Below are 144179 nucleotides of genomic sequence, written 5' to 3' on the forward strand. Positions count from 1 at the left end.
GTAATGGCGAATCTTTTTTAAGAGTTGCTAAATAAATATATTTTTTATTTTAATATCCTCGCGTGTTTCTCGAAATTTGTACAGTATATCATTATTTTTCACGTTTACTTGACACGTTTTACTCGACAAAAGCGTAACAGAAAATGCATAAAATAAAAAAAAAAGCATTATTTCAAAGATGCTTTAAATAAAGGTATTAAAATAAAATTCTTCATAAAAATGTTATCACATAATTTTGTCACAATGTCGTCAGTACAGCTCACCAGTCCGACTACAAACAAATCACTGCATGAATACAACTGTTTACTGAATGGTGTGACGTCACTGCATGCCTGGCGGAGCGAAATGCATGTAGAGGTCACGACCTAAGATGGATTCCTGGAATGATGTTGTTTCTAAGTTCCGTTTTTTTTGGGGAGAAAACTCTGAATCCCGCTGCCCAAAAATTTTATACCCGAGTCATATGTTCGTCACCCTTATCCTACAGCATATCATCATCATGTGGGGGATAGGGAGGAGGGGATTAAACGTAGAGTGAGATATCCTTTGGTGAGTTTCCTGAAGAGGTGGAGCATATTAAAAGTTTGGGAGAAACCGATGAAGAAAAAATGAACCAGGAGGACAAGACGTTACAGTGGTTGGAAGCCGGAGAATAAACAGATGTTGATCAGAAGCTGCTCGTAGTTACACATATACACTATGTTGACAAAAGTATTTGAACCCTTAGTTGTGGTAAAAACAAACAAACATGCGTTTTAATTACATTTCTAGAACCGAGTGGAGCTGCCTTTGGCTTGAATGACAGCCAGTACCCTTCGGGGCATCATTTCAACTAATTTCTGATACGTCAACAGGAATATTCTTCCATTGCTGATGGTGATGACAGTCGCTATGGTCTGGAGCTATTTCGACTTTATAATTCGTCCCAGAGATGTTCGAGGGAGTTCAGGTCTGAACTTTGAGACAGCCAGTTCAACACTTCGACCGTTTGTGGAACCAATCTCAGACAAGCAATGCACTATGGCATGGAGCATTTTCGTGTGCTGAAACATACAAGGGTTACTGCCGAAGTAATTCCACAACATCGGTTCGGAAGCATGAAGTTGTCCAGGATGCCCAGGTAGCCATCAGACGTTATGGTTTTGGGTATGCCCACCAATAGACCAATTCCCATCCAACCGAAACACTTTCATACCATTACCAAGTCTCCACGAAAGTTGATAGTTGGAATGATGTAGCCCTACGGGAACCGTTCCCGCCCCCTGTAATCTCCAGATCCAAACACACCATCAGAGTGACATCTGAAAGCGTGATTCGTCGCTACACCGAACCATTTTCCAATCCTGCTTTCATACCATACCATACCATACCATACCATACCATACCATACCATACCATACCATACCATACCATATATTCCACTCCTACTGAATCTTCCCTGTTCTGAGACAAAAATTATATAGCCTAGTCAAAGGAATAGCCAGTTCCGCAGGTCATTCGTAGATGAAAAGTTGATGGTGTTACCATAGCAGAAAACACTCTGGAGGTCATCTACATGCGCTGACTGAAATCCACGAGCTCTATCTCGTAATGTTCGAGCATTCCGCACGTCATCAGCGGCGGACTTCGCAGTCAACGTGAAAAATGCTACGGTCCAGAAACGTTATAAGAGACACCAGTCCAAATGTCGTCTGGCGTTGAGGAGGTGATGTTTGGTTTGTTCTCAGCAGCGCTACCGTGGCGACCTAAGGCCTGCAACTCTCTGTGGACAGTTCTAGTACTGACAAATGTCCCTGCAGCATTTTCCACGTTGACTGCGAAGTCCGCCGCCGATGACGTGCGGGATGCTCGAACATTACGAGATAGAGCTCGTGGATTTCAGTCAGCGCATGTAGTGACCTCCAAAATGTTTTTTTGTACTATGGTAGCACCATCAACTTTCGATCTACGAATGACATACATATCAATCTGGTGTATGCAACATTAGAAACTCGGGTTATGAAGAGGAGGTACTAAGAGTTGCTGGGATATCAGCACGTGTGCTAAAAGATTGTTCAGCTGAACTGGCTATTCCTTTGACCAGACTGTTTAATGTGAGGCTCAGAACAGGGAAGGTTCCGCAGGAACGGAAAGAATGTATGGTAATTCCATTGCACAAGGGTGGTGCAAAGACTAATGTATCCAACTATCGACCAATCAGTATCTCTGGGTGGTGGTGATGATTTTTGAAAAGCTGATCAGGTTTCACATACAGAAGTGGGTTCACAGAGAATCTATACTTTGCAATGAACACCATGGGTTTACTAAAGGAATGGTTATGCTTTAACAACTTGTTCACATTCTATAACAATGTTACCATTGAACTAGACAAGGGGAAATGGATACACCATCATACTTTTGGATTTTTGCAAGGTTTTTGACAGAATACAGCGTGGCAAACTGTTGAGTAAATTGGAGAATATGGGTTTGGATTGTAAAATATTAGCTCGGTTAAGGACGACTGATTGACAGATATCAATGAGTGGTGTATGGGGATTTGAGTCTACAAGATTTGTACCACAAGGATCAGTCCTTGGTCCACTATTATTCAGTCTATACATTAATGATATTGGGAAGGATTTGACAAGCGACATACAGTTATTTGCTGATAATGCAAAGATAGGCAGGGAAATCAGGAATGCTGCTGATATGCAGTACTTGCAGAGTGATTTGAATACGCTGGAACTGTGGGCATGGAAAAATCGTCATCATTTCACCGTTAGTAAATGTAAATTCTTACACTTTGGTGTTATTAAATATTGGTGGGATTATGCTTGAAGAATCTGATGAGGCTGGGAATCTTGGAGTTTTACTAGAAGAGAAAGTTAAAGTTCAAGGACCAAAATTTATAGCAAAAATTGCAAATACAACTCAGATAATAATGGCAATGCTGAAACGAACCTTGACAGGTAAAGATAAGGATGTCATTTTTCCTCTTTACAAGGCCTTGATAACACCTCACTTGGACTACTGTATGCAAGCTTGGTTTTCATGCTAATTCTGATAGAGTGAAAAGAGAGTACAAAGTAGAGTGTTAAAAATGATACCGCGATTGTGGAATTATGAAGAGAGAGAGATTGATAAATGAATGATAAAAGATGAGTGATATGATTGAGACTTAGAAACTTCTGAAAAAGTCACACAGGTTTTCCAGCAGATAGAAGTTTTCAATTTATGGAGGGAAGGAAACCTTGATTCATTCTCGATATCCAAAAAAGCATCCTTGGATATTGAGAATGAATGCCGTCAAGAAAGAATGGTGATGAGGGCTAGAGGTTTCTCTCATAAGGTGGCGCGTGATTGGAATCGATTACCATTGGAGATTGTGTGTGCAAGCAGTGTGAATGAATGAATTCAAGAATAAGTACGAGTATGTTCGCTGGTGCGTGTAGTATGTGGCCTCCCTCGATGAGTCACTGATCTCCCATAATAATAATAATAATATAGAAGAGTCATAAGTCAGAAACAGAATGTCTGTGAGAAACAAAATGGAATGAGTGACTTGGAGCCGCCATCAATTAACGAGATGGCATTTAAGGATTTTTAGATAGATTTTTGGTGCACCATCCCAAATGTGAGCTCATTAGTTTAAGGTTTTGGAAGGTGTATAGGTAAAACGTAATGTCTTAAGGGAAAACGAAACGTAGCATTTTGGCAGCGGAGGCTGAATGCGGTATGGTTATGTCCGAAAAGGCTTGGGATGTAAGTCAGTCTAAAAAGAGATAATCTCTCGAGGAGATTTCAGTAATATCGAAGGTGAAGAGAGAGCGAAATGGGATCTCTTTTGTGTTGAATAAGATAGCAGCGTGTTTTGGAAGCAATAAAGTTGACCAAAGTTGTTCTCACTCCCACTGAAATATGGTAAAAGATGAATGTTTAAGGTTATTGATTATGGAAGATCTTGTAGCTTGGGATTTTTGAGTAATGCAAAGCTTGTGGAATAAAGGAGAATGGAGGGTACTAACAAAATTATAGATAGAATGTAAAATGCGCGGACGAAAGAGACCTTGGGTACTCTGACACTGGTAGGAATGTCTGTCGATGGGTGATGTGGGTAAGATCTGCTTTAGATCAAGTATCACAGACTCCATATAAGTAGCCATCGATTAACTGGTTTGTCTGCTTCAGTTGAAAGTTAATGCCTTTTAAATAAAGGACGATAGCTTAATGTCCTGGTTTTATCTCCATTGTTTGGAATGTGTTGAATACCATCTTGTTTCTATGAATGTAGGACTATGAATTGTAGATGCTTGATGTGTATGACAAACTGTAAAAACATCGGATGGATGTTAATTCTGGATTGCTAAACAGCAAATAACAATCAAGTCTAATAACTTGGATTTGCACATCTTATCTTATGTGTACAATTAAATATTTATTTAGTATTTATATCTTAAGTGTACAATTAAATATTTATTTATTTAGTATTTAGTAGCAAACATATATTTATAAAAATATTTACATCTTATCTTATGTGTACAATTAAATATTTATTTAATTGCACACATAAGATAAGATGTGCGTGTACAATTAAATATTTATTTAATTGTACACATTTAATTTTTAGTATTTATTTATTTAATATTTAGTAGCAAACATATATTTATTTAATTTTTAGTATTTATTTATTTAGTAGCAAACATTTTCTAATTCAAGATAGCTAGCATTTACCGCCCAAGTTAGCATAAAAAATTTCTAAAAGTGTATTACTCATATTTTTAAGTTGTTAAAATACTTTTGGTGTATAAAATTACTTATGCGTTTTTAAATTATTTTTAAATTTAAATCTTAATTTATATTTAATAATATTATTAAATAATAATGACTAATTTTTATTATATTTCAAGTTTAGGCTTTTATTTAAAATATTAAAAGTTTCTGATCTTGCCGTTTACTAACTTTTCTTTTGCATAAGTGCGCATGCACACACACTGAAAGAACCCAGTTGCTTGTTGCTATAATTAATTAATATCTAAATACTTACATTATAACGTTTTCCTGTTTCTGTACTAAGCTTCTCTAGGTACCTTTGTATCCGCATTTTACTTGGTATGTCGATCAGTACGTGGAAATGTAATGGCACAGTGGCATGAAATAGTATACTCCTCAAACATCGGATCATAGTACGAGCTATTTTCATATTCTTATACGCATATTTGCAGAAAAAAGCAATGTGAACTACACGGGGAAAATCTGTATGCTTATGATTCATTATTTGGCTACTTATATTTTTTTCATTATACGTATGATTACATCCTTTGCACAGGGTAAGCATTTTGACATTTGCAGACGATAGAACCGAATACATCGACACCAGATTGTATAGGACTAAGCAAAGTACTAAAGAACCAATGAGACCATTTCTAATTGTTGAATACCACTTCATAGCTGGCGCTGATGTGTTGCTAATTACTATGAAATCAAAGTATCGTACTGATTACTGGCCATTTTTAAAATATCAAACGACTCAGCTTGGAAGATCAACCACTCTAAAACAACACTTACAGATTCTAAATAAATATATGTTGCCATATCAACTATCCGTTGAATTTTTCTCTTATAAACAATTGAAGTAAGGTATGCTTACATATAATCAGCCATGGGTTGCGCTAATTTTCCAGTAATGTAGACAGTTGCGTTTCTAGGCCAGCAAGTTACTGGCTTAATGTCCTCATTTCATCTTTCTCTTACGTTAAAGACCGGTTTGAGACTTATTTCCTCTTCCAGTCTTCAGCGAGGCGTTTACTGCTATTTGCAAGCGACACATATTTGTTTGTATTTATCACTGTGGACTTTTGCGTAATAAAGAATAAAGTGCATCAGAAAGTGATGATAATATTGGTTAATAATTTCAAAAATTTAATTGTCAATTCTGTGTACAAAATTGACAGAATTGTACACAAAAACATCACCTTATCGTATGACTTGGAAAGAAAAAAAAAATCGACATATTTCTAAGTAGACGATCTTTTTGAGTCACCACTAGTAACCCGGATGTTCTGCATAATAACGTATGCGAAATATCCATAAAGTTCTCAACGCTTTTTAAAATTTCATACCTCATAAATCTTAAAGGCCGATACTCTAAACTTTATATTCATATTTAGGCTCGCATGTGCTAATCTATCCGACATAAACTGTCAACTCTGCAAGTTTAATTTCCTGCATGAGATGCAGTTCTATAATATGAGGTTTCTAGAAATGGTTAGGATCAACATTTTCTTTCATATTTCTCAGTCAACTTGAAAAAACTTCTTATGGTATTTAATCAGAAGCTATGAAAATTTAAATATAGCTAAACTAGTGATCTGTCCATTCCATAGAATAAACCTGAGGGCCAGAGTATAAAGCTCAGCGAATTTTAATTCCATTTACGACGTCATTTTTCTTCAATGCTGGGTTTTCGGCGGTCGCTGTAATATAAAGCAAGTATCGTGCGAAATTCAACGTTGGAACAGGAAATGAGGGTGGCTGTGTCCAGTGTGATTCCAAGATTTGAGATGTGCAGTGAACAACAGCTCATCCGTCCCACTAATTACGATTTATTTATTCAATGATTTGATTGTTCAAAATATGTACTTATTTAGTACTTTTTACATAAATTATTTGTGAATTTGAAACACGTGTTTCATTTATTTCTTTCACTTAACCAATCTAATCTCACCAACTGCGCACTGCAACTGTTAGGTAGGCCTACATTCTGACTTGGGGCACTGTGAACCGAAAAATTTTGGGAACCACTGGCATACAGCATTTTTTGATAACAGTTCTTTTGGTTTACCGGATACCTTGTTTTATTGTTGTTTTCCATAGTTTTATGTAATTTGATCAATATGAATATTGAATAGAGTTGGAGGTAAACTACATCCTTGTTATGTCTTACAGCTTAATTAAAATTTTTTCTATTAATTTATTATCTAATTGTAAATTTATTTTTGTATGTTCAAATATAATTTTTATGCTTTATATTATTAATTAGAATGAATTTCCTTGATTTCTCATTATACACCATAATTTTTCTCTTTTATATAATATATCAATATTATGAGCATAACATTTATGTATTATATGTATTATATGAGATGGATGGATCAATCGACCGTGAGATGCGGTGATTCATTCATTCAATCCAATAGCCTTGGAGTTTAATAGATGGCAATGCTGTAGCCAATGAAGTTCTAACTGAGGCTCGGCTATTGCTGTTACCCTCCTGCCATGATCAGAGCTTTAATAGCTCAATACACCTTATCCCTTCACTGTCCTCTACAGATAACGGGGAAGATGAAAAGCATTCTTGCTTCGCCCCTTTAAGCCAGTCCTTATCCTTATAAGGACTATAAGGACTATGTATTATATTATGGTTGGAGGAATCAATCGACCGTTAGATGCGATCGATTGGTTCATTAATGCCCTTGGGGGTAACGGATGGCAACAATGCAATGCTGTACCAATGAAGTTTAACTGAGGTTCGGCTGTTGCTGTTACACCCTTGGGCGATGAGCTTTTGAGTTCGCTCTCTTAAGGTTTCTGCCTTAAGGGAGCACTTTGAGTTTCCGGGGTAGGTGTTCTCCGGCACGGCCCGCTGAGGGGCTTTGGTGGTGAATTATTTTCCTCGGAATTTGAGCGGTTCTGCCAGTGGTCGGGGAGCCCGTCACTGAGTGGAACTAACGCTGAGATTAGGACGGTCTTTCGCCCACTATGGAGTGGCCTAGAGATCGTCCGTATTTTTGAGATTTCACCTTTACTTACATAGTCGGTGATTGATTTTATATGAGATGCCCATATAGGGTAACGGATGGCAATGCTGAACCAATGAAGTTTAACTGAGGTTCGGCTGTTGCTGGTATCCTGGGTAAATGAGTTCGCTCTCTTAGGTTTTTCCCTAAGGGAGCACTTTGAGTCTCCTGGGAAAGTGTTCTTCGGCACGGCCCGCTGAGGGGTACTTGCCGGTGAATTATTTTCCTCGGAATATGAGCGGTTCTGCTCAGTGGTCGGGGAGCCCGTCACTGAGTGGAACCAACGCTGAGATTAGGACGGTCTTTCGCCCACCATGGAGTGGCCTAGAGATCGTCCGTATTTTTGAGATGTCACCTTTACTTACATAGTCGGTGATTGATTCATTCAATCAATACCCTTGGAGGGTAATGGATGGCAATGCTGTAGCCAATGAAGTTCTAACTGAAGCTCGGCAATTGCTGTTACTCTCTTGCCATGATCAGAGCTTTAATAGCTCAATAACGCCTTATCCATACACTGTCCTCTACTGATAACGGGGAAGATGAAAAGCATTCTTGCTTTTCATCTTCGCCCCTTTAAGCCAGTCCTTATAAGGATTATGTATGTTTATGGTATTTAAAAAACGAACGGTGAGGAGGAGAAGGAAGAAAGTCCTTTTTAGGACTTCCAGGGTAACGAATGGCAATGCTGTAGCCAATGAAGTTTTAACTGAGGCTCGGCTATTGCTGTTATTACCCAGCCATGACTAGGGCTTTTAAGCTCAATAACACTCCATCCACACAGATTTTCTTCATTCAGAAGACGGGATAAAGAGTCAAGAACTCAGTCCATCGCCCAGTTCTTTTAAGAACTTATGTATGTTATGTAATCACCGCATCTAACGGTCAATCAATCGACCGTTAGATGCGGTGATTGATTTTATATGAGATCCCCATGAAGGGTAACGGATGGCAATGCTGAACCAATGAAGTTTAACTGAGGTTCGGCTGTTGCTGTTATCCTGGGTTAATGAGTTCGCTCTCTTAGGTTTTGCCCTAAGGGAGCAATTGAGTCACCGGGGAAAGTGTTCTCCGGCACGGCCTGCTGAGGGGTACTTGCCGGTGAATTATTTTCTTCGGAATGAGCGGTTCTGCTCGGTGGTCGAGTTTCACTGAGTAGAACCAACGCGGAGATTTGGATGGTCTTTCGCCCACGAATGAGTGGCCTAGAGATCGTCCGATATTTTTGAGATATCACCTTTACTTAAACATTCGGTGATTGATTCATTAATGCCCTTGGAGGTAATGGATGGCAACAATGCAATGCTGTACCAATGAAGTTTAACTGAGGTTCGGCTGTTGCTGTTATCCCTTGGGCGATGAGTTTTTGAGTTCGATCTCTTAAGGTTTTTGCCTTAAGGGAGCACTTTGAGTCTCCGGGAAAGGTGTTCTCCGGCACGGCCCGCTGAGGGGCTTTGCTGGTGAATTATTTTCTTCGGAATTTGAGCGGTTCTGCTCGGTGGTCGGAGCCCGTTACTGAGTGGAACCAACGCTGAGATTAGGACGGTCTTTCGCCCACTATGGAGTGGCCTAGAGATCGTCCGTATTTTTGAGATTTCACCTTTACTTACATAGTCGGTGATTGATTCATTCAATCCAATACCCTGGAGGGTAATTGATGGCAATGCTGTAGCTAATGAAGTTTTAACTGAGGCTCGGCTATTGCTGTTACCCTCCTGCCATGATCAGAGCTTTAATATAGCGCAATAACACCTTATCCCTACACTGTCCTCTACATATAACGGGGAAGATGAAAAGCATTCTTGCTTCGCCCTTTTAAGCCAGTCCTTTTAAGTTTAAGGACTTATGTATGTTTATATATGTCTAGGTGACGATGCGAAAAAGTCCTTTTTAGGAGTTCCAGGGTAATGCTGTAACCAATGAAGTTTTAACTGAGGCTCGGCTATTGCCATTACCCAGCCATGACTAGAGCTTTTAGCTCAATAACACCCCATCCGCAAAGATTTTCTTCATTCAGATGACTAGATAAAGAGTCAAGGACTCAGCCCATCTGCTAGTTCTTTTAAGAATTTAAGATTATGTATGTCTATGCAATTTGTGGTCCTCTTCAGATAATCCTGGTCTATAAAAGCATACAAATTAGTTATATATTTTGTCCCGTTAACCTCTATCGCCTATAAACCTCAAATCCCCTGTGCGTATATTACTTATACTACCACTATTTGCATTCTATTCTTGTAAGGATATCTTTTTCATATATATATATATATATATATGAAAATGAAAGAAGATTAAGAATTTAAGATTATGTATGTCTATGCAATTTGTGGTCCTCTTCAGATAATCCTTGTCTATAAAAGCATACAAAATAGTTATATAGAAGGAAATGAGAATGAAGATATATATATATATCAAGGCTTCATGCGTCTACAAATTAAATTAAATTTTCGTCTTGTTTTTCAATAATTTCCAGTACAAGTATAGCAATGTATTACTGAAAACAGACATAACAGTAAATTGCACTTTTTTTTTGTTCATTTAACTTAAATTATTGTAAAGTATAAGTGATTCAATAGCTATCGGCGTATGTGTAATAAAAATTCTATGTTGATCAAATGTTCGTTCAACAATTTTTTTGTTCTTTCTTTCGCATTGAACTAACAGTAATTTTCGTGCGCTTTTCCTGTCTGCGAAAGTAAAATTCCTAATGGAGAGCAGTTCCTGAAAAACTGCTCATTCTCTTGTACAGACGGATGAGCAATTAGAGCACGTACAATTATTTCTTATATTCATGCGAGACACTCAAAACTGAATGCAATGCACATGAATGGAAGCGATAAATGAATTATATTCTTTTGTGTACGATCGTTCTACAAGTCTGCTATATTTGCTAATAAGTAATAAAAACCTAGTGTTTGGAATAGAATAAAAATGGGCCAGTGAACAGTAAAAAAAAACATTAGATAGTGAGGTTGTTTGAAGTAGCAAATTGCCTCCCCTTATCAACATAGTTCTGCTATGCTGAAAATTGGAAAAAAAAACTTATATTTCCAAAGACATTATCTCCTCAACTGCAAAAAAGTTCAATTTTTCTAGTTTGGGAAAATATTTATGTAGTAATAATCAATATTATCACTTCACAACACTTTCTAATTAGATTAATTGTAAGCGTATGATGCAAAACACTTTAAGGTGTATATGTAATATTTTTAGAATTTCATAAAATATTTTATAATGTTTAGAATTTTAAATTATTTATTAGAAGTATAATATAAGTTACATTATATTTGTAGGTAAAATAATATGCTTTTAATAATATAAAATGGCACTCATGATGTTAAATCAATCTCAAACCATTAAATAAGCCTTTTTTATGGATCAAGAGAAACAGTTACCTGAGATTACTGTCCTATTTATTTTAGCATTGTTGTAAAGAACAAACGAAAAATATTCGGTACGCATTCTGCAGGAGAAAAGAATTAACACGGTTTAAACTTTATGTTAGCTTGCAAACCATTTTAATACAACCTCTTTGGCTCTCGTACCTCTGACTTCAGCTTCTATTCTGAAAAGTCAGGGACTGGAGTAAATGATCAAAATTCCAGAAATTCATTCCATATTCCAACGGATGGAAGGATCAATGCCCTTCTGAGAGACTCACGCCCATTTCGGGAGAGTTTACAAGCACATATATGCAGCTGGTTGATGACGGTTGCTAACAGGTTGCAGCTATAACTAGGTAAGAGAAAGAATGCTGGATAGTCAGATTTCAATAGGCGAAAAATACGAGAATGAATGCATATTATATTTTAAATTTTTCTCTTTTTTATGGCCTTAAGATAAGATTATTTTCCTTGGGAAATCCCACAATTTTTTTTCCTCCTTGGAATGATTAATTCAGCATGCGATGAAAATTCGTAGAAAACGATCTAAAGAAGGGACTTTATTATTATTATTATTTTATTTTATTTTTTTAAATTTTTTATTTTTATTTTTTAACACAGTGAATTCAGGCATCGTTCGATTAACAGTGAGATAGAAATATTTAATATTGTTTCGTGATTTGATCTGTCGGTATAAGGAGATCATTACAGGGTACAATGATTATGAAGTCTCGTCTTTATTTAGAAATTAAACATCTGAAGAAATTAAATATCTTAGTTATTATAAAGAAAACTTTGAAATAAAAATAAAAAATTCTTCAACTTTTGACGGAGCTGTCCGTCAATAATATTTACCACTCTCCTTCATAATATAATTCAGGTCCATTCATTTCTTTCGGAACTGACACACTTTTAAAGAGTGGTCACGAGGTCTTTAACTTCTGTTTGCAGAGCAAATGTTGTACAAGTTCACTATGTGTTCTCTGAAAGTTCAGATTTCTAAGATTTTGGTGGCCATCATCTTACTTCCCCTTTTAGGTATTAGGCTGAAGTCTATCGGAATTAGGTGAGCAAATGTTGAAAATCCATTCCGAATTATATCAAAGTTGTCTAGCAGTTGACTTGAATTAACCACAAGGTGAATGCTATCCAGAATGGATGAATATCTAGGATGCAAAAAAACATATCTCTTGCAATCGCCAGTAGATGGAGTGTCGGTCACGTTTACTCTCTCCCCCCTTCTTGCAGTGTGTTTATAATACAATGATGGAGTCAAGGCACCATTTCCATAGTATTGAGATTTTTTTTATGTATCCCCGATCCACAAAAGGTTGTAAACCTATACTACATCAATACTGCGGGTGGTAACGATTTTTTTAATCATTTTTTATTATTTTATTTATTTTATTTTTTTATATTGTCCGGAAACTCCGCCTCTGAAGAAAAAAACATGAAACATTTTCAAGTACTTCAGGCCTCCAATAAGTTTGGCGGTGTTCTCACATCGGCCGATGGAATTCATCTCCCACCTTAAGGCAATCACAAACATGCATGCCCGTGGCGGACTTCAACCCGCAACCTATTAGTTAGAGAGCAGACATGCTTAGCCATTCGGTCAACTAGACTGGTATAAATTTAGAGGTACAATATTATTTACTTTTTTTTATCTTTAATTAATTTCATTTCAGCGCTTGTATACGTTCGGCAACTAATTAATAGTTAATATACGCACTTCATTGTTAAATCTTCAAGTTCCCTAGTTGGAAGAAAAGTCCAATTTTCCCTGTAGACTCCTGGTGAAACACCACTGCCTTGCTCATTGGAGGCATGAAGTGGCCGTTGCTATGTTTGGTCTCAGAGCAGAATCTCCAGTTTCTGTTCTACCTAATAAGCATGCTGAACTCGTTATAATTAAGTTTGCCAGTACGGCTTCCAATACGAAGTAATAGCCAATAGTTTTTAAAAGCTAGCTGACGGGTAGTGCACGGGACGAAATCTCATGTAACGCATCGGATTGGATAATCCTGATTATTCTTCCAATACCGTGGACTTTTTCTCATCCAGTTCTCCCTCCAGATAAACTGTAGATGTTTGCACTTCTCTTGACAATTTCGGAGTACCCAGATATAAACAGGTGACCTATGAAGTCTTCCATTTATATTTCACAATAATAATAATAAATGAAAAACATTGTGAAGTTCTAGGTTATTTGGTATATTTTTTTTTATGAACAACTATGCGTAAAGAAAGAACACAACAAGGAAAGATGGTATCTGTTTATTACTGGCTGTTTGCTAACAGCTTACACGATAGGAAAACAATAATTTGTTTTCTCGTAAATAGGCGGTTAAGATATCTTAGCATAAAGATTTTCCATACAAAAGTAACCAAATACGGGTGTATTTGATCAGTTAAATTATTTGGCGGCAAATACTTCAGACACAAAAACATATTTAAAAGACGTTCGGAAAGATATACTTGGTGAGGTATCAAACAGTACACACACACGCACGAAATACCCACAAGCCAATAGACACTGCTAGCAGTCAAAAACAAAAAAGAAGGCAATTTATCAAGTGCACTTTCTGAATGTATCTTTGGTTCCCAGAACTTTTAGGGGCTTCTGTTAGTATCCCACAAGTATTTATGACGACTTAAACCAAGCATCTATGGGATATTTTAATCAAAATTATGCTGTCTTTGTATAAATGAAATTCTTCACATAACGGTGTAACTCAGAGCAGGAAAAAAAAAAACTGTTGGCAAAAACTTTTAGGTGTTTGTCCCAAATTTCATTTATATAAAGCTTCCTCCGATGGTATAAAATATATTTGCTAATCTGTTTTCTAATCTACGATTCCATTTCTTTCTGGGAATCTATGGTTATAGTTTTATAGGAACAAATGAAACTAGCTGATCAAAGATGTGCCTAATTGGATAAAATATGCATATGATTCTATGCTATTACTACGAGTTGTAATATAAAACTGCTGTCTGTCTGTCTCACATTCACATAAGCACGTGACCTTATTGTTACACGTTTGCAACCGCGAACGTCTGTTCCAATACGGAAACAATTACTAGTACAATAGCTTTGACTATTTGGCAGAAACGACTGACTTATTACAACACACAGAATTGTTTCCGTGTTTTTCGGGTGTAAAATTAAATCGTCGACGAACTTTTAAAAACTCTGTTCATTAATTTACTAAATCCATCCTGTAGGGACGGGACAGTTCACAGCTTCAATACCGTAGATCTCGGGGATGAGTCCAAGAGGTCCGTTTGTAGACTTTGATACGACTAAAGGCTCTCGAGAAGAACTTTGGCTGACGGTATCCGAATACATCACATCCGGGCTACTAAGTCCTGAAATACTACTCGGCCGCTGGGGAACTTGGATTTCGACAGGGGGAGGAGGAGGAGAGGGTGGAGCGATGTCTGTGTCCTCATAGTTGATGGGTGAAGGAATATGTTCACCCTGACCTCCTGTTATGGAACTTCTAGGAGTCGGAACGTTGGAACTAGCACAGCTAGGAATTGGGGAAAGACTGCGAGTGGGTATGGGGGATGAGAATGAGAGGTAGTTGTGGGTGTCTTCAATGTTACCCAAGGAACTGCACTTAAGGAGGGTGGAGTCGAACGGTGCACTCGATGTCCGATGGGCTGTGGGACGTTCGGAGTTGGTTAGTTCTTTGGCACTAGGTCCAGGTTGACTGCAGGACAGCTTGTCTGAGTCCAGGAATGCCATGCGAATCTTAGCTGGATTGAAAGAGATCCCTCCCAGTTTCCGAGCAAACATCGATCGTTTAACTGCTGGAAGGTCGGCACTGGCTCCTAGTTCGCGTTTCAGTTTTTCATCGATGCTCAAATCACCCAACGTCCCGTCACCGCTACTGCTTGACCCACTTGGAGACGACGCTCCTCCTCTACTTGGGTGTTCCGAACTGGCTTGACTACTCATGGAATCTTCGCTTCTGCTTCGGGAAAAGGCAGCGCGGGCGTTTCTTGTGGCCTCCACTAGATGGCTCCACCGACCTTTCTTGGGATTTTTCCTATTAGCAGCAAGTTTGGCAATCCTCGCCATTTTATTGGCAGGTGATCGCTTTGCTGTCTCCACATTCAGTTCGGACAGAGTCTGGAGAGATCCTTCTACCAAACCGATGTCAAATCCTTTCATAAGTCGTCTTTCTTTTTGCCTTCCTTTCTTGCCCGAAGTGCCTGCAAAGAACAAGATCTTTAATAGAATATTCGTATGTTGCGTGTAGTGAACACACAAATACAGTGCAATAAATTTATTCTTAGCATACACTAACAAATAATTTGGCAGAACTTGACTGGGAAATCGTGTGTGGTTAGGAGAAAAGTAGTGTGACAAGCATACCCTAATCCCCCCCCCCCGCAAAAAAAAGTCTTTTGTAGATTACAAACTGCTTGGTAGATTACCAGGTGAAACTTCTGGCCACCGACAATTCGTATACATGTCTAAAAATAAACACGTGGTGAATATCCCATTGTTATGGAGTCCTATCTCCCTAGTTTAAGATTGTTATCAATGAATACAATACATCCTGGACTCTTTTTCTTCAAGAAATTTTTAAAAGTAAATATATTTTTCTTATGTGTGTATAATTATTTATTTAAAAATACTTCTAAATAATTTTTATTAGAAAATATTTAGTTAAAATATGATTTAAAATAGTCCACCTGTTTTTTATATAAATACGGTAATTGAAATCAGCATCTTATTTTTTATTACTTAAAATGCAACGTTTTTTCTGCGGAATAATTTCTTTTATGAAAAGAATATTTATCTTGAAATGAATATTTATTTATTTGATACTTATTATCTTGAAAGGAATATTATTTATTTATTATGATACTTATTACAATGATAATCTACTGTATAATATAAAATGATAAGCCTTTTTATGTAACGTTTTGTGTGTCACGTTTTTTGTCAAGTTTTTTGAAACGTTTTGAAACTCAGGAGTTATATTGAGTGTCGAGTCATCAGAATTCAAGGAGAACCGGCCTACCAGTCCGGAATTCAGGGGTGGGGGAGGAAATCCCCTTTTGAGTCTTCAAAATTCGAGTCATCAGAATTCAAGAAGAACTGGCCTACCAGTCCGGAACATGGGGGGGGGGGAGCTCCAGGGGGCGGAGCACCCTAGTATAATAATAATATAACGATTGTGTCCTTAGCGTTATACCAGAAAAAAAATCACATCCTGGAACGTGATGAAAGTCAAAAGATTGTGAAAATTGAAACTTTACAACAATATTATAGTAAGCTTTGAATATGCAGTCAAGTAACTTCATGCTGGACAGGAATGAATCAAAATTTATATGATATCAATATCGCTATTAGCATCTTTTTTTTTGTGTGTGTGCATACATTCGTTTGCTTTGCCTTGGTCCAAATGTTCATTTTATATGGCTTTGATAAGAACTATCAAGTAAGATTCAGTAAGTTTAATTAATCACTACCACCACTACGTATTTCGACGGTCAAGATTTACAGCGAATCACAACTCTGGACATAAGGAAAGGTTAGAGAAACCAGTGTTTGTTGCACGTGACATTTGGTAAGGTCTCTGGCATTTAGAGCTTCTTAGCAAATGTCCATCTTCCTCCTTTTGTAACTGGATTCCCAGTTCACTCTCAGCTCTTTCATTACCTGCGATGGTGGACAGTATTTTATTTTCAGATTCTCTAATGAATGCAAATGACTTCGGCCTCTGTTATTTCAGCCAGCCTCTTCCTCATACACATAAACTATCTATCCCAATGGCTTTAACAGGCCTTTAAGGCCCCCAACCTTCCAAGCATGCTTGGATTTCGTAACCGAAATACGAGGATAGAATGGTCACGGGGCCGGTTTGGGGGATGAAAAACCCCAGATAAACTGGCGGAAAAAACCCTACTGCCCAAGACCGGCTAACTTGGCTATGGCTGAGGAAGATCCTTCAGCTCCTCACGTCACCGACGGGAATCGAACCTAGGACGCTCCTTCCCAAGGCATATGGTTGCGAAGCGTAAAGCCACTAGGCTAACCGCGCGGACAGTATACACATAAACGGCTTCTCTTAATAATCTCAGACCCTATTCATAGTTTTACTGACGACAGCACTTTCCATCCTCCTCCCCCCTATGCAAACAATAACTCTAACTTCAAGATCTACCATCAGTTCTGTAAGCTATTTCTATATATCTTTCAATGGAGGGGGTGGTGGTGAAGAAATCCTAATCATCTTAAATATTTCCAAAGCACAAATTAATCATTTTTACTTCACAAAAAAAAAAAAAAAAGAAAAAGACTGTAGAATCCTGCTTCTAAAAAAAAAACTTAACATCCTCTTTAGGATGTTATATATATATATATATATATATATATATATATATATATATATATAGCACAAAAAATAACAATTCATTATCATAGATGACATTTTCCTTCTTTGGCTTCTCGAATTTAATTTTTTGTTCCCGATCTTTGTATGAAAAAAAAACATAATTCAACTACGTACTCCATCTGTTGACTATTAGGTTAACTAAATGTAACAATTAGCTAATTGAGGCCAACAAATATCATTTCATGCCGTCAGCGGTATCAAAATTTTAATGAAAAGAACAGTCTCTCAAATGTTTTGAGAAGGAGAGTATTTCAGAATTTATCCAAAAGTATAAAAATATTAAAAAAAAAAAACAAAGTTGATGTATATTTTATGTATATATAAATGAAATATATTTTTGTGTTGTATAAGTAGATTAAGTAGAAACTAACATAGGCAAATTATAATGAAATACGAATCAAAAATGATAATATTTACATTTTACCAGATAAAATTGGATATTAAACATAATACTTCATATCATTTTTGAACTGATATTCAAACTCTCATATCTGTGACTTACATAAAAAAAAAATGCCAAAGCTCGAAAAGTACTGGACAATATTATCCCTTCAGTATTCGGACACCCATGAAAAGCTTAAATGTCTTACTTTCTTACAGATCCGCTAGCAGATTTATTAAAACTTTTTTAGAGCAAACTGAACAGCAAGAGTTGCAAGTATGCCAGAGACTATGATCATTACAAAATGGGAGAAATAACACAGACAGCGTGCCCCTAGCGGTTACAGAAACAATTAATATCAATTTTGTAGTTATCAGATTGGCTGACGGGTGACAGCAAAGTGATGAATGTTGCCTTATAAATAACTGCTAAAGCCAATAAGAGCTAAAAATTGCTACTGTATAAAGAACCCTGATTTGCATTCTGGAAATGTTAGGTGGGCTTATTTTAACTTTCGTATATATATATACATATATAGATTGAATATCTATCTATCTATCTATCTATCTATCTATCTATATATATATATATATATAGATATTCAAAAATATTTATATTAAATATTATATCGAATTCCCATATTAAAATATTTAAACACGCACATAATTGCCATCCTCTAATGATTTTATTCTCAAAGCGAGTTCCTTTGTGTGGATCGTCTTTTCAAAAGGCAGACCATACGGAGTCTTTCAAATCCCGATGTCGATCTTTTAAGTGATTGTTCTACTATTAAGTTCCCTTCACTAGTTAAGAAGAGAAAGAACCTTTTGATTTTTTCAAGTAAGTTTAAAAAGTAACGTGTTTGGAAGATGTGCAAGAGACATTTAGAGAAAGATCGGGATGGAATATATAAAAGTATTAAGAATGGATTCTTTCGATTATGTGGTTTCCTTGTGTATAAGAAATGGTCAGTTAATAGATAATAGATGCCACCCAGTTTGTATAATATATCAGGAAAAGATTAAACGTATTATATTTATATGGTTTTAAAAGTGTTTTCTTGTGAATATTGTTAGCGTTGCGTCATACAGCTTTTCTCATCTGACTTCAAATTGTTTAGTTGATGAGAGGTTGTTGTCCTGAATCCTCCTGGCCAAACAATGCAAAGTGGAAGTAGATTTTTATTCCCTTGTGGGCTACAGGATTTTATTCAACGTTTTAATGTTTTCAGAGACAGGAAAAAAAACTATCTTTCTATACGGATCAGTTTTGAAGAGATTAGATGTTCGATACTTTTGCTATACTTTGAGTTTTGAGATTTTTTTTTTTCTGTGTATAAATGTATTTAGATTTTTAAAAAAATAATAGAAAATGACAGTAAAATATTATATATTTGTAAATTTATTAGAATTAAAATATGCATATTAAAAGTAAATGGCACTTCAAATCTTAAAATTTCATTGAACGAGGGAGGAAAAATTTTAAGATGCCAGTTACAACTTAGACATGGAACACTAAGGAAGCAGACAAATCACTATCAAAAAAAAAAAAAAAAATCGATAACCAATGTAAAATAAGAACTCAAAATCTTATTACACATAATTCTATACTTAATGTGTATCAAAATACACATTAAGTATAGAATTATTTACACTTGCAGTCAATCATTGGTCTAGAAATTAATCCGTGTGACATATTTTGAGTTTTGATATCATTCGATAGTCCCTGACTATTGTCACAACTTTATACTCGTTAATTTTATGAATATCCTCAATTTAAGTTTATTTACAAAAGATTTTGAAAAGTAGCACTGCTGATTTCAACTTTCATTATTCACCTAACAACTGATTGTGACGTTTTCCATAAATACAGGTGGCCATAAAATAGCTTTCCCTCTTTGGAGGCATCTGTAGCTAAAACCAATAAACGGAATGAGGCCAAATTTTATATTGAGACTTTTGAAGGCATGGGAAGATGATTTCCGCTAAAAAAGATTTAGTACCAAAAGTCGCCCATAGGGAAAATTTTGGCGCTGGCCGAGCCGAAAACAAGTGGATAATTACATTAAAGGCAAATGAAATGGAATAATAATATTTCGATGTAAGCGACAGCCGCGTCACTCATTCCAGCTGAATATGTGGCGCGTCACAATGATAATAATAATCTTCTTCTTCTGCAGCTTCTCCCAGTTAAGATGGGTCACTGTTGATGATGAGTCTCCTCCACATCCTCCTGTCTTGGGCTGCCACATCGAAGTTCTTCATCCTCAAGTCCTCTTCTACCAGCTCCCTCCATTTCTTCTTTGGCCGCCCACGCTTCCTCCTTCCTTGCACATCCATCTGCATGACCCTTCTACCCACATATTCGTTCTCCCTCCTCATCACATAACCAAACCATCTCAACCTTGCCTCCTGTATATTATGAAGATCCAATCCGACTCCTGTAGGAGTCGGATTCGATGTACTTGCTGGATCGCTTGGGGATGTTCAGATGCCCAAATTCTGCAGTTGTGAGTATTGACCGACCCATTCAGTTAAAATGAGCCTCATCACCCTACAATATTCTCCAAGGCCAGTCATTGTCGACCTCCATTCGGGCAAGAAACGTTAGCGTGAAGATAATGCGCTTTTCATAATCTGCGGTAGTTAGTGCTTGCATACGACTGAACTTATACGGATAGAAGTGAAGCATTTTCCGTAAGACTTTTCAGACTGTACCATAAGCCATATCAAGTTTGCGAGCTATGGCCCGAGCGCTTAGACCAGTACTGGTGTCCCTGTGTCGTCGAACACCGCAGTAGCAACGTCTGTTACTGTCTCTTCTTGCACTGCTTTCCGTCCTCTGCCAGGTCTAACTTTTAGTGATCCAGTTTCTTCAAACTTCTTAATCATAGCTCTCAGTGCTACAGTTGACATAGGACCTGTACGCAGGTTACGAAGCCTTCTAAATTCCCGAAGGGCCGCCACGGCATTGCACTGTGTAAGGTAAAACAACTTAACAAGTAAAGCACGTAAGGAACACAATTCGCCAGTCATTCGAATAACTGCCTGAACGTTCCCAATCCCTTTTTAAGTGGAATTGGTGGCGCTGCTGTCACGTACGCACAGTAAAATTTGCATAATCCTTTTTACCTGCGTTTACTGCAAATATCTGACTGCTTTCGGCTCCGCCAGCGCCAAAATTTTCCCTATCGGCGATTTTTGGTACTAAACATTTTTTTTAGCGGAAATCATCTTCCCATGCCTTCAAAAGTCTCAATATAAAATTTGGTCTTATTACGTTTATTGGTTTTAGCTACAGATGCCTCCAAAGAGGGAAAGTTTTTTTATGGCCACCCTGTAGAACTGGAATATTCAAGACCGCCAATGTTGCAAACTCTGCCAGTCCTGTAAGTATATTTATCTCAAATGCATCTTATTACATTTCAATCAGTACTATAATGATTCCAAACGTTTCTAAAAAAATTAGGTACATACTCTGTGACTGCCCTTTCGAAGAACTGGTGTTGAATCCACTGTTCGTGAGAATTTCCACTAGTTCATATCTGAAAGACGAAATGTCCTGTTTGATTTCATTGACATCGTCTTCAGTAACCCCTTGATTGTCGGCCTTTCTCTGCTCCTCGGTCACATAACGACGAACTAAATTTCGCATTATTGTCTGCAAAACGACAGAAAGTAAACATCGCCATATTGACAAATTGTGCTACAGAAATTAGTCATCTCATGTTACACAAAGAAAATATTTCGACACAAATTAAATGAACATTTCAATAGAACTGCTGATCTTGATATTAAAAGGAAAATAGTGTGAAGTGATTAACCCTAAATAAACACATACCTGATATCGAATATCTCGTTCAGTTGCCTGCTTGGCCCTCCTCTGAAAAGAATCAGGGAAAAAACGAAAACTAATTAGTATAATCAAATACCGTTCGATGAAAGATGAAAATCACGCACAAAAAAAGAAAATACTTTTAGCTCAGGGTGCATTCAAATGAATTAAATTACCCGAATGGTCCTAAGGTGTTCTTTTCGGCCATTGTGGGAACTGCTGTAGAATTTTCGAGCCAACCAACGACAGAGGTAGTAGGCACTCTTGGGTGCGGGAATAATGTTGAAAGGAGGGGGGACGGTGCCTCCATCTTCAAAATAACTGATCCACAATTTGCAGCGAGCAAATTTCCACTCAACGTCAGCATGCTCCTGGGAAAAAAAAACAGCGAATTTTTGACATTAATACGCAAAGAAAATTATTATCAAATTATTATATATACACACACACACCTTTATAAAAAAAGGTGTGTGTATTTATTTTTTTTTTTGTGCGTATTTCAATGCGCAAGTGCAGACAATTTACTTTTTCTTTCCCACTGGAAAACTTCAGTTCTCCAGTTTGAAAATGTGCTAAACATTTTTTCCCGTTAAATTATTAAATAAAACAAACACAAATTGCAAGATGAACTTTTCTGCTAAAAAGTTATTGGTTCCCCTCGTGAAGTTAATTATGAAAGTAAGTTCCGACTGAGATGATATTCTAGAGCAGGGGTCTCCAAGCTACGGCCCGCGGGTCAGATGCGGCCCGCCAATTGAACTAATTTTTCAATAAGAATCCGCAAAAAAAAAAAAAAAAAAAACACGGGATGTGATAGATTTCAAATGCATTAATTAAAATTGTGTTCAAAATATATTCCAGAATAGCAAAAAGTAACCGTAATCCAAGTTACGGTCTTTCTGACTGTAAAAGGTCGGTTAAAATGGACTAACAAAGAAAAAAAATTTGAATTTTACAAAATTTTACAATTTTGTAAAATTCAAATTTTACAAAATTGTAAAATTTTGCTTGTAAATTTATCTCTATTTTTGGGACAACGTATCTTTGCGAACAAACTTTTTCCCGAATGAAATATATCAAGTCAAAATACGGGGCAAATTTATCTGATGAACATTTGAAATCGCTATTTGTAATTAGCACTTCAAAATTTGAACCTGAGTTTAATAAGATTTTAAAAACACAAACAAAGTTACATCATTCACATTAGTGGTTTTATTATAATTTGTGATAAAAATATGAGAATTTGCTGATAGTGTTCGTTGTCTACGTTGTATACGATAATTTAATCTCACATACTCTGTAATCAGTTTTTATCTGCTTTCAATAAAACTCATATATCTAGTTCTAGAGGTTTTTATTACTACGGACCGCTGAACAGTGCTGAAGTACCTAATGTGGTCCTCACGGCGAAACGTTTGGAGACCACTGACCTAGAGGATTACCCAGACCGAGTTCGAATGCGCTTTTCTTGGAGTTAGTGCGACCTGAAAGTGGTCCAAAAAGACCCAAAGCCACCAAAAAGTCGCTGGGTAGTGCACTCCGTTTGCAAATCAACTGAATTCATTCCTTTTTTTTAAAATGTGGTTAGTAACTGGGTAGTGGGGTAAGGAGCAATTTTCGAACCCTTTCAGGCAGACTATTCGAACACAATAAAAAAAAAAAACTTAAAAATAAAACAAATCAACTAAGGGCCATTTGGTTGTTTTATTCTCCAAAGAGAGTAGACGAGCGTGTTTAGCCTAATTTTTTGGAAAATTACTAAACAGCTGGTCCTTAGCTCACCAAAGCTGAACTCATGACTATACATGATTCTCAAGGCATCCAGGAGAACGTATGGCAGACAGTTGCCGCTATCCCGTGGCATTTGTATTGCTTGAAATAATGCGAGCTTTACACCGTTGATTTTTGAAGTCGAAGGTCGATTCTTGACTTGCGAAGTTAAAAAAAATTGAGTTTCTGGGAAGAAAAAAACCCAGAGAAACTTCGAGTATTAAGGAATACCACGGTTTCTCGCCTATAAAGTGTTGCATTTGCAACCTACTAGACTACAGTGAAACTATTAACTCCTTTACCTCCCTCTATGTCTGAGAGGAAGTAATGTTGAATGTTTCGTCTTGCGAAGACATTATTTTTCTCGTCTTGTATGTTTTGAAATTCTTTAAAGGTAAGTTTTTCAGGTACCATGAGTTTATTCCGCATATCTTTAATCGCTCCTGTATAGAACAAAGACTGAATTTCATTCCCAGCCTTATTTTCAAGTTACGTTTGGCTCTGGGTTCGTGGCCACGTCCTACTTTCAAAATGGGATTTAGGGAAAAACGTATTTATGCGCCTGATTTTTCCAAGTAGGCTTTAGTTATTTTTTCTAGGATTACTTTCTTTTGCATCTATGCTGAATGCGGGGGGGGGGGTGAAGAAAATGAGTTTTCGGGAGGAATAAAACCCTGCTACTTGCGTATGAGAGTAGTAACTAACCTTCAATTGAAAAAGTTCATATAAAGATTCCTGTCGACGAGGGTCTAACTCAGGTGTTTTGAATCAAAGGGCCCACGTCCTTTCAATGTCTACTGAAGAGCTCCGATAGGTCACCGAAGAATTTTCGACGTTATTTTCTGCACAATTTTCAACTTCTATTAGCGCATAGCAGCTTTTGTTGGTCATATAGTCCCCATAACATATAGTGTTATTATCAGTCAGCTATTACATAATATCTTTTCAACTTCCATTTATTAAACTGGATTGTCTGCGGGAAATGGATTTTGTGAAATTTGGAATGTGACGTGTTTGAAATTTAGCCAGCAATTTTTGCTTTAAATGAACCAAAGTAAACTTTTTAAAGTCATTCATGCAGTTTGTAGTTTCCATTTGAAATGTGCATAATATTTTGGCATTGGATCATGAAAAAAAAAAAGGAATCGACTTTGTGTACTTTCTTTTTATTAAATATAACTCTTCAAATTCAAAATATTATAATTTTTATCGAACTCACATTCGTGCGGCACTGAAAACTGAAATTTAATTTGAGAAACACCTTTTCAGTTATTATTGCAGTATACAAGGTAAGACACCTTGGATACCAAGAAGAATACCACATCGTACCAAAATTTACCTCCGGAACTGTATCCTTTAGAATTGCATAATGTCATCAAAGTTATATGAAACTCCATATTTTGCTGTTTAAGAATTTGGAGTTAGCACATCTTAGGCCTCTTCTGGACCTATGTGGGACCATAGTCTGCTCCGCTGCACTAATTTCACTGCGAAGGTGTAAAAATTTAAAAAGTAATGTACAGCCTTTTGTGGATGAGAGCCACATAAAAAAAATACTAGTACTCTGGGTGGGCTAGAGATTAAATAAACTGGGTACTCCAACCCGATACCAAACAGTTATTTTTATACTACTTCTGACCTCGAATAAGAAAGCTGGCAGTAGTGTCACAGTGGACACTGCAAATTATGTCACCTGATGCTTTTGCTAACATTCTTGCCACTGTGAGATTTTTCACCCTTGACCTATTGTTTGCAAAGTGGAGATTCTATTCTCTCCGCTATCCAGAAGAGCAAGTTTGATTATTAGTTTTCAACGCAGTATATTGTTGTGCACTTAACATTTTCATGAATGTTCCAACGTTGACAAGAAATAGTGCAAATAATTTCGCATCGATTACAAAATAAGGCTTGTATATTAAGGCTTAGATATTACCTTTGAAGTCACTGAAGGTAATATTTCGATACTTCCAAACCATGTTTTTTTTAGTGCCTAAAAAAAACTACATTTTAGACATAAGATTTAGTAAGCGTAATTTTATTTTGATATGTTTATCATAAATTTCTAATAATTTAATAAAAATCTTGCTTGAATCGCTATGGATTACTATGGATAAGCATGGGAAAAGGGTAAGGGCTTTTTTTTCGCCTTCTGATGTCTAGAAGGTACCGTGTTCTGTTGGTTGGGTCATTTTGAAGGTATTGAAACAAAATGGAAAGGAATTGTTTATTGGGGGGAAAATTGAGTTTAAGAACTGCTATCGGGAAAAGGGAGATAAGAATGTGAAGTGTGTGTGGGGGGGGGAATATCACTCGAACGGGTGACTTCTAAGAATCAGATTTTCTATCAGTGCATGTCAAACAGGAGGTAGAAGGAGGAATTCGTATAACGAAAATCAGTTATAGAGTATACAAAGATTTTGTTTAATTGAAAAAAAAAAATTAAAAATTATGAAATAAAATAAAGAAAATTATATGATAAATTATATCATAATGTTGTTATTTACAGTAAAAATAAAAGATATAACAGAAATGAATAAACGTCATTTAAAAAAATGAAGTTGGATTTTGTAGACTGCATGCATTTTAAACACCTAATGTTTCGCCTTATATTTTATTGCAATGGAAAAAAATCATGTCTTAGGTACCCAATTATATTTTGCTCTTCCTAACCCACAAGTCATAAGCATCTGTGGCGAAACTAGTCGGTTTCATTTTGATATTCTTACAGCCAATAAACCCAATATATTTCTCGTTATAAGAAATATAAGTTACTATTAGGTATCTAAGATATGATATTCACTCAATTATTTAGAATTTAATATTAAAAAAAATTAAAATAGTTTAAAGTTATGTTTAATTAATAGTAAAATGCTATAATATTAACATTCTAAAATTAAAACTTCAACTCTATATGACGAGTGCACATTTCAGGAAGATTTCTATGCTGTTGTTCTCATTTGTGAATAAAAACGAGTTGATCTTGCACTAGCACGAGATATTCAAGAGAATGCAATTCTTCTAAGTAATAATGTAACTTCTAGTTAATATGAATTAGTAATGTGGATGCTAACGTCTGCGTAAAGAACCTTACGATATCCCAAAGTAACTAAAGAAGAGCTTTAATCTAATCTGCGATCGACTTATGAATAATTCAGTTATTGTAAATAGCAAAAAAGATTAATTAATCATCTTTCGAAATCCGCTTTGATTAGAATATGTAATGATATACCAAACTAGGCATACGTGAAACGTTCAACCTAGTACAGTACTTCTTTCTACTATGAACCAGTTAAACGAATACACACCAAGAGCCACGATTTGGATATGAAAGAAGGCGCTTTTTTAATGTTTATTAACGAGGGAATCACAATATATATATTTTTTAAATTCAAGTTGTTTCTTTTTCAATAAATGTAGTAGTTAATTTAATAGTTTTTTTTTCGCGGTTAAGCTAACCATAAATATTATAGTTAACTTAATTAGATTTCTTTTTGAGGTTTTTCAAAGAAAACATTTCTTTTTATTTCTAATTATTATCGAAATAAATAATGATCTAGAATTCAAATGTTTTAAAAATGAAATTTGACCCGCTTACCCGTGCAACAGATCTACTAAGTCGGGAACCGGTCGAAAAAGGTTTAGAAAAATTTCCTCTAGTCGCTAATATATATATATATATATATATATATATATATATATATATATATATATATATATATATATATATATATATATATATATATATATTTCAACCTTTTATAACACCCACTGGTGTTATAAAAGGTTGAAACCGATGATCTGGGTAGTGACTCCACCCATATTGTATTGCAGTATACATCTTTTAGTGAGATGTGCTTTACATTATGGAAAATACTAAGAATAGTGTTCAGATCTTTATCCACCTGTACAATGAGTTGCCCTGATGTTGTACCATCTTTAGACTTGAACTTTGTTTCAGGCGCAAACTTAATTGTTTGCATACTTGGGATTAGGAGTAAAAATAACCAATTAAAAATGAGACCCTTGGATGGCAGTGCTGTAGTCAACTGAGGCTCGGCTGTTGCTGTTACCCCCCCTGGGACGCAGAGATTCGAGAGTTTGAGTTCGCTCTTTTAAGGTTTTTGCCTTAAGGGAGCAATTTGAGTCTCCGGGGAAAGTGTTTTCCGGCACGGCCCAGTGATGGGCTTTGTCGGCGAATGCTTTTCTTCGGAATTTGAGCGGTTCTGCTCGGTGGTGGCGGTGGAGGGGGGGGAGGCTGAGTGGAATCAACGCTGAGATGGACGGTCTTTCGGCCATTATGGAGTGGTCTAGGGATCGTCCTAATTTTTAGAGTTGGCTTTACTTAAACATCGCCCATTTTATGTTATGTTATATGTTATATTCCGATGTAAGGGCTCTTGTAAGAACTTTAACAAGGGCATCTTCAACTGAACTAATTTCACCTCCAGAGTTAATATTCCACTCTGCCTGAAAAGTGATCCTTCTATTGGGCGAATGTTTTGTTTTTCGTTGTGAAATAGAGCCACGTTAAAGTCAATGGGAAATATTTGTTTCAAATAGTACAATCTTCAGTCTTTTGTTTGGTTCTTAATTAAGGATTTTATCCTGTTTTGCTAAAATACATTGAATTATCTTTCCAAGTTTCAGTAGTCTGATTATAAAATTGTCCTTGAAATGTAACATTATTCATGCTGGGATGGTGCACACATTTGTGATGATGAACCACCACAAACATTACACGAAATTATCTGAATGTTATGTTCCCGTATACCATATGAAAGTCGAGTTTCATTGTGGAATCAATAGAAATTGTCCTCAATCCAGTCTCAAAAACGAAAAAAATGCACTAAAAACCTAACAAGAGTAAACAGACCAAATAAAAGTAAAAACGTTTAGGAAGAACATTACATAAACCTGTAAAATCCAATAAATGGATAAAAACAATAAAACAAGGAAATGAATTCGGGGAGACCTGGCCGGAAGATCCCGCCCTAAAAAGAGCTGAGGCCAATTTCGATGCTGGCATTCGCAGCCGGGTTTATTCAGTCAATCTTCTCTATATTCTAATGAAAACAATTTAGACTAAATTAAAATGACAATAATAAGATTAAAGTCTAAATTTAAAACGTTATAAAACCAAAAGCTAGACATAAATGCCAAGTTTAATTTTCCCCTGTGTTATACGGCAAATTGTTGATGGCTTACACCATTTCCTCAGGAACTGTTCTTCACCCAAGAGATATCTTTCCTGTTCTAAGAATCGAGACAGATGGGCTTAGAAGCAGTTCCTAATTCGATCACGATTCTGTTTTCGTCACTGAGGAGATGTGTTTTTCCTTATCTTCCAAGCGTGATATTTTAAGACACTTTTAAAGGAAATCAGATACGTTTGATTTTATCTCACTAGGGAGTGGAGGAATTGTAGAAATCCACTTTAGAGTAGGTTGCACAGGGATCCTGAACACTTTAGCCAACCGCTGCTGAACTGTCAGGCATTGGTTGAAGAGGTGGCCTACAGTTCAATTCCTTAGTATAAGTCACAAAAATGGTCACAAGGTCGGGGGGAGGGATATTGTGATTTCACCGGCATTGGGTCGTAAGCGATCCTCTCAGGTATATCCCAATGAAAAGGCTGCACTTGCTGTTGTTGCTATTCATAAAGAGCACCTTTTCGTTTCAACCCAGATCAGACTGATTTCTTCAGTTTCAAAACCGAAAATGTAGTATGCAGATCTTGTTGTAATCTAATAAAATATTCGATTTATTTAAATATAAAGAGCCAATAGGCTTCGTTTCGGCGATATAAACATTAATATCCCCTTAATTTAAAGAATGTTTATATCGCCGAAATGAAGCCTATTGGCTCTTTATATTTAAGTAACTTAATGGTTGCACCTTTTTGACAACTCGTACAGCAGAGTATATAAGTTCTTTTCGCTATACCCTTTGGTATCTATTTGGCCTAGCTACTCACTGATGAAGCCTCTAAAAAGGCTGAAACCGGTCTGGGTAGTGACCTCCCACCATAATATAATAACTGTATACATTTCCTAGGAAATGTGTTTTTACATTATGGAAAATACCAAGAATAGCGATCAGAACTTTACCCACCTTTGCAACGAGTTGCCCGAGATTGTACTCGGACAACTCGTACTTGTACTAGGACTACTTGCATTGGCTCACGCTAGTATTCGCCGATACTTTTATAGTTTATTATACTATATTTATTCGGTATGAAACTCTCTGATTCTAATCTTTGAGTTTCTTATTCGGTTTTAAAACAATGTGGGATTTAATATCCCCTTAATTTAAAGAATATTCGATTTATATAAATTAAATGGTGTTCTTAATTTTATTTATTTATTTTTAAACACATTTATTAAAAAGTCAAAATTTTTATTCCTATTATTAAATTTTATAAATATTCATAAATTTTTATAGACATTTTTATAAATTAGAATGATATTTTGCCAATTTTATATATTTATTTAGAAAATATCATTTTTTATATAAATTGAAAAATATCTATGTAATGAAGCTTTGAATTAGTCAGTAATTAAACCAGGGATGCGTACCACTAGACCGAAAACTCCGTAATGCATGGAAACGAGAGAGAGAGAGAGAGAGAGAGAGAGCTCAGCGATCACAGTGAAACTCTCAAAGGAGTTTCACTGTGATCGCTGAGAATTCTCCAAGGACCGAAACTTGTCGTGAGAGAAGACAAGAGCAATCATATTCATACCGCCATCTATTATCAATTTTCTAATTTAAACTGTTCGCATGCAGGCACGTATTCGATCAGCAATAATCACTTACCGATATCATCTGATACGAATGATTCATCATAGCGATTAGAAGATTGAGGAGCACAACGACGTTAATCACGCAGTAGGAACCAAACATTAGCATCCCCCAAAATCGTGTATAACTCTGGATACCAGAGAGTTCAAAGTTGTCTAAATCTATAAGGCCAAAACTAGCCCAAAATAACGTCTGCGATGATTCAAATAAGCTAGAAAAGAAAAAAAGAAAAGAGAGTATTAAACTCGTTAATCTCTTCATAATATATATATATATATATATATATACTTTATTAAAACCTTATTAACACCATATTGAAAATACATAATATAATAAATAAATTATGAAAACACATGAATTAATATTAAAATTGAAAATGAAAATGCAATTATTGTACGCAGCTTTGTTGCGTACAATAATTGCATTTTCATTTTCATTTTCAATTCTTCTGACAAGACTTCTGAGGCCGCTTTCTGTATTTATTTATTTATTTAGCGATAGGCAACTACAAAACTTCTGGCATCTTTTAAATATATTCATTAAATTTTTATGTTATTACTTTCTGCTTTTTATTAGAAATGCACCCATCACAGCTCAAAAATCTATGGTATATTATGCACTGTGGACCAGTTAAGGGTCAGATCAGTCAGAATTCTGCTCTATACACCGAACACAGTCTCATGACACTTCAAGCTTCAAATAAGCAAGGTGTTGGTATCACCCCGCAAATGAAAATCATTGACCATCTAAGACTTTCCCAAACCTTTATCATAGCGTCGATATCCTTTAGAAAGGAATAGGATTGGTTTCAAGAGGATATTTGCGGCACGAGGAATCTTTATTAAAGCAGGTCAAACACAGGTAAGGTAGCCATTAGGAAAGTGAACGCGTTTTACTTCTGGAAATATCAAGCTTTTAATCTCACGAAACATGAAAACTGGTTAAAGAACAAGCGACCAGATCTAATAGACTGTCAAGAATACATTGTATTGTCGATGTAGAGTTCTTGTGACGGCAGACGCATTCCTTACTAAGCTACGAAGAAGCTCATGATCCATCTAAAATCCCTTCTAGGGAATTAGAGGTAAGACATTTAGCCCGTTAGTGGCTAAACGTAGACTATAATCTTGGTCGCCAAGATTCACTACTCAGTGTTGCTGCCAAGTAGGATTACAAAAAATACACCTTTTTTGATTATTATATAAACCAAATGGATATTAAATCAAGCATCATTTCAAAGCCGAATGTAGAAACTATGAAATGCTGGATTTAATATCCACTTGATTTATATAATTTTGCATCGCCGGACTGAAGCCTTTTGGCTCTTTATTTTAGTAAACATTTATTATTATTATTTAAATCTTGAGTCCAGGAATTCATCAGTTCTGCATACCAGAGTACCCCCCCCCCATACACACACTGTTTCTCTTTATAAGCATATTAGCAGAATTTTTTCGAATTAGATATTAGCAGATTTTTTTTGAAATACGATAATGAGATTGGTAGACTATATAAAGTCTACCAATCTCATTATCGTATTTCAATAACTTATTAATTAATCGAATACAACGGAAGAGATTTCTTACTTTGAAAATCGCCTCCACGTGAGACAGGCACCAGGTTCGTTCTTCGTTGGCTTTCCTTCAGCGTTCACTCTGTGACACGCTTGTCTCTCCATGTCTGCATAATACCACAGCAACTGATTCATCCCGCAGGCAAAGGCAAATAGCACCAGAGTGTAGACAAAAAAAAACTTAACGATGTCTATCACCATCCTACCGAGGGATATCTGTAGGGGTCCCAAGTGGGGATTCACAGAAAATATATACACCAACTTCAAGGAGCTATAGAAATAAACAAATTAAGAGTGTAAATTAATGGGAAATTCTGTCAGAGGTCATTAGTTTAATGTTATAACAATACTATAGCAAGCTGTGATTTGAATGCATTCCATTCAATGGCTGTAATTTATGTTGATTATTCTAAGGACATGCGATGCGATGCTAGCATTTATAGGAAGTAATATTATGTGACAACTTCGGCTTTCTCCCCTAATTACAGAGCAGTTAATCTGCTACATAACGGAGGAAATTAATTACCATCTCTGATAAATGGAGAGGTTAGCCTCAGTAATGTGATTTGTGTGGATGGTACTCGAATCGCTAAAATAATACTCGAAACATTTGACTTCAGGTAATAGTTTGAGAACTATTTGATATAAGGGAATGTATTTCGGCTTTATACGTGCTATAAACTGGGACGAATCCGTAGTCAACATAATAATTCGGAATGTTTATTTAAAGCTGAAATAAACGATTTGAAGTCATCGGTGGAGTACAGCTTTCTATGCATTCAGGATTTAAAGAACAAAGCCGAATGCAATAAAAAACTAATCAAGGAGTTTTGTAATAAAAAAAAACGCAGAACTAATAAAAAAATAAATTACTAAAAACTCAAATGAATGAATTGAAATGGGAAGTTAATGAAATTCAACAGTGTTCCAGGTTAAATAATATTGAAACGGTTTACCAGAAACTGGTAATGAAAATATGCACGCTATAACTGAAAAATTGGTGAATCTACTTGGAATCGAAAGGGAAAACATCGTGCTCGTCTACAGAATACTCACCAGCAGAAAAATAGACATTGAGCCAATTGTTATCCAGTTAGTGAAAAGAATGTTAAAAGTAAATGGATGGCGGAGGCAAGAAACCTCAACAAGATTACAGCCCAACAGTTTGATGAACAGTTAAAGCCGGTGCTCGTCTATATAAATGAGCACTTGATCAAACTTAATAAAGGAAAACAAAAGAGAGCAAGTGGTGCAGTCAAGTATGTATGGGTAAGAGATGGTACACTATTCATGAGACAGAACGACAACACAAAAGTGATACAGATAAATACACCTGACGACCTCAACGAACACAGTCAAAGAACGCAGTAAAATCTAAATGCCACCTACGAATAACTGGAACTCAACAAGTCTATTTGGATCAACAAGGTTGATCCAAATAGACCTCTACTTCTTCAAGTAGAGGGATGATCATGTGTGATCCAAGGTATGCAAAGTTCTCTACTTCTTCAAGGTGATCATTTTGATCACCTTGAAGAAGTAGAGGACTTTGTATACCTTGGATCATACATCTAAGATTCCTTAACAGACATTAAAACAAGACAACAGAAAGCACTGCAGTTCCACAGAAGTCTTAATAAAGTATGGAAGTCGAGCCTCATCCCAAAGGAGACGAAGATTCGTCTTTACAAGTGCACCAGCCAGTCTATCTTTCTGTACGGCTCCCAGACCTGGAACATCTCACAAAAGCAGCGACCAATATTATAAATAGCTTTGGAACTACTTGTCTAAGAAATATCCTGGATTACTCCTGGGAAGACCACATTCCCAACTCTACTATATTAGATGAAACCCAGCAGGATCCTTTAGACAGCACTGTTCAAAGAAACCAAATAAAATGGCTCGGTCACCCAACTTAGACATCCACCCTCTGTACCCTTTGGTGCTCTGGTCCTCTGCGCCCCTACAGATGAAAAAAAAAGGAGGCAGACCCCGAACTCCATATTGGAAATACATCAGCAATATTTTCCCCGTTTTCCCCAACTCTCTGCATCAGAGATCCGTCAATTAGCATATGACAGAGAAGCCTAGTTTTCCTTCACGTCATAACACCCTCCAAGTCCTATCTTAGTGTACACAGACTATTTATTTGTTTTGATTGGTTTCCCTATTTATAATTGTAAATTTATAAATAAATGATGATGATGATGGTAAATTTTTCATAATTTATTGTTACCTTTCTCAGAAATCGAACTATATATAGATGTACTAGTGTTAAGTGAAATATGGATCAAACGACTTGAAACTGATCGATATTCTCTCTCTTTCGTTAATTACCATACGTTATGATTGTCGTGATTATAATCATTCAGGCGGATTAATTCTGTACGCTAGGAAAAATATTTTTACTTTTCATAAACTGGAATCAAATATGTCAAGTGTTGAAACTGTAATGATTTATGACACAGTAATGAATATACTCATATTTGCTATCAGTGCTAAAGAATGTCATACTAATGGGGGATATAAATTTAGAATTATATAAGAATGATTCACATGGGTTTCTTGTATACATTGATGGCAATCAATACAAGAGAATCTAACAACTCAGTAAGTTGTGTTGATCACATATTCATAAGAAACAAAAATGGCCTATGAGGTATCCTCTGCAATCAATTTTAGCAAAATAACAGTCTATACTGTTGAATCTATCATTAATTAACAGTGTTGAAATGAGCTGTGCAGGTAGTCATGAAAAATTCTAAATTGGCACCAATTATAATAAATTTGAGAATTAAATAACAATTACCAACTGCCTCAAAATGATCTATTAGATTCAAATCAGTTATGTGAGGAATTTATCAAAATGATTAAATATGCAGATAACAAATCCTAATATCACAAAAGAGTTACTACAAAAAAGGATGTTCACACAGGCTAGATAACAGATGAACTCAAAAATACGATAAGGGAGAAAGAAAAACTACATTATATGCATAGGAAGAATCCCTACAATTTAATTTTGAACATGACTATAAAAATTTCGCTAAACACTTAAAGGCAAAATGTCATACTACTGCTTCTTATAAAGCACGCAAAATTTCGAATATTATCTCTTAACGAAGTTTTTTCTTTGTGTGAATGATAAAAGTGAAGAATGGAGGTTGGCTAGCATGATAATATAAACACGCGAATTCCCAGAGGACAATGACGTCATCATTGTACTTAACGAAATGAACAACCACTTTACAAAACTATGGTAGTTGTGATTTTGATCCTACAGAGAGGATAAATTACATGAGTCACCTTCCTTCCGTGAATTAAGAATCCCATGTAACTACAGGAAAACCTCGATTAACGTGAATTCGATATGCGCGATAATTAGTTAGCGCGATTGAGTGAAATGATACCATTTCCCGCCTTTACACGAGTGATTAATCAATTAACGCGATTTTTTTAGGTTATGCGAAATTTTACGTTACGCGAAATTTTTTGTCGTCAATTTGCAGCGAGCGGAAAAACTGGAAGTCATTAATAGACATGAAAGTGGCGCTAGTAATACAATGATTGTGTGAGATCTGGGATACAGCGAGTCTACAGTTTGTAATATATTAAATAAAAGCAAAGAATACAGAGAACAAGGAAAAGGTGCTACTGCTTCTTTCAGCATGCAGATTACCCGAAATAGAAGACATTTAATGATCGAGAGGGAACGTTTTCTGTCACTCTGGATTGAGGATTGACCAAAAAAGAATACCTCTTGGTACAACGAATATTCTGGAAAAAGTTCTAAATAATTTTACCTCATTGAAAAAGACCAAATTTCAAGAGGAATGTAAAAGCTTTACTGCGAGTTTAGGATGGTTTTAAAAATCGAAATGGATTGCATAACGTAAGAATAACTGGGGAATCTGCTGGTGCTGATAAGATTCTGAGGCCAAGTTTCATGAAGAATTGCAAAGGATAATTCAGGAGGATGATAATGACGATCGGCAAATGTTCAATGTCAATGAAATCGGTCTCTTTTGGAAGCGTATGCCAACAAAAACTTTCTTAGCTAAAACTGAAACATCTCAACCAGGATACAAAGTATCTAAAGATCGTGTTACGCTTTTTTTATTAGGAGGCAATGCAGAAGGCCATTTTAAACTCAAGCCTATCTTAGTTTATCGTGCGCGAAATCCAAGATCTAACATTACTGAAGAAATCAGCACAAATGGAAAAGAACTTGGATTTAATGAACTGGAAAATGACGATGTGAGGAACTTGCTCGATTCTTATTCAGAACAGTTAAGTGAGAATGATCTCCTTCAACTAGAAGACCAGCGTGTATATGAAGAAGAGGATAAGGAGTACGAAAAAGAAGAGAATATTACGACTAAGAAGCTAACTGCAAAAGAGCTTGAGCTAGTTTTCAATCACATTAAGCATGCTAAGGAAATTTTGTTTGATGCTGATCCTGATTAGGAACGAAGCTTCGAAGTCCGCCGAAAATTTAAAAAAGCGATCGCCAGCAATCACAAATGGCATGAAAAGATGAAAACGTCGAGCACGATTCAAACATCTTTACTTAATTTTTTGTAATAAAAGTAGCTCAATCAAATGTTTAGACATTAAATAAAAATGTAAGCAATTGATTTTTATTAACTTTGATTATTTGTCCTCTAATATAGCTTATACTATAGTTTTTTTCCGAATTTACGCTAACTGCAGGATGAATTATAATTATTCCCATTGTTAAGTTTATTCGCTTAACGCGATTTCGCTAAGCGCGTATTAATTCACCCTAAATGAAGATGAGGTAAATAGTATAGCAATCGGATTTTTTAAAAAAAGGAAAAAAAAAGGGATTTGACCATATAAATGTCGAAAAATTAAATATTATCATTAAACATAAGCTAAAGTTCTTTACATATATTATTAATAAATCTTTTGAACACGGGAAATTTAGAGAAACAAATAAAGGTTGTTTCAGTTCGTCCGCTATTTAAAAGAGGAATGAAATAAAAAATTATAGACCATTATCAATATTATCTACAATATATTATCAAAGGTTATTAAATCCTAATAAGAACGATTAAATAGCTATTTAAATACCATATCCTTTTACGCATCTAATCAATAGATGCGTAAAAGGATGATTAGATCCGGATTCAATACCGAATATATCTAAGGCGTTCGACATTGTTCATCATGACTTACTACTACTAAAAATGTCTAGATACTGCATCAAAATGGTTCAAATCCTATCTGAATAATAGAAAACAATATACCAGCTACAGCCCATCCAACAGAGCAACAAAAATAATAAAATACCGAATCCCGCAAGATTCGGTGCTAGAACCGATCCTATTTTTAATATATGTTAATGATATGTGTAAATACAAACTTTATGGCAAAATGATATCGTTCGTTGATGTTAATGTTGACGTTGATGTTGATGTATATTAATGAAACGGCATTAATATACACCGAAACGACCCTTGAGAATCTAGAAAATCGTATTATCCATGACATGTTGAAACTAAGTAAGTTGTTTAGCAATAATCGTCTTAAAATTAATACCGTTAAAACCAGATATGTACTTCACGTTAACAGAGCTAGACCACAATATAACTATAAAATGGCATGAAACGAAATGTAGTGATATCCAAAATTGTAACTGTAGCTTACTCAAAAAAAAAATAATAATAAATAAATAAATAAAAAAATAATAATTCAAGTATTTGGACCTCCATATCGATATCAATCTGAAATGGAACTCCCACATCACATGTTTAACAAAACGTTGAGGTTCGTAATTAATAGAATATATTATATTAAAAAAATTGTAATCGCAGCATTCTTAAGATACTAATACTATTCTTGGGTAAATTTCTGACTGGAATAGGGTACCACCCGTTGGGATGGAGATTACTACAATAATCTGCTTTCTTTGATACGAATACAAAATAGAATAATTAGAGCTATAGCCATTGCTGACTTCGCATATTCAACCAACGACCCGTTTGTTATTGACAATATTTTGCTATTACAGATATTCTATGTTTATTGTTGTACATTATATGTAAAAAATAACGTTGACGTTTTTCGGTATATAATGCAGACTATAGTTTACGCCGTGGTAGGAATTGCTGGTAGTATCCAAGGCAAACAAAGAATTTTTTTCATAAATCCTTTGAATACCACAAGCAGCTACAATAAACTCCCAAATGAAATAAAATCGATAACCTCAGAATATGCTTTCAGAAGAATATTAAGAGACTACCTCATGACACTAAATAATGTTGATCTTTATTTTAAGCGTATGTTATAAGAGATCACTATAACTCATATATTAGGTCCCATTATGATTCTAATGTATTATGACAAGTATAAATACCGTGTAATGTGAGCGAGTCCTCACGGATACAGTCACTGGATTTTGCAGTGACTGTATCGGGCACATTTAATTTTTCTAGTAACCAGTATAGCTACAGCCCTTAGTTATATAAACTGTACAGTTACTTATATTTTCTTTTCATGTTTTATCATCATATCGTATCACTATTTGTATGACGTAATAATTTGTGTCACTTCTTCAACTTTTTTTTTTTTTTGGTTCATTGGATAATATGATTCATCACATACTAGTGAGAGGATTAAACAAAATAAACCAGCATTATTGTGTTTGCAAGAACTAAATAACCGATGTTCAAAAAGGCAATCTTTTCAAAGCATGAAACGAAGCTTTTATCTCAACGTAAGACAGCATTTATCGGAGTCAATCAGAAATGGTAGCATCAAGGGAATAGCCGTGATAGGAGGGAATTTTGTGACCGCTAACACGTAATTGCGGACAAAGGCGAATGTCAAACAGACACTGTCAGAATTGATCGATCGTGTTCAATAATGGCATTGATTCCGCTTCTAAGCTGTGGTCCATCAGAAGTCTTAGGAGACATCTGTTCGGGTTTAGGATTGCTTTCTTCCGAACACATTTATTGAAAACCAGTGCCAGACACTCTCCGCTCCACCTGACTGATTCCCATTGAGCAATCAGACAACATTCTGGTATCTAAAAATCGGTCGGTAATCTTTAGATAGGATTTTTCTTTCAATGATATCAGAAACGAATTATCAGAAATGGACAGCAGGCATCTCACTTTACTGCCACTCGACCCATCCAACAGTGAGCGGAGGAGATGACTTTCCCTATAGTTTCGTAGAACTTGTATACAATTTCATTTATAAAAAGATTTCAGCCCTATCCTCTTAGTTGATATTAAATAACTATTTATTCTTCTCCCTCATATACAAAGATGTTTTTTTTAAATAAAGGAAATGTTTATGTAAATTTCAGATAGATTCATTTAGATTTTTATGACTTCAAATAAAAAAAAAATCAATAAACATATGCCTATTCGATAAATATTTACAAAATGTGACGTTTCCTAAAACAAATTCTAGATAGCGATAGACTTTACTTTCTACTTATTCGGTAGAAACGTTACTTGAAGAATTTGACTCGTTATTATACAAAAAAAATAAAAAGAAAAATACTGTTCTAAAATGTCACGCATGCAAATATAGCAACGAGTGGTTTTATTAATTATGTATCCCGTAATTAGTTGATTCCGTATAATAATACAAATCTTCTGTTAAACAAATTAATTATTACTTTATTTTATTCTTTGTTTTTATGTTATCAGGTTGCAGATCTATTTCAAAGATATTTTCATTACCACGCGTCATGTTCAAAGCTTAAACTTATACCATTACCCATGATTCAACTCAAATTCAGAATTCTTGCTAGCCGCCCTCTAGCGGCAATTTCTGTTATCACAGCCAAATTAATAATAACTGGTAATCTGAAATAGGAAAACTCAGTAAGATTAATGTGAAAATGAAATTGTCTGCAATCTAAGAAACATAACTAAGATTGAAATAAAAAAAAATTATAAGATTGAAATGAAAGAATGAAAAGCTAAGATTGAAATGAAAAAAACAATGTAACTTTTTTTTTTAATAGTGACCGAAATGAGATATTTTATTGCAAAATACTCTCCACACAGCGATTTTATGGGATGGTATGACGTCTATGATATATTAATTTCTGTCCCTTGGCCGTTAATATTGAATTATGTCTTCCCAAGTGTATGAAGCTTTCCCGACCGCTGACTTCTGTTGTCCATCTCCCAGGACGGTAGCATGTCATCAACATTCCTGCCACGGCAGATATTGATTTACTGCACACAAAGGTTAGTACTCCGAATGGGCAGATAGCTGTGAGATAATCATCTTTTATTCTCCTTCGGCTTCCTTTTAATGAGTTTTATCTGGAACAAGTAAGATTGGCAGAAGTTTCCCCTTCCTTCACATTGCATTAGCATAATGAAAGTCCTTTTCTCGGAGATATACCACTGCATCGAAGGAAATTGGGTAAATGCGATTTAAAAGAAGGGTCTGAAGGCCCCTTTGAATAATGTTTTCCCTCTATTGAAAAGAAAGGACCGTAGAAGGATCGTTCTGGTCAAAGGGTTATAGTGATTGGAATAACCATATCTTATTATTTTAAATTAGTATGCAATTAAAGATTAATATGATCTCGAGTGAATTTTTCTTAAGTTCCAACCGGTATTCAGGTTTTAAAAAATAGGCAAATTAAGTATTTTCCTCTAAGTAACTTACCTAAAGATATTAGCAGCTGCGAAGAGTCCTTCGGCAATTAAAATTGGGTCCCAAGTATCCCACTTCTCGCGTGGAAGGAATGCTGTTCCGGTGTTCAATGCTATTTCTTTCTGGACCTGCTTGGATAGAAGATTGACGATAACTATCGTGATAATAGAATGCTTTTCACAACTTTCAGTTATGTTTAATACCAACTATGTATACATTTCTCAGGTTGCTGATACTAACCGAATCTAAAAGTTTCACTTTAATTTTAATTCGGACTTAAAGAATAAATTTGAGCCATTATTATTATGACGAGTGGTAAAGTGGTCTTAAACCACTTTGTGTGTGTGTGTGTGTGTGTGTGTGTGTGTGTGTGTGTGTGTGTGTGTGTGTGTGTGTGTGTGTGTGTGTGTGTGTGTGTGTGTGTGTGTGTGTGTGTGTGTGTGCGTGCGTGCGTGCGTGTACATACAGTATTGTATATATACACAGTAGGAATATATTATTATCTGTGCCATTAATACCATAACATATAGCACTAGTGTCAACAAAGTTATATATAACTTTGTTGACGGTAGCATTTCTACAACTATTAAAATAATAAATTTCATTATCAAAGCATTCTTTTTAGGATATGCAAAATATTATGATATGCAAAATATATGATGAATTCATGGATATTTTGCATATCCAAGGATTCATCATGAAATGGTACTACAATCCACACAAGTCACCATCTCCAGTAACTAATCTTCCATTGGCACGATCCTCAATATAACCATTATGTGGATGGTTATATCGGTGGATATAACCATCCACCACGAACCAATAGTATTTTTTTTTTTTTTGTAAATTGCGTGTGCTCTCTTGGCAGATTTGTCTGCATGCGGGATGAAACACCCGAGTTTTGAGAGAAAAATTCTTGCTACCTCCGTATGAGATCGGCTAACTGACCTTCGATTGAAAGGTAATTTTCGCTAATCTGCTAATAATATTTGGACAGGTTTATGGGAAAAAATAATTTCGTCTTGATATATAAAATTTACCTGTGTTTCCTAAACGAAATGCAAGCAACAATTTCTTAAACTAAACTGTACTTAGATTTAAGTAACGTCTGTGGAATTCTGCAGAGAGAAAAAAACTCCCCCCCCCCCTTTTCGATCTTATAAGGCGATATATGGATTCTCGCAAGAATAGGAGAGAAATCCTGTTATTTTTGTATTAAAGATTGCAAAGCTTAACAGCTATCGTATCTTTGACTTGCTTACTTTCCCTCAATATAGTGAGTTATCCGGTTTCATTGAGAGATGGCAGGGTTTTTCCGGAAACTCGGGTTTTTTATCCCGTAAAACAGGCAAACCAGACATTAGAAGATACGCAATTAACTGACATAAGCCCCATATCCTGAATTGCTTCGGCTGCAAATTAGATGGGTAGTAAATAGGTAGATAAAACTAAAAATAAACTTTTTTGTTTATAAAGTTTTTTTGCGAAGAAATAAATGAAACATTTTTTAGACTTTTTAAATTTGTTCATGGAAAAATACTCTTTTTGAGAGGTATATAAAATTGCTCAAGCAGAATATCCGTTTTTTTTTTTTTTCAAAATGGTTTGGTATAATTTATAAGAAACTTAAAAATAATTACCATAACCTAATAAACTAGAAATCCAAAAATGAATAAATCCAGCTTCTTCTCCTCCTTGTATGCCCAGTTCATCACTTTTGTAAGTGGTGACTATCAACTGAAGACGTTTAGCCTCTAAATCCTCAAGATGGGTAACAATTGTGCTTTGTTTATTGCAGTTCTTTGTTAGCAGATCAGTCCTGCGGAGACTGTGGCTAATTCAAGTGGTAAGTGCACTCTGACCAAAGTTTTGAAGTTACTTCAAGACAACGCAAATTATAGTAAGGATGAGCTTAGCCTAATGATGCCTTCCTTCCCATTTATTAAACAAGACTTGCAATTTGTTTGAAGCGAACTTTTATAAGTTGGTAAATTAATTACTTCACTGAAGTACGTGGTTGATCTCATTTATCATTTATTCTTTGGGTAGACCTAAATAAATTTCTCGCTGGTACTTGAATCATTTCGGGATTTATATATGTATATATATATATATATTTTTTTTTTTTTTTCGAGGGAGTTGGTCCCCATACTAAATTATTTTATTGGCCAACTCGTAATTAATTGGCTTGGTTGATGGCATTGGCTTTGGCTCTGCAAATTATGGACCAAGCCTTCAACATCAATGGACAAAAATAAAATTGCACAAAATATAAAATGGATCTCATTTCCTCGAGCCCATTAGAATTTCTTTTGGCAACAGGCAATCGTATTAATCCGGGTAACTAGATCCAAAATCCCAGTTAGATCTTGGAAAGCTGAACTGCAAAACCCCAACAACTTGGTTAACCAAAGTAACAGAACTAAAACGACCCAGACGGATAATTTTTGGATCGTGTGAATCGAAAAAGAAACTCTTCAGTTAAAAATGGAGATAAAATTTATTGTACAGTTAATGACAAAGAAAGAAACGATGGCGCTTCTTTTTTTTAATTAGCAAAACAGTTGATGGAGGCATTTGATGATACATCGATCGAGTTAATGATTCACATGTGACGTTATTATGACGCCATATGGTTTTCCGTACCTCATTGGATTTTGGGAGTGAAGCCTTCAGCTAGTAGAAATAATAGAGTCGGAGATGCCCTTTTCCACAAAAAGTCATTAGAACAATCACAAAACTCCATGCTTCTGGTGGGATTCGAACCCTCAACTGGAGAGCGAATACGCTAACACACTTCACTAACCCAGCCGGCCATCAGTTGAGTATCAACTCTTATCCAAATTTCCAAATGTACTTTACTTTAGCAAGTATTAACCAATTTCAAAAAGTACATTCTCCAGATGATCTAAGTTTATGTCTCACCAAGAAACTATAATTTCAAAATAGATTTTGGAGACGTTCTTACAGACGTCTCCAAAATTGTTTTTGTCATCGTGTATCATAGGTGTGTAACAAAGGGAACAACTTTAATAAAATCAAAATGAGAACATTAATATAAAAAAACCGGTTTACAAAATCAGACGAAAGTTAAGAGGATTTTTTTTTGTGGCACAAAATATGGACGATGAATAAGACTTAATAGAATTCTTCGAGAAAGAATATGTCAACATAATAACTTTAAAATAATAAGAAAGCAGACATTAAAAGTCCACATGGGAGGAAAAGGGGGAGGAAGGCAGAATGTTTAATTATTAGCACGTACGGCATTTGAAGTGACCAGTATATGATAAGACTTTAAATAAACTGAAAAAAAAAACAGAAATAAATAAATAAAAGTGATTATTGAAAAAATTAAAACAAGACACATTTTTGAGGAAACATAATAGCTTATGAAAAAACATAAAGAAACGAAACAAAACAGGAGTTGCAAAATAAAATGGAATATACCGAACTTCGAAAAAACTCTTTCAGAAGAGAGAGAAAGTGACAGAAAAAAATAATTCGAGTAGTTTGCACGTAGCCAAAGAGCATTTTAGTAAAGTGATACCTACAATGAACATTTTGTGACAAAATTGGTCATTTATAAAAATGTTTCGGCTATGTTGCAGTTATTGTTATTGTTGGAGATAGTTTCTGGAGGATCTAATCCAAATTTCTCACACATCGAAAGTAGTGCGCTTGCGCAGAAAAAAAAAAGGTTTGACAATTTGTCATAAGGGATTTTTTAAATACCAGAATTCCATTTTTTTTTTTTTTTTTATCTCGGATAGGGTACAGAGATCCCGATAAGAATAAATGTGAATCACTCGGCACTTGAAGACTGAGAACAAAATTCAGCGCCACCTATATATTTTTTTTCAATATATTTACCGAATGTTTTTGAGTTCAAAGATGGACAGTCTGTTATGATTTCGTTCATCTATAGGCACTCGTTTGTGTTTCCATTGAGTGTTTTATACCCCCAGATATTTACATGCAATTACGTACATTGAACTCATACGATATGCGATTTCTGGAGATGAAATTATTTTCTTTTATAAAACCGATTAAAAACAAAGATGAAAAAACAATACATCTCTGAATGTTTTGATTACATTATTCGGTGTTTTTGTTCCTATCCTTATCATTTTTCACAAACTTAGATTAAAACTGAGAAATTATTCTACAAAGGCACATTACCGGGCTTCAGTAAGAAAAAAATATTTCAAGATTGTTTGGGAAATGTTTCTGAGACATGTGGAAATGTTACAGGTTTTCAACAGAAGACAGTAATTTAAACTTTTATACATTTCTGAGTCTCGAACTAGAGATTAAAAACCTGTTCGAGTTAGAGATAAAAATCACATAATCAAATTTAATTATCTGCATCATCAGCTTAGATGTAAATAATTTAAATCAGTTACACAGATTTAAATGTAGATAATCCTCAGTGAGGTAATGAAAATGAGAGGAGACCTTATCATTTATTGAGTCAAGAGCACTGTCTTTGCTTTGGATTTAACTTTCCTAACTTTGTCTAATTTCATCCCTGAAAATAATGCAATGGAAACCAAAAGTAAAATTCTGACTCGATAAATATTAGCAGAGTCCAAATAGCACATTTATTAAATTCCTTCAATCCGAAAGGAATCTGCTGCTGTTTGTATTCCAGATTGGTGCCCGACTAATTGATGCATAAAGGAAATGGCAATGGATAAAATACACTGTAAAACATAAACATCATTTAGCGTCGCCTTTTCTCTCTCTCTCTCTCTCTTTCTCACACACACACACACACACACACACACATGACAAGAATTGTTCCCCTTTAAAGGACGTTCGCCATATCGCTAGCTCCTTTAATGTAGACGAATCGTTTTTGTGAAAGAATGCAACAGGGGGTTCTGTTCTGATTGTGGACTTTTATCTCACTCTGGAGCGTCACAGAATGAATCACGCTGATAAAATGACTCACTTTTTTTTATCAGCTTGTTATAAGAAAGGGAAAAAAAATCATATTTCATTAAACGGATTTTTTGCTCATCCTGTAACAAAATTATGGCATACCATTAGTTGTGGTAAAACACCTTCCGTTTTTCATCCAAAAAAAAAAGAAAAAAAAAAACTCTTTTTCTCCCTCAAATCACACTTGGGAATCCATAAGTCGTAAATCTGTATTTCTTGTGACAGTTACTTCTGAGTGTGGACGAAGAAAGACTAAGTGGTATCAAGATATGTGGAGCCTGCTAAGTTGGAACAATACACTAGAGAGACATCTTTATCAAGCGAACTCTAAACGAGTTTCAAATGATAAAAAAAAAAAAGATGATGGTTTTTCCACTATGCCTTCCGTATTTAAGAGGTAGCTGAACTGTAGATTTTCTCCCAACTTAACAGTCACCGCAGGACAGGACAAATAATTTAAATAATTTAATTTTCCTTTTATTTTATAATTGAGCGCAACAAACAAAACATCAATAAAACTTTTTATCGTGTTGTTGTTGGTTTTTAAAGTCTAGCTAGAATGTCAAGTTTTCCCAGGAAAAGAACTCAACGAACAAATCCCAGTCACAGGAAATTCTTTTCCCCTTCTACATGAATTGGTGCAATTGCTCCTCCTTCCTTTTTACGCTTAGTCCAGAGAACAATGTCGTTTAAGATCTTAAGATATGGGTGTATAATAAAAATTCTCAAGGAAATCTATCGAAAAATATCTTTTAAAATGAATAAAATAAAGAAATTGGTGACCAGCATCTTGGAATCACTTACCTGAAAGTAAGCAACAACGCGCAGAGCAATTGTAGCTACATATAGAGAATTAGTAATAAAATCAATGATGTTCCACATATCTACAATGTACTCAATGAGACCAACCTCCCACAATTGCTTGATTTCACTCCATATGAGTCCTGAAATTGAAAGATAAAACAGTTTTAATGTTTGAAGAAATTGTAATGTAATGTAATGTAATGTAATGATTGTAATTTTAATACTGTTTATTATACCAATATTTTATTTTTATGAAACCTTACTTTCGAAAAATATGACATTTCTCTTTCGTAAGATATTTTTTTTTTTTTTTTTTTTATAAATAATAAATTTCTTAGAAAAAATATCAGGTGTTTTAGAAATTAACCTTTATTTTTACTTTTTTTTAAAAAAAATTAAATAATTTCTGTATTAATTTTTCTATATTTATTATTATATTAATTAATCTATATTAATTACTTCATTATTTAATGTATATCAATTATTATGAGGTATTTTATGTTAATTACTATTACTCACTTTAAATTTCATGACCTCTATTTCCAGTGTATGTTTAATTTCATTTAATGACCTCTATTAACAAAAACTGTTGGAAACTAATACATTGATGGTACGAGAAATACAGTATATATATAAGAACTAAATTAGTTACTCTGGTGCCTATTTTGATATACTTTATCTATTATAAATGATACTGTATACTATTTAATAACTTTATCTACTTACCCATCACCCAAGCTAGAATCATGCATTCCACAATACTAGGTGGCGCTCCACGTTTAGGTGTTACGTCACTGCTCATGTGCTTTCTCATTTCTTCTGATCCAAACCACACGCCTATCACAGTTTCAATTCGTTGTGAGGCAAGAATGAGGAGAACTAAAAAAAAAATAAAGGTCTGTGAACAATAAGGAAGATAACTTGTTAATTTTAATGAATATTGAGAGGAAAGTAAAAAGTAAAATAACAGAAAATAACATTATGTATATCGAAATGGACCGCATAGCTCAGGCAGTGACTACGATGTCCTTTGATTAAAAGGACCTGTCTTTCGCAAAATATTTATTTTTATGGTTTATGGTTAAACTACGCAATTATTCTATAGAATACCTTTGTATATCATGAATCACCAAGATAAAGCATGAAATAAAATTATAATTTAATACTCTAACTAAAATGATCAGTTATTCTATAGAATAATAATTACCGTATTCTTCCATATATAAGAGACAAACCTTACTTGACTTTTAACTTGGATTTTTTAAGTATTATCGTTTTTTTTTTTTTATTTTCGGACAATTTTCTGGGCTAGTGCTTAAAATATTGTTAATGCATTAACATACCCCGCCAACGAGTTGCAGACGTATGAATGCTTTCAGATTTCTGATTGGTTTATTCAGACTTAGCTGTTAATGAAGTCAATCCACAGGGTTAACAAAGGCTAGTGACTAGCAGAGCCTGTTCGCGGAGACAAGGTACAGGCAGTTTCGCCATGGCAACCGCAGGTTTCTCAACCAGTTACCCCCCGTGTATAAGACGACCCCCAATTTTTGGTCTAAAAATTTTAGAAAAAAGTATTGTTCTTATACACGGAAAAATATATTAGAACGCATATTTCATTTCATATTACATACAATTAATTTCGATATACTCTTTAATTTTTTAATATTTAATTTAAAAAAGTACACAAAATAAATTTAAATAAAACTTTTTTAACAAAGTATCAAAAGAATGTGGTAAATTATTATTATTTAAAAAAAATTCTGTTGTTATTTTATATCACATCATAAAATATCTCACTCGATAGAAATTGATATAATAAAGATTTTAATATAAGTTATCGCTTAATACAGGAAAATACAGGGAAAAAAGTCGTTTTTAGGACTTCCAGGGTAACGAATGGCAATGCTTTAGCCAATGAAGTTTTAACTGAGGCTCGGCTATTGCCGTTACCCAGCCATAACTAGAGCTTTTAGCTTAATAACACCCCATTCACACAGATTTTCTTCATTCAGATGACGGGATAAAGAGTCAAGGACTCAGTCCATCGCCCACTTCTTATAAGAACTAGGTTATCGCTTCTTGGCTTTTTGGCCGAGAAGTGATAACCTATATTTACGCGACAATCACTTTCCTATATATCGCTATAAACTATAGCGATAACCTATATTAAGTGATGACCACTTTCCCATCGCCGCAAACAAAAAACCGGCAATCTACAATAGTCTAAGAAACCTCCGAGACGTTGATAAACGTGTCGGAGGTTTATCAAGAAGAGAAATGCACATGGAGAAACAACACACTGAACTTCCTATATGCAACTAGAAGACAATGAAATTTTAAAATCACACACAAGATCCTCCCAGTGAATCAGCTGGTCTCCAAGTGGAACAAGTGGACAAATTCGTTTGTTCAACTCTCAAGGTTGTGTAACTGCTACTCACCAAATTACTAGATACGCAATGTAATGAGGGCCTTCGGATAATTTTTTTTTTCTAATGCGGCCCTCAGATTACCTAAGGTGGGATAGCCCTGATCTATATCATAAACAATTTCAATCATTTTTGAATGAAATTTATAATTTGTACTTTGTTAATCATCTTTAAGTTTTAAATTTTTTCCATTAAGTAGATTCTTGAATTTCTTCTGAAATATCTTTGGATAGTGTCTGATGCTTTTCATATTTACGTTTCGTGCAAAATTTTGAAATAATCCACTGAGTGCTTAAAACGGAGAAATCTTTCTCCAATTTAGTTTATCTTTAAAATTCAATATAAATGCTTCGCATAATACTTGATATTATTCCAATCTTCACTATTGCAACACAAGACCAATGATCAAGTCAGAATAGATTTAAACTTCTCAGATGATATAATAGATACAACGATTAAGCATCAGTTGAGATGGTTTGGTCACATTCAGAGAAAGGCCCTCATAGACTGCCATATTTAGCTCTGAATGAATATATAGGAGGTAAAAGACCTGCAGGCAGACCAAGAAGTACTTGAATAAAGTTGCTGAAAGAACATTCCCATCTGCCCAGCTATAGACTCATGGCCAGAGATCGTGATAAGTGGAGAACCTTTCTTCTTAGTGAACTCAATCCTTTATAGATGATGATGATGATGAATACCTGACATTGAGATATAATATCTCATTTCATACGTTCAACATTATTCCTCATGAGTCTGATGAGGCTCACATATAATATTCTAATTAACTTTATGTGTAAATTCCTCCAATACATGTTGTTCTTTTTGAAATAAGTCTCAATTTAAGGTAATCTTTAAATTGGCTAGTAATAGAAGATAACTCTGCTGAATAGACATGGTGCAAAAGTGACCAAGGACGAAGTTTTTGTGGAGTTGTTCGGTGATCATTTTGCTCAGATTTTTCATATCATGGTAATGATAGTATTCCAAGGAAACAGGAAGTTGAGGAATCAGTACTTCAATCCAGTTCTTTGAAGGTCAATGCGTTAGAAGTCTATGATTGCTTAAGGACTACATGGAATTTACCCGCTTGTTATGGAAGAATGCGCCAAGGAACTGACACTTTCGTTAACTCGGTTGTTTAAAGAGAGTCTGGTATCCTCAACAATCCCTAATGGGTGGAAAGAGGAGAAGACTGTTCCATTGCATAAAGGTGGAAACAAAACAGATGTTTCAGATTACAAACCAGTTTGTATTTCTGGAGTGGTTGTTAAGATCTTGGAGAGATTGATTAGGAATAGAATACAAGATGGGATGGACAAAGAAAACATTCTTTATAGAGGTCAGCATGGGGTTTGATAAAGGAAGGTCTTGTTTTACAAATTTCCTTACATTTTATAATAAGGTGACTACAGTTCTGGATAGGAGTGATTCATATACAGTAATACCTCTGGATTTTACAAAGGCATTTTGACAGGCATCAAATGTCCTGATACCATGGGACAGAGCCTGGCTCACTTCTTAGTTGGTCATAATTTCGTCTACTGTAGTTCAGCATATAATCTTTTCTGAATGGAATATTCATAAACTTAGCCAAGTCAATACAGCATGTCACCAATTCTCAGCAGCTGAAGCAGAACAATCATATTTTTAATTCAAACTCCCTCTGACACTATGATCAGATCTAACATTAGTTGACTTCAAGTTCCTTCTGTCACATGCTGTTTGAGGAAGTCGTCTCGCAACAGCTTCATAAATTGGTTCTCGTGAGATTCCACCGCTACCCAGTATGTGTTCGGATAATTAAAGTGACCCATGATGATTACTCGTTTTCCACTCATCATCTTTATTTGGTAATACATTTCTTAATCACTAACGACCGATCCACCAGGTCTGTAACATCTCACAATATATTTGACCTTGTTAGACTGCACTCCACCAGATTGTTTCGATCTCAATACTACATGGAAAAATGTTATCAGCATTACAATCATACCATTCTTCTCTAACTGAATCCAATTAGAGAAGAAATATTTCAAATAATCGAATATCATTAGCATCACATTCCCTCCTCTCTCATCTTGTCTACCCTTCCTAAAAATACTGCAAGAGTGTTCTCGTTCCCGACAGGTTAGGAACGACATGTATTGCGCGTGATTTTCTTTTAAATGCATTTTCTGAAATTTTGGCAGAAAATTTATGAAATAAGATAGCAATTAACAGCAAGGACAATGCAATATAAAAAACTACATATACAAGTTTATCTGACAGTGAGAATCTAAATGATTAACGTATGACAACAAACAATCTATTTTTTGATTAATTAAGTGAGCCACTCTGGAAGCAGTGCAATACCAGAGCAACTCGTGGCGAAGATAGAGCAAGCTCCTAGCTCTTCGCCGCTTTCCAAAAATCAGTTTAACATCTCAGGCCCCCAATGGGACCTGTATCAGATATTAAGCTGATAAGAACAGATACTACATTTCGATCTTAGCCATAATATAAGGCCGAGAAGCGATAACATGTATATTAAAATTTTTATTATATAAATATCTACTAAGTGAGATATTTTATGGTTTAATATAAAATAACATTGAAAAACATTTTAAAAGTAATTTTTAATTTTTGCTTTAAAACTCTTTAAAATATTTTATTATAAATTAATTTTATAAAAAGTTTAACAACATTTAAAAATTTTAAAAGTCTATTGAAAAAAATTATATATAATATGATCCATAAATATTCTCATGTATATGATTATATTAACCTAATCTATGCACTAAAAAGACGACTATGGGAACGAAGGCAATTCCTATACCCAAGGTTTATTCTCGTAAGCTTTGATAAAATTCGAAACTTTTACGTTTTTTGAATTCAATTGGCTATATAAAATGATGATGGATGTAAAATTCTTGTTGTAATGTATATTTAATTTCAAGTATAGTTCTTTATTCGCTGTGTATATTTGAAAATATAAAATCTGACACAATACTGTCAGTAGTATGGGAGCCACTTCTGACATGATCAAGATCAAGATAAGATAAGAAGGAATCGTGACGTGATTGGTTGTTCAGATGATGACGTCATTGTATGCCTGACGTCATGAGTTTGGAATATTTTTAAATTTTCTGAGGAACATATGTGTGAGTGACTTAACGTTGCTTGTTTTGTTCGCATATGGAATTGTGGGTGTTGGTCGCAGATAAGGATTGATGTCGTGATTGGTGGGTCACTTTAAACCAAACAGGGGAAGCGAGGTCAATGTCGTGGATGTGTGTTGTTATCAGATGAAGATTAGTGACGTCATTTGTTAGTTGTTAATAAGTGACGTTATATATATATATATATATATATCTTCCTAGAAGATATATTAGTGGATAAGGATTCGTGGCGTGATTGGTGGGACACTTTAAATCAAACAGGGATAGGTTGAATGGGGGAAGCGACGTCCGTGTCGTGGATGTGTGTTGTTATGAGTTGTAGATAAGTAAATGGTTTGCATATGGCATTATGGGTGATGGCTAGTGAAAAGATAGAGTTTGGAATGTTTGGAATTTCGCTGGGGCCCCCTTCTGTCAGGGACATCACGTGGTGTGTTTGGTTCGCGTAAAGAATTGTGGGTAATGTTTTCAAGATAAGGAATCGTGACGTTATGTGTTTGGAAATTTCTGGGGAAAATATGTCACTGTGATATCACATGGTGTTTTGGTTTGCCTACGGAATTGGGGGCGATGGTTTTGTGATAAGATATCCTGGAATTTTCTCAGAGTGACAAACATCTGTCATTGTAATCAAAATTTGTCTTTGGATCTCTATAGCTGGCAGTACTAATTTTCCAATACAGTTTGGGGAATTCATAGAATACAGTCTAGATAGCGGCAACGTTTAGGTTTTTCTGAATAATTTAATTATATGCTGGTGTCCCTCAAATACACTATTTTTTCCATAGCTCATTCATATTTTATTCTATGTTCATATTCTAATTCTAATTCATATTTTATTCATCCGAATATTTTCATTTGTCTAAATTAAGATCTTAAAGTTCAATAAATAAATAAATAAACAAATTGTGTCTAAATTCACTGTGATTTTAAAAGCGATCTTACTTAAATATGCATAACACATCAACGACGCCATTTGTTCATGTTTAAGTTTACACATTTATTTCATAGATATTATCTACAATGTTATCTTTCTGAATGTTACATAGAGAAATAGGAATTTTCACACATCACCACTGCATGTGGTGTTTTCCTTGTCGTAACATTTCTCTCATGAGACGTGCAATTGGCTGATTTTGATACTGCTTCCCATACGAGTATGTCAATTTCAACATATACTTATATTAGCAGCACTGCTATAAAAACAAGAATCTGCCACTTTTGCGATGGTTCTTGATTTTCATCTGGAAAGAAAAAAAACTTATTGTTAGTGTTGGAAAAATTAGCAGATTACTGTAATCCTAATACAGTAGTTATTATTATTATTATCTGAGACCTCCAGGGAGTCAAGGACTCATCGAGGGAGGCTGTAAATTACCCAACCTAGCTATCATATGCCTTCCCTTCTCTTACCCCCTTCCTTGACTGAGAAAAACATTTACTTCCATGGATGCCACCGTGTTCTCTCCCCGCCATCCATATAACGAAAAATTTCATCATTAATGCTACAACACCCATTCAAAAATTTATAAACTTCCATCGTATCACCCCTCTTTCTCCTGTTAACCAAAGTCTGCAATCCACATACTCGCAATCTGTCCTCATAATCTAAATCCCATAATCCGAATAAAATCTTTGTAACTCTTCTTTGCACCCTTTCCACAGCTTCTTTATCTCCTTGGAATCTGGGAGACCAAATCTGCGCACAGTAATCCAAGTGTGGTCTTATCAAAGCCTTATAAAGAGGCAAAATTACTTCCTTATCCTTACATGTCAAGGTTCACTTCAGCATAGAAATTCAAGCAAATTCAGCAGAAAACAACTCAGAGGATAATAGAAATTATCCTCTGAGTTGTATTTGTAACTTTTTCTATGTGACCTTTGAACTTTAAATTCTTATCCACCAATACACCAAGATCCCTTGCCTCTTCAGTTTTTGTAGCATAACCCCGCTAATATAATATGCCACTGGATCTCTAATCACGCCAAAGTGCATAACATTACACTTACTAACATTAAAATGACAGCCATTTTCGTTTGCCTAGATTTCCAGTCTATTCAAATCATTTTGTAATTGCTGAATATCAGTAGAATCCTTGATTGCCCTGTCTATCTTCGCATCATCAGAACACAATTGCAAATCTGATGATAGACCCTGCTTGAAGTCATTAATATATAGATTGAACAATAATGGCCCAAGGACTGAACCCTGAGGTATACCACTGGTTATCTTAAATCTGGCAGATTCACACACACTGTATACCACTTTTTGATATCTGTCTGTTAAACCATCCCCTGATCCAAGTCAATAGATTATGTTCCAATCTCATATTCACCAGTTTACGCAACAGCCTATCGTGTAGTATCCTATCAAATGCCTTAGAAAAATTCAACATTATCATAGTGTATCCATTTCCTTTATCCAACTCGGCCGTAACATTGTCATAAAATATGAGCAAATTGCTAAAATCATGACCTTCCTTTAGTAAACCCATGCTATTAGTTTTGGAAGTATCAAAGCTTTACAGAAACATACAAATTTGCCACATGAAACCGTGAAAAGTTGGTTAGCAACAGAGCCTACTTATGTGAGACATAAACCCATTAGAAGAAAGTTTAAATGCAATCAGATCAAAGTCCCGACACTTTTACACACTTTTCAATGTGATTTGGCAAATATGTCATCCCATACAAAAGAGAATGGGGACTTGTGTTTTCTTCTTTTATGCATTGATTATTTTTCCCGATTTGCGTGGGTTCGAACACTGAAGAAGAAATCAGCAGACGCTGTTGTTAATGCTTTATCGAGTCTATTTTTAAAGAAGTGCCATGTTACATACAGATCAAGGAAAAGAGTTTTGCAAGAAGAAAGTTCGTGCATTGTTTAAGAACCATAATATTAATTTCTACACGACAAGGAGCGAAATGAAAGCACCCATTGCAGTAAGATTTATCAGAACATTGAAAACAAAGATCTACAAATGGATGACGTATACTAAAAGTTATACGAAAGTTTTGCCAACCCTTGTGCATACTTATAACCTCACACCACACCACGATATCGGTATGGCTCCTTCGGAAGTTAACCTTCACAACGAGGATCGTGTTTGGAAATATTTGTACGGAACCCAAGAGGAGACTACCAAACCAAAATTTCATGTAGGTGATAGCGTAGTTTTAAGTGATGATACCAACAAATTTAGAAAAGGGTTTTGGGGTAACTGGACACGAGAACTGTTCACTATTGCTAAGGTTATTAATAGAAACCCTGTAGTATATAGAGTTCGCGGTCGGGACGGAGAGATAGTGGAGGGAACTTTCTATGAACCTCAACTGCAAAAGGCTGATATACCCAATGAACTTCCGGAAGACGTGTAACTAATCGAACAAGTATTTAAACAGCTCAAGCAGAAAGGAAAGCATCAGTATTTTGTTACGTGGCTCGGTTATCCCTCATCATATAATTCTTGGGTTCATAGCGAAGATGTTTTACTTAACCCTTCCCAGTAACGCCAGTATGAAAATGTTTCCTACAAACACGCAAACGAAATTTCAAGTGGAATTACCACACGAGATCAGACTTGAAGGTAAATGGGAAGTTGCTCTTGCAGGAATTCATCTTCCAGGAGGATTTAATAACATCGATTCCGGTTACGATGAGTTTCATATGATGGAGTTGGAGGAGGAGGAGTGAACACTATCGACAACAATAACATCACAGGAAATAACGTTTTCGAAAAGCCTAAAGAAAGATTTTACAAAGTGTACAAGATTCCCCATGGCAGTTATAATTCATCCTCTGAACTTCTTCAAGCAGTATTTGATGTGAGTTCTGTGATTACTGGAAAAAAGAACCCCGAACAACACCATTTCTCTGACAGTCCCAAAAGATTACAACCTGTTGTTTCCAAAGGAGGACCCGGGTTTGGCCCTTCTACTGGATTTCAATCAGATTCGTAACCGCATATTTTGTTTATTCTGATTTAATCCAAGAACAGATAGTTGGTGATACATGTGCACCATTGTTACGAGTTTTTCAGTGCAGCACCAAGTGTTCCTTCGTTTTTGCTCACCCTGATTATTATCCGTTACGAAAACAAACATATCAGTCAATTAGCATTGAAATTCGTTCTGACAGCGGCGAGTTGTTCCACTTTATTGGCGGCAAGACAATAGTTTAAATTACACTTCCGGAAAGTGCAGGATGACTGATTATCTCAGATATTACACACTGCAGGCAGGTGGAGCTCAAGTGTTTACGGGACCCCTAACACAGCATGGGTACGGATTAGGTAGCATTTTCAGAAGTCCCTTCTCCTTTCTAAGTCCACTTTTAAAACCTGCAGCCCAATTTGTCGGTCGTCAAGCCTTAAAAGCCGGTCAGCTATGATAGGAGATGTATTGGAAGGGGTACCTGTACGTCGAGCCTTTATAAACAGAGCATCAGAAGCTGGGAAAACCATTGCTGAAAAGGCTAAGAGCCGATTACTTCAGAAAGGTCAAGGAAGCAAGAAGAAAAAAACGAATACTAAAAAGCGCGCAAACGAGATGACATCTTTTGCTGAGGATATGATGTCAGAGTTAGATCGATTTTCCCACCCTCGTGCCAACATGTGTGTGGAAAGAAGTTCTTATGTCACCTACCAACCAATATCCAGTACCGACAGTGGAGTCCCTGTGGAATTTTGCATACTAGGTACATCTGAAGAATACTTGGATTTGGGAAAATCATACCTACGCGTTCGTTGCGCATCACTGACATTGATGGTAAACCTATTGAAGATTCTTCAATTGGTGTCGTGAACATTTTTTTTCATTCCCTGTTCAGTCAAATTGACTTTTTTCTCCAAGATAAACTAGTGAATGTGGCATCGGACACGTATCTTTATAGGGCTTATATTGAAAACCTGCTAAATTATGACAGAGATGCTAAAAATAGTCAACTGATTGTTTTTAGCATCTCTGTTAAAGATGACGTGGCTAATGTTAGTGATATATTTACCAAAAGTGAATGTGGGATGCATAGACGACAAGCTCGAATTAACCAATCGAAAAGTATTGAGATGCTTGGGCGAATACACGCTGACATCACGCATCAAGACCGGTACTTGATCAACAACGCGTTTCTGTTCGTGTTCGTATGGTTCGCAGTTCTCCCGAATTTTATTTACTGACTGCAAATGCTGATACTAAGGCTAAAGTGCAAATTGAAGAGGCTATACGTTTTGTCCGCAAAGTCAAAATAAACCCAAAGATTCAACTGGCTCACCTGTCTGTGTTAGACAAGTCAAACATGGTACATCCCATCAATCGAGTGCAAGTGTCTTATTTTTCGATTTCAAGGGTATGTCAGATGCCACACGAGACAATCTGTATCTAGGTGAAATACCATCTAGATTAATTATTGGATTAATTAGTGATGGATTTAATGGCACTTTCAACAGATTTAATTTTCATCATTTCACTCTGAATTTTCTTGTTGTGACAGCTGATGGTATTCAGTATCCCTCACAACCTTTGACTCCGAACTTCAAAGAAAGGCATTACAGCAGATGTTACATGTCACTGTTCACATCGCTAGGCATATGGAACAGAGACTGTGCTAATGACATTTCTTATGAGGAATACGTAAAGGGAAATGTTCTCTATGGATTTGACTTATCGCCAGATCAAAATGCCGTCTCCCCCCCCCCCCCCCCCAATGTCAGCCTGTTAAGAAGAGGAAGTGTGCGAATCGAAGTTAAATTTGCTCAACCTCTTCCTGAAAACATCACAGTGGGTTTTTATGCAGAATTTGAGTTTACGTTATCCGTAACAAAGGATCCTTATGTGTTACTGGACTATGAACACTGAACAATTAGTAAGCATACTAGAGTTAGAACTCACCACAAGAAAAGTGGGTTTAGGAGTTTGTGCTCGTGAAGAATTGCCACAACATCCGATCAGAAAACAACAGTCGATGTTCGTCGTGAACACAGATCCGACCTGGTTGCCAGGACAACATTGGCAAGCTATCTATATTAAAGACAAACACGGCGATTTTTTCGATAGCTTCGGTCATCCACCCCGAAAGCGATATTGTTAACTTTCTGAATATCCACACTAATAAATAGCATTATAATACTGTACCTGTACAAGCTAAGGAATCTGTCGCGTGTGGTTTGCACTGTGTATATTTTTTAATAGAGATGTCGTGGTCTTTCCATGCAAAATATTATTCTAAGGATTTGTGGTTAAATGATATTGTAGTAACTTATGCTTTTACAGATCATTTTCTGAAAATAAAAAATAATTTTTAAAAAAATTGTTTTTTCACTTACCATTTTTTCCACACCAGTTTCTTTTTCCCACGCAGCTTTCGGGGAGATAAAAAGACGAAGGTACTATTGGTTCTTCGAGCTCTCCTGCGAGCGGGGAGTGGACTGGAAGCATTTTCCGCACTGGGACTGGCTGATGTTGATAGTTGACGGGAATGGTTCTGGGATTCGGTTTGTTCAGTGAAGGTTCTGGATGTGACAGTCTATAAGGCATATTCCGGTAATTGGACCACATTTTTTATTAAGCTAAAAGCACAATAAAGAAATAAAACCCGACAAGTTTCGTAAGTCGTTTGACTTACATCTTCAAGGGTAACAGTTAACTTAAAGTTTAAAATACAAAGAAAAGAGAAATTATTAGTACTAGTTTATGCAATTGTAGCCGTCTGACTTCATAAAATTAAAAATCAGAATGCAGATTCAAAGCAGTACTAAGTTTAAACAATGCTGGATGATGTCACGTTCTGTTCTTCACGTTCATAATGTCCGACGTCTGATTGAGGTATATTTTTTTATCAAAGCTAACCAATAGAATTAAGACATTGGTTTTTATTGCATTGTGTAGGAACTCTAAGCATGTTTGCAGCTTCTTTAAATTTCCTTATATAACAGTTTTTTTTCTATCTAAGACTTGTTTGTTTTCTTCCAGAGTACATTGTGGCCGGTGGAAGTGGTATGAAAATCTAGACCTGATTTGTGTTCTCTTCTGTTTTGTACATCCATTTGGTGTTCTCCGACCTCTAATTTAGCAAAACATCTCACCAACATGATTTTACCTCACGCAGGAAAAACATCTTCTTTCATCAAGAACAGTGCAGATTTTATTGAGAAGGTAAAAGATATTTACATTGGACCTTTAGACATCTTCACAAGTTTGGATGTTATCAGCCTATTTAAAATGTTCCAAGAAAGGAAACTGTGAATCTCCTTGAAGATCTCTTTCCTCCGGATATCGTAGATCTTTATAAACATTGCATAAATAATATTTTTTTCATGTATAAAGATAAATTTTGGAAACAAAACGAAGGATTGGCTATGGGCTCTTCCCTCTCTCCAGCTTTAGCTAACCTATTTATGGAAAATTTTGAAAATAATGCTTTAATCAATTATCGTAAAAAACAAAAAAAAATTGGCTACGCTATGCAGACGATATTTTCATCATATGGCCAGGAACAACAGATGAACTCATTGCTTTCAAAGATTACCTGAATAATTTACATAGGAATGTAAAATTTACTTTAGAACAAGAAGAACTTAGAAAACTTCCTTTTCTTGACATCCTATTAGAAATCAATGAAAAAGATAATAACATTTCTTTCTCAATATATAGAAAACCTACCAACACAGGAAGATTTCTTAATGCTGCCTTACACCACCACCCTTCGGTAAAAAATAGGTCTGATAAAACCCCTGAGGGACAGAGCTTATAATATTTCCAGCACAGAAAAACAGAGAAATGAAGAATTGGAATATTTAACACAGATCCTCAAAAAATGATTATGAACACAAGACTATCAAAAAAATGCTCCACACATCTCCTAAAAGCATCCCACAGAAACAAGATTTCAAAAACGCCATCACGCTTCCATATATCAAGAATGTTACTGACAAGATGGCTAAATTACTAAACAAACATAACATCAAAATAGCCTTTCTTCCGCCGGAAAAAATTTCAAGATTTCTATATTCCCCGAAATCTTCACATCAACCTTTAAAAAAAACCAGGTGTTTATAAAATTTATTGTTCTTGCTGCATCTGCTACGTAGGACAGACAGGAAGATCTGGGGAAATATGCATGAACGAACACTAAAAGGATGTACAAAACAGAAGAGAACACAAATCAGGTCTAGATTTTCATACCACTTCCACCGGCCACAATGCACTCTGACAGAAAACAAACATGTCTTATATAGAAAAAAAACTGCTACATAAGGAAATTTAAAGAAGCTGCAAACATGCTTGGAATTCCTACATAATGCAATAAAAACCAATGTCTTAATTCTACACTAAGTTTAGTCAGCTTTGATAAAAAATATACCTTAGTGAGACCTCGGACATTATGAACGTGGCATCATCCAGCATTGTTTAAACTTATCACTTCTTTGAATCTGCATTCTGATTTTTTAATTTTATGAACAGTCAGACGGCTATAACTGTATAGTATGAACTATTAAATTCTCTTTTTTGTTGTTATAAAGTTTGAGTTACCGTCTACCCCTGAAGATGTAAGTCAAACGACTTATAAAACTTGTCGGGTTTTATTTCTTTATTTTGCTTTTAGCTTAATAAAAAATGTGGTCCAATTACTGGAATATGCCTTATGAACTTCTAAACCATAGAAACCTCCAGTGACAGTCTATGTTCCCGTTGCTCTCCTTCTGTGTGAGCCTATTGGTTTTTCAAACCTAAATACTTCTGCAAAACAACTAAATATGCTTTTACTTTTTCATCTGGATTTTGATTTCTCATTTTTAAAATGGCACTCATCTCATCATCTACTGTGTACAGTTCACGCTCCTCTGGTGATTGGAGGAGTGTAAATTTTTTAAACATATGATTCATTTTCTAATAAGTGAACTCAATAAAAGAACAAATTCTTTATTGAGAAAAAAAAATGCCTAATAATGGAAACAGTGCTCCCCCGTGCTGTAAAACCAGTTTTCTTCTAGTAATGAAGGGAAGCGATTTGTTGCTTATTGCTCTTATAATTTTTTTCCCTTCGTAGGCGTGACTTATTTTTTAGTGGAATATTTCCAGATAAAACATTTTTGCAGATTTCAAAGAGCGTGGTGATTTGGCTGGAGGTGCAGTGTTTTAAAGCATCATTTGCTTGTTTGGGAGAGGAATGAGATATTCATATCGTTTGAGTCTATCAGTCATTCAGGAATAAACACTGTGTTGCGTTCTTCTCCTGGCAAGATCCGCGACTGTAAGCATAAAATATCAGGTGTTTCCTGTCTAAAGTCTAAAATGATATATGAGTGATATATGATATATGGCTTTTGTACTTGGGAAGCTAAATGAGAAAATTGTAAAGAGTTTCGGAGATTTTTAAATGCAATAACATAATGGCTATTGAGAGAAATTGTCCGAAAATGTGTTCTTTTACAGAATAAAGTTTGTGTCAGTAGAATGACACCGAGGTTACGGTGATGTGAATCTTTTATGAAAACATCAGCTATTTCCGTGCTGTCCTTAGGCTGGTGAACCAAATCATCGATTATGATGATTTGGTTCACCAGCCTAAGGACAGCATAAATTTCTCAAATTTGAATCAAATTCAGGTAACTTCAAACCATTCACGAATTCTGTTGGTAAATATTTTTATTAATTTATCCTGATTTTCACTGTAACAGTAAACGATTCGATCCGGTGGTGGTTTGATTAGTTGATTACAATGTTCTATCAGAGACAACACGAATGTTGTTTTTCTGACTGAGTAGCTCCTGAAATAATGCATGTAAATCGATGTATGAACATAGCGAAAATGATAACATAATTAGACTGTGATTATTTTTATATAATCATACATCATGTAAAAACAGATAGATAGTTGTTTTTAATATAAAAAAAATCTCCCTATCAAGATTTTTTTTTATCACAGTCACCATGTAATCATGCCAAGAAGAATTTTTTCTTTTTAAATTCTAAGAAATTGTGGAATAATAGTAACAATAACAGTGATGTGTGAAAACTGCACAAGAGAAGGGCGACACTGCAAATTATCGTGTTAGGAAACAATCATGGATTTTTACCTACCAGGTAGAATATTTTTTAGTTTTCTGTCCCGTAGACGGCATCGTTTGCTTAAAGGGTATGTGATTGTAAGGAATTATCCTTTAAAATAGCTATAGGGAAAAATGCATGTGTCTGTTGACACTATGCGCTTCACAAAAGTGTATCCAAATCTTTTTGTTGTTTTGAGTTGACAGTTCCATTTGTCTCTATGGACAGAAAATGGTACAGGAATTTGGATGTTTTTTGGCTTACCCCTTACTGCTGCTATCATAGATTCCAGATTAATATCAGTGGCCACACGAGAATTTAAAGTAATGCCTTTGCATTTGGTCACAATCCTACCTCCAGCGTTCTATAGGAATAAGATTTGGGGCCTGTGGTAACAAACTCAAGTATAAAGTCACTCGAGTTTGTTGCCTAGCTCCCCAGTCAGTAATTGCCCTGTTTTTCACTGAAAATGACAGAATCGGTATCTGCACACCAAAGCTGTCTTTGCAAAGGTTCCATGACCTCCTATATGAAGAGATGACAGCATTCCCTTTCCTATTTTCAGGCTTGGTGCCTTCAATAGGAGGGTAGGCAACCATCATCTGCTCTTCTGAAACTAGCCTGGCATCTTAGATAATTTTACTGTTATCTAAAAATAGTTCTACGAGGTCGTCATAAGAGGAAATTACCTGAGTGTGAGTTCTCAACATTCTCATACCAAGACGTGGCCATAGGGAATTCAAACAAAGCTTAGCAAGTGAACGTTTACCAGGGTTTTTACTAATGTGTTCACTATTCAGCATAATACCTTCCTTTAGAAAAAATTCATCCACACAAGACTTCAGTTTTTACCTTCAGGCTATCCAGATGCTTCTTGTTTCAGCTTCAGAAAGGTATCAATGTAGTGAGCAAAGAAGTTTTCTTCACCTTCAAATTTTTAGAAAAATGCCACACCTCATAAAAATTCAATAACTTTATAACCATGAGCACGTGCTAAATCTAATTCTGGAGTGCACCAAAAACCTGTAAAAGATCGGTTCGTATGGGAGCACAATGGTGCCATTTCGGAAGCACATGTTCCACAAGGGGGAAGAATAATTTTTTGTTCATTGTGATGGGAAAAACCGGTAAAAAGAGTTTGGCAGGTACTTCCACTTTTGCATGGCAAATACCAAAGTATACCCTGGGAGAATAGTCGAAATTATCAAGATTAACTTCGGGATGCCCCTTAGGAAATACCTGGTATTTCATTACCCATGGATAAAGGCTATTGAAGTCCAAATAGCGAATAACTTCCCCTTCTGACTGAGTTTTGTGATACATTTTGTAGTAGTCAGTTCGACCACCATGAAGAGCACTATGAGGTAAAATGGGATCTGGAATTTTAAGAGTAGCAATAAAGTTTTTCATGGCTGTGTTTTGAAAAATTTCTGTATTAAATTGGCATTCTCAAATTGAGATCACATCGAATCCTTTTCTATTCAAATAGTTTTCGCGATCCTTTGTTTGCTCACAAAGGGTACTCATGTTTGTATGTTTGGTAAGTATTTGGTCTGTAACATTCCTGACAGCCATGGTGGAAGCAGCCGTAGTATTCATATAAAAAGCTTCCACATTTCCCATCGACAAAATAAGGTCCGATGCACACTCCCCCCCCACAGAACGTGCATGTTGTATGGTTATGTTTTTCTGTTGTTCTTGCCATTTGAGATAAGCCAAAGCCTTTCGACTTTGCACGTTTCCCCCCCATTAACCCAGAGCAGGAAGTATGGCCAAAGTGTTAGGTTTTAAAAAGTTCTGGAGAAATACTTTCAAGCATACTCCTGCAATTTTAATGTCATGAAGAAATGGATCAATCTGGGTGAGCTGTGCAAAGAGAGAGGGAGAAAAGTGTTGCAGCTGTCATGCAAAACATGCACGTCATCCTTTGTATAAGCCAAAAGTTCCATTTTCAGACAGTATTCACTGTCTAGCCGATTTTCGTACCAACTCTCGAACTCTGTACGAGTTTCTTTGTTAATAAATTCTGGCTGGAAATATGATTTTTCGGGGATCACTCCGCGATAATCCAGAGAATCGGACGTATGGAACTTATGAGGAAAGAAACCCTTACAAACTTCTGGGAGATAGAACATGGCTGGAAGTTTCCTCAGATCCACACTAATGTATGAAAAACTATCAAGAAATCTGATGTTTAATGGGTCATAATAGATAACAAGTATCTTCCATCCATCAAACACTACACGGGATTGGAAATTTTTTACAAAAAGATAACCGTCAAAACCACGAAATTTGTGTGCAATCGCACGAACATTTTTGTATTTTGGTTTGATTTGACAGTGCGAATGATCTTACCATCTTGATCCGTTTCATGATATTCTTGACAGAAAAACAACTTGTCTAGGAACTGACCCACACAGTTTTCACCCCAGAACTCACGTTTGTGACTACCAAAATCAGCTATACAAAATAATTGAACATGACAATGATTTTTAGGAATAGTTTCTGTGCCAAAATAAATCATAGAAACTTGCTTATTTGAGACCTCCGATTTTTGCAATAAAACACATCTGTTTTGGGTGCTCTGATATGCAGTGGTAGCAGTAATTTTCAGATGGAGAGACATGGTTTTTATCTGTAGAGAAAGTAGCCAAACACTGCCTGCAATGATAGAATTTTGAACAAATATTATTTTGTATGTGCAAATCCAGCATTCATTGCCATAGCAAAATCTATTGCATGACTCACACAAAAGAAGATTCTGCACACTATGATTGGCGTTTGTGCAGCAATGGATGCACACATTTTGGCATCTATGCATTTGCAATTTGATCGATTGTTTGAATGTTTTCAAACAACTGGGGCAATAATAGTTATTCCCAAATAGAGCTGGCACACTATGCACTAAATCATAATGAGAGCTGTGGTATAAAAGACAGATCTGTTTGTTTGCATTTGGTCCCCAAAACACCTCAGAAAAATCAGCATCTGCCAAAAAAATTACGATTTGGTATTCTGGAGTCCAATGCTTTTGAAAGAGACCTGCTTCTGGAATACCACAAGAAGTGAGCAGAACCCCTGCAATTTTGTGGAGAGTTAAAGCCCTCTTTATTTGTATCTTTTTTACAATCTAACAGCACTTCTCTGTATGTTTGGGCATCATCAGTGTGCAGAAACACCCACACTTTTACTTCAAGACATGCAGATCACCCAAAAATTGATCGACAACTACGAAAGATGAAATACAGAAGTTGAAGAACTTGGATACCCAGCAGCAAATGTTCAACAAGCAAAGAACACAGCACCAGTGCATTGTCAAAGCCAGCTTTGTGGTAAGCGAAAAAATCGCTAAGCATTCTAAGTCATTTGGTGAAGGAGAATTCATCAAAGAATGTCTGCTGCATGTTGCAAGTATAATATGTCCTGAAAAGAAAAAAGACATCGAGAATATTTGTTTGTCGAGACATTCTGTTGTTCAGCAGATAAAAATTATGGCTGATGATATCAAAAAAAGTTTAAAAGAGAAGATTGCTAGATTGGAAGCAATCTGGAAATTGAGGAGTTGATGCGGATTTCAACATCACAGAAGAATTATTGGCACTTTGGCCGTTAAAAGGAACAACTACCGGTGAAGATATATTTGAAACAGTCAACACAGTCTTCGAGAGATTTGGTCTTAAATAAAGTTCACTATCTGGCATATGCACTGATGGAGCCCCTGCAATGGTTGGTGCACAGAAGGGATTTATTGGAATAGTTTATGAAAGAGCAATAGAACTACAGATCCATCCGGAAAATTTAACAAATTTTCACTGCATTATCCACCAACAAAATCTGTGTGCAAAATCGATTAAATTCACAAATATTATGGAAATTGTAGTAGCCAGTATAAACTTTATTAAGTCATGTGCACTTAATCACCACCAATTTAAGGAGTATTTGGCAGACCTATTTTCGGATTATGAAGATGTGTCTTATTATTGTGAAGTGAAGTGGTTGAGTAAAGGTAAAATGTTAAAACGATTTTATGATCTGAGACAAGACTGCAGATTTTATGGACATAAAAGGAAACACAATTAACAAAGTAAAAGATGATGAGTGGGTGTGTGATTTAGCATTCCTTGTAGATGTCATTGGATCCCTAAACGAACTGAATCTTAAATTGCAAAAACAAGGACAATTGGTTCATGAACTGCATGGACATGTCAAAGCTTTTTGTAAGAAACTAAGATTGTTGGAAAGTCAGATAAGAACTAAAAATTGTTATCATTTTCCTACTCTAGCAACTCATAAAAATATCCCTTATAATTGTTATGGAGATGAACTGAAAGCACTAATAGAGCAATTTGATACAAGGTTTGCCGATTTCAAAAACAAAGACTCCACATTCACTATATTTGCTCGTCTAGTGGATGCTGATGTAAATAATGTGCCAGAAAACTTACAGATGGAATTGAGCTTCAGGCAGATTTATTGCTAAAATCACAATTTAACAACATTGCTCTGATGTATTTTTATAAATTTTATTTGGTAGAAGAAAAATATACAAATTTATGTGCCTTTTCAAGAAAAATCATTTGCCTTTTCGACAGCACATATATGTGTGAACAGTTTTTTTCAAGGATAAAATAGAATAAATCAAAAACTCGGACAAGAATAACGGACAAAAACTTCGAAAATTCTATGCGATTATCCTTAAGTAATATTAATCAATATTGATAGTCTTGTGGTTCAAGTACAAGGCCAATCTTCACATTAAATTGTTAAGTCGTTCATTATATTATAAAATTTATGTAGCGCTTTATACAAAAGCATTATATGATAAATAAATGAAATATGAAGTAGCAACTTGTTTTAATTAATTAAATATTAATTTATTTTATTTAATAATTTGATACGGCCCTTGACTCAGAGATAGAATGATAATTTGGTCCCCGAACTAGGAAAGGTTGTCCATGCCTGGTCTAAACTAATGTTCACATAGTCTGAAAGAGGATCGAATGAGCGGATATGACTCAGTCATCTTCAAGAAAAGACACCTTTGAAGAACACTGCAATTTGAAGTTACCGCTCGTTGCCGGATATTACTCATGAAAAACACAACACACAACGGTCACTACTGCGAGGAAAAACATAACATGATCCCACAGGTTGAAATCTAAAGGGAGAAGTACTCAACTCGATTTCAGGTTACAGTATTTACAGAAATATGGTTCTTAATACTCGAGAAATTTTGGTTTGGTAGTCTTCTCTTGGGTTCCGTACAAATATTCCCAAACACGATCCTCGTTATGAAGGTTAACTTCCGAAGGAGCCATACCGATAACGTGGTGTGGTGTGAGGTTATAAGTATGTACAAGGGTTAGCAAAACTTTCGTATAACTTTTACTTTTATTATACGTCATCCATTTGTAGATCTTTGTTTTCAATGTTCTGATAAATCTTTCTGCAATCGGTGCTTTCATTTCGTCCTGGTCGTGTAGAAATGAATATTATGGTTCTTAAACAATGCACGAACTTTCTTCTTGCAAAACTCTTTTCCTTTATTTGTGTTTATGTAAAATGCACTTCTTTAAAAATAGACTCGAAAAAGCATTAACAACAGAGTCTGCTGATTTTTTTCTTCAGTGTTCGAACCCACGCAAATCGGTAAAAATAATCAATGCATAAAAGAAGAAACACGCCCCCATTCTCTTTTGCATGGAATGACATATTTGCCAAATCACATTGAAAAGTGTGTAAAAGTGTCGGGACTTTGATCTGATTGCATTTAAATGTCTTCTAATGGGTTTTTGTCTCACCCAAGTAGGCTGTGTTGCTAACCATCTTTTCACAGTTTCATGTGGCAAATTTGTATGTTTCTGTAAAGCTTTGATACTTCCAAAACTAACTACTGTATTAGGATTATTGTAATCTGTTAACGTTTCCATCATTAACAATAAGTTTTTTTTCTTTGTAGGTAAAAATCAAGAACCATTGCAAAAGTGGCAGATTCTTGCTTTTATAGCAGTACTGCTAATATAAGTATATGTTGAAATTGCCATACTCATCTGGGAAGCAGTATCAAAATCAGCCAATCGCACAGGTCTCATGAGAGAAATGTTGCGACAAGGAAAACACCACATGCAGTGGTGATGTGTGAAAATTCCTATTTCTCTATGTAACATTCAGAAAGATAACATTGTAGATAATATCTGTGAAATAAATGTGTAAACTTAAACATGAACAAATGGCGTCGTTGATGTGTTATGCATATTTAAGTAAGATTGCTTTTAAAATCACAGTGAATTTAGACACAATTTGTTTATTTATTTATTTATTGAACTTTAAGATCTTAATTTAGACAAATCAAAATATAAATATGGAAGAACATCGGCTGTGATTATGAGCTCAATAAATCGACCGTGAGATGCAGTGATTAATACCCCTGGAGGGTAACAGACGGCAATGCAGTAGCCAATGAAGTTCTAACTCAGGCTCGGCTATTGCTGTTACCCTCCTGCCACGATCAGAGCTTTAATAGCTCAATAACACCTTATCCCTACACTGTCCTCTACAGATAATGGGGAAGATGAAAAACATTCTTGCTTCGCCCGTTTAAGCCAGTCCTTATAAGGACTAAATCAAAATATTTGGATGAATTTTGAATAAAATATGAATTAGAATGAGAATATGAATATAGAATAAAATATGGAATGAGCTATGGAAAAAAAATTGTGTTTGTGGGACACCAGCATATAATTAAATTATTCAGAAAAGCCTAAACGCTGCCACCCTCTACACTGTACTCTATGAATTCCCATAGTCTTTTAACAGGAAAGAAATACCCAAACTGTATTGGAAAATTAGTACTGCCATCTATAGAGATCCAAAGACAAAATTTGATGACAATGACGAATGTTTGTCACCCTGGAAAAATTCCAAGATATCTTATCTCTAAAACATCGCCCACAATTCCATAGGTAAATCAAAACACCATGTGATATCACAGTGACATATTTTCCCCAGAAATTTCCAAACACATAACGTCACGATTCCTTATCTCAAAAACATCACTCACAATGAAATACGAACCAAATGCACCACGTGATGTCCCTGACAGAATGGGGCCCCCAGCGAAATTTCTAACTCTATCTTATCACTAGCCATCACCCATAATGCCATATGCAAACCATTTATTTATCTACAACTCATAACAACATACGTCCATAGCACAGACGTCGCTTCCCCTATTCACCCTACCTCTGTTTGGTTTAAAGTGTCCCACCAATCATGACACGAATCCTTATCCAGTAATATATCTTCCTTTTCCATTCAAAACAATAATGTCGCTTATTTACAACTAATAAATGACGTCACTAATCTTCATCTGATAACAACACACATCCACGACACTGACGTCGCTTCCCCCATTCGCCCTACTCCTATTTGGTTTAACGTGTCCCACCAATTATGACACGAATCCTTATCCACTAATTTATCTCACCTTTTCTATTCAAAACAATAACATCACTTATTTACAACTAACAAAATACATCACTTATCTTCACCTGATAACAACACACATCGACGACATGATTCCTTATCTTATTTGAACTTGATCTTGTTCAAAGTGCCCCACCAATCATGACACGAATCCTTATCTCCAACCACACCCACAATTTCATATGCGAACAAAACAAGAAACGTGACGTCACTCACACATATGTTCCCCAGAAAAATTCCAAACATTCCAAACTCAAGACGTCACACACAGAATGATGTCATCAGATGAACAACCAATCACGTCACGATTTCTTATCTTCTCTTGATCTTATCAGAAGTGGCTCCAATACTACTACTGTCATTCAAGGCACAGACTAGAACTGTTGTTTCCGATTACATTAGCAACCTTTCTCATTTATTAAAAGTGATTGGGTTACATGTATAAACAGTGGGCTAGTATTAGCCTTTTTAGAATTTTTATAATATATTTATAATTTATAATATCTTTCCTCATGGGCTCACTTTAGTGAGTACAGGCATAGCAAACCTGAGATTCCTGATGCTGGAACATGCCTTACTTCATGTAATATACATCTGTTATATTATCTGTAGACTGGTCCTTTCCCCTTCTTTCTTTCCCACAGAAGGGGGAAAGCTAGTTCCAAAAGGTGCCAGTCCCAAGCCTGGATAAATGGCAAGGGTTGACATCAGGAAGGGCACCTGGTCTTAAAACTTCACTGCCAGCTCTAGCAATGATTAAATGAGTCGAAAAGAAAGTGATACAAGGGCTAGGGTGTATCCCTTAAGCGACATGCAGTCACATCGCCCTACAGCTGTGAGAAGTGGATGAGGGCTACCGCATCAACGTGGGTGCGGTTAAAGCACTGAGCCCAGCAAATGGAGAGAATGTTGGGAGTGGGAACGTTGAATATTGGAAGCATGACTGGAAGGGGAAGATAGGCGGCAGACATGATGGAGAAAGGAAGTTGGACATTTTATGCATGCAGGAGACAAGGTGGAAGGAAGAAAAGGCAAAGGAACTAGGAGACGGGTATAAATTGCTCTATTCTGGAGCGAATAAAAAGGGAAGAAATGGAGTCGGAATTGTGGTGTGTGGCAGAATGAAGGGCGAAGTACTTGAAGTGGGTAGGAGGAACGACAGGATCACGAATAAAACTGGGTCTTGGAGAAGAGCAACTGGTCGTCTTGTGTGTATACACCCACAAGTTGGCTGTATAGCAGAACAGAAAGATGAATTCTGGAAATTTCTAAATGAAGAAATGAGGTAACTGGAAGAAAACGAGATGGTGATTGTCGGAGGAGACTTGAACGGACACATAGGGAGACAGAATAGAGACTGTGAATGGGTGCATGGTGGCCATTGAGTGGAAATGATGAACCAGAAAGAAGAGAGGATTTTGGACTTTGCAGTAGTGTTTGATCTGGCAATTGTGAACTTCTGCTTCTGTAAGAGGGAAGAGAATTAGATGACAATTAGAAGTGGCAACAATAATTCACAGATTGATCACATTTTGACTAGAAGAAAACAACTTAAGGCAGTGACAAATTGTAAGGGAATCCCAACAGATTAAGTAGCGCACCAACATCTTCTGCTGTGCGCAGACTTTAAAATAATGTCGAAGATAAGAACCTTTGGAAGCCATGGGAGGAAGAAAATTAAGTGGTTTCGTTTAAAAGAAGAGGGTGTGAGGAACCGTTTTAGGGAGAAGGTGTTAGAGAAGATTTCGGATGGACTAGAAAGTGTACAAAATTGGTGGAAACATAATTCAAAAGCAATTCTAAGCTGTGCAATTGAGGTGCTTGGTGAAACATCCGTAAAGATTAGAGAGCAGAAGGAGGGTTGGTGGTGCAATAATAATGTACAAGTGGCAGTGACAGCTAAGAGGGAAGGCAAAGCAGAAGTGGGACGAGTCAAGAGTGAAAGAGGACAGAGAGGGGTACAGAGAGAGAAAGCAAGAAGCGAAGGGAGTTGTTGCACAGGCGAAGGCCATGCATATCAAGACATTTATAATCAACTGGAAACAAAGGAAAGACAGAGAAAGCTTTATCGATTGGAAAAATGTAGAAATAATGCATCAAAGGACATCGTACATGTGAGGCAGATCAAAAGACTCTGGAGGAAGGGTATTAAGGAGGGATGCGGATATAAGAAGCAGATGGAGAATATTCTTTGCAGGACTTTTGAATGAAGAAAATGCAAGGACTCACAGAGAAGATGGGGAGCCTAATGAGGGGATGGTGTAGAACATCAGTAGAGTGAAAGTGAAGAAAGCCATAAAGAGGATGAAAGAATGGATAATCCGTAAGCCCTGACAGGATCCCAGTGGAGTCATGGAAGGCACTAGGGGAAGTGGGAATTGACCTGCTGTGGGACCTGTTCATAAAAGTTTGTCAACAGGAAAATATACCTGAGGAATGGAGGGAAAGTACCCTTGTCCCCATCTACAAGAGTAAAGGGGATGCACAAAAGTGTAAGAATTACAGAGGAATAAAGTTGATGTCCTACACAATGAAAATCCTAGAAAGGGTTCTTGATGGAAGATTGAGGAAGGAGGTGGAGATTGCAAAGGAGCAATTTGGCTTCATGCCTGGTCAATCGACGACAGATGCTATCTTTGGGTTATGACAGATGATGGAAAAGTTTCGAGAGAAACAACGGGAGCTAAATCTGGCATTTATTGATCTGGAGAAACAGTATGATAGAGTGCCAAGGCAAGAAGTCTGGAAGTGTCTGAGGGAGAAGAAGGTACCGGAGAAATGTGTCAGGTTGGTATAGGAGAAGTACAGAAATGTAAAGACAAGAGTTCGAACATGCCTGGGAGAGACAGAAAGCTTTCCAGTGACAGTTGGCTTGTTTGCATCAAGGGTCAGCATTAAATACATTCCTGTTTAATATTGTGATGGAGGTGGTGAGGGAGGAGGAGGTGAGAGAAGACTCGCCTTGGACTCTGTTGTATGCAGAGGACAACGTGCTGTGTGCAGAATCAAGAGAAGAAGCGGCAGCTAAACTGGAAAGTTGGAGGAAAGTACTGGAAGAGAGAGGTATGAGACTGAGCAGAAGTAAGACAAGGGTATATGTGTTGTAAAGTGGATGGCAGCCAGGAGACAGATCTGGAAGGAAATGTCATTAGGAAGGTCAGTGACTTCAGATACTTGCTAGTAGTTGTTCTTCCTGTTTTCTCCACGCAGTGGAGTCCACTGTCTAATCATACACTGAGTGGGAGGAGGTACAAACTCTCTCTCTCTCTCTCTCTCTCTCTCTCTCTCTCTCTCTCTAAAGCTTTATTTTCACGTTCTTTTGCATAATTGATTACTGTACAGATTACTTAATCTGGATTTTACAAATGGATTTGACAGGCTACCACATAATAAACTGGTATATAAGTTAAGGCAAATAGTATTGGAAAATCAGTTGGTTAATTGGATAGCAGACTGGCTTTCTAATCAATATCAAACAGTGGAGTATAGAGATGCCACGTCTCTCAGGAGAAGAGTTACCAGTGAAGTCCCACATGGTTCTGTTCTAGGGCCACTGCTGTTCTATTTGTTAGTTAATGATATTGCGAATGGTCTGCATGCTTATATTCAGCTGTTTGCGGATGATGCTAAGCTGGGAAAAGTTATTGGGAATGATGCAGATGTACTAATGCTTCAGAGCGATTTGAATAAAGTGGCTATGTGGGCAGACAAGTGGGGATGTCAATTTAACACCAGTAAATGCATGGTTTTGCATTTTGGATCTCAAAAAGTATCATATTGGACACGTTGTATTACAGGAGATGAGGGAAGCGTATGATCTTGGAATATTGGTGTATAAATAATTGAAGTTCAAGGGACATATTGCAATAATAATAAAAACAGCGCAAAGAAATGCCAGTATAGTAAGAAGAACACCGAAGAGATAAGGATGTGGTAATTTCGCTGTACAAGGCTTTGCTTAGACCACATCTGGACTACTGCGCATCTATTTGGTCACCTGCATTCCTAGGTGGGAAGCAAGCCGTGGAAAGAGTTCCGAGGCGAATAACAAAAGCAATATCGGAATTGTGGAATACTGATTATGAAGGCATGTTGAGAGAATGTAGATTACAGACGCTCGTCTGTAGGCAGAAGAGGGGCGATATGATTGAGACATATAAATTGCCAAGGGGGGGAGCTTATCAAATAGATACCGAAGATATTTTTCAAAGGGTTGAAGGAGGGAAAGGAAATAGAGACAAGAGGTCATTCTTGGAAGTTGTATAAAGGTGTGGTGCGTAAGAAAGTGTGGAATGACTTTTTTGCATGGAGGAGAATGGAATTTATTGCCAAACGAGATGGTGAATATGCAAACATTAAACCAATTTAAGATGGGGTATGATAAACATTATCTCTGTTAGAATGCATCTTACTATTGCCTCCCTTGATGGGTGTTGGTATAATAATAATAATAAAAACTTTGTCAGGATCATTAAATTAATTTTCTGATTTTTAATCTTTTCGTTCGTAATTCGTTCTCATTTGGAGAATTTTCGAAGCATCCGATGTATAACAGGACACTAGGTCATTTATTTATTTTAAAATTTTAAAGTTATTATATGTTTCATTATTTATTTGTATCAATATTTCTTCACTAAAAGGAAATATTTTTCTGTATTTGTTTTCGAACTTAAATTTATCATTACCACATTTCAAAATCAAAAGAAATTCCTCACCTCATAAAATCTCATAAAATTCCTCATTGTAAATTTCATCGTTATATTTTTTAATATCATACTTAGATCAAACAAGGTATTACTGATACCTAACTGGACGAATTTGTAATTTTTAGGTAGTGAAAAGACACCTGTTATAAATGTACTTGCATAAAAAAGGAATCATATCGTCAACAAATATTTTAGTAACTTCCTCATTACTATAAATTGGATTACCTGAGTTTGTAATCGATACATTTCGTATCATATGTTCGTTTCAATATTTACAGTGTCTTATACAAATTATATATACTATGGAAGAAGAAATATAATTCTAATTTAATTTGTAGTTCTGCTGTTTACAATTATTGTTCTACCTGATCTATTTTAATATTGCTCTTAATAAGTCCTTTTGAAAGCTAATTTATTTCCATATCTGGTGAAGGATTTAGAGAGAAAAATGCTGAGCATAATTGTATATCTAGACAACGTTCTGATTAAGAAATATTATTAATTACAACTTGATAATTTTGGATTACTTTTGTCAGTTCATGTAATTCATATATAATTGTTACCATTTCTACAAAAAAAAATTATGTCAATATCCAATTATGGCAAGGCATATCACTTCTAGAAACTTTTCTCATTTTCTGAAAGGTTTACGTGTATAAAGAGTGGGCTAGCTTTATCCTACCAGAATATGTAAATATAGCATATCGGGGTAACGATTATGGTGCTCGATTGAAAGCGTTTAATCTGCCGAGTTTGATAAGATTTTTTATGATGTAAATCCCAATAGGTTAACTACAAAAGGTTGTACAGTTGGTTGGATAAGGGATAAATTATCCGGAAATCGTGCTCACAAAAGACCAAAAATGAAATTTGCTCATTTTAAGTCTGTGGTCACTTCAGGTCTCACAGTTTGCTGTACAATTTCTGTATGCAGTGGAATAACGAATATTTGAAATTTCATTTGTGGTGTGTTTCTTGAAAGACAATTATTTCAAACAGCGTGAAGCGGAGGGAACCTATTCGAATAGAATAGGTTCCCGTATAATGCATTGCAAAAGACAATTCTGGAACCCTTCTTTCGACATAGGAACATCAATTCAGAAGAATCTTTCCCCCCCCAAAAAAAACCCTCACATCTAAGTATGATTGAGTTTAAGCAAATTTTGCTTAACGTTTGTTTAAGACATAAATTTTTTTATGTCATAATGAATTTATTATTTTCATAAAACCTTCGTTTCTTCCCAAATCTTATTATGATCACGTTAGCGAAACTTACATTTCAGTTGAAGGTCAGTTGGTCGAGCGCAAACGAAGATAGCAGAGATTTTTCTCTCATCCCGCATACAGCCAAATCGGCCAAGAGAACACGCGCAATTTACAGACAAAGAATACGCTAGATGGCATTGTTTGTATATGGTGGATAGCGTGCGTGCGTGCGTCCGTGTGTGCATGCAAATAGAGGATTAAGTGGTAGAAAGACGATGGGCAGCTGTACAGATTGAAGTGCGCTCCCACACGATGAGTCCGTGGATTCCTTGGAGTGATCACGTAGTAATAATAATAATCATATACGTAAGCAATATTTACTATATTCTCTACATGGGTGTTGATATATAATTGAAAAAGATATATTGCATATCGTTAATATTCTTTAATAATAAAATTAATTATTTTAACAGTTGTAAAAAATGTTGCTTTGTGTGTGTGTGTATATACTGTATATATATATATATATTTTTTAGTTGGATATTCTGTAGAATGTTTTACTGCAGGCATTTCACTTAAACGCTTTTATTGCTTTTAAGAGTTTCTTTCTTTCTTTATTATTTTTTTATCATTATTAATGTTTCAGTAATTGGTTTGTGAAATTCTGAAGTACTGGTAGTAGTAGTAGTAGTAGTAGTAGTAGCTGTTCTTCGTTTTTCTTCTTCAATCTAAGATTTGCTTAGCAAGTATAAACAAAGCTTCAAATTTATCCATTTATTAAGATTGAAACTAAGTATAACTAAAATAACAAACAGCTATGGCTAAAATTTATTATAAATAAATTATTAAAATTAAGGACTACACAGAACTAAATAGGTTTGAGGATCCAAATCAGAACCTTCTCTTATTTAATCATCCATTCAGGCTCTTAAGAGCAGGGGGTTTTAGGATGCGGGGCAACAGCGATCAATATTGGAGAAACTGTAATCATTTTATATTTTACCAATATAAATAAATATCTTCTTCCAATATTATTTTATATTGGAAGCAGACAGATTAGTCAAAGTTATCAGAGAAAATGACGGATTTTTAACTAGAGTTGAATTTAAAATATTATATAGAAAATAGTTCAGCATTCATGTGATATCTTGCTATTGCGTTTAAAACATGTTAATAAAATTTATATTCTTATATAGATAAAAAATTGTAATGTTTACCATATTACCATATACAAATAATGTCATCTACCGTGTTCTTTGTCTGTAAATTGCGCGTGTTCTCTTGACCAATTTGGCTGTATGCGGGATGAGAGAAAAATCTCTGCTATCTTCGTTTGTGCTCGACCAACTGACCTTCAACTGAAATGTAAGTTTCGCTAGCGTGATCATAATAAGGTTTGGGGAGAAACGAAGGTTTTATGAAAATAATAATTTCATTATGACAAAATTTATTTGTCGTAAACAAAAGGTAAGCAAACTTTTTTTAAACTTTTTTAAAAATTTGGGGGGGGGGCTGGAGATTCTTCTGAATCGATGTTCCTATGTCGAAAGAAGGGTTACAGAACTGTCTTTTTCAATGTATTATAATTTTTGAAACATTTGTTAGTGGACAGACATTAAGAAAATTTTATCCTAGTGGGTGGGGGGAGACTTTTATCTCACTATGGTAATAAATTCATTGACAAAATATTACTTTACTAACTCATGAAATTCCCATTTCCCTACTATTCATACCTCACTAGCTTTCGTGAAAGAATTTAAAAAACCTCAATTTCAACACATGAAAAATTATATTCTTCTTCTTCTTCTTCTTCTTATTATTATTATGAGACATCTCCAAAGTTATTATCAGTTGCATTCTGACCTATAACAGCGGAACCATCTCATCATTTTGTCTGCTGACTGCCTTCAGTGTTACAACAATCAAGCTTTACAATTAAAAATTAAAAAAAAAAGATAAAATTCCACATCCTCTGAGGCCCAGTCAAATCGAAAACTATTAAGAGGAGGGAACCTATTCTATTCGAATAGGTTCCCTCCGCTTCACGCTGTTTGAAATAATTGTCTTTCAAGAAACACAACACCACAAATGAAATTTCAAATATTCGTTATTCCACTGCATACAGAAATTGTACAGCAAACTGTGAGACCTGAAGTGACCACAGACTTAAAATGAGCAAATTCCATTTTTGGTCTTTTGTGAGCACGATTTCCGGATAATTTATCCCTTATCCAACCAAAAGTACGACCTTTCGTAGTTAACCTATTGGGATTTACATCATAAAAAATCTTATCAAACTCGGCAGATTAAACGCTTTCATTCGAGCACCATAATCGTTACTCCGATATGCTATATTTACATATTCTGGTAGGCTAACACTCGCCCACTCTTTATACACGTAAACCAATCACTTTTAGAAAATGAGAAAAGTTTGTAGAAGTGATATGGCTTGCCATAATCGGTACCCCGATTCCCGATATGCTATATTAGCATATACTGGTATCTGTGCCTTGAATAACAGTATGTCAGATTTTATATTTTACAAGTATGCACAGAAAATAAAGAAGTATATTTTAAATTAAACACACACACACACACACACACATATGTTACGGTTAAAGTGATAAATCCGGTTATTATTAATAATTACCAGTTGAAGTGAATAATTCCTAGAGGAGGAGTCTGGTAAATGTAATAAAAACGTGTTTATAGGTTTTATATATAGGTTTTCATTCTCAATAGAAATATAATAGCCTAAGTTAGGTTAGTTTATAATGAAAAAAATTAAGGAAAGTACTTTTTTTGCACTCAGTGAAATCAGAAATCAGAAATCGTTATAACCTAACCTAACCTAAAGTAAATTAACCTGGATGTCGCATGTCAAACCAGAGTGTAGTCGTAGTTTGTCGTGGGCAGATTAATGGGGATGAAAGATAAACGTTGTTGTGGGCAGAGCTTAATGATTGCGGGAAGATAAATGGGGATAACAAATAAAAGTTGTTATGGGCAGATGAATGGGGATAAACGTCGTTGCTGTGCCTCTTTCCTCATCAATGGAGAAAAACACTGATCAGTTCCTCTCTGATTTTGGGACCTTAAGGCATCTGTTGTCACTTATATATGCAGTATATATATATAAGAAGCGATTACAGACAGATATTTTCAAGTTCACGAAAGCATAATTTCGAATGCAACTGTTAATCACTTCGTAGACAGATGAATGGGGATGTCAGTGGGAGAGAGCTAATATCCCCATTTATCTGCCCATGGCATCAACGACGCTGACAACATCCCCATTCATGTGCCCATGGATGTTAGGTTAGGTTAGTGATTATAATGATTTCTGATTTCATTGAGCGCAAAAGAAGTACTTTTCTTACTTTGTTCATTATAAACTAACCTAACCTAACCTAAGCTGTTATAATTTCTATTGAGAATGAAAACCTATAAACATGTTTTTATAACATTTACCAGATTCCTCTAGGAATCACTTTAACCGGTTAAAGTGATTAATTCTAATTATTCACTTTAACCGGTATTTATTAATAATAACCGGATTTATCACTTTAATCGTAACATATATATCATCATATAGACAACTGAATTCAAAAAAGGTAAAAGTTTCGAATTTTACCGCAGCATAGGAAAATAAAGCTCCGTTTGTTCTACTAAAAGACATACACTCTGCCCAGGAGTTCCCATTGTCTCCATATTAGTACACTGATTAGGTTGGTTAATATAATAATATACATGAGAACATTTATGGCTCATGTTATATATAATTATCTTTAAATATACTTTTTAAATTTTTAAAATTTTAAATATTTTATTGAAATTTTCGCTATACAATTAAAAATTACTCTTTTAAAATTTTTTCATTGTTATTTTATATTAAACCACAAAATATCTCACTTAGTAGATATTTATATAATAAAAATTTTAATATATATACATGTTATCGCTTCTCGGCCTTTTGGCTAAGAGCAAAGTGTAGTATCTGTGCTTATCAGCTTTCGTAGTTGTGAAAGTGCCTTTTTTATTGGTGCTGGCAGCTTGGATAGCTTTAGGGTTTCCATTTGGAAACCGGGTTATCGTAAGCTGCTGGGCTAATATCATACTGTAGCATCTGTTCATAGAGGCTTGATATCAGTGTGTGAGTTTCTTTGAAACTCTTGGTTTCAAGTCCCGTGAACAGACTACAGTATACAGTATAAACCCCGGACAGGGGCAAGGACAAACACTTGGTAGTGGTGGGATCAGGGCTAGGCCCCCCCCCCCCCCTAGAATGGCGCCGAGGGACTTAACCGTCAGGTTTACCTTCAAAACATCGGTAAATCCTGAAGCCCTTATATTAGTGTAGTTGATGTGCAGCATATATGCAATATCAACTGCTGGGACTTCTTCAAGGGTCTTTATGAAGTTACTCTGAAGTACCATGTTACTAAAGACAAATTGATTGAAGAGGGTATTGTCTTAGATGGTGTACATTTCCACCCCACACCATTAACAAATGATAACATCAAGCAAGTTTACCTCAAGAGATTACCAGCTGAGATCTCGGACGAGACCCTCAAAACTACCTTCCAACAGTATGGGACCGTCCTTTCTATTCATAGGTCTCACATGGAGAAATTTCCTAACATCGAACTAGGTGATAAAATATACTTGAAGATAAAGATGACCAAAACAATCCCAAATTTTATATATCCATTCAAGGTTTTTACGTCATGGCCAGCTATAACGGCATGATCAGACTCTGTAGACGTTGCCACCTCGGTGGACATACTTCTCAAGACTGCCCCAAAACTAAATGTGGGAACTGCGGCACTATTGGCCACTCCCAACCAAAATGCACAGAACCTTGCAGCCTATGTAAAGAGGATCATCATAGATACCAATGTACAAAGGGGAACGTCTCCACATCTCCGGAGGACTTCCCACCTCTCCCAAGTAAAGTCTCTGTTATGTTATAACAGAAACCACAGAAACAAGTACTGTACCATCTCTCCCAGATGAAGCACAGTCTGTAGCACCATCAGAGGATTCTTCTCTTCCTCTTCTCAGTGACTGCCCGTCTACCATAACACCCATAGACACAGTGCAGTCAGCCTCAGCCAGTAATTTGGCTTTAAGTGACGATATTGTAGACCTTTCTGAAAATGACCTTCAAGTGAACACCTCTAAAAATACACAATCCTGGAGTGACATTGTATCACAGAGTGTAAAAAAGCGTCCAGGCAGTGTTAAACAAAATAAAGGAAAGAAAACTAAACAGGATGAAGAGACGTCCTCCGATGAGGATCTTGACCTTCAGGCCTTAGTCTTCCCTCTACGGGTAAATAACTTCGATAAGATATCTAATGTTGTAGATTCCCGAGGACCACCAACTGTCATCACCACCGACTATATAAGACCTTCGGTGTGAGATGGGGAAAAACATCATTCACCAACATTAGACGTCTCACCAAAAATCAACTAAAAGTTATCCCTGAACTGACCGCAGCTGGCCTAGCAGAAGTTCATAAGGCCATAACAACTCTGGCCAACCTAGATGATGATGAACTTGTAAGTAGACTGCTAGCTGCTCATCCTCAGTCAATATAGGAAGAAACACCCTGTAAATAAGGTTGGATAATTTATGCCAAACCTTTTTAAAGTCAAAATTTTTGAATATTCCAAATTTAAAAATAACTTATGTTTTTCGGACATATCAAAATTTTATGCCTAGGAAGTTTAAAACTGAGGCAACCAATCACAAAGTCTTTTAAGTTAGGATCTATTAGCTGGTATACTGCACCTTAGAGGAAAAGTTTTTACCTTCCTCTATAAGCAGAGTCAGGCAAATTACCAATTATTAAGTTTACCCCCCATATGTCGGGCTCTTCAGCCCGCAAACAGAAATGATGACGGGTAACCCGTGTACACTCTTAAAGTGATCGGTACTAGTCTGATCTGTTCTTATCGCTTCTCGGCCTTTAGGCTAAGATCAAGGTACGTCACAAAGTTCAAGGTCATTGAAGAGCTGACCAAGTCAGGCACTACCTTAATATCCTCTACGGTTGCCTGTTGGGAACCCGGATATTAAGCATAGATAGCCCGGATTTTTAAGTGTAGTGTCGGTTCCTACTGCCTACACTGGTCTTTACAGACCCAAGCCCTGGACGGGGGTAAAATCAAACTCTATTTTTTTTTCAGAGGTGTCAACGAGTTTTGCATTGCACTGGTTCCTACCCAGAGTGTTACCTATATACTCCTACTCTACACGAAATGTGTGGAGGTCCATAGCCGGCAGGCTCCACCCGCTACGAGGACCAGTGGTGGTTTTATTGTTTATTCAGGAGATAGGCTTACCTCTGAGACCACGCAAAACCGCTGCACGTAACCCCCCGTAACCGTATTCAGTACTACTACCTTCTTGTATAAGGTAGTACTGTCCAACACACGTAGGCTTTCAACCCTCATAATGTCTAAATTCTTAAGGAACCATACTATTAGGTTCACCTTCCAAAGGGCAGTCCAACCAGAAGACCTAGCGGATGCCGTCGTTGACCCCTTCAAACTAAAAAACATCAATTGTTGGGATTACCCAAAAGGATTATATGAAGTCACAACAACTGACCTCCACACCAAAAATGTCTTACTTAATGAAGGAATCACCATCGAAAACCAAAAATTCCACCCTCTCGAAATAGGTAGCTCCATCAAAACCGTCTTCCTCAGAAATCTCCGACGACATTTTAAATGAAGCTTTTAAAGAGTATGGCACAAATATATCCATTACCAGACAACACTTCACAAAATATAAACACATCGAACAAGGAGACAAAATAAGCCTGCAAATAAACATGAAGAAAACAATACCAAATTTTGTTGAAATCAAAGGCCATTTTGTGATGGTCAACTACGACGGTATTAACAAAGTATGTAGTAAGTGTAGAAAAGAGGGCCACATGGCCAAGGACTGTCCCTCCAACAGATGTGGAAACTGCAACAAGTTGGGACACTCGCAACTAATCTGCACAGAACCATGCAAAATCTGCAAAGACCCAAACCATAGGAAATATGAATGCAATGTCACATCCAAACCAATTTTTGTAGACGCCGACTTCCCACGATTAAACGAAATAGAGTGTAGTCATCACAACAGCAAAGACAAGACAGAGAAATTCAACTCACCTAAAACCACTAACACACAGGATTGTAACTTAGTCTGCAAAATTGCAGACCCAGCCCCTGCACAACCTTCCCAATCTGAAGAGCTACTAGCCGCCACATCCAATCCTACACGTGATAATGAGTCATCCACTGATCCCACAGACATAGTACATGCCCAAACATCGCCTCCTGAGGAAATAAAAACTCACACAATCACCCCAGAAATAACCTCGGAAGAAATAATCGCACCAGACGAAGATCACAGCCTCCCCTCTACAGCAGATGACGCCTCCATGATACCAAACTCAGACATGAGTGAGGACTCGTGTGATGCTATAGATCCCCCCACCCCAGGAAAATCGAAAGGAATCCAGTATACGGATGATAGGGTCGAAACCACTATGCAATCTCTGCAAAAAGGGAATGATAAAGAATTCCAGGATCTTCAGAACACTCAAGAGGTAATCGAACAAGTAAGGAAGGTTGTGGAATCCGAGAATACTCCCACTTATCTAGCCAATAAAATAACAGAAGAAAGAATGCCTTACACTCCTCGTCCATCCATGACTCCTGTCGTCATGCTGGAAAACGTCAACAAGACTGGTACCCAACCCCCCCAGAGTCCTGAGAACACATACGGGCAGCGTGAACCCGAAACCGCCTGGGAAAACAGGGTGTAAACAGAAGAAAATTAAAAATTAAAAGTAATAATGGAAAGGTTTAACACCCTAAAAATAGTTTCACTCAACATACAAGGTTTCAATAATCCCAACAAGCAACAATGGTTATACAATTATATGTCAGACCAGAAGTGGGAAGTGGTGTTTCTACAAGAAACATACATCAACCAATTAGCAGCTATCCAAAACTTTGAAAGGCAATATAACCTGAAATCCTTTTGGAGTTTTGGAACAAATAAGAGTAAAGGAGTGGCCATCATATTCCATCCTTGTTTTAAGGGGAAAATCCTGTTCTCCAAAAGAGACCAGGAGGGAAGAGTCATGGTGGTCCACATAAAATGGAACAACAATAATATCAAACTTGTAAACATATATGCCCCCACGAACCGATCTGAGAGGAAAACATTTTTAAAAAACCTCTCTTCCTACCTCGAAGGCCCTTTTGAAATCGTCTTGGGCGGCGACTTCAACTTTGTGATGGATACATCACGGGACAAAGTTGGAGGAGACCCAAACCAATGGGATTTCGGCAAATTTCAGTTAACGGAGATTTGCTACGAATTTAACCTTATGGATACATGGAACCTCCTTTATCCTAATAACACCTGTACCACATGGCGTTCAAGCAGAGGTGTAAACACAAGACTGGACCGCCTTTACATCACTAATAACCTTGCACCTTTCCTAAAAAATAACATAGTAGACAATATTAGTTACACAATGAGGATGTCAGACCACTCTGCAGTGGCCATCACCTTACGATTCCCGACGGAAAATTTTTTTGGAACCGGCTACTGGCGCTGCAACCCACAACTATTGGAAGACGAAAACACACAAAAAGAAATCAATCAGCTAATCCTTCAACATAGAGAGACAAGTGGCACTGAGAACAAAGCCGCGTGGTGGGAAAACCTGAAGGAAGCCTGCAAAGCAAAACTACAAAAAATCTCCAAGAAAGTTAAACAACATACCAGAAACAGGATAAAAATACTCTATAGATACATATACCTATTCCAGCAAGGCAGTAATCATTCCAACATCCTCCAAGTCCAACAGGCTATCCAAAACTTTAGAAACAGGATTTTAACACTGGAACAAGATGATATTAGAACACAGCAAATAAAAGCAAGAATCCAAAAAGTAACGGCGGAACAACAATTTTCCCGAAGTTTCTTCACCCAAATCAGAGAAGATAGGAAAAAGAAAAACATCCAAGAGATCCAATACAACAACATCACTTCAGGAAAAAAAGAGCATGTCATGCAGAGTTTTCATTCTTATTACACCCAGCTATATACTTCCGAGGTAGTCGACGAATCCCTATGGCCGCAACTTCTACAACAGAATCCCACAATATCCACCCCCCAACAAGAATTCATAGAGAGACCCTTTTCTCTCCCTGAGCTCAAGATCGCAGTTAATTCCTTTAAAAACCACGCGGCTCCAGGTTCGGACGGCCTCCCAATTGAGTTCTATAAAATCTTTTGGCAAAACCTAGGCCCAGCTCTTCTTCAAATCATCGACTACTGCATTCAGAAAGGGCATCTTACCCAATCTCAAAAGACAAGTATAATCACCCTAATTCCCAAAAAAGGGGATCTCAAAGACGTAAAAAACTGGCGGCCCGTCTCATTACTAAACGCAGACTATAAAATACTAGCAAAATGTCTCGCTCTCAGATTGTCACATATTCTCCCGACCATCATAAATAAAAACCAAGCCTGCGCAGTCCCAGGCAGAACAGCAAGTCACAATATCTCTTTTCTGCGCGACGTTATCGCGTACCTAAAACATAAAGAAATGGCGGCCACTCTCATCGCACTTGACCAGTCCAAAGCCTTTGATAGAGTATGTCATAAACTGTTGTTCCTCACGCTGGCAAAGCATGGCATTGGCACTAAACTAATTCACATAGTCAAAACAATCTACCGTGATATCAACAGTAGGCTCTTGATAAACGAGACCCTATCTGACCCGATCCACATCACCAGAGGAGTTCGACAGGGTTGCCCCCTTTCTCCAGCGCTCTACGTCATATACATAGAAATACTAGCAAATCACATCAGAAAGAACCCAGAGATAAAGGGCATAGAATTACCTCAACCAGCTGGCCCAGTTCTAAAAACCCTAATGTATGCTGATGACATAAACATACTTATCCGAGACGAGAAATCAAAAGAAGGCCTAGATCACTCCATAAAAATCTTTGAAAAAGCGTCCGGATCAAAAATGAACAAGGAAAAAACAGCCATACTTCAGATAGGACACCTGCCTGAAACCAGTACTTCACCTACCCCAGTTAAAATTTTAGGAATCTCCTTTAACAACAAAAACACACTTGCTGACCAGGCAGAAATTTTAGATAAACTTGGAAAAATTAAGACTAACTGGGAGTCACGCACCATGGACTTTAACGGACGTGCCCAAATCATAAAACAACTTATGATTCCAATCATCACATATTTTGCCACTCCTTTTCCCACCACAAAACAGTTTGTTAGAAGATGTGAAAAAGTGATCTTCAACTTTCTCTGGAAAAACAAAAAAGATAAAATAAAAAGAGTAAAATTAACCAGACCAACCGAAAGTGGCGGCCTCAACATACCTCTAATTTCAGAACTTCTAGCTGCTAACCGCTTGGTCGAGATTATTAAAGCTCTTAATAATCCCCTACACATAGCCCATGGTTTGTTAAAATATTGGTTTGGCACCAAACACTGCAAACGGTTTAATATGCATTACGCCGGTCCTCAAGCCCTCTTCCCACCTGAGGAACACCAAGACAGCATAAAGACATTTAACTCAATCTCTCCCCTCTTGAAGGAACCAATAGTCGAGGCAACCAAACGTGCAACAATCTATAATATTCTGAGAAGCCTGCGAGATACAGAGCTTTTAACAACCGACGATACCACCTCATGGAAGAACAACTCTCTCAACTTCCTTTATGCAACCCGGAAAACTCTCAACTTCAAACTAACCCACAAGATCCTCCCGGTAAACCACCTCATTTCCAAGTGGAACAAAAGAGTAGCCGACCAATGCACGTTCTGCCAGGAGAGCGAAACCATCTCCCACCTATTCTTTGACTGTTTCACGGCCCAAGCAGTGTGGCGACTTGTAGGATCAAAGTTCGACACCACGGTAACATCAAACCTGGCCCTAAGACTCATAGACCTGCCCCAAAACTTACCAAAGAATCATCATAAACTTCTGATATACACTATAATTGAATTTAGATATCACATTTGGAAGATTCGAAACATCGCATACTTTAAAAAATGCAAAAAAGGTTTTCCGGATATCATTAGAAGCGGCAGAACCAGCATCAGAAATTTCCTCAAAATGAAGTTGGAAGAACTGGGGCCAACAGAGTTTCGGAAACAATGGTGCGTTCCTCCAGTTATAGCTTACCTATGGGATAATAAGGTAAGGTTAAAAATTTAAAGTCTTAGCCCACCTTAACATAACCTCACCTTAAACCTGAATACCAGTTCCTCTTAATGGTTAAATTGACAAACTCTCAAAATTAGACCCTAAAGCCATTACTATGGCAAGCCAATGACGTACTCACCGAGGCTATCATTAATTTCCCATTAATTAATCAATAATTTACCATTAATTATCCTATTGTAATATTAATTTGTAAATTTGAATTTTATTAAAAAAAATCATTAATTTCCCATTAATTAACCAGTAATTTCCCATTTATTAATCAATAATCTCCCATTACTTATCCTAATGTAATATAAAAAAAAAAAAAAAGCCAAGGACGTACTCTCTGAGGCTATCATGAGGCTTAATTTTCCATTAGTAATCCACGAGGATAGGTTACCAAAGTTTCTATTAACTTCCTCCACCCATTAAAAAACAGATTCCTGTTTACTCACCAAAAGATTACCCAAATCCTAGAGCTTTTAGCTCTATAGCAGACATGATGACTGGGTAACACCACATCTAAATTTGGTACTAGTCTGATCTGTTCTTATCAGCTTAATGTCTGATACAGGTCCCATTGGGGTCTGAGATGTTAAACTGATTTTTGGAAAGCGGCGAAGAGCTAGGAGCTTGCTCTATCTTCGCCACGAGTTGCTCTGGTATTGCACTGCTTCCAGAGTGGCTCACTTAATTAATCAAAAAATAGATTGTTTGTTGTCATATGTTAATCATTTAGATTACCACTGTCAGATAATATGTTAATCATTTAGATTACCACTGTCAGATAAACTTGTATATACATATCTTCGCCACGAGTCGCTCTGGTATTGCACGGCTTCCAGAGTGGCTCACTTAATTAATCAAAAAATAGATTGTTTGTTGTCATATGTTAATCATTTAGATTACCACTGTCAGATAAACTTGTATATACATATGTATGTATGTTTTTTATATTGCATTGTCCTTGCTGTTAATTGCTATCTTATTTCATAAATTTTCTGCCAAAATTTCAGAAAATGCATTTAAAAGAAAATCACGCGCAATACATGTCGTTCCTAACCTGTCAGGAACGAGAACACTTGCAGTATTTTTAGGAAGGGTAGACAAGATGAGAGAGGAGGGAATGTGATGCTAATGATATTCGATTATTTGAAATATTTCTTCTCTAATTGGATTCAGTTAGAGAAGAATGTTATGATTGCAATACTGATAACATTTTTCCATGTAGTATTGAGATCGAAACAATCTGGTGGAGTGCAGTCTAAGAAGGTCAAATATATTGTGAGGTGTTACAGACCTGGTGGATCGGTTGTTAGTGATGAAGAAATGTATTATCAAATAAAGATGATAGGTGGAAAACGAGTAATCATCATCATCATGGGTCACTTTAATTATCCGAACACATTCTGGGTAGCGGTGGAATCTCACGAGAAGAATCAAACCCAATTCATCAAGTTGTTGGGAGACGACTTCCTCAAGCAGCAAGTGACAGAAAGAACTTGAAGTGAACAAGTGTTAGATCTGATCATAGTGTCAGAGGGAGTTTGAATTAAAAATAACTTAAAAATAGCTTCAGCTGCTGAGAATTGGTGACATGCTGTATTGACTTGGCTAAGTTTATGAATATTCCATTCAGAAAAGGTTATATGCCGAACTACAGTAGACGAAATTATGACCAACTAAGAAGTGAGCCAGGCTCTGTCCCATGGTATCAGGACATTTGATGCCTGTCAAAATGCCTTTGTAAAATCCAGAGGTATTACTGTATATGAATCACTCCTATCCAGAACTGTAGTCACCTTATTATAAAATGTAAGGATATTTGTAAAACAAGACCTCCCTTTATCAAACCCCATGCTGACCTGTATAAAGAATGTTTTCTTTGTCCATCCAATCTTGTATTCTATTCCTAATCAATCTCTCCAAAATCTTAACAACCACTCCAGAAATACAAACTGGTCTGTAATTTGAAACATCAGTTTTGTTTTCCCCTTTATAGAAAGGAACAGTCTTTCCACCCATTAGGGATTGTCCTCAACAACCCCCTAATGGGTGGAAACAACCGAGACAGTTGTCTTGTTAAACAACCGAGTTAACGAAAGTGTTAGTTCCTTAGCGCATTCTTCCATAGCACGTGGTGAAATTCCATCTAGTCCTTAAGCAATCATAGACTTCTAACTCATTGACCTTCAAGGAACTGGGTTGAAGTACTGATTCCTTAACTTTCTGTTACCTTGGAATAATATCATTACCATGATATGAAAAACCTTAGCAAAATGATCACTGAACAACTCCACAATAACTTGGTCACTGAACAACTCCACTTGGTCACTTTTGCGCTATCTCTATTCTGCAGAGTTATTTTCCCATAATAATATTATTTCTTTTGCTAGTTGATTAACACAAAATGTCTCTGGGGTTTTTCTTAACCTGTTTCGCTAGTCTCTTCTCATACTCTATTTTCGCCTTTCTTGTTATACTTGTCGCTCTTCTTGCCTGCACTCTATATATTTCATGTAACTGTTCACATCTTTGAAGTTTATATTTTCTGTATAATCTTCTCTTCTTTTGCAATACTTGCTTAGTTTCCCTATTCATCTATTTAATACCTGTTTTGTTAATCCTTTTTGATTTAGGCTGTTATTGTCCTCATCAAATACTTCTTAACTATGACCCACGCCATATTAATTTCTTTTCCTTTAAGTTAGTTTTCTCACAGAACTCCTTGAAGTTGTTTTCTGAGATTTTCATAATCTCCTGCCCTATAGTTCCAGATATGCCCTTTTACTCTGGATGCCTCTGCATGCTTTCGCATCTCAGAGGACAGGACTACATGATCACTGTCACCAACTAGTGACAATGTTGATATGTTGTTGTTGATACGTAGATAACATTTTGTCCACGGGTTCCTTCCATCACCATTTGTATGAGATAGTGATCTCTTAAGAATTCAAAAACATCTTTTTCCTTTCTCCTAGAAGCTATTTCTTCTTCCAATTTATATTTCGAAAATTGAAATCCGCCATTAATATAACGATTTTTTACTAGCTAAATTAATTTTTCTATACATTTCTTTCTCATCTCGTTCATTACTCCCATGTTTGTAACGCACCCCAACTAAATATCTCTTTCTAGTAACAATTATTTTACACCATACACTTTCAAAATCGCTCACATTTTTACACTCCCTTAATTCCAGAGACCTACAAGTTAATACAATATTGTGGATAACAGGATTTCTTTTCTGTGTCTCCATAGAAATTTATTTTAGCAGATGATGATTGCACAACAGTCAAGTTTGAAAAGTTCCCTCTCCTCTGTTCGATGAATAAAGTCGTCCTTGCCTATACGAAGTCTGATTCTCCGCTTACACCAACAATTGGCAATAGTGTAGATTGGAATAATGTTAGTAGGAATTCAGCATTATCAGGACTATTACTAGTCAATTTAAAGATTACCTTAAATTGAGACTTATTTCAAAAAGAACAACATGTATTGGAGGAATTTAAAGATAAAGTTAATTGGAATATTATAAGTGAGCCTCATCAGACATTTATGAGGAATAATGTTGAACGTATGAAATGAGATATTATATCTCAATATCAAGTATTATGGGAAGCATTTATATTGAATTTTAAAGATAAACTAAATTGTAGAAAGATTTCTCCGTTTCAAGTGTGTGTGTGTGTGTGTGTGTGTGTGTGTGTGTGTGTGTGTGTGTGTGTGTGTGTGTGTGTGTGTGTGTGTGTGTGTGTGTGTGTGTGTGTGTGTGTGTGTGTGTTGGACTCTGTAGAGCTCAGACACACACTTGATACTCCACAGAAATAATATTTATGTTAAGAGTATGCATATGCGTCATGTTTGTTAATTCTTTTATTTATTTTCTTCCAGGCTATATAGATGCATTGTCTCAAATTAAGCATTACGTGATTAAGGTTTAACAGCAGGGAAATAGCAGTATATAAACATTCAATAGTGGTCATGCAAATGCAGCCAAGCAAATGAATTCCACTAATGAATCTAAAAATTAGACTATTTTTAGATTCATTTTTTCCCCAGGTGGGGAGTGAGCCACTTTGGAAATAGTGCAATACCAGAGCAACTCGTGGCGAAATTAGAGCAAGCTCGGAGCTCTTCGCCGGTTTCCAAAAAGTCCGTTTAACTTCTCAGACCTTAACGGGATCTGTATCAGACATTAAGCTGATAAGAACAGATCAGACTAGTATCGATCACATGATGGCGTCACCTCGTCATCATTTCTGGTTATAGAGCTGGGGATCCACTGGGTTAGTGACTTTTGAAAGGAACATATTCTACTACCTGTTAAATCCCATCTTTTGGCCTATCCCTGCATTTCGGGGGGAAGGAGCCACCTTCTCGTGGTTGCAATTCTACCTGATTATGACCTAAAGTAGAGAGAGAGATAGCTACAATCAGTTAGCCTTGCCAACCTCTGTGAATTGCTTCATTGGTTTGGCTGTTCTATTTTTACTTCGAAACAACAGAGAAAACATGGACTTTAAACAGATGGGACAGGAAGGGTGTCTTTAGGCGTTAGTATTTTTTTTTAAACTAAATTTATATTTAGAGTTAGGTTTTAGGGGTCGAAAGTGGTCAAATTGTGATCCTTATCTTCCAGTTCTATAGATACGCCAGGTTACTCGGCGAGCACCACTGTCTTTGGAATTCCGTTGGGACTAGTTGCTGTAATTGCATCTCTAGGTAGTTTTTAGTCGATACTCTGCAGCTCCTGATGATGTCTGCTAGGCTTTTTTGCATTTCTGGAAGTATGCCGTATTGCGTATCTTCCAGATGTGGTAGCGGAATTTTATGATTGTGTATAGTAGTAACTTACGCTGATTTTTAGTTATGCTCGGTGGTACGTCGATTAGACTGAGCGCTAGATTTTGGGACACTGTGGTATTAAATCTTTCTCCGACCAAACGCCACACCGCTTGAGCTGTGAAGCAGTCGTAGAAAAGACGTTCTCTTTCTCTGGGCAGAAGACCACAGTGACTGTGCATCCATTTTTAGAATCCACTGTGATCGCCCCAGATTTAAGGGGTTGGGATAGAAAAGGTTCCCTATAAATAGTCAGCGTCTCACTAGCTCCTAATCGGATAACTGTTTTCGGTGTGCTCGCTTTTTCAACAGTCAAAAAGTAATGCATTTACTCTGCAAGCTGGAACGTTCTTACCCTAATGGAAGTCATTCCAACAAGACTTGAAACACACAGAGTAATTTTGTTGCCCGAGAACTGAAGAGACTTCAGAACGATACAGTTGCTCTCTCAGAACCTAGTCCTGATGAAGTTGGATAGCCAATAGAGGAAATGAAGGAAGATACCCCTATGTTTGGAATGGGAAAGAAGAGGAAAATTATCTGGTTTTTCCGATACCTGAAGCTGACAAAAAGTCAGCTGGCTGCGGTTAAAATCATCTTTGGCTTATTTACTGTACCGTGGCTACATTTAATGCGTTTAAAAAGTAAACTTATGTGCTTATAATTCAATATATAATGAAATATATGTTTAAAACGCAATAATTTATAATGTATAGTAGTAGGCCATATTATAGTAATATAAATTACATAAAAAAATCAAAGATTTTACTGAAAATTAATAATAATGTATTAAAGATTTATTCATTCATTCATTAAAGATTAAATTAAAGTATTAAATTAAATTAATTTCATTAAAGTATTAAATTAAGCAAAAAGTTTTATAAAGCTAGAATGAGAAATTGAATAACTTCAAATTGAATGGCATGATAGCAAAACGTGTGGAAGAGAGTTCCGGAATATGTAGATAGATGGCGTACAAGAAAACTGTATACTATTGGATCAATTGCATTTGAATAGAAAGGGATATAGATTTTTGGAAGATTGCTAGGGTAATCTGGTGTGGGAACTATGGCTTGTGTGATGATGGGAGGTTTTGTGGCATATCATGGAGTGGTGAGGAAACTAGACAGAATAATAATAATGGGTATAGGACTAGCAGCAATATCGGTGAGCGGGAGTATCAGGCATGAAGGACGCAGATGTGTAGCTTGAATGGATTCAGTCTAGTCGAGGATTAGTATTAATGAAACGAATTTAGAGCACCAGGTGAAAGAGACTTCATTTCAAATTACATTAAAGTTTAACTGAGATTAACCTCGATAACATTCAGTTAAGCTTTAATTAATTAATTAAATATATTAAGAATTAATATTGCACATACATGAAATAACTATATATAATTTATTATTATTATTATTATAAAATATTTACATAGGAAGGTGATGTATGAAGCTGAGTGGCAGATGAATTTGATAAACGGCCTTCTGAGTGTTCTTCCAATACCTGAGTGAGGTGCCAGGATATATCCGATGGAATATACGGGGAACAGAGCACCGATTCTCATGATTTCGAAAGTCTGAAAGACAATATTTTTCCTTCGAAATCCTGGTAATCCTTCGTACCAGATGGAGGCCAGCAACTGTTGAACATTTGGATGAGCACAGAACTGCAAAACAAAAGAAAAATTCCGTCTATCTACAATATTATATTTAATCAAAAAGGGATGCACTATTTAAAAAAAACACATAAAATTAATAAATAAATGGAAAATGGAACCGAATACATCATTATGTGTTATAGTTTATTTTTATTTTATTTTATTTTTATTTTATTTTATTTTTAACTAATAAATAATGTTATATATAAATGTTATATAATGTTATGGAATTAATTTTTCTTCAACTTCCAAATTGTTAAATTTTAACAAATGGATGATTATGATATGCTGAAAATTTATCAACCTCTTAAAAAAGCGTTGTGAAATCAAAAATGGTTTTAGAATATTTAATTTTAAGCAAAAAAAAAGTTGAATCAATTTTTATTGCTTTTATAATTTTTTTGAAATTTTGTATTTTGGAAACGTTAATATTTTATATTTTATTTTAACATTAATTAAACGTTCATGAATACATAGATTACAAACGAAAAATTAAAATTAAAGAATACAGAAACTTAGTTTGAAATGTAAAATTTGAATAAATACCAAAAGATCAAAATTAATTTGTTGTGCGAATAGAGAATGCAGTCTTATCGGAAAATAAAATACACTCCTTCTGAGTTTTTTTTTTTTTTTTTTTTTGTATAGAAATGAGAAACACGTATCTTTACAACCAGAGTATGTTTATCTGCGCGTTTGAAACTACATATTTAGATGCGCTCCTGCCAATAAATCAAGTTGCACACGTGTTAGGAATGATTATTTTAACAGATAATGCATGGATAATTGCACTATTCAACGTATTAATTAAATACGCTGAATAGTGCTGCTACCTGCATATTAAATAATATGCAGGTAGCAGCACTATCGTTTATTGGTAAGCTAACTTTCCAACAACAATGGCTGCACACTTGCTTATTTATTACTGCGTTAATCTTCCAAACTCGTTTTTCTTGTTTACTTATGAAAAATGGAATGCGTGAAAGCTCATAAAACGTCATTAGATGAAGCGAAGTGTAGAATTAATACGTTGAAGCAATATTACTTTGTTTTTCGTTTCTAAGTCTGTCAGATTATTTCAACTAAAGAAGCATGAAATTTAATCTGTTTTATGTAGTAAAAGTTGTGTTCGTTTAATCTGAAGGAAGGAAACAATGTTTATCAACTTCCTGTTCGTTTTAATGGGGGTGCCGTTTACTTAAAATATAATAATTTATCTAGAAATGGAAAAGAGTAAATTGTTAAACATTTCTTTATTATAAAACTCAATTTTCTTTAGTGACCCACATGCTGCCCTCGAAAAAATGTAAAAAAAAAAAAGTATCGAAAACATCGGAATTAGCAATAGCACGTATGTCCAAAACAGTGATATATTTTTAAAAATCAATTTCTTCTTCTAGCCTTATATAGTTTATGTATGTGCTCTGCTACGATCTTGGTGAGTAATTAGTAAAATATAAAGTTAAAAGCAAAAATTAGAAAAAGATAACATAATATATTTGAGAATATTATAGATCCACATATATTTTATAGCCAAATATGGAAAAATTTAAAGTTTTAAGTTTACCAGAGGGCTCATGATAATAATATAAACCTCGACTCCAATACTGAAGGTTATCAATAAGCTGTTTTGGGTAGATAATTTTTCTACATTACAGATGGCATCTATAACGTATTGTAAATGGCTTTAATTTTAAACTAATCCAAAGCATAAATCCAGTTCACTGAATTAGTTCTATATCATAAAGTTTGTAAAGAAGGTTGCAGAAAAATGTCATAATCATTACTAGAAAACAAACGAGAAATAATGAGCTGTTCATGACACTCTCTGTTTATCTTTCTTTTATGTAATAAATTACATTAAAGGCAAGCTGTCGAGGTATGGAAGTAATTTTAACGATTTATATAATACGTACATGTAATAAATCCTATCTCCCTCTTGAGTGTAACTTACACACTACTTAATGTTCTCCTTTCTGCTACTTCATTTAATGATTTAGAAAGGATGAGTGTCTCATTATAAGATTAAGTTCTCCGGAAATTCTTACCTTTTTTTGCTTGTGTTTGATTGCTAACTTAAGCCTACTTAAGTGCATGCGATCGCCGTGCTCAAATGCCGGTCCAGTAGGATCGTAGTTCAAGAGTACTTCTAATTCGTACGAACTTCGAGTGTGGTCAAGGAGGGCTGTAGCAAAATTCTGACATTGGCGACGAAGTTCCTGCACAGAAAGAAATAATTCAGTAATCCATACATGTAACGTTATCGAACAGATTTCAGTAGGGATATAAAAATTTCCCTTCTGTTAAAACATGACTCCAGAAAAAAGTATTTGTTACTGTTAGAATAACTATACAAATAAAATAATTAAAAAAAAAAGTAAAAATAATTATAAAGCCAACATTTTTCTTCATTTTTTTTAAAATATTCATTAAAATTTCAAAATATTGCTTGATATGCAAATACACCAATTTTATAATAAGTATATTATATTATAAAGGAAATGTTTAACGCATTTTTTAACGTGTGTATTAAGTTATCACTCATTGTTAAAAATTTAATAAAAAATTTAAGTTATATTATATTTATCAATCATTCTGATCTAATAAATAAATGTGTGCAATTTCATCCCTCGGTTACAGTTTAGAATACAGTTATGTACAATTTTAGCTTCCGTTTTTCGTACTATCGCGTATATGCAGTCGACGAGTCTTTTACGGGTTTGTCGAAGCGTGTTAAAAATCACACAGTAATAGAATTTTTGTCACACCAAAACATGAGTGTTATTGAAATACAATTTCGGTGCTAGTGATCTCTGTCTTATGCGCTGATGATTTCTGCACAGAAAGCCGAGAAAATTGGCTAATGAGACAGAGATCACTAGCATTGAAATTGAACATTGGATTAGCACGAGTCAATCATATCATTATGGAACTGGACTACAATAAAGTGCGCATATCCTTTAACTAGATAATTGGTATTACGGCAGTTGTCTCGGGCGCCAGAGGAAGGATATTTTACCAATTATTGAAATTGTGACACTGTAAGGCGCTTAGGTACGAAGTTTCCAAGGGTGCTAAAAGTGTAGCTACACTGCTGAGTGGGAGTTTGTCATCGATTGCTTCAGTGTTACGAAAGGCGATGATTTACTTCACAAAATTGTGACTGCATACGAAAGGTGGATCGATCATTAGGACCATGAAATGAAAATTCAATCTACGTAATATCTTAATCCAACCCGAGGAAAAGTATTTCTGATTTTTATTTTTCTTTCTTTCTTTTTTTTTTTTTTTTTTCCAGACAGTTTTACGAGTTTGTCGAACTCTGGAGCAACTCATAAAACATAAAAAAAAAAAAAAACCTCGATCGTATAACTCACGCTATTTCAGAGAACAATACGATTTAGGATTTAAAGTTATGTGCTGGTAGTAAATGTCTGTCATACTCTCGCTCTGATGCCTGCGAAATCATCAGTAATTATTGGGTTCAGCTATTGTTAATGGTATGGGTACAGGCTACCCACCGATTTCAAAAAAAAAAAAAAAAAAAAAAAAATTGGGACAGGGAGATAGATCTCTTTGGAGGAATAAAATGCATTAGAATATTTATCAATTTATTTATATTATTAAATGAATCGATATATTGAAAATATATTAAGAAATGGAAAAGTATAAATAAAGATTTAGATGTTTTTTTGCTCATAAATTTCCATGAAATTTAGAAGCGGAAAAATTAAATTCTGATCACATCAATCCTAACTCGATTAGATGGGTCAATTCGAACACCATCGAGAAACGGAATTCTTTTCATTCGTTTAAATACATATTTTCCTGCAATTCACTTTATTTTGCTTCCTATAAATATTGCTAAGAAAATTCAGAAACTACCTTAAATAACATCATAGGCTAGGAAATATTTATAAATGCTTACAAAGAGAAGAATGAAAAGAAAGCGGGAAAAAATAAATAAAAAAACAACGCAGCATCTTATATCCACGAAGCTATTCCATGCACAGTTCGATAGCATTAATCCTCTGGGAAATGCATTCTGTTCACGTGCACAGGTTTTATGGCTTGTCCTCGTAACCCTAGTAATAACTAGGGTTACGCGACCATCAGAATACTGCAAGAGGTCGTAGGATAAAATGATGTATTTAGTAAGAAAGTGCAGAACAGAATCCCAAATCAACATTGCAAAGTTGATTTTTGAATTAAATCTAATATTTATAAGTCTTAAAGAAATCCGTGAATTGATAAACTAAGTACAATTCATAGTTTTTATTTTTATTTTATCGATTATATCATTTCATACAAACGCAGTTTTGTAATCGTCGTCTGCTTGCATGAACCTGATAAGCCTGTCACTGTTTCTAGTAGCAGAAATCGTGCACAAAACGCGTCTGATAATTTATTTACGCGATCGTAAACAAATGATCAAATTTAGTTATCGCGAAACCAATAAGTATTTTTCCCTTAGGCGAAATAATATAAACCACTATGCCACAACATAAAACGAAGAGCTAGTGAAAACAAGATTAAACCTTCCACATAAATCTATCGCGATATTGCACGTTCTATTATTGTTACGCCTCTTTTTATACGCCATTCTAAAACACGTTTCTATGAACGTCGTTTTCATAAAACTCTCGAAACCAGTATTTCATTTAGAGTTTCCATAAGTAATCTGCTATAGAAAACACTATATTATTCAAACAGATTTTAAGATGTCTAAGCTTTACTCGGTGCAGAAAGGAAACAGAAAAAATAAAATAAAATAAAAAGATTAGCGCCTTCCAAAATATTGGGACAAAAATGAAATCGCGAAAATACAAAGTATTTCAATTTTACACTAGAAAGAACTATCAACCAGATGCATGCAAATCATCGTAAATAACAAGAAATAGTTGTTGTTTTACGATGAAATGTTGAAACTTATAAACTCGAAACGTTTATAAGCATTATAAACGTTTCAAGAGAAAGATACGTGTTTACTGATACTTCAAAACTGAATGCCAATAATATATTTTGTACAAATGGGATCAGTGCAGCCATAAAATGAACACTTTGTAAAATATTTTCAAAATATTCTAGTTTGCGAACATTACGACAAATAATTCCAATATTTCTCAGCGTCTTTTTATGCGAATCTTAGCTGAATAAAATAATAATAATAATAATAATAATAATAATAATAATAATAATAATAATAATTTTAAAGGAAATTCAAAAAATAATAGAATATATGGAAAACTGATAAATTTGTTCGTTAAAAATCTTATTTAAATCAAAACTTCATCTATAATTATTCTTTTGCACAAATTTATGATTTTTCTCAGCAGGGTATGCTGCTGAGAAAAATTCGTGTGAGCGGTTTATTTTCATAGTATATATTATAGCAAAATGTTATACAAAATTTTAGTATAACATTTATAAACCATTCTAGAATTTATATATTTAAACTATTATATAATACTATAACGTCGTTAAATTGCATGGGTGATTGATTTTGCATGGGTGATTGATTCATTCAATCCCATACCCTTGGAGGGTAATGGATGGCAATGCTGTAGCCAATGAAGTTCTAACTGAGGCTCGGCTATTGCTGTTACCCTCCTGCCACGATCAGAGCTTTAATAGCTCAATAACACCTTATCTCTACACATACAGATAACGGGGAATATGAAAAGCATTCTTGCTTCACCCATCTAGACAAAAAAATAAAAAAATAAAAATAGACAAAAAAAAGTTCAATTGCATCAAATTTTTACTGTAGTGTAATAACGAGACGCTTGTTTTTTGCTCTCGTAGTATTTTAAACTGAAGGACTCTTCCTTTTGTCCATTTTGTTAAGAGTACTTAAAAAAACGATTAAAATAACTCATGGAAACTAACGTGCAATCTGAAGTATCAGCTTCTAAAATTCCAACAGTAACTTGGTAAACTGAACTGCGCAAGCGCTAGTCGCGTACTAACCGAATTTTGGTTCGTATTAAACGCGACTTAGCTGTAATACAAGATATAATTTTATAATATTAAATTAAATATTAAACACTTTTTGAAAATGCGAATATATAGAAAATATTTTACATTCGCATTTTTTGTAAGTACTACGACATTTTTTGCAGAATCTTGCAATAATGAAAGCTTTATTTATATATATATATATATATATATATATATATATATATATATATATATATATATATATATATATATATATATATATATATATATATATATATATATATATATATATATTCTACTTGTATATATAACTAAGTTAAAAAAGACTTTCGTTATACTAAAATCTGGCACAAATGGTATCAGAAATGCGACTGCTGTTTCCTAAACTTATTTTTTTTTATTATTATTAAATATCTGTCAGCCCATAGACCGTAAAATCTTGTTCCATTTAAAGTCGTCAGTAAAAGAAAACGATATATCCCGAAGGTACTTGCCTAAAAATAACGACTCTTGATGGGACCTTGCACTGTTCTACGGTGACCGAACAAGCAATTACTAACACGAAACTAATGGTCTTCGCATGTAAGAAAGAACATGACTGTAATTGAACTTGGTCAAAGGGAATAAATACCATCCAATACACAAAGTAAAAGAAATCAAAAGCTCAATTACGTAATATATCGAAATCGAGAGAAGCAATCATGCAAGGATTTTTTTTTTCCCCTGTTCCACATCATTTAACTCGAAAGATAGGTGACTGACTTTTTGACCTTAGTTAAATACTCTGTTATTTCACATCGACATCGATTTCTTCGTTATTCTCCTTCTTTCCCTAGTACTGCGTTTTTATCTTCTGGTTGTTCTAATGTGTTTCCAGAGTGGTTGGAAATTAAATTTAAAATCCAACGCTAAGTAAAATATTGAATAGTTTGTTCCAACTTATTTGTTCGGTTTTAGCAAATGAAGTAAATTTTATGAATGTCATTTCATAAAAAGTAACATTAAATACTAAGCAAATAAATGCAGATTTCAAACTATTTTTATTTAAAAGTCAATTTTACCTGATATTCACTTTTGAACTCCTGTTCATTGAAACTGAGTCTGCGCAGTTCGAAGCTCAACTCAAAGGCAGTTAATATGGGGTCTTTACTGGATAAGGAAATTAAAGACGGGGAGGCAAGTGCTCTATACGCATTGATCCGAGACCTCGAGTGTCGAAGGCTGTCTTCGGAACTAGATTTAACGCAATCTGAACAGCCGCATCGAACTTCGTGAGGGTTTGGGAGCGTTGCGCCTCTATCTAGGAGGATCTTGATAATCTCGTAGTTGTCTCGGTGGGCAGCGAGGATCAGTGGGGTGATGTCAGGAGTAAAGGTGGCGGTGTCACGATCAATCGCTTCCCAGCTCTGTGAACAGCACGGAAATGAGAAAGCAAGTAACAAATGAAAAAATATTCGATATTTAATTTATCTATTTCAACAGTCTTGCTTAGATAAATTTTAAGAATAAAATAAGAATATTTTTGATATAGGAATAATATTATAAATAGGAATGTTTCGTTCTTTTCTTTGTTTATTTATTTATTTATTATTATTGGGTTTTTTTAATATTAAGCTCTTAAAAATATTTTTTTTCAACAGTTTATTAAAGTAATGATTAAATTATTGTTGAACATGATTCAGTTTATCTGAAATAGAAATAAAAATTAAAAAAAAAGAGAAAGAACGAACACATTCTGATTGCTGAATAAGATGTAGTTTTCATTCACCCTGATTATCACCCTTACAAAACATTACAAATTTTAGAATTACAATTAATATTTGAAATTTTAAACAAAAAGTAGAATTTTTAATATATAGTAATTTTAAATATATTATTTTAATTGCTTTTAATATTTATTTAACTAAACTGCTAGAAAAAATTTGAATTTAAAAAAAAATTATAGACCTTTTATTATTTACGATAATGTATATACTTCAAAAGTAGCAATGTAATAATCATTTGATAATCACGTGTGGTCGCCGGGCTAAGAATAGCGCCGCTGTAGCCCATGCATGTCGTAAGAGGCGCCTAAAATGGGACGCAGAGTTTCGAGAGTTTCGCTCTCTTAGATTTCTTCAGAAATTTTGCTCCCAGTGATGGGTGGGGCTGTCCTGAGAGAACATTTTGAGTCTCTGGGGAGGGTGTTCTCCGGCATGGCCCGTGAGGGCCTTGTCAGTGGATGCTTTTCCCTGGAATGTGAGCAGTTCTGCTCAGTGGTGGTGTGGGGGGCCGTCACTGAGTTGAACCAACGCTGAGTTGGACGATCTTTCGGCCACTCGTGAGGAGTGGTCCAGGGATCGTCTTAATTTTTAGAAAGAGCTCTACTTACTTACATACCAGCGCCACTGTAGCCCATGCATGTCGTAAGAGGCGACTAAAATGGGCCGCAGAGTTTCGAGAGTTTCGCTCTCTTAGGTTTCTTTCGGAATTTTACTCCTGGTGAGGGGGGGCTAGATTTCGGGGGGGTTACCCTGAGAGAGAGCATTTTGAGTCTCTGAGGAGTGGTCCGGGGATCGTCTTAATGTTTAGAAAGATATTACTTACATACCAGCCTCACTGTACGCCATGCATGTCGTACTAGGAGACTAAAATGGGTACCCAGGGAGGGTAATGGATGACAATGCCATAGCGAATAAAGTTTTAACTGAGACTCGGCTATTGCTGTTACTTTCCCCATGATCAGAGCTTATAGCCCTGATATTACCCCATTCATATATTTTCTTCTACAGATAACGAGAAATATTCTAGCAAAAAAAAAAAAATCACTTGATAGGCATGAAGTATTCATTCCATATGGCAATTTTGTCTTTAGAGCTGGTGATTCTTTTTTCTTTTTCTTTTTTGATGCGCGAAACAGTTTAATTTGTTTTCCGTAACTCGATCTTTACTTCTGTGTTTGTGAAAGTCAGTAGCTGCTTAACAGGCAAGACTTTTTATTTAAATTATAGAAAATCTTGATAAGGATGACTTAGTCCAAAATTTGGACAAAAATCAAGCACTCGATCTCTTTAAAAAGCTATCGAAGAAAATTGAAGTCGAGTGATCTGGTTATTTAAATATTTATTCATTGGCAAGTAGTGACCCTGATGGTGACGATACGGGAACAGAAGGTGAAAAAATAAACTTAGTAGTCTCCCCACCTAAAGAATTCCAGGAAGAACATGTTCGTAAAAAGCGAAGGACTGAAGAGGTATTCAGAGATGATCAAATGGATGATGACACTTCTACAACAGATAATTCAAGCACTCTTAGGGAGAAGGTTCCTCCAGTCTTTCTGCTCGATCAAAGCAAATGGACGTCGGTCATATCAATCATCAAGGACCAAAATATCGACTACTCGCATGCAAAGAATACAGATAAGGACATAAAAATTCAGCCCATTGCAGTTGGCGATAACCGTCAACTAACTAAATTAATAGATAATCTTACCTTATAATATCATAAATTCTCCCTCAATAGTGAAAGAAACCTGAAGGTTGTACTCAGAGGAGTCACTGAGGATATCAACTCAGGTCAGAGATTGCAACAGGTCTTATCAATCACAGTTTGCCTCCGATTAAAGTGAGTCAAATGTACCGGGCTAACAAAAGACAGATGCCACTCGTGTTAGTGGAGATTCACAACTCCCACAAAAACATCTGTGAGTTAACTTCGATCTACGGTCTCAGGATTACCCTAGAATCCCCCCCCCCCTGAGAAAAAAGAACATTGGCAAGGCAATGCCATAGATGTCAAAAATCAAAAATTTGGTCACGCCCTGAAGCTATGTAGAGCTGACTACAGGTGTTTAAAATGTGGTGAAAATCACTGAACTAATACCTGTGCCAAGTCCAGAACCATACCTGCCAAATGTGCCAATGCAACGGCTCTCATCCTGCAAATTACAGAGGATGTAGTTTCAGACTTCCTCTCAACTTTCCACACATTTAAAAGAAGCTGAACATCCTCCGACTCAAACAATATCTAAAAACCAACAAGGTTAGCTACAACCGAACAAAACGTACACGGATGCGCCACGTTCCAAGAAAACAACATGCCATGAACAAACAAATCCCAGCCTGACTGCGGTCATCGCCTCTCTAGCTATGATGCTACAAGACTGAGAAATCCAGCCCATCACTGACCTCTACAAAAAGATTCCTACAAGAGACACACTCCATTATAACTGCACTTAACAATGAATAGAAATAAAATTCTTCCAAACTCTCTCCTAATCGCCGCTTAGAATTCCAACGACGGCCTCTCCAACAAAATTATCGAGCTACAAGAATTCGCAGTTAGATATAATCCAGATGTTATTCTAATCAGTAAGACGATTTACGGCTAGCAAACAACCCGAAATTAAGAGGATTCCTGATGTATAGAAAGGATAGACTTGATTTCAGAGGTGGTGCAATTTACGTCAAAAAGTACCCTAAACATAATGCCATAACCAATAAACTTAGAGATTACAGGCATTGAAACCTACATTAATATTGCTGGCAAACTTAAAATCTGCGCTGTTTATAACTCACCTATGAAAACTTTACTGATGACTGATTTAGACGCTATTCTAGGCAATAAAGACTCCATCATCATTGCTAGCGATTTCAATGCCAAATACCCAGCTTTGGAACAGCAAAACAACCAATAAAAACGGTAGTATACTGAACAATTATATGGGATCAAACTACATTGTAGTGGCCGGTTCCACAGAGCCTACTCATCATGGTCCTCTTAGTAGTTCAGATGTTTTAAATATTGATATCCTCCATGACATCAAATATCAGTATCAGCTGCAAACAATGAATGAGCTGTCTTCAGATCACAACCCTATTTTATTCAAATTAGGTAATCAGGAACAATTATTTTCCTCATTTCTTCATAGGTTGGGAAAAAATCATCCAAAGTATTCCCCTAACACATTGGTCCAGTACCCACCATAAAATTAAAGGAGTAGATAGACGAAGCAATAGTCAACCTCACAAATCTAATTAACAAAGCATTGGCAGCAGTCGCCAAAACTATAACTATTTATAAGCCTGTCTTCCGGAAGATATTATGAATCCAATCAGAGATCATAAAACACGCGCTCCACAATATACAGGGTGTTCGGGATAAATTTGACAGTTTCGTAAGGAAAAAGAAAATCTTCTTTGTATCTATTAAATTTAATGAATTGACAAAAAACATTACAGGCAGAGTTAATTACAATACTATCAACAAGATTTACTCAAAATAACCACCATTAGCATCGATCACAGCTTCAATTCTGCTTCGGAACCTCGAACAAGCTGATGCTACAGTCTCCCTGGGAAGGGCCGCAAAAACTGTTTTAATTTTATCCATTAACTGGGCTTTTGTATTACTGGAAGTGGGATTGGTGTCTTTTTCAACTGCGCCCCCATACAAAATAATCCATGTGGTTAAGGTCTGGGGAGTTTGGAGGCCAAACATTTGGACTGGTGAAGTCGTAGAAATTTTCAGACAACCATTTTTGACTTTTCCCAGAGGTGTGGCAAGGGGCCGAATCCTGCTGCCATACATACGGCCTACCATTGCCTACCCTTGTTATCCAGGGCTTGACTACAGTTAGCAACTCCACGAACAAAGCCCGAATTCCAATGCCAGGGTTCTTCAACACCTGTTCCTGCAGATTTGCGAGGAATTCTGCTGTACGAACGCAATCAGATCGTCTGCTAGGGATCTTTCTTCTTGCTACATCCTCGTAGTCACCATTGCAAGTCTCTAGTTCATGCCTGATTGTTTTTACTGTATTCAGGGAGCATTGGGCAGCAGTCGTAATATCCTTATTTTGATGGCGGGCACGAATCATCATGATACAAGTTATTCTCTTCCATGATTCAGGTGGGTTCCAGCTATCCATCCTTTCTGACATCTTGTATGTGAATGAAGAAGGGTCCAAACTTTTAAATGAAGAGAAGTGTGTGTTAATACATGTAACTTACGGAAAAATATAATTAATTATAAATATGTCAAATTTATCCCGAACACCCTGTAGAAAACCCCTTAACAAATTGAACAATCTAGTCAGAGAAGCTTTCAGAAAATCATCCTCTCCAGATTGCGAGAATCACCAGACAAATTAAACATCATTCGGAATGAACAATTCGGCTTCCCTCGAAACCACAGTACTGTTCATCAAATCCATCGATTTATAGAATATATCATTACAGGATTCAACTGGAGACAACACACAGGTGCTGTATTCCTTGACATTGCGAAGGCTTTTGATAAAATCTGGCACTGTGGTCTCTTATACAAATTCATTAGAGCAGACATATCAATGAATATGATACGTCTGATCAAATCATACCTTACCGATAGAAAAATACTGGTCAAGATTAGTGGATCAACTCTACCCAACGCAAAATTCTATCTGGAGTTCCACAAGTCTCCTTATTGGTCTCGCTTTTATTCTCAATTGACATGGCAGATATTCCACATAAAGGACTGCTATTCAATAGTCACATCGTGCTCATCTAGGCGAAAGTATCCACAACTATTGCTCAACTTTACTCCATGATTTACAGCCACAGCAAACTAAATACATCAAACAAACTATTACTTTATTAGACGGTGAGAACGTCCCATAATTACTTATGCCTCTACAGCTTGGAGCCGCACTTCCAAATGTAACATATTAAGAGTATAACGAGTGAAAAACAAATGCTTACGGATGCTACTAGATACCACGGATAGTTCAAATCTGGAACGTGAGAAAATATTCGAAGTAAGGCAGTTAGAATTATTGAAAGAACAAGTAATGAAAAAAAAAAGACGTGCAAATTGTAGAATTTAGTGATACTAATGGAAGGGAAGTGGAAAACTATAAAATCATCCTAGAAGAGGAAGATCCAGAGGAAAAAATTGTGTAAATCTGTTATTAAGGAGGGAAAAAAAGTACAAAATACCAAAATATTGATGACGAATCAGATGGATTTTGTTATAATTCAAGTGTACATGCCAACGAGCCACTGTGAACATTACGAAATAGAATATGAGCAAGCAGAGGAATCAAAATCATCAGTCTAAGATAATTTTTATAATCGTTCTCGTAATGGACGATTTCAATGTAGTGGTTGGTGAAGATAGTCGCCGATATACCTTTTTGAAATGTATTATCAACTCTAAAATAGAAGCAGAAATCAGTAGGAGATCTTGAGCGATATCTTCGGATATATATTAGCCGTTAGTCGATTGTAAAAAAAAAAAAGAAAGAAAAGAAAAGGAAAACAGAATGGAAAGAAGTTGAAAATCAAGAGAAACGCTGACAAAGCACGACGAATAATTGCAACATATACTCGTCCCAGATGGCAAAGAATACATATCCTGAATACTAAGTTAAAGTGTAGGCTTGGGCCACAGTAACTGGACGAAATATTTAAAAGAGCAGATGAATTAACTAACTGAAATACTGTAGGATCAAATGAGATACGGGGTGACTTTTTTGAAAATATTGGAGATGTACCAAGAATGGATGCGTTTAATGGGATTGGCTGGAGAGACAGAAAACTAATTAAGACATATGCCACCCTAAAAGTACAGAATACATGAAATAAAATAAAAGAGAAATGAGATTTGAAGAAGAAGAATCATAGGATTTGTAAACATATTAGAAGGAAAGAAAAAAAAAAGGGCGGAGGGTCATAGTGAAAAAACTTAGCTCATGTGTGCGCGGAGTTGCAATCACACTCGTGAAGTACCTGTCATAAGACAATGCAATAGCGCGGGTTAAAAAGAACAGTTTGAAAAGATTGGATGAAAGCTGTAGAACCTCAGTATTGGCAAATATCGGATTGAGCACACTTGACCTTGCAGTAAAAAGAGGAGATGAAGTAATCGTTACGGACGCACAAGATGAATCTGCAATTATGTATTTTTAGATTTTATAACTTAGAGCTGTAAGTCGTATCTATAGCAACAAAATCCCAATGCCATAACTCACAGTTATAAGCTTAAAAAAAAAAAAAAAAATATATATATATATAATAAAAACGGGTGGAAAGAAAATAAATGAGTTAAAAGAGGAGAAACGAAAAAACAAAAGAAAGCATACATATATCTGTACGTGTGTGCTTTATTTTTTGCCTAATTTTGCTGCTACAAATAGTCCATTGAATCCAAAATGGGAAGAATTTTCCCACTTCGATATGGATTTTAAATTCCAAATTTCGTTAATTTTTTGAGCCAGAGTGGAATTATTAATATTATTTCGAACTGTTTTGAAAAATATTATCAATAAAATCATCCTATTGAAACCAAAATTGAACTGCGCGAATATCGTTCTTGTGTATATCTTAGTCGAATATTTTATTAAATTCCACCGAACCAGAATGGCGTGATTGCAACATGTAATGTCGATACTTTTTTTTGCCTCTGTCAACAATCCAATTAAAAAAAAAAGTTCAGAACGTTTCGGGAAACATCTGTATGGATTTCAAATAACAAATTTATAGACCAAAGCACGCAGTAATTTGCTGCTAACAGCTTCTTACGCATTTTGTGTTCAAATAAAAAAATTAAATTTAAAGTTCTACTTGGCGATCTAAATTCAATTTCGATCGCCAAGTGGAATGCGATTTCAAATTTTGGGTCGTAAAAAAATGAGGAAATCACTGATCATTGATATCAAATTTAGGTAACGAAATCCAATTTTGAGGCGTATTTTTTTGGATCCGTTTCAAGACTGGTAAGGAATAGCATAACGATTTTTTGCCTATGTAATGAAACTTAAAAAAAAATATTTTATCGAGAAGATTTAGCAGATAACGAGGAATAGTAATTAAGATATCCCTAACGCCTTCCTGCGACACGTGCAAATTAAGTGACTTAACAGAAAACGAAATATCTGGTTAATTATATAGCGAATTATGAATGCTTACCAATAAGACAAGTCCATGAAACGCTAAAAGGATCAACTTGTTACATGCAAATCCCCGTCTCGGCATTCATATAAACGAACCAGCGTTCTACCGACCACGTGACAAGCATGTTTAATAGAGGAATAGGAAAATGAAGAAACTTGTTTCTATTTACGCAATCAGTGGGGTGGTTATGATAACTTCTTTACCGACTTAACCTTCGCCCCCATAGCGGATTGCAATTATATCCGGTCTACGTGCTCGGCCAGAGAACCGACATATTTCCCATTTTCGTGAGATGCTACATGTCAAATGTAATTTGCAGTCGCTGGCACGAGCACAAGGGGGGGGAGGGTGCTGGGGTGGAGAGAGGAGAAGGAAACGGCATCCCTAGGTCTCGCGTGGCGTGCGTCTCACAGGAAGTCAATATTGAACTTCGTTCGTACGCCGTAAGTTTCGGGGCGGCGTTTATTGAAGAAAACTTAAGATGTTTGCTTACGTGCGGTTCTCCGGGAGTATGGGTGGCCTCCTCATGCTCTAGAAGCACCTCCACGGCTTCGACGTACTCTTCGCTGATAGCGTGTAGTAAAGCATCCTTTGTGTCCACCTTGTACTCAATCAGTAACTCCACCATTTCCAAGTTTTCGTTGTCTATCGCCATCAATAAAGCCGACCGTCCCAGGGGGTCTACGCAATTGATGTTGATTTCTCCGGTCTTTTCGGCGCATTCTAGGTACCTAAAATACAACAATGTGATCGTCAATGATTATAATATTAGGGGAGAAAGTCATAAATATTAAAAGTCAGAAATATTAAACAGTCCTCCACGAGAAGTCTCCACAGATCTATAACATGATAGCGCCGTGTGTAGACAATTAGACCGAAGCAAGGATTTTTTTTTCTTAATTGCCAAAATTTATAGTCCTAAATAAAAGTGAGAAGGGAGTATACTATTTCATAGTAAAGCCATCGAAATATGGCGTACTTTGATAATAATAAGACGCCATTTTCTGGTTTACCTGCATAAATGTCTCCAGGTCGGACTGCAACTGTTCCATCCTATTTATTTATTTATTTATTTTATTCTTTTTTGCAATGCTGAGCACGCATTTCCTGAAGAGTGTTTTACAGCTAATTTCTGCGATGTTAAAAGAGAGGTATCTTTCCATTATGCCTTCATAAACCAGGCGTGATTTTTTACGATGATTTTTTTTAATTCCATGGCTGTAATATTTCATGTGAGAGAGCAGACTTTTTAAATGCCTCTAAAAACTGCTCCCTTAATATCCTCATACTTTTATTTTCTCTATTGCAATGATATACAGCTAAAATAGTATTTTTTTGCCTTATGGTATAATTACTAGTGTTGTGCTAGTTATACAAACTTATATAAAAAAAAACAAAACAGTATTTACTAAAATAATGCTGGATTTAATATCCACTTGATTTATATAATAAAACAAAGCAGTATTGTTAAGGAGCATGCGTTTTACGTATTTCTCTCCAAAACATCCGGTGTTATACTTACCTTATTAAAACTGTTATTTCTATTTTTAAATATTCCATATATATATATAACGAGGGTGGTCTGAAAAGTTCTCGGCCTAACAATGAAAAAACGAATTTATAATTTCAAAATTATTTTTCTTTTTTAACATAATCTCCTTTAAGACTAATATATTTATTCCAGTGATGCTCCAGTGCCATTATCCAGTCCCTGTAGCGGTTCTCAGTAAGATCTGCAAAATACCCCTCTACAGCTGCAATCACCTATTGATTCAAAGAAAAACGCTGACCAGCGAGGAAGTTTTTTAGTTTTGGGAAGAGACAGAAGCCAGAGGGAGCCAAATCTGGAGAATAGGGTGGATGATCCAACAATTCGTAGTGCAGATCCCTCAATTTTCCCATTGCCAAATACCTTTGTGGGCAGAAGCGTTGTCCTAATGAAAGATGATTTTTTTCTTCTGCAAAACAGGTCTTTTCTCACGAATTTTTTCGTCTAGTCTGGTGTTAAAAGATCGGAATAATATTCCCCAGTTAGTTTTAACCTTTTCAAGATAAATAATAAACAAAATGCCTTTAGCGTCCCAAAACGCCGATGCCATGATCTTTACTGCTAATGGAACCGACTTTGTCTTCTTTGGCGCTGAACAACCGGCTTCTGTCCACTGTTTTGACTGCTCTTTGGATTCTGCTGTGTAATGGTGAATCCAAGTCTCATCCATAGTAATAAATCGATGTACAAAATCAGTTTTATTCTTGTTAAAACGTTCCAAGCATTGTTCAGAGATTTTCATGCGAGTGCATTTTTGATCTGCTGTGGACAAGCGCGGCACCCATCTTGTGCAAAGCTTTTTCATTTGCAATTCTTCCCGCAAAATATATCCCACACGTTCTTTTGAAATGCGTATAGTCTCAGCAATTTCACGCACTTTGACTCGCCCCAGTCTCCCAATACCATATCATGCACTTAATCAATGATTTCTGGTGTTGTTACAGTTTTTGGACGACCTTCATGTGGATCATCTTCAAGGCTGGTACGGCCACGTTTAAACTCAGTAGCCCACTTCTTAATTGTCGAAAACGAAGGAGTAGAGTGCCCATAAACTTTTATGAACTTTGAATGAATTTGTTTTGGCGTTAAACCTTTTTTTACAAAGAATTTTATAACCACACGATACTCAATTTTATCCATTTCAAGGGATACAGACAACACTTTGTCGGTGTGTGTGTGTGTGTGTGTGTGTGTGTGTGTGTGTGTGTGTATACAGTATATATAATCTTCTTCTTCTCCCGTAGTCCTAAATGGACCGATGGTCATTCATGGCTGGTAGGTGATAGTCTTGGTTAGTCTCCTTCAGTCATCTTGGTCTCTTGTTCTTGATGTCAGTTGAGAAAGGGAGGCATTTGTCCATTTTTTGATGTTATCCACTTTAATCGAGGTTGGCCCCTAATCCTTGGTCCCGGAACGATTCCTTCTAGTGCTTGCTTTGGAATGCCATTAGCCCTCTCCACATGGCCGAACCATTTCATCTGTCTTCTTCTGATGACTGTCAGAATATTTTCCCTTTTTTCCCCCGTCTATTGAATCAATCAGTTTTCGGACATTTTCATTAGTTTCGTGAACGGTATAGGGCAGGGGTTCTCAAACTTTTTAAATTTTGTACCACATAAATAAGAATCAAAAAATATATGTACCACCATAAAAGCATTTTCCGATTAAAAATCAATACATTCCAAATGGAGTGTTTATAATCAAAGAATAAAACATTTTAAATTTATATTATTTATTTATATTCGTAAATGAAACTTTTACATTATAATGAAATATAGTAAATGATGGGTAATAAATATATTTTTCTGAACATTTATTTAAATATTTTGTGTAAAAATTGTACCACCAAAAACAACGTAATGTACCATTAGTGGTACATGTACTACAGTTTGAGATACGATGGCAAAGGGGATTCTCAAAAGTCTTCTATAAGTTTTCATTTCAAAAGACAGGAGTCTCCTCTTATCTTCTTTCATCGACGTACTGGTTGACGATATATATATGGACTTTAGTCCATATATATATCGTCAACCAGTACGTCGTGCGTTGAAATCTCTCTCTCTTGTTTTTGTGGGCATATATATAGGAAGTAGAGCTTCGTATACAATGTTCGCAGCCTGTTATTTTCCAAACCACCCTTTCTTTTTCTTCTTTATCTTTCTTAGCGTCGCTTTTCTTGAGTATTTTCTTATCTAGTTGTTTTGGTCATCTTTTATCCTGCATTCTTTCTATATTACTCTTCTTTCTTATATTTTCGGAATCAGTCATTTATTTATCATATTTTCTAATTGGGTGAGCCTAATGTTATTATTACAGCATTATTTTTTTTTCAATGTTTATATCTTCACAGTTTTTTCATTCATTACCGTGGTTTCCTCGTTTCCCTAGTGCATTATGTCTGTCAAGGTCTCACAACTCCTTTATAGATTCTTATTGTTATTTCTTAATTTATGTTCTGTCTTATGATATTCAAATATTCTACTAATTTTTACTGCTAGTTTTATACTTTGTTCAGTGTAATGGAATATTTATTTAGTTATAAGAGCTCAGTCGGTATAGACGAAGCCCTTTGATCGGAAAGACTTGGGTTCGATTCTCGTCTCTGACATGATGAACCTTTATCTGGTCTCTTTCGACTAAAGGTGAGTTAGCCGGTCTGATACGGAGGTAAAGGATTTTTTCACCCTGAAAAATTGGGTTTTTTCATCCATTAGAACAGGCAACCCCCCCCCCCCCCCCATGAACACACACACACGGATCTACAAGTACATACTTAATCTCTCATTAGGAGGGCTCAACACTCCTATCCCCCAAAGAGACGGGGAAGAAAGGGGGGGGAACCCCAATACCAATATTATTGTTATATAGTTATTCCTAAATTTCTTTGTCGGTTTGGTTAGCCGAGTAGATAGCACATCCCAATCGTCAACCACTACGATGTTCGTTGAAATCTCTCCTGTGTTTTGTGGGCTTAGATGTTGATGAATGTCTGGTGTAATATATAACTGCTAATATTTTGATATTTTTCTCTTCTACTGTATTGTTACGTGTATTTAAACAATATTTATAAATAGTCTACAATATCATCATCATATCCAAACTATTCTTAATCTTTCATTTTTTAAAAAAATTCGTATTCCCCGTTTTTTTACCATTTTGTTTACTTTTTTTTTATTATTTCATTTATTACAAAACAAGGTAGAACTCATCTATTATCGATATTTTTTTTTCTAAACCCTTGTTGCTTATTACATAATTAAATAAAATCATTCGTTATGTCTCCAATTATTTTTGAGTAAAATTTAATGTCTCACTTTACAACACATACCATCTTGAAGGGGACAGTAGCTAAGTAGAAACTGTCAGGTTAAAAAAAAATGTCCAAAATGTATAAAATAAAGGCCAAAAACGTCGTTCTGAGATGATATTTTTAAGTAGTGCAATACTAAGGCAACTTCTGACAAACTTCTTAACATATCATAGTATTTTCAGTCTCAGAAATCTCTCTCTCTCTCTTTCTCTCTCTCTCTCTCTCTCTCTCTCTCTCTCCCTCTCTATCTATCTATCTATCTATCTATCTATTTCTGCAGTCACTGGCCATAGAACCCTTCTTAAAAAGAATACACGACACCATCATCTGCAAACGAACCAGAATAATAGAACCACATCAAAAAATTACCTTATCAGCATATGCCGATGACGTCACTGTAATAGTACGAAATGAAGAAGAAATGACAGTAACCGAGGAAGCACACAGACTATATGCACAAGCCTCAGGGGCCAAATTAAATTCTGCCAAAACCACAGGCTTGTGGTCAGGCAGATGGAAGTCTAGAAATGATTCTCCGATCGAATGTACCTGGTCAAGCGAAGGACAAAGATACTTAGGTGTGCACCTTGGCAACACCAAAATATAACACACTGAACTGGACGCAGCTGCACAATCGTTTTAAACAGGTGCTAGGTAAATGGAACAGCGTTCGTTCCATGTCTTCACTTAGAGGAAGAGTACTAATAGTTAACCAGATGGCTGCTAGTGTCTTATGGCATACCCTCAAAGTACTCACACCTCCTGAAGAATTTCTCCACCACATTCAAAAGGAAATCAAACGTTTCCTCTGGAACAAAACTAACTGGACAACACACCCTCAACTCTGCAAGCCACTCAGCAAGGGAGGTCAAGGCCTGATTTCCCTTGAAAACAAGATTCGATCCTTCAGGATAATCCTCCTCCTAAAGACACTTCAATGCAATCACACTTATGTAACCACCTTCGATTACATCACGAAAGCATCCACCAGAGGACTTACACTTTCCACAATCCTCCGAATGGCCAGTCCTGCACCATCTTCTCCTAAACTACCTACCTTTTACAAAGATGCTCTACAGCGATGGAAAAACACAGGACTCCATCACACACTCACAGGATCAACAGAGTCAGCTGTACTTACAGAACCACTATTTTCAAACAAAAACATCACAAGTCTCACAACTGGCCAGCCTTTTCTTTTCCCTACATGGAACTGGGCAGGAATAAGAGTCATAGGAGACCTCCTAACCCACACCCTAAAGTGGAAAGCATTCACAAGCCTACCAATGAATAACCCAAAAACTGAAAAACAATATCAACAGTTGCAAGCCTCCATTATAAAAGCCTATCCAGATATCGCTACACCTCAGGAAATCCGTATTCCTTCTAGAAACTGCTCGGGGCCAATATTTCATCTTGTACAATCTGAAGCCTCACTTCCAATTCATCCCTCCAACTACAAGAAAATATACCACTTCCTCATGTCAGTGTCCCCATCCTCACCATTCTTATATTCAGCCTTAACACTCTCATCTACAAGGCTGCATATACCACACAGTTTTCAGTGGGATCTGCCATATAAATCAAAATGTGCCAAACCAGATTCCGAAATACAGTGGAGATTATGGCATAACATCTTACCAACTCCTTGAAAGCTCTACAAATTTAAGCTAAGAGAAACGGATCTGTGTCCATTCTGTGACGTTTCAGGCACCCTGGAACACACATATCTGACCTGCCCTGCAAACAAAGTGATAATCACCTATGCCCTGAATACCGCCTCTAGCACCTGTAACTACACACACAGCCAAGAAGACTACTGGAATTTAGTCCACACAGAAGAAAACAGACACAGAACATGCAATTTCATCTTCATCTGCGCTAAGGCCGTCATCTACAGCTTTTACCTAAAACAGACAAGAAGTAACCAGCACCCATCGATCACTGAAGCTGCACAAACCCTCATGCACATCCTCCGTCGGAAACTAAAAAGCAGGCTTCTATTGGAACTTGAGCACTTCAAAGAAACAAGAACTGTCGCGAAATTCCTAGAGGAGTGGAATCCAACTGGTACCCTCTTCTGGATTGACGACGACAATGTGCTCCATCTGAATGATAACTCAGAATGAAACTGAACTGTTAATTTTGAATTTTCTTTTATATCTCTATTGTACACCCGAAAGGAAAATGTTTTTTTTTCTTTCTCTGTAAATATATACTTATAATATGTAAATAGTCATTGTTGCCTATCGTGTAATGTTTATTTTAACAAGTTAAATAAAAAAAAAAAAAAAAAAAATTTCTGCAGTCACAAATCTCTCTTGTCGCTGAAGTGTGCAGACGTGTCCAAGGTCGCTCTTGCCTAAAGTTGTGTTTTGTGCGGTCGAATACGTCAATCAACTTCAAGATTTATACCTACATAATCGTAAGCACCTAATCTATCGCGTTAAAAAATTAGTTTTCTAAATTTGTGAAGCTAGGAAAAGTTATATTAATTTTAAAATCTTCTTTGTTCGTGTGCTTATTGTTACAACGGTATGCCTTCGAGTACCGGGAATTTGTGATAGCTTGCGTTTCCCCTTATTCGCCCGAAGCAATGGTCAGTATAAACCACAGCATATCACCACCAGCAGCAGCCGGTCCACGCCCGAGCTCAGCAGGAATCGGTCAAAGGTCGCAGAATTCCGATCAAGGAAAAGACGCCAGCCACATCGCCAGAGAAGAAAAAGACATCAGTCTCAGCCCCCCGGACAACAACGGACAAAGGTCAGTACTCTCTGTCTCCTATGCTAACATTGTAGCTAATACTTCCGCGCGAATTAATACCACTGCCACAACGCGTACAAACGTTCACCCAGCCAACCGCTTTTCCCGAGATAACGGAATTGTAATTTTCGCAATCGAAAATACCCCACTGGAAAAGTATCTAGATGCAGTAGCTCAACATGTTCCCCCCAAAAATATAACACACATTTCAAGAGTCGCCGGAACCGTACAAATGTACTTTAACAACGCATCTTGGTCTGAGACATTAATTGAAAAGGGAATAGACATCGGAGCATGCCACGTGAATATCTCACCAATCGCAATTGCTCCCACAAAAGTAACAGTGTCAAATGTTCCACCGGAAATAAGCCATCAAATGCTTCGCGGATTACTATCAAAATACGGCGCAGTGACAGGTAAAATCCGAACGCTACGCGCCTCTACAACTAGGCCTGAATTCGCTCACATCAAGAGCTTTAGAAGACAGGCTCTAATGCACTTTGGCGACAATACAATCGGCTCCATACCCAAAATAATCAACACAGAAATAGACGGAGTACCCTACACCTTTTATATTACTGTTGCTGCTCAGTGCTTTTACTGCCACGAAGAAGGCCATGTAAGGAAGTTATGCCCGTATATACCCAGAAATGAGAAACCGGTTAACAACACTACTAACCCTAGCGAATCAGAGAATCAGAAGCAGCAAGCAGCCAACCCCAAAAAACAGAGCATCCCTAACAAACAACAAAGAGCTCAAGGAAACAGCTCTCAGTCCAGTACCGAGGAGACAAAATCAAGTGGTAGCACTAAAGAAACCCAACTTTCGAAAGAACCTCCACCAACATCGATTAAAAGCAATCCTAGAGAAAAGGAAACGGAACACAGACAACTAACTAACTCTGATAAAGATACAAATAACGAAGAGGAGCAAGAAACAAAAACGGAAAAAAAGCCAAAGACAAACCAGCGCAGCTGCAGCAGGGAAACTTTGCCTCCAAGCACTCTGGAACCCTCCCAGCAGCCTGTAGAGGGGAATGAAGAGATCGAGCTTCTTGAGTCCTCAGATGATGAAGAGGAAACTGGAAATGCAAGTCTTCCTCACACTGAAGGCCCACTCACAAGTGAGCAGCTTCAGAGCTTTCTTAAAAAAGTTCGAGGCTCTTCACAAAAACTGCTGACAGCCTATGACTACACCGCTGACATTAGTGGTCTTATCTCCCAGCTGGAAGAGTTAAGAACTATTCTGGCAGGAAAAAGAGGGAGAAAAACCACCAATCTCAGGAAAAGGATATACTACCTGATAAACGGGCTTGAATCCCAGCGGCAGCGTAACTATCCATAAAGGAAGTGAGGATTACCGCACCAAATAAAACTAAACCATAAAAATAATGAGCACCTCAATAAACCTTCTCTCACTAAACGCTAGAGGATGTGCCACACCACTGCGAAACAGGCTGGTCCTGCAGCATATCCTTGCCCACCGGCCAGAAATAGTTATGCTGCAGGAAACAAACTTCCATTGCAATAGCAAAGCTTCATATCAACACTGGAAGAACTGGCCTTATACCATGCACCACTGTCCTGCCATACAACTTCATGGATCGGGAGTCAGCATTGGAATTCACCAAAACAGCGCTCTAAAAGTAGAAATAATCGATACCTTTCCTGGGTGTGCAATATATGCACTCATTACAACTCAGACAGGAAAGAAAATATATATCATTAACATATACATCCCACAAAATGACCAGCTTGCAGTGCAGGTACTGGAGTTTGTGCAAAACCACCTCAGCAAGGTCAATGACCACATCATACTGGCAGGGGATTTCAACTGTACTCTGGATCCTGCAATGGACAGACAGCAATGCCAAGAACATCGACACTCACTAGTTCAGCTTCTCCAGGATGTAATAAATGACTTCGAGCTGACTGACACCTTCAGACACTTGCACCCACATGAGAAAATGTTCTCCTGGAGAGCCAAAGGTGGTCCTACCAGTGTCTTATACCAGGCACGGCTCGACAGATACTACACATCGATGCACACAATACCCTACATCAGGAGAGTCACATACCATCCATCTCATGCATCAGACCATGATTCCATCCTTCTTAACATTTGCTTTCCTGGACACACCAGATACAAAGGAGGAGCATACTGGATATTTAACAACAGCCTACTAAAGGATACAGAATATCTCAGAACCTCTAAAATCTATATCGAAACTCTCATAAGAGATATACCTACTTCACAATCAATTTCCGAGTGGTGGTCACCTTTTAAATCCAAAGTTAAGGTATTCACCCAAAAATATAGTCACCGAAGAAATTTGAACAAGCATTCAGCCCTTAAAAATTTGCAACAACAACAGCAATTGCATCATCCAGAATCTGAGGAATACCAGTCCCTAGAAGCCACCATACGCTCACACCTAGAGCACTCTGCAAGAGGAGCACTAATAAGAGCACGACGCAAACATATTAACTTCGCAGATGCCCCTACAAAGTATTTCTTTTCACTAGAAAAACGCCAACAAGAGTGCACCACTATATCTGCTATTAAAACAGATAATGGAAACATCATAGAAAATCATGACGAAATCCTCTTATATACCTTGCAGTACTACAAAAATTTGTACCAAGCCAACCCAACATCTATGGAGGCCACGAATAAAATTCTCTCCGATGTGAAAAGACTCTCACCAACAACAAGGAGTAACACAGAACTCCCTATCACGTTACACGATCTGAAAACTGCCTGCACCTCCTTACCTAAAGATAAATCTCCTGGCATAGACGGGCTCACCACTGAATTTTATCAGTCCTTCTGGGAACAGCTTGGACCTATCCTCTACAGAGTATTTGTCGAAGCGAATACCAATGGCTTTCTACTCAATATGACAACATCAGCTATCAAACTCATTCCAAAGAAAGGAGACGCGACGAAACTAGGAAACTGGAGACCCATCTCTATCCAAACACCGACTGCAAAATTATATCCAAAGCCATTGCCAACAAACTTAAACCCGCTCTGAGCGAAATAATAAATAGGCATCAGAGCTATTCCATCCCTGGAAGATCTATCCACGAAAACTTACATCTCATAAGGGATCTCATAAGCATAGCGAACAACAACAGTGAAACAATGGGTCTTGTAACACTAGACCAAGAAAAAGCTTTCGACCGCGTTGAACACCTTTACCTCTTCAACTGCTTGAAAGCATTTGGCTTTGGCTCAGGCATCATTCACTCTATTAAAATGTTGTATGCCAAGGCACAGTTTTGCATGAAAATAAACAACAGGCTTACCATAACTGCACCATACAGCAGAGGTATTAAACAAGGCTGTCCACTCTCCGGTCCTCTTTACACAATTGCCATCGAACCCTTTCTGTGTAGACTCAGCATGCTGCTCAAAGCATGCCGCCCTAAACTTCCCTACCAAACCATAACCCTGACAGCATATGCTGATGATGTTACAATCATAGCCCGCAAAGAAGAGGACTTTCATAACATACAAATGGCATACCAACAATATCAGGCAGCCTCAGGAGCCAAACTAAACACACATAAAACCATAGGACTGTGGTGTGGCAAATGGAAAAACCGAACCGATTCCCCAATGTCTGGTACCTGGTCCACAGAGGGAAACAAATACCTGGGGATTTACCTAGGAAACACACCCTCTTATGTGGATAAGAACTGGGAAACACTAAACAAGCGTTTCAAGCAAGTTCTAGGAAAGTGGGCAGCAATACGAGCCTCTGCCTCCACAAGAGGGAGAACAATAATCGTTAACCAAATAGCCACCAGTGTCCTTTGGCATACACTAAAGATCCTTACGCCACCAGTTCAATTCATCAAACAAATAAAGTCAACCATATATCGATTCATATGGAATAAAACAAACTGGCTTTCCTACTCCCAGCTATGTACTTCTCTCAAAGATGGAGGACAAAATTTGGTCTCCATTGACAACAGGATAACAACGTTCCGCGCTCGATTTCTCATAAATGCCCTACAACAGGAAATATCACACAAGTGCACCACTGAGTATATTTTCATTTCTGCCACTAGAGGTCTCTCTCTCTCCACCACCTTAAGAATGACAACAGCTCAAGTGCCTGTAAATTTAACAAACTTCTACAAAGACGCCCTTCGACGATGGAAGAAGCTAAACCTCCAGCACACAGTGAAGACAGCATCCCTACCTGAAATCCTCATGGAACCCATCTTTCACAACACGATGGTAAGAAGCCCGATCACTCAGAAAGAATTTTTCTTTCCTCCATGGAGCTGGCGAAACGTGAGGATCTTGGGTGACATTCTTTCTCCAAGCCTCACCTGGCGCTTTCCAAATTCGCTCGAAAACCTGGAATATGGGAATGAGTCTGAGCAGATAGACACCGTAAAGGCCGCTTTTCAAGTCGCTATGCCTGATAGCATAACAGAAGTGGGGCTTATTCCTCCAAACTCAGAAGTTTTGGCGCCTATCTTTCTGATAAAAACCAATAACTCATGGGAGAAACTTACACCCAGCAACACCAACAAGATCTACAGCACTCTAACACAACAGTCAAACCAAAGCACTTTGATGGAAAATCCTGCATCATCTGATCAAACACTATTTCAATGGGATCTACCATATCGCACAAGAGCCATCAAACCTGACGCAGATATTCAGTGGAGAATGTGGCATAATATATTACCTACTCCTACTATATTACGAAAATTTAACTCAAACGTCTCAGATAACTGCCTCTTCTGCTACCAATTAGGAACGGTCCGGCATGTCTACTTGGAATGCCCAGTCAACACTAAATTAATCAGTTTGACTCGGGAAACGGCAGCTCTTACCTGTGGTAATCTTCATACAGAAGAGGAATATTTCAATCTCGTCCATGTGGAGTCAAATAACCATTCATTCTGCAATTACCTTTTCATCACCGCAAAAGCGGTAATATACAACTTCTACCTCAGACATACAAGACCAGACAGCACAGCAACTTCACAGAGAGAGGCAACTGACCAACTCACGGCAGCCTTCCAACAAAAGGTGAGATGTCGGATCCTACACGAACATCACCACCATAGGCAAAACAACACCTTAGATCTTTTCCACCAAGAATGGAATCCACGGAATCAACTCCTGGCTGAGCAGGGCGACTGCATTATAATCCACTTTCCAGCATAGAAGTGACACCTTTACCCCCCCCCCCCCAAAAAAAAAGAAAGGGGGAAGAAATAAGGATTGTTGTGCTTAACAGTGCGAAAGTTAATCAGCTGGCACTCTCATGTCAATAGATAATATTGTGCAATAGTAACTTCTATTTTCTTCCACATTTATGTTCTTATGTTAAAACAAGATCTTATGTTATCATGTTAAAATAACTCTTAATGGCTTTAATTTATTTAAAAAAAAAAAAATGTAATTAGCCTTATAAGTGACTTCGATGTAACACACCTCAACAAGAGTATGAGCATGTAACCTCTCTGTCTGACTGCAGAGAAAACCAAAAACCGGTTAATCCTGTATATAAGATTGTTATGTTTACAATAAAAAAAAAAAAAAAAAAAAATATTTCTGCAGTCACTTTTAGTAATTTTCCAACGTCATTATGTATAAACTCTACTTATTAGGTTGCTAATATGTATTGTTAACTATACGTGTCAGCAAACGTACTAATTTTCTGAAATGTACAGTAAACCTCCAAAAATTAAAGTATTTATTTTTCAAATGTTAAAAATATATATTTTTATTTGTTTCATTTTGGAATTTCTTTGGAAAAAGTTATGATAATTGATAAATAGTTCCAACACCAATTTAAATTTTCTATAGGGATTAATGTTCTGAGAAAAGCAAAGGACTATAAGGACTATTTGCCATTTGGTATTTGAGATTTAAGAGGAGAATCGATGAGATGCGGTGGTTAATACCCTTAACACATTATCCCTACACTGTCCTCTACAGATAACGGGGAAGATGAAAATCATTCTTGCTTCGCCCCTTTAAGCCAGTCCTTATAAGGACTATTTGCGATTTACGATTTGTTATAGCAAGATAAATAAATATTACTACATTTATCTTTCACCAAACTGACTTGATTCAGGGAGTAAGCAGTTCTGCTGGTTGGCAGGTTTTTTCTGCTTGTCACTAAATAGAGCTACCAATGAGAGTTTAATAGTGATCTCTTTGGGTCACTTAGTGAGAGTAATCTTGTAGGTCACTCAGACTTTTCAGTGCGTGGTACCCCCCGCACTTTAAAAGTACTAAAGGTTTTATAATTTTAAACGGCATACAGTATTTGATAAAAGGATTATATTGGATATCGGATTAGTATAATATACGTATGTCTCGTTTTTAAAAGATTTTAATACATATCAATTGCTACGGAAATCAGAAGGCAGTTCCTATTTTCATTTTTAAATGGTTCGTGCCCATAAAATAATTAGTCAGTGGTTTTAATAAACACCGATAAAAATAATACGAAAGCGATTTTTTATGTTCAAAGTTTGGAAAAGTCTTTTTTAAAAATAAATAAGATATCAAGGGAACTTTTTAATATTGGTCAATCTCATATTGTTGAACTGAGTTATAACTCTCATCATGAGCGAGTGAAGGTGTCTGAGATTCTGTCTATTGAATTATACACCAGTACACTTAAGAATGGGGAAAGAGAATTAATTAGTTGCAATTTATTGATCCTATAACTCATCTTAATTGCACTTTTGCAATAGTTGGTCAGCGATGTGTTAATGATGATATTGGTACAATAAGCGTGTACAAAATCCTCATAAAGTTCCTTGTATGCCGTAGACCGCTAATAGAGGACCATCAACCACGAGTTTGATGCGACAGGGTTAGAAGCAGTCATTAGCTTTCCGCAGATGATTTTGTTTGCGAAGAAAATGCACTTTGCATACATAATTTCTCACGTGAAATGGCCATCTATCGCTGTATAGTAGTTTTTATCTCAGTCGATATACGTGAGCTATGAACTTAATAGTGTCTATAAATAGTGGACTTTGCCTCTGTCTTATATAAACAAGTTTGTATTACTATGAACTAACTAAATGCATTTCGGGAGTGGTAATGACTGTTGGCTTTAGTTTCTCATGAAGTATTGATTATTATATTTTACTTTGGCGTGGCATGATATATGAAATAGTTTTTGAGTATAGCCTGCTTCTGTCTATTGTGTAGATGATTTTTTTTTTTTGAAAAATTTAATATTGCTGATGCATAAAGTAGTGCACATTTATGAACAGAGAAAATTTAGATGATCTTACCATAGTTTTATTTTCAAAACCAAATATCATTTGTTTCACCTAACACACAACGACATTAACACCATTTGGACATTTTCAACTTATCTGTAATCTTTTAACTCAATGCTGGAGAAAAAAACCTAGAAAGCTTCCCCCACACTAAACGGTTTAATGGTAGAAATTCTTTAGTTTTATTGCATGTTTAAATGTAACACACTTGGATAGCGGTAGTAAGTAATTAAAGAAAACAAGCAGGTGGACAAAACATATGGAACAACGAAACAAATCTGATGTTGACACAGCTACAGTGAAATCCTTTTTAACTAGTTTTCTCTTCCTTTCAATTACGCGGATCATTAAACATCAGGCTATGAAAACTTGCCAGACTTCGGAGAGCGAAAGAAATAAAGTTATTTTAAAAGTTCTACGCGCGCGCGCGCACACACACACACACTGGCAGACATCCAATGTTTTTCGCTCGTAATGTTTAATAAGTAACCACTTGTAGAATGTTTTAAACGCCACATAAAAAAAATTGTCTTGTACCTTTGATGGAGATAGACCGAGTTAGCCGAAATTTGGGTAAGACACAGATCCTCAAAATGTTCCAAGAATAAATAAAATATCGCCCGAGTTTTAATTTTTATATTTTTTGATTTAAAAAAAAATGAAAACGAATCACATAACGATTTTCCATTCTTCGAAGTTCTTAAAAGAACTGGGAGATGGACTGAGTCCTTGACTCTTTATTCCGTCATCCGAATGAAGAAAATCTGTGTGGACGGGGTGTTATTGAGCTAAAAGCTCTAGTCATGGCTGGGTAACGGCAATATCCGGGCCTCAGTTAAAACTTCATTGGCTACAGCATTGCCATTCGTTACCCTGGAAGTCCTAAAAAGGACTCTCCATTCTTCAAACTTTTCTATCCGTTTATTATATATATTTTATATAGTTTTTTTACGATAAAACACACAAAAACTTACATGTATATAGCATGTAAATATTTTCATAAAATTATTTATGCATGTAAATTGATACATAAATTTTACCTGAACGTGATTTATATATAAATTTCAAACTCCTGCATTTCATACAAATTATAGAATATATGACATTATAGGTGAACAGCTTATAAACAAAGAAATGTCTTGAACATTTCTGATTGGCAATATAAAGCATTCCACACACAATTTCGATTACGTCATCACAGTGTATTTATACATTTTTTTCTCTTTATGTTCAGTTAAGTAGCGAGTTCCACATTTATTCACATTTATTTAATAAATAATTATAATATTCACATTTATTTAATAAATAATTATGTGCATGTTGGAATGACATTTGAATTATTTACCAAATAAGAAAGCAATGAGTATTTTATACAGACATCTACGTTATAATATATTTCATGTTTTGCATTAGTACCTAAGTATTTCGTATTTCTCGAAACATTTTTCGAAATATAAAACTACTTCCGGTTTTTTAATAATAGCATTCTATAAATTTATAGAAATAAAAAATAAAAATAAAAAAACTATTATAATTCATCAAGTTCATAATCAAATAATTGAGTTAGAATTTGAAAAGTTTTGAATTTTTTCTATAGTTTATCAATTATTTGCTATGAAATAATGATGGATTTATAATATCCTTCGTTTGTATAGAACTTTAAATCAAATTGAAGCTTTTAGACTTTTTTTTTTCAACAATTATAATCGAATTTGTCATGTACAAAAAATTGCTCAGTTTTTCACGATTTAAGAATTTATTCAGGATATTTTTGTAAATATTTATCATTTCGTAAGTTTTTTCTTTAAAAAATAGATTTAAATACTGGGTATAGAATAGAAATCGAAAACAAGAATCTCAAATCTGCACAGATTGAACAAAATAAAATTCACAGAGAACAGTAAACTGGAATAGTCCTGACAGACTTTGTCCACTGAAAGCTGTTGGAACACTGCAAAATGACTGCCAGGATCGCATTCTCGTTTACTAATTCTAATGGCCACAGGTGTGAACGACTTTAGACAAGATTATATCACTTCCCGTCAGTGGAAATCAACGCCATATGCCTTGGGATTCCTGTCGGCGGTCAAAGAACTCGTTATTTACTTCGCAACCAATACGGGGAGGAGGTGGATGGAATTACAACTTTGAGCCAAGAGCGTGCACGTGTCAAGATCGAAGGAAGCGACAAAACTGCCATCCCTGATAACACCAACACGCACAGCAGACTCGGCAGCAGATCATTTATGAAGTTTTCTGAAGCAACCGATATTAAAGGGCAACGGAGTGCATAAAGGAACAGATTTAGCGAAAGAAACAACCGCGTGCTAATGACATAAGAAAAGAGAATGTGGGGGATAAAGACCTTGAATGATGTATAAATGTTTAGCGATATTTTTACAGATGGAAAAATAGTTTTCTCTCTTGTCTGCCTTTTCTTTATTGCAAAGAGTCAGAAAGATACGACTTGAACTATTTTTTAACAGCTGGTAAAGAAAATCGAGAACAAGCAAAAAAAAGTTATATATATATATATATATTCTTCATTCGTTTACATAATAATAAACTCATTACGTAACTAGATTATGTTTAACTTTTATTAAAACATTTATCCTTATTTCTTTGCATGGAATAATACTTAAGCAATAAAACGCTGGTTTTGAGTTTAGACAAGTTTAAGCACTATTATGAAAGGATATTTTTTTTCTAATAAAATTTTCTTATAAATATAATTTTATAATAAATCTAAAAATATTCAGATACATCAAAGAACATTTCTATGAATTATTACTTGAAAAAATTAGATAATTTTTTTTCTATAACTCACACACCACAAGTCACATTGTATCAATTATATATAGCTGAAAGCGAATTTTATTGTTTATGAGGGTCTAAAGCCATAGCTCAGATTTACCCGCTAATTAATAGAAATAGCAAGCTCAGCAACAGAATCAAATTGCAACTTTACCAGATGACGATTCGTCCCATAATCACCTATGCCTCTCCAGCCTGGAGCCACACCTCTAACGCTAACATTATCAAGATTCAGCGTGTGCAGAACAAGTGCTTGAGAATGATTCTGAACGCCCCGTGGTATGTTAGAAACAGCCAGCTCCATAGAGACACAAATATTCCATATATTCTCTCTTATCTACAATCCTTAGCTTCCAAGTTTTTTCTAAAGACGTCCACACACCCCAATGATTTGATTCAACAAGCTGCAGCATATGAGCCAACGGACATATTCAAATATAGAAGACCAAAAACTATATTAGCCTCCTATAACGATGCATAATCTCCATGCCCATTCAGGGCGAGCAAACTGCTCGTAAATTTTACCCTCACTGTAACCACGACAGATAGCGGGGAATATGAAAAGCATCTTGCTTCACCCTTAAAGACATAAATGTCAATTGTCAATTGTCAATTGTTTATGAGGGAATCAGCCCTCACCTAGTAATCACTCGATTCCAAGGAAGTATCAATGAGCTAGCAAAACTGGTTCATCAACTGCAGAATTCAAGTAAACCCCCTCAAAAGCTCAGCCATGATGTTTTCAAGAAGAAAGATCTGCAACAAAGAAGACATCCTGCTCTCTGGTCAAAAGATTCCATGGCATTCAGAGACCACATATCTTGGGGTATTGATGGATAAGAAACTCCTTTTCAACAAACACATCAATCTCGTTTGCTCCAAATCTTCCAAAGTCATAGCTCAGCTCTACCCATTGATCAACCGCAAGAGCAAATTGAACCTACATAATAAATTGCTTCTTTACCGGATGGTAATACGTCCAGTCATTACCTACGCCTCACCAGCATGGAGTCACACTTCAAGATCAAACATTTCAAAATTACAGAGAATCCAAAACAAATGCCTTAGGATGATCCTGGATGCACCGTGGTTCATCAGAAATTCACCGAGAAACCGGCACTCCATACATCTCCTCTCTTCTTCGTGATCTTGCAGAAAAATTCTTCGTGAAGTCAAGTTCAGATTCAAACCCACTAATCGTGCAAGCTGTCAATTACAATGAGACTGATTACTACAAACACAAAAGACCGAAGGCTATTCTTCTCTCAGCTGATCATAGCTAACACTACTGCCCTCAGAGGGCGAGCTTAATTGCTCACAAATCTCCCATTCCCAAATAACTCTCATTACAGATAAAGGGGAATATGAAAAGCACTTGTGCTTCACCCATCCTGTCAGTAACGTCAATGGTGGTCAAATGTTTATGAGGGAAGAGCAGTGGTGAATTGAGGAATATTGCGGCTCGCATGATGGTTGTTGTTGCGAAGAATGTTTTTAATTTCAGTGTTGATTAGTGAGTTTTAGATATTGTGAAACTTCTTTGTTTGCGGAATACAAGGTGAGATCTTTGACTTTTGATACAATTTTCTGGCCCTAGCCCGTTCTCTTCGCCATTGTAAATGTAAATATTTCATACCTCATTGTACACAAGAATGGAGAATGCAAACGATATCAAGGACGCCATTCAACAGTTAAACAAAGATATGTCACTTGACATTCTCAAATTCATCCTTAAGAAATTTGACACGGACTATCCTGGTTGCATGAATCTCTTCACTCAAGTAAATGACACTGAAGACGATGATTTGGACATCGAAGAGGACATTACACCTGTTCCTCCTACAAAGTCTCCCCGACAGTTCGATTGTTCACATGAGGAACAATCTAATAAAAGACGCAGAACATCGGGAGGTGGGATGGAAGATGATGTAACAACTCAACAAAATCAGATCACCCAAGATAGAAAAGAAAAGGTCCGCCAGTTATCCTTCGAGATAAAGACAAATAAACCTCAGTCTCAAGATCTCTAGGAGAACAAAATATAAATTTTTCCTGGGCAAGAAATACTGAAGAGGGTGTAAAGATTCACCCTACCACTGTCACAGATTATCGCATGATGACGAAAATGCTGGACAACTCTAAATTGCCCTTCCACACCTTTGCGCTAGCAAGCGAGAAGTACTTAAAAGTAGTTCTAAGAGGAGTGGCTGAGGGCATCACAACTGATGAGATCACAGCTGACCTCATCAATCAAGGATTGATTCCAACCAAAGTCAGTAGAATGTTGAGGTCAGATAAAACACCAATGCCACTGGTGTTGGTCGAAATCTCCAACTTACAAAAAAGCATCTATGAAGTTATCGACATTTGTAAGCTTAAAATTGTAACCGAACCTCTAAGGAAGAAGGCACCGGCAGGGCAGTGCCACAGATGCCAGAGGTTCGGGCATGCCCAAAAACTGTGCAGAGCTGCATACATATGCCTAAAATGCGGTGAGGGTCACCAAACTAACTCCTGCACCAAATCCCGATCCACACCCGCCTGCTGTGCCAATTGTAGAGGACCACATCCCTCTAATTACAAGGGTTACCTTTTCCATCCAAAAAACCGTGGATCAACAAGAACTAACCACGCTCCTCCAAGCAATGACACAATACTCAACCAAGCAGTTCGCCCTCCAGATCATAATACCTCACATTCGACAACATAGGAAGGCACTCGCCCCTCATCCATGTCTAAATCATATGCGGAAGCGGTAAGAACCCAGACTTCTTCATCGCAAGAGCGAACAAGCTCTAATCTCACATCAGCTTTAACCTCTTCACTTGCAACAATGCTGCATGAATTCAGCAAAGCAAGCACCTCACCATCCTCCAGAAAAAGATTCTACCTAGAAACCCAATCCATATTAACAGCTCTCTATAATGTTTAAAAAAATTAAACCAAATTCTCTCATGATAACAGCATGGAATACCAATGGCTTAATAAATAAAATTTTCGAGCTGCAAGAATTTGCAAAAAGATACAATCCAGCCATAATCTTGATCAGTGAATCCCACCTCAGACCATCAGACAACCCAAAACTAAGAGGTTATATTTTATCAGGACAGACAGACTTAACTCTAGTGGAGGCGGCACAGCTATTTTTATTAAAAATTATTTAAGCCACAACTCGTTGACCAACCCCCAAACTCTAAACCTTGAGGTGACGGGTGTGGAGGTGCACACTAATAACGCAGGCAAACTCAAAATCTACGCAGCGTACAATCCTCCCAGCATTCCACTATTGACAACAGACTTAGACTCCATCCTCGGCTCCACGGATTCCATAATTATAGCAGGAGACCTAAACTCCAAACTTACGGCCTGGTTCAGTTCGTCAATCAACTCCAAAGGCCGTACTTATTCAACTACACGTTACTCAACTCATCAATAGTAGTTGGACCCACTGAGCCCACTCACTACAGCCCATCAGGAAGTTCTGATGTATTAGACATAGTTATCCTCAGAAACATCAAATATCAATATAGCTGGAGACAGTAGAAGAGCTTAACTCAGATCATAATCCCATCCTGCTCAGGTAAGGACTTCAAGATCAGCTCTCTCCCCATCATTCTTTCATACCATGGGACAAGCTTTCTAAAGTTCTCCCAGTCCACATCGGTCCACCCCCTGTCATTCGTAAAAAAGAAGAGATAGACCAAGCTGTAAGCAATTTAACTAGGCAAATCAACACAGCAATAGCATCAATCACTCAAACCACTGTCTTCCACGCTCCTAATTGGATCCCAGAAGAGATAATGGACCTGATTAGGGCCAAAAATAAAGCCAGAAAGCGATATCACAACACCAGAGCCTCGCAGGACAAAGCAACCTTAAACATCTTGAACAGACAGGTTCGAGAAGCCCTCCAGATCCACAGGAATTCCAAATGGGAATCCAAACTCAAGGAAATCAACCCAGACGATAACTCCGTGTGGAAGTTTGTAAAATCTCTTCGTACCAAAAGACAACCACTTCCCCCTTTAAAGACCAATCTTAGAATGGCACACTCAGATGAAGAAAAAGTAGAAGCCCTAATTGACAATCTGGAAAATCAATGCAGCCCATCTTATGCAAACTTCAATTTCAGTCTTATTTACAAAGTTCATCGTTAGAAATGCACTAAGTCAGCCTTTCAGAAACCCCCACATCTCCAACAGAAATACTAAATATTATTTCCCATCTGAAGAATAAAAAGACCCCCGGCCCTGACGGCATTACCAATAGAATAATAAAGCTACTCACACGGAAATCCATAATTCGTCTAGTTAATATTACCAATTCCATTTTAAGATTCCAGTACTTTCCCACAGATTGGAAAATCGCTGACATTATACCTCTGAAAAAGCCTGGTAATAACCCACAACTTCCCCAAAGATACAGGCTCATCAGTCTTCTTTCCTGTCTCGGCAAAGTAATAGAAAAGGTCATCCTATCAAGACTACAATCAGCAGTGGACCAACAGAAAATAATCCCAAATGAGCAATTTGGGTTTCGCAAAGCTCACAACACGGTGCAACAAATTCACCGACTAACAGAACATATCACTCATGGTTTTAACTGGCACCTACACACTGCTGCTGTATTTTTGGATGTTGCCAAGGCCTTTGATAAGGTCTGGCATCAAGGCCTTATCTTCAAACTAATTGAAAACAATATCCCAATTAAACTAGTGAAACTCATATATTCATATATTAATGAAAGATACATGCAAGTAAAACTCAACGGAATTGTGTCATCAAGGCGCAAAATCCTGGCAGGAGTACCTCAGGGTTCTCTTCTGGCCCCAATACTTTTCACAACTTACATGGCAGATATTCCTCTCAATTCAAGAACAACTACTACGGCCCTTTATGCCGACGACACCGATATTCTAGCTAGATCACTCAGCCCTCGCCTAGCAATCACAAGACTCCAAGGAAGTATCAATGAGCTAGCAAACTGGTTCACCAACTGGAGGATTCAAGTGAACCCCCCCCCCTCAAAAGCTCAGCCATGGTGTTTTCAAGAAGAAAGATCTGCAACAAAAGAAGACATCCCATGGCAATCAGAGACCAAATATCTTGGGTTATTAATGGATAAGAAACTCCCTTTTAACAAACACATCAATCTCATTTGCTCCAAATCTTCCAAAGTAATAGCACAGTTCTACCCATTGATCAACCGCAAGAGCAAATTGAACCTACATAATAAATTGCTTCTTTACAGGATGGTAATACATCCAGTCATTACCTACGCCTCACCAGCATGGAGTCACACTTCAAGATCAAACATTTCAAAATTACAGAGAATCCAAAACAAATACCTTAGGAAGATCCTGGATGCACCGTGATTCATCACAAATTCACAGATTCACCGAGAAACCGGCACTCCATACATCTCCTCCCTTCTTCGTAATCTTGCAGAAAAATTCTTCGTGAAGTCAAGTTCAGATTCAAACCCACTAATCGTACAAGCTGTCAATTACAATGAGACTGATTGCTACAAACACAAAAGACCGAAGGGTATTCTTCTCACAACCGATCATAGCTAACACAAGTGCCCTCAGAGAGCGAGCTTAACTGCTCATAAACCTCCCATTCCCAAACAACTCTCATCACAGATAAAAGGGAATATGAAAAGCACTAGTGCTTCACCCATCCTGTCAGTAATGTTAATGGTTAATGGTATGGCTTATGACCCACCTGAGACCCTCTAACAACCAAAAGTGAGAGGATACACATAATTTTCTTATAAATATAATTTTATAATAAATCTGAAAATATTCAGATACATGAAAGAACATTTCTATGAATTATTACTTGAAAAAATTAGATAATTTTTTTCTATAACTCACACACCACAAGTTATTATGTATCAGTTATGTATAGCTGAAAGCGAATTTGATGGTTTATGAGGCGAATAAAGAAGGTATTAGATTCATTCAATCCAATATCCTTGGAGGGTAATGGATGGCAATGCTGTAGCCAATGAAGTTCTAACTGAGGCTCGGCTATATTGCTGTTACCCTCCTGCCATGATCAGAGCTTTAATAGCTCAATAACACCTTATCCCTACACTGCCCTCTACAGATAACGGGGAAGATGAAAAGCATTCTTGCTTCGCCCCTTTAAGCCAGTCCTTATAAGGACTATAAGGTTTATGAGGCTTGAGATTTAGGTTCAGGGAGGCGGATTAATACCCTTGGAGGATAATGGACAGCAATGCTGTAGCCAATGACGTCATAACTGAGTCTTGGCTATTGCTGTTACCCTCCTGCCATGATCAGAGCTTTAATAGCTCAATAACACTTTATCCATAAACTGTCCTCTACAGATAACGGGGAGGATGAAAAGCATTCTTGCTTCGCCCCTTTAAGCCAGTCCTTATAAGGACTATGGCTTATGACCCACCTGAGACCCTCTAACAATCCAGGATACACAATGTACCGAACCGATAAACTCAGCACCAGAGGGGGAGGCACTACCATCTATATCAAACCGTACCTCCACCACAATGCCATATCCAACCCACAGACTACCAACCTGGAAATTATAGGAATACAAGTCCACACAAGCAACGCCGGAAACCGCAAGATATATGCTGCCTACAACTCACCAAGCAACCCTTTACTGACAGCAGACCTGGATGCTGTCCTTGGCACCACAGACCCCACCATCATAGTAGGAGACTTAAACGCCAAGCACACAGCCTGGTTCAGCACCACCACCAACAACAGAAGTGGACGCATACTACACAACTATTCAACACTTTCCAGGTTGGTTGTCTGTGGGTTGGATATGGCATTGTGGTAGAGGTACGGTTTGATATAGATGGCAGTGCCTCCCCCCTCTGGTACTGAGTTTCTAAGCTATCGTTAGAAACATCAGTTATCAATACCAACTGGAGACGATCAATGAACTATCATCTGACCACAACCCAATCCTGATCAAACTTGGCACGCAAGACCAACTGGCCCTCCAGCACACCTTCATATCATGGGATAGGCTAGCCAAATTCCTACCAGAATATATTGGCCCTGTACCCATCATCCACAAAAAAGAAGAAATAGATGAAGCAGTAAGCAATCTAACAAACCAAATCAAAAAAGCACTAGAAGCAGTCACCAGACCAGACGGCTCCTAGTAAACATCATGGACCTCATGAGAACAAAAAACAAAGCCAGGAATAGATACCACAACACAAGAGCCCCGCAGGACAAGAAAACATTGAACAACTTGAACAACCAAGTCAGAAAAGCACTTCAAAACCACAGGAATCAGGATTGGGACAACAAACTGTCACTCAACCCAACCCAGAAGATCATAATATGGAAATTTCTGAAGATCCTGCGCACCAAACACAACCCTCTACCCCCCCCATGCAAACTGCACATGGAACTGCGCACATTGATACCGAAAAAGCAGAAGCAATAGCAGACAACCTAGAAAAACAATGCAGCCCATCATATGACAACACAAACATCACCCACATATATAAAGTCCACCAGAAGGTCAAGCGTGCTGTAAGACAGACCACAGATAAACCTGACAGCATCACTCTCACTACTCCGTCGGAAATAACCAACATCATAAAGCATCTAAACAACAAAAAAGCTCCAGGGCCAGATGGAATTACTAACAGAATCATCAAACTACTTCCTCGACAGGCTATTGTGCACCTGGTTAATATAACCAATGCAATACTGAGGACACAACACTTCCCCACTACATGGAAAACAGCCGACATCATACCAATAAAAAAGCCAAGAAACAATCCAAAACTCCCGCAAAGCTACCGTCCGATAAGCCTGCTTTCCAACCCAGGAAAGATTGCTGAAAAAATCATCCTCTCAAGACTATAAGAAAAATCAGACCAATTAGGAACAATTCCAAACGAACAATTTGGCTTCCACCGTGTACACAGCACAGTGCAACAAATACACCGACTAGTGGAGCATATTACTCAAGGATACAACTGGAATCTTCACACAGCTGCAGTCTTTCTGGATATTGCCAAGGCCTTTGACAAGGTATGGCAGCAAGAATTACTTTACAAACTCATACAGGCAAACATTCCAACAAACCTTACCCGTCTAATAAAATCATTCCTCACTGACAGATCCGTGCAGATAAAAATAAATGGCACCATCTCAATTAGGCACCAAATCTGGGCAGGAGTACCACAGGGATCTCTGTTGGCTCCTTTACTTTTCACAATCTACGTGGCCGACATTCCACATAACCTGAGGACTACCATCACAGCCCTGTATGCAGATGATACAGCCATAATGACAAGATCTCTCCGCCCACACCTGGCGATCAGTCGTCTCCAGGACACCATCACAAAGCTAGAGAAATGGTTCTCGGACTGGAGGATACAAGTAAACCCCCGTTTAAAGCTCAGCCATTCACCAGACGCAAAGCCTTCATCCAAGATGACATTCAACTCCTCGGAAAAAAGATATCATGGCAGACAGAAACCAAATACCTTGGCGTACAGCTAGACAAAAAGCTGAATTTCAACAGCCACATCAAGCTCATAGGCACAAAGACATCCAGAACCATAGCCCAACTCTATCCCCTGATCAACCGCAACAGCAAATTGGATACATTCAAAAAGCCGCTACTATATCAGATGGTAATACGACCAGTAATCACATATGCATCCCCAGCATGGAGTCACACATCCAAAATCTAACATCCTGAAACTACAGAGGATACAAAACAAGTGTCTGCGGATGATACTGGACGCCCCGTGGTTCATCAGAAACACGCAGATCCACAGAGAAACCGGAACCCCCAGACATCCATTCTCTCCTTCATGACCATGCGGAAAAGTTCTTCATCAAGGCACATTCTCATCCTAACCCACTAATCAGACAAGCTTCCAGTTATAGTGAACATGACTATCACAAACATAAAAGACCCAAGGCAAGCCTGCTTTCAGCAGAACAGAGCTAACTCCATAGTTCAAAGTCCAAGCATAAGGCTCACTAACCTCCCCCCCCCCCCCATCAAGCTTCTCGACACAGACAAAGCGGAAAACAAAAAGCATTTTATGCTTCACCCATCAAGCCAGTAACGTTGTTGTTGTTGTATGGCTTATGAGGTATGGACGGAGAAATGAATTAATCGACCGTGAGATGCGGTGATTAATAACCTTGGAGGGTAATGGATGGCAATGCTGTAGCCAATGAAGTTCTAACTGAGGCTCGGCTATTGCTGTTGCCCTCTTGCCATGATCAGAGCTTTAATATTTCAATAACACCTTATCCCTACACTGTCCTCTACAGATAACGGGGAAGATGAAAAGCATTTTTGCTTCGCCCCTTTAAACCCGTCCTTATAAGGATTATGGCTTATGAGATGAATAGAACAAGGATAGGATTGGTCCAATTTTAGGACTTCCAGGGTAATGGATGGCAATGCTGTAACCAATGAAGTTTTAACTGATGCTCGGATAATGCCGTTACTCAGCCATGACTAGAGCTTTTAGCTCAATAACACCCCATCCACACAGATTTTCTTCATTCAGATGACGGGATAAAGAATCAAGGACTCAGTCCATCTCCCAGTCCTTTTTAGGACAATTAGATATGGCTCATAGGCTGGGGTCAGAGAGAACTGAGAGGGTAAGAAATGGCAATGCTGTAGCCAATGATGTCTTAACTGAGGCTCGGTTACTGCCGTTATTACTCTGCCATGACCAGAGCTTATAGCTCAATAACACTTTATCCATACATTTTGTTCTACAGATAACGGGGGATATGAAAAGCATGCTTAGTTCACCCATCTGGCCAAAAAATAAAAAAAAATATGGCTCATAACTCGACTATTGCACCGGTAGTTTTCCCAATTCTGAATACATATATGCCGTGGCAAAACACCGGACAAGAATTATTTGTTTACTTTCATATTTACCAACTTTTTTCCAAGTAGTTATATACATACTTAACCTACATATTTAATTAAACTACATACAGAATAGTCTCCATAGTTTAGTCTGTGTGGACGAAGCTTTTGGTTGGAAAGACCTGGGTTTGAATTCTCTCTAGAACTCGAAGAACCTTATGCAGTATTTTCAATATCTTTAGAGAGATAAACACAGTTGAGTCTTGTCGAGATCCCTTCCCGCCACCACGTGCTACTGAGTCTGCCTGGGTTATGCCTCTTTCAGATCTTAGCGAAGTCGACGTTATCACAGTAGAATGGCAGCTCCTTAGAGCCACTGGTACTAAAATTGTTGTTACCACCCACTTTGTCATATTGTAAAGTGTTCTGCGATGCATTTCCAGTCATCCCCCCCCCACACTCCTGCGATGTTATATTGAATCCCATAAAAGTGGGGTTCCAGGCACGTGAAGAACCTGCATCACTGGTGGATATTATTAGGGACATAGACAGTGAGGAAGTGGATGATCCTTCCCTTAATCTTCCAGTCTATATAGACTAGACGTCCTGTCTTTTTGCACATTGAAAAACCGTGTAGAATAGGTTGATCCCCAACTTGTACACGGTTATTAAAAATACCAAGTGCTTTGTAAAGGGAATTTCTGGTGAAGTGTGCGTGTTCCGGAACTTATAAAAACGCGTCTCCTAAACGAATAGCACATGAACCAGATGAATTAAAAACAGTATCCAAACAGCAGGTTCCATATATACATGTATGGAGGTGGAGCGCTAACCATTGCCATTCAGAAGACAACACGAAAAGGGGAGTTGTTAGTGTTCAGGAAATGAAACACCCCTTTCATATTTCTGTCAGTGTGTCGTGTAGAGCTGTAGTGTCCTCCCCACGAATACATGAAGCCGAGCTCTTAAATGTTTCTAACGAGACTATTAATATGTCAGTTATTCAGTAATACCATTTCATGGGGCACATATCGACATAACCAACCCTGTTAAACAGGTAGAACAAAGGTCCGTCGAACCTTTTGACTACAGACAGAAGCTCATTTCTGAATTCCCTACTGTAGAGACGTGCAACAGAGAAGAAGGAAAAGAAAAACACTTAATGATTATTTATATAAATGTTTATATGATTATTTATATATGGTGTTGCTATATTTTTTCATTTATTTCTTAATAAAATTAAAACTTGTGAAATTTTTAAATTTTAAACTAATTTAAATTTCAAATAAATTATTTAAGAATATAATATAAGTTTTAAAATTTAAGGATTACATACATTATTTAACAATTTAGCTAACTGCTTTATATATATTTATTGATTGGAAATTTAAAGATAACAGTCCAAGAATAATTAGGATTTCAATTTTTCCATTCTGAATATTATTGATTGTTGGCACACATCTATGCATCATATATAAATATGTTTATACAGTATTTAACTAGATATAGCGTTTCTATGTTTTGCAATTACATATATTTAACCATTCTGGTAATCAATAAATATCAGTAGATGACTTTTCGCTTCAAATAATTTTTTTATGGAAATCCCACCCAAGAAAGATTGTAAATCTGGTACATTAATTTTACTAGGGCGGGTTGGATTGGATAATTTCAAGCGACGTCAAGCCTCCATTATTAGTCACCTAAATAGGCATACTAAAGAAAATTCTATCCCCCATCATCCATTTGTGTTATCAGGAAAAATAATCCCAATTAAAAAGTTTTAAGCAAACCTATCAATTTTTTTTTCTATGCAACTACTGCCAAATGACTATTGCATATGGTGTGTTTTGTTGTTGTTTATTCGTAATTCAAAATAAGGGGGGGGGGTAGAAAAACTCCTCTTTTTTAAAAATTAAACGTATAAATATATCGAAGTGTTGTTCCAATATCGTAACCAGTCAGTACTAGGTCATCAGTCATGATTTTAGTTTTTTTTTTTTTTTAAATAACTGGCCACTTTTCGTTTCCTTTCTTTAGCAGGTGTATTATTAGCATAAGATTAAAAAAACTCTCTATTTTGAAATGATTTATATAAAAAGAAGGAATATAATATTTAATTTATTTATTGAAATTAAATGAATTTTATATTTTATATCAAATAAAAAATAAAATTATATAGCAATAATAATTTATTAAATTATTTTAAGTAATTCTTAAAATATTTTTAATTATAATAAATTTTAGAAGTACACTTCTTTTATATTAACATAGCTTCTCTAGTAAAATTATATGGAAAGTAACTTGTCAGTTCAGCAAAGGGTAGAGAAGAAAGACCTTGGAGGAGAAGAGGCCTTTTTAGGACTTCCAGGGTAATGAATGGCAATGCTGTAGCCAATGAAGTTTTAACTGAGGCTCGGCTACTGCCGTTTCCCAGTCAGGACTAGAGCTTTTAGCTCAATAACACCTCATCCACACAGATTTTCTTCATTCAGATGACGGGATAAAGAGTCAAGGACTCAGTCCATCTCCCAGTTCTTTTAAGAACTTGTCAGTTCATATAAAAATTGAATTCACATGTGATGTCTAATGTGAAAAAAAAAACGGAGATGCGGTGATTAATACCCTTGGAGGGTAATGAATGGCATTTTGCTGTAGCCAATGAAGTTCTAACTGAGGCTCGGCTATTGCTGCCATGATCAGAGCTTTCATAGCTCAATAACACCTTATCCCTACCCTGTCCTCTACAGATAACGGGGAAGATGAAAAGCATTGTTGCTTCGCCCCTTTAAGCCAGTCCTTATAAGGACTATAAAAGGATGTCGAATGTAAACGTATATCTTCCAAAATATAACATAATAATTTTGTTTTCAATTTTCTGTGCAATTCAATACGTGGCGAGTGAGTCTGTGATTCCTTGTAGATGCTTGTATAATATAATATCTTCGTGTGTAAGTAACTGTATACTCATTTTGATGCAATCATTAGAGTTGTAACCATTCATATCAGTTCCGGTGAAGCTTCTCTGCTTTATTTTATGCATAACCTAATTAAGTCTGTTAGCGACTCTTCTTACTCAATATTTCTTACTTGTTTATTCGATTGGCAGTCGTATTTTGGGAAAACAAAATGACAAAGAAATTTGAATATAAGCAGTTTAATTAAATGTTAAATGAACGATTTAGCTTACAGTACTTGTTGTACTTGTTTTGATGTACAAAAGAATAGAGAAGTCATTTTTTGGGTCTTCATTTTTATTGTAGTGATCTCTCACTGAATTCACCGAAGTGAAATCTTAGATCGACTAAACCAGGGAAATAATGCAACAAAGGGATTGATAGGGAGATTAACAGGATCAGGAAAGGAAATGCCTGTTTGAGAATAAGAATAATCTCAATTTCCAGCCTTAGAGGAGGAAAGCAAAAAATACTAATAAATATTAGTAGATAAAAGTAGATGATATTATCTACAGTGGCAGACAGTAGTAGATAATAGCACGAAACTGGTAAGACAAATAGGAAAATTAAGAAGGGAAGCATTAGAACCAAATGTTAACAAATCGTTTTCCTAGGCCCAGTTTCCCCCTACTCCATTATGCGCTGCTCCAAAATTCTTAATAGGCCTTCTGGGACTACTTTCAGGGATAAAAAATTGGCTCGCATATTGTGTTTTTTTTTCCAACGTCTTGGTGGGAATGACGTGAACTGCTTACTAAAGAAAAATCTAAAAGCTGAAAAACAACGTAATGAGTTGATCATATAAAGTTCGGATTTATGACGTCAATTTTGCTAGAGAAGATTCTCTCTTCTTTATTAATTTATAAAGAAAATATAATCGAACCAACTGTAAACAAGAAGAGACTAAACTGACGTTGAAATGAATGAAAAAATCTAATAAAATATCACAATACTCACTGATCCTAGTATCTGAGTACATAGGCTACTACTAACTTAGAGATGCTTCCTGAATGAGCCTGTTCTTATTTGAGAATAGATAAATCCTAAAATATTATTTCTCTAATGCCCTTTTAATTCTTATAAAAAAAACGGTTTCTGTTATCAAGTGGTAATTTATTTATCATGTCTCGAATATAAAAACGCAAGATGGCTTTACGTAATAATTATTATATTGGTATGTTCTTATATACTTGAAAGAAATAGGAATATTTGCATATGCTTCATAGACTTTCAGAAGGCCTTTGACCTGGTAAAACGTAATAAAATGTTCAAACTATTAGTTAATTTAGACATAGAAGACCATGTACTTAAGATTATAAAAATGATTTACATCAAATAGAAAATGCAGCTGTTTAACCCTGAAGCTTCTGTAATGAAAATAAAAAGAGGGGTTAGACAAGGTTGTATCCTTTCACCAAATCTGTTTAATATCTATAGTGAAACAGTGAAGAAAAAGACTGAGAAACAAAAAGTAAGAATTAGTATCAATGGTATAAATACCATTCTAATAGCAGAAAACAGAAATAAATTAATCAAATAACTGCAGCTACTAATTGAATAAGGTAAAGAGTTTAGATTAGATATAAATTCAAAAAAAAAAGATCCAATTTATGAAAATCTCAAAAGAAAACAGATCCGAGCCAGAAATATTCATAAACAATATGAAAATTGAACATATAACAGAATACAAATATTTAGGCACCTACTTTACTGCACGTGGAAAGCAAGATAAAGAAATAAAAATAAGAACAGCCTTAGCTAAAGATGCATTCTGGAAAAATAAAGAACTGCTCAGAGATTTCTGAGGGTATCGAGACAAAAAAAAGTATGATGAGAACATTAGTGTGGCCTGTTTTCACATATGGAAGTGAGACCTGGATATTCAAGAAGAGGGTAAGGTAACAGATAATGACCTTTGAAATGTGGTGCTATAGGAGAGCTCTGAAAATCCCATGAACAGAATATGTGACAAATACAGATGTCCTACAGAGAATGAGAACACAGAGATCTTTATTACAGAGAATGTTGAGAATTGGCGGGACGTGTACTTAGAGGTTCAGCAGGACAGAGGATACTAACAGTTTTATAAGGAAAAAATATGGGAAAAGGATCAAGAGGCAAAAAACGAAGGACATGGCTTGAAGATATAAGATGATGGACAGGATCACAAGGCTATGCAGAAACAAAAAAGGAAGGCCACCAACAGAGGGAAGTGGAAGGACATGGTGCTGCACCCTCTCACTGAGGAAGCTACATGAAGAGAGAGAGAGAGAGAGAGAGAGAGAGAGAGAGAGAGAGAGAGAGATGTTCTTATAGTTAGGGAGCTGGCTTGGTTGTCTGAGTGGTTAGCGTATTCGTTTTTCCACCCTCAGGCTGCGGGTGGAAAGAATCCCTTAGAATAGCCATTACAATTATTTAATACTTGCCCAAAAATGTGCCTAAAAGAAATTTAAATATCATCATCTATAGAGTGAAATATATACTGTGCCTGATAATAATGAAGCATCGGTATTTCTTTTTCTCAGGTTAGTTCGATTGAAAAGGGGATCGAAACATTAAAACAATTAAGATTAAAACAATTAAGTTGTTTGTAAGAGTAGAATTTTAATTTATCTCAGGTAGTTTTATTTGTAAGAGACTTCAGAAAGTAACATCTGCTAACTTCACTATTTCACTGGTCATTATGAAGACACTGCATCAAGATTACACAATTGTTGAGAACGCTACAATCTTATAACAAACGTCGTTTTATTTAACTTATTTTTAAATCGCTACAAGGATCTTACTTCTTAAATGTACTATTGTGCGGTGAATGAACAAATGACTTGAATCCGATAATCTGAAAAGTGGAAAGCGTTTGACTGTGAAGCAAAAACCTTCAGAAAGAAGCCATTAAAACAGTAACGAACGTAACGTGTTTTTATAAGAAATTTTTTGTGTTGGACTTTTATTAGGGTAGTTTTTGTGATATCACTTTAAGTCTGGTGTAGGCGCGATGATTTTTCATGGTTCATCGAGTGCTGTGATCTCAGAATCGAGCTAGGATTAGCAGGATATCAGTTCCTGTCATTGGTGTACAGAAAAGATAAGAAGCGATCCTCTAGTAAAGAATGATGGTTTCATGTATCTCGTAGAGCGTCCTTGATTCTCGTGAAAGAGTTGTTCGAGTGTTTTTTTTTTTTCCCTAGATAATGATGAATTTGTCGCCTAGAGGTAGATTAGCCCTTGGATTCGTAATGTATCCAAACTGGCGGCGCCGGTTTTGAACAGATAAATACGAAATCTAAAAGAGATTAAAAAAAACCCCGTGAAACAATAGAAAGAAAGATGAAAGAACATTTTAAGAATCTAGAATTTAATTAATGGGTTTGAAAATTATTATTTCTTATGAAAAGACGACCCTTTTACGTAGTTTACTAGAAATTTACTTCTCTTAAGAGCTAAAAATTTGTGCACTGATATCCTCTTAGCTCCGTTACATAACGCACAAGAATTTGTGTAGTGCGATATTCTTTTCTATTTTTTTAATATACTGAATAGTTGTTTTCATTTCCAATATTTTCCAGGTCCTTTATTTGTAGCTTATGTGGATTTAAAGCATAATAAAACTTCTGGACATATCGGAGACGAAATCAACAAAGCATATAATCTCATAACTGTAAAAAAAATAACGTAAATGAATCACTAATACCTCATTGTGTAAAAGTGCCCTCTACTAGACTTGGAGAGAAAACTACCATTCGGCTTAATATCAATAAGAGGAATCTAGAGTCGGATTCACAGCGAAATATAAATATAGTTCTTATGATGTCAGTGGTTGTATTGAATTTTACAGCACTAGCATATATACTGTGCTAGTGCTGTAAAATGTGCTATAGTGTACTCTAGCAACCTTGCGCAGATCTTGCTGGTTCTTTTTTTTTTTTTTTTTTCAGTTGCTTTGGTGACAGAAGCAACGAGTCATCTAAAATAGCTGATTTATTATCGTAGAAGTGACTGACATAATTTTTGAATTCGTTAAGTCTAATTTCGGTTATCTCGCAGGTTTGTCTATAATAACGTAGGCAGTAGGAGCATGGAATCCGTATGCCATAATGTATTCGTCTTCATAATTTCTACCTTGAGATTGCAAAATACGTTACAAATACCAAGAAATTTTATACTTGGTGTTAATCCTTTTCCCAAGTAAGCAAAACAAAGTTTTGCGCTTGAAATATATTCACGTCCGAGCTACTTGTATATAGAGGCTAATGACTTCATATCACTTGCTTTAGTATGTATCCCATAATGCAAAGCACATCACCTTTCAGGCGTGTATAATGCAATGCATAATGGGAAAGGTCACCACCCAGACAGATTTCCCTGTTTAAGTGCGAGGTTATCTCTCCAAAAACTCGTGCGATCACCCAACAATGAACGACCTGAGTGATCAGTAACTCCGCGTTTTTCTACCCCCCCCCCCCCCACCACCGAGTAGAGCAATAATCTCAGCGGTGTCCCCACTAACAGACAGGCAAAACCCTACCCACCAGGCATAGCCGCTCGTATCTCAGGAAAAGCACCCCTCCTTCTGCGCAAAAGCACATCCGTGAAAGCCAGATCTGGAAACAGCAATAGCTGAGCCTCAGTTAAAGCTTCATTGGCTACGCCTTGCCACAACCACTTCCGCACAAAAACACATCAGTGGGAGCCAGACCTGGGAAAGATACCAAGGTTGAAGTAATGCAGAAATCATATATATATCATATACAATTAGACAAAAGGTGCTCGACCTTCTTAAGGATTAAGACCAAGTAAAAAATTTCTTGGTATCTGTAACGCATTTTAAACACAAAGTATAAAACTTTCTACATCTTTCTCTCATCCAGAGATTTTTATTAAGAAGGTCAAGCACCTTTTGTCTACTTGTATACGAAATATATATGATTTCTACATTACTTCAACCTTGGTATCTCTCCCGGGTCTGGCTCCCAATGACGAGACCTCAGTAAAGGTCGAAACCGGTTGTGACTTGATTCCGGGGAAGCAGAGTAATGGATGGCAATGCTGTACCCAATGAAGTTTTAACGGAGGCTTGACTGTTGCTGTTATCCCTCAGATGAGATATGAGCGGTTTTACTCAGCGGTGGGGGTGGGCCTGCCGCTGGTTAGAGTCAACGCTGAGAGTTCTTTTAAGTGACAGGGTGGGCCTGTTACTGAGTGGAACTAGGCTGAGTTAAAAGATTCTTCCGATCGCTCATTGTTGGATGATCTGGGGGATCACGAGTTTTTGGAGAGATAACCCCGCACATAATACAGGGAAACCTCTCTGGGTAGTGGCCCTTCCCATTATGCATTGCATTATACATGCCTGAAAGTGTGTGTGTGTGTGTGTGTGTGTGTGGGTGTGGGTGTGGGTGGGTGGGTGGGTGTGTGCTTTGAATTATGGGATATGGGATACATACTAAGGCAAGTGATATGAAGTCATCAGCTTCCATATACAAGTAGCTCAGACGTGAATGTTTTCACACGCAAAACTTTGTTTTGCTTACTTGGGAAAAGGATTAAAACCAAGTATAAACTTTCTTGGTATCTTTAAAATATATAGACTCGTATCCATGAACTC

General features: G+C 36.4%; 1 protein-coding gene, 1 non-coding gene and 3 pseudogenes across 2 annotated transcripts; 2 read left to right on the forward strand and 3 right to left on the reverse strand.

The window, feature by feature from the left end:
* Positions 1-14003: 14003 nt before the first annotated feature.
* LOC150100193 (transient receptor potential-gamma protein-like) lies at positions 14004-108677 on the reverse strand. Its single transcript, XM_090402607.1, has 13 exons — positions 108516-108677; positions 100172-100516; positions 95198-95368; positions 92924-93158; positions 47070-47222; positions 46344-46483; positions 40605-40720; positions 31948-32205; positions 30377-30572; positions 21967-22161; positions 21797-21838; positions 21433-21616; positions 14004-15379 (listed from the first exon to the last, which is right to left on the reverse strand). Exons 1-13 carry the CDS (start codon positions 108675-108677, stop codon positions 14367-14369), a joined length of 3210 nt encoding a protein of 1069 aa, XP_090258733.1. The 3' UTR covers positions 14004-14366.
* On the reverse strand, positions 51098-51294 carry LOC150100194 (U2 spliceosomal RNA). Its single transcript, XR_016549320.1, has one exon. It is a non-coding gene; the product is annotated as a U2 spliceosomal RNA (small nuclear RNA).
* LOC150100195 (U2 spliceosomal RNA) lies at positions 79335-79551 on the forward strand (annotated as a pseudogene).
* Positions 87163-87342, forward strand: LOC150100196 (U2 spliceosomal RNA; annotated as a pseudogene).
* Positions 90712-90893, reverse strand: LOC150100197 (U2 spliceosomal RNA; annotated as a pseudogene).
* Positions 108678-144179: the final 35502 nt, after the last annotated feature.

This window comes from Typopeltis vanoorti, chromosome 13 (assembly GCF_054136105.1).
Source record: "Typopeltis vanoorti isolate ZY-2024b chromosome 13, IOZ_Tvanoo_1.0, whole genome shotgun sequence".
Lineage (NCBI taxonomy): Eukaryota > Metazoa > Arthropoda > Arachnida > Uropygi > Thelyphonidae > Typopeltis > Typopeltis vanoorti.

Bases quoted from the DNA above. Each gene is read 5' to 3' on its own strand.
- LOC150100193 (XM_090402607.1), bottom strand. From the start codon at position 108,677: ATGGCGATAGACAACGAAAACTTGGAAATGGTGGAGTTACTGATTGAG. The intron at 32,206-40,604 runs GTAAGTTACTTA...TTATTTCTATAG, and splicing joins GCAGCTGCTAATATCTTTAG to CTCCTTGAAGTTGGTGTATA. The intron at 30,573-31,947 runs GTAAGAAATCTC...TTTCTTTTCTAG, and splicing joins ACGTGGAGGCGATTTTCAAA to CTTATTTGAATCATCGCAGA.